Consider the following 130,092-nt stretch of genomic DNA (forward strand, 5'->3'; position numbering starts at 1 on the left):
CCTTTTAGTATGAATACAGCATCTGGGACAGAACAGAATCGTCTTTGACCAATATAGAGGCTGATGTGGTACTAAGCTTAGCTAAGCTCAAAATAAATAAATCGCAGGGCTCTGATGGCATCTTACCTGTAGTTTTAAAAGAAATGAGGGATATTATTAGCCAACCTTTAACTTTAATATTCCAGAAATTATCTGTGGGTGTGGTACCTTCTGATTAGAAGCATGCTAATATAACGCCCATATTCAAAAAAGGGGATAGAAGTAATCCAGCAAACTATAGGCTAATCAGTTTAACTAGCATTACTGGAAAAATAATGGAAGCTATAATCCAAGTGAAAATGGTAGATTACCTGGATTCAAATAACATTCTGAGGGATAGCCAACATGGATTTAGGAGAGGTAGATCCTGTTTAACTAATCTACTTGAGTCCTTTGAGGAAGCTACAGGAGAAATTGATCACAAAAAGGCATACAATGTGATCTACTTAGATTTCCCGAAGGCCTTTGATGTTGTCCCCCACAAACGGCTCTTGCTTAAGCGCAAGGCTGCAGGGATCTTAGGAACTGTAGCAGCTTGGATCAAAAACTGGTTAACAGACAGGAAGGAGCAAGTAGTTATTACAGGCACAATGTCACAGTGGGCCTGCGTTCATAATGGGGTACCGCAGAGTTCAATTTTAGGACCACTATTACTCCTAATTTACAATGATGATATTGACACCAATACATACAGTAAACTGGTTAAATTTGCAGACGACACCAAGGTGGGTGGTGTAGCAGATGCTGATCTAGCAGCAGAGAGGCTACAATGGGATCTGGATTTAATTAGCGACTGGGCTGATACCTGGCAGATGAAATTTAACATAAACAAATAGAAGGTAATCCAAACTATTAGTTCTCCCCAAACGAGCTTGATGGGCCAAATGGCCTCCTCTCGTTTGTAAATTTCTTATGTTCTTATGTTCTCAGGTCTTCATCAGCAGTTCCCAATGATCAGTGAGTTTGTGTAGCTTTGTTCACACCTTTCTGTCCATTGTGTGCCATTAAGTTCTGTAGGGTCAAGGCCTGGAGACTGGGCAGGTCAGGTCATTAATTTGGGTTGGCTTTCACTTTTCTTCTTTGCTAGAAAGTTCTTGCCTGGGTTTAGGTCATATCTTGCAGAGGTATGAAGGACCACCCAAATGCAGGCAATCCTGTTGGAATAGCATACCTTTGACATATGTAGTGCTATCCAGTCTGGTTAAATTTCATAAAGATCACGGACTCAGTCACCGTCAAAGCAATCCTTGACCACAATGCTGTCTCAATGAGAGGGAACCACCTATGCAGTTTTGCAAATACACAATTGATGTACCCAAATATTGCAAAATGTTGCTTATTAACCAGACAACATACTTCCAGTCCTGTTGATAGACAAGTACTGCAGTTTGAAGCAGAGATGATTTCAAGCTGTACTCAAAATTTTGACTAGTTCTATAAATTTTAAATACTTGAGACACACTTTAGGGTTTTCATTATTTTCTACATTTTAGAATAATACTGAAACCCTCAAATCTATTAAATAACATGGATGGAATTATGCAGACACCAAAAAATTGGCAAACAAATCAAAACTATCATATTTCATATTCTCCAAAATAGCAGTTCCTCTCCATAGCGACAGCCTTGCAAACCCGTGGCATATCTCAACCAACATGATGAGATAACCACCTGCTTTTCCAATAAGCGTTTTCCAGATATGCTAAACACTAGGTGGCTGCTTTCCTTTTACTCTCTGGTCCAACCTAAGTCAATGTCAACTTTATTTATAAAGCACTTTTAAAACAAAACACATTGACCAACGTTATCCCCAGTCACCGCTGCTGGGTTTAGATCAGGTGACTGTGAAGAGCAGATTCAAATCTTCTGCTGCAGCACTCCATCACTCTCCCCCTTTGCCAGCTCTGACACAACCATGTTTTGGGTGATTATCATTGTCTACATGCAAAGACAGGCAGATTAGTGTGGTAGCCATGCTGGCTGCATACCTCAAATTCTAAATAAATAACCAATAGTCTCAATCACTATGACACTTACCACTCAATATGTCCCAGTGGAAATCTCACAAGCAGAAATAATTCGTCCAATTCGTCCGTGCGATCCAGCATACACCACAGACGTGTGCTCTCCAATGCCTGGGTAATTTACCACTCCGACAAGAATAAGTGTTTTGAAGATGGATGGATATTTGGGAGGGAAATTTAGCCAACTGACAGACTGTCCCAATTTAATAAAGATACAGATTACTATGCACTCAGTTATAATACTGTTTAGATCTGCAAATGGTAATTTACATTTGACATCAATCCCCAAGGAATACCAGAGGGCCACATATAGACCAAGAGAAGAATATTCATCACCTTTTCTCTTCTGGGAAGGAAGGAAAAATATTACTGGTATTTACAGTTATGAATTAGTTTGCATTCTTCATATTTATTTTACAGTTATATAGAGAGAAACATTTAACAAAGCTTTTTTGTACAGATAAACACTGGCAAGAACAAAAAGTGACATGTAAAATAACAGCATAACTAATATTTTATCCTTTGAAAATGATAAGTTAAACACATTCATACAAAGGCAGTTAAAAGGAGCTGCAATGCTTAAAAGGGGAAAGAGGAACGATGAAGTGTGTAGGGCAACGGTTTGTAGAAGCTGACTCTGGGCAGGTCTTCACACACAGTGCGTCAGCCAAAGTTGTGAACAGAGAACAGTTCTTCATATAAGTTTTCAAACATGCAAGACAATACTGATGTCTGCAGCTTGTGTGAACCCACTTGCAGAAAACAAGAATACATGGCACGGGCACCAAAAAAAAAAGAAAAAGATAAACAGTATAATTTGTCATGATTGCATTGTCTTTTTAGCAATAAAACTGAGCAAGCATTTCCAGGCAGATACTGAAAGCAGCTCTGCTTACAGTAGGGCAAAAATAATAATAATAATAATAATCACACAGATGGCAATGGCAATCCAAACTGAGCAAGTTTGCCATGCGGTTGGGTTCTGGCCCTGAGGCATGTGAAGTCACGACAGGGGCTCAGAACGTCTGGTCGTCATTGCAGGAGTCGGTCCAGTGGCCAAACACCTCACATATGTCGCAGTAAGGCCGCTCGTCAGCACGGCTGCCGTGGTAGGCTGTGTGGGGCGGCGAGTCGGGCGTCTGAGCTTGTGTGGGGCAGTCCTCGGTGTCGTGCAGGTCGAAGCAGTCACAGATGTCGCAGAAAAGCCGTGGTGGGGGCCTCTTCTTGGGCCGGTCCTCACTGAAACTGTTGACAAATGAAAAACTCAATATACTTGGTCACAGCATGAATGCGCAAAGAAGAACCATTCAGGGCCGTACCAGTCGTAGCTGTCGAGCTCGTCAGGGTTATTTCCATTGAGTGCCGCCTCCGAAATCTTCTCCAGCTTAGACTTCAGCTCCTCATTCTTTCTCTGCAGGTCCACGATGACCGAGTTCAGGAAGTCAATCTGCTCCGAACAGGACAGGGATCACCATTGCATGCAAAGCATGACCAGCTCAGTCCAGAGCAAAAATAAGCAAACAAATAAATAAAAGCAACCAGCAGCAAACATGCGCAGCTCCCCATACTATTAGGCAATCTACACAATATGATGTGCTATGAGATCTTGAAAATGCCGTTCTGACGTGCAGATATATTAATGTTTACCACACAGGCAGTAAGTACTATTCACACAGTGCTCTGAGAGGCCACATCCAACGGCTACCTTACAACCCCTCCAAGACAGACAGAGGACTTTCACCAGTGCGCTCAGTCAGTGGTTAAAACAGAAGTCAGGAGAAGGCACCTTCCCGGAACCCAGTCTACAGTATGTGAATCAGACAGTATCTCTGGGGGGAGTGGGGGGTCACTGAAATGGCCACTTACAATTATGGAAGGATAACTAGTCTGGAGGTTCTACAGCTGTCTACTGTGTGGGGTACAGCCTGGATCTCCTTTCCCTGCTTCTCTGCCCCATTCTACCAATTTTAGCTGGACTCATGGTCAGAATCCATGGCCATAACCACTAGTCTACTGGCACAATTCTTACTGCATTTAACAGAAAAATGATGAATCAGACCGTATGATCTGCATTCCTTGATGAATAAGATGCACAAAGTAAGAAATTTGCATTAACCTGAGTAGAAAAGATCATTCCAAGGTGGACTTGGGGTCACACATGGAGTGGAAATTACTAACGAGAACAGAAAGTATCAGAGAAAGCCTGATTCTTTGTTGGGAGACAACCAGTACATTGGCCTACCTCCCCCCCCTCACCCCCACCAACAGCTGCCTCCATCTTTAATGAACAGATATATCATGGCACAGGAACATGAAACAGACATGCTCGGAAACAAACAGATGAGAAACAGTAACGAACCGCTGCCTGCTTTGAGGGGGAAGCATTGCCAACATCGGGGAAGGAAGGAAGGAAGGGAGTGGGAGAGAGACAAAAACGGGTTAAGCTTCAGGAGGGCCAACCGCACTCCAACAGTACAAACTCATAATGACTGCCAGGTCGACCTGGGTGAAGAGGGAAGACTCATTACTGGCTGATAAATGAAACACACACAGAAAAGTGAGAGAGGTGGCATGAATGTGTTTGATAACTTCTAGGTATTAACTGACATCCAGCCCTATGGCAAAACTGTCATAAGCAATGAAAATACACCAGCAACAGGAACAAAATAAAACCACAGTGGACTGTTCCACATAACACCTTTAGGTCTCCGTAAAACAAGCAAGTCTTTGGTCAAAGCTGTGTTATCTGTGCAAAAGCCACCACTGAGCCTGGAAAATGATTTTACCTACATGAAGCATTCACACACAGGGTCATAATATCGCAATAATGTATTTTTAAAAAAGCAGTCATGTATTTTAAGGGTCATTTGTGAGTCAAACGAAGAAATAGCTAATCCAATGGTGCAAAAATTGTGCATAGAGTCATTTATCAAATTGGGAGGAATTATGGTAATGTAGTATAAAACAGTATTTTTGATTATAGTGTGCATGGAAATGAGATACAACTGTTCTCCCTGTACATTCTTTATTATGGCACATGAAATAGCAGACAGGGTCCTAATTAAATAGGTTTTGGGCTCAGGAATGCACTTCGGGAGTTAATTTAAAATTATTTTTGGATTTCGATTATGTGCTGTGTGAAAGGTGCCACATCGACAGACAGGCACGCACGCACGCACACGCACGCACGCACGCACGCACGCACGCACGCACGCACGCACACACAGCATCTGAGCTGCCGCCTGGCCTTCTCTCCCCAGCACAGGCGGACGCCACAGCTGCAGAACTGAGCTCATCTGCACACCTGACAGTAAATTAACACTTTTTAAAGGAAACCAGCTGAGCTCGCGTTATGACATGGTTATCAAAGCTTCTCTTTCTGCAAGGAACAAGAGGAAAGGAATATCTGGTGGAGAGATACCTGGCTCTCAGCTGACTCCTTCTCTTCCCGGAGCTGTGCCAGGGCTGAATCACCTGAAACAAATGCACGCACGCGGCAAGGTTAAGTGCCAGATATGCCACAAAAATCACCAGGGCCAATCAGGATCTGCAATTCTGACAATATCATTAGGTTAACAAGCACAACTCAATTACATATAAAATATCTATATAGATAAAACAAATAAATAGAAAACAGAAAAAAAGAGGAAAATATTATTTTAATAAATATAATTAACACTGCCAGTGCTACCCTGCATAATAACAGCATCAACAACAATAATTAGCTTACTGGCAACCACACTGGTGGTTTTACAATATAGCTGCAATACAGGCCAGAAAACATGGTTAAGTGCCTCATTCAGCTGTAACCCAAAGGAATATCTTGCTGTTATAGTTATACAGAACTGTGCAAAAGTCTTAGGTAGTCAAAGAAAATGTTCAAATGACTCCAATGCTGCAGTAATTCTGTGCTGTCATGCCTGTTAAAGTGTGTCAGCTAGGCTACTTCAGAACGTCTCCGAAAACGACCCCGGTATTTGCAGGAACCACCAAATATGGCTGTATGACTCGACCACTACCCCACCTTGTTTGGCTAGACAATACTCTGGCAGCTAATTCACTTATTTAACTAAGTTAATTAATTAATTGACCTGGCAGTGCAATTTAACAAAAACGTAGAATGGCTGAGGTGCCCCTGAGGAGAGGTTTGGGAACTGAAGTGGTGTTCATCTAGCTGTCCAAGATATCAGGCCTCATCTTAGGCATTTTTTTGAAAGTGCGGTTTAGAACGATCGCAAATCAGAAATATTGTGTATTTTGTATTGTGTTTTTTTGTATTTTTTCCCTGAATACATTACAACAATTAGTACTGTTTCTACATAGAATTTACATTGTTAATTTACATTAAAGTTCTGTAATTTATACATGATTTAAAGTATATACCTATTCCCAAACGGTTGTACAAATACATAGGTACTTTTATATGAGGGTCCTGAACAGACGTGGGTTGGGGGTATCGTGGAAGATTGCAAAGCCAGTTCACAACGCAAGATGCGGTACTATTATGTGCACATATTACCTAGCTAAATAGCTTTAAACATGTTCTTTGACTTTTCCAGAGTACTACATTACCAGGGCAGAAAAAAAAAAAACTGTAGACTGCTTTGTCAAACTCATTACAAGGAAATACTAGAAAAACTTAATATAAACTGTAACAAACTGTTTTTCTGTATTTTACAGTTTGTAATACATTATTTAGCGACAAAGGCTGAAACTATTGGTTCTGAAGACATATCAGGTCTGTCTTGCATTGACATTCACTTTGTGTTGGAATTCTGTTTACTAATGTCAGAACTTGATTTACTCTTGAACTCTCTTGATTGTGTCTTAATAAACTAAACGATAGCCACTTGTCTGCCTGACCTGTCCCAGATCAGTTTGTGATGTTTAATGTACTGTCTGCTCCTCAATTCAATCTTCTGTTGAATCTTCTACTGTATCAGAACTGATGTCAGAATTTGTAATAAATGTTTTTTTAAACGTTTGTAGCCATTACATAACCAGGAGTGGTTATTTTGATAAAACTCATACTTAGGCACTCGCATTCATTAAATCGCACTTACTATGCATAGTAAATTGTTACAATACACTTCAAAACCAGTCCGTTACTTTTAAGTATTTAACATTTTCTTGTAATAATAGTTTGCAAAAGCAGTGTATTGTTTATTTAAAAAAATAATCAGAGGGTGGGCCCAAACTTCTGGCCTGTAGTGTATATAGACGACCGCAGCTGCAAAGCTTGCTAATGTAGCCGTGAAGGAGCAGCCACCTAACTTGGGACGGCTGAGTCACCTGAGGATCCTTCAGGGTTGGTGGGCTCGCCCCCCACCAGCTTTTGCTCTAGGCTCCGCACCTGCTCCTGCAGTCGCGCTTTGTCCAGCTCCAACGAGCGGACAGCCGACTGCAATGTCTTAGCGAGCACATTCTCATCCCGCAAGACGGCGACCTGCACAGGAGAAAAGCACGTGAAGGTAGCACTCAAGCGTGAAAGGCGTGGCCTCAGGTCACACGGGGGAGGAGTGGAATAAAAATGTACTTCCAGCTGAATACCAAGCGTTCTTAAAGCTGTTAATAAAGCCAGTCAATCAAAGAAACTACGTTAACTGGATCAGGTGGTTTGTAATAATAAAAAAAAAAAAGAAAAGACACCTGGGTCACAATCACAGTAGAAAGTGACTGAAATCACTAAAAAGTGATTAAAATGTACTGAAGGACAATGGAATAGGATGGAGGTGTAAATCGATTTCATGCATCAGAAATTTTTAATTATCAGAAATCTTTAATCACGATGCGAATTATTGATTATTTGGTTATTATGCTAAACTAAATTGGAACGTTTAATTTATCTGAGCATAATTCGAAAAAAAAAGTCACAAATTTTACCATGGGAATTTACATGCGCACTATTAATGGAATACAAAGGAAGAAGAATCTCGGAACATGAATTTTTTATGTTACTATTAAACAGGAAGAAGAAGCCGGTGTTTTTTCTGTGCACTGAACCGTACAGGAAAAAAACAAACACAAAGGAGGCACTACCAGACTGGGAGGGTGGGGGTGCTGAGCTTTTAGAGTCACACATAATTAGCAGGTTTTTAATCGTTTTTAATTCTGTGGAAAACCAAAAGATCGATCTGCAAGCCAAATTTAATAATAAATTACAGACAGGTCACTGAGCGGTACTTTGAGACCTCTTCTAAGTGGTGAATGGGCCAAAGCAATCCTTTGTCCTCTACTATGGAAAATGGCTCATCACCCAATGCAATGAACTCCATTATTTTAGTAGTCAATTTTTTGTTCTACAAAAAAAGAGGCGTTTCCAAAACACATCATAGTACAAAGATTATCTTAACCATTAGATTGTTCTGCGCTAAAAAACAGGGGCAAGTTTGTCTGTCATTTAACACATCAAGGGTCCAAGTGCGAAGATCATGTGTCACTTCCTGTTTGAATGTTAATAAGCCTCCCACTGCCGTTCTACATTGAGGACAAAGTTGAAATGCCGGTATAAATATCTGTGTGTGTGTGTACATTATACAGATGCAGACACACACACACACACACACGCACACACACACACACACACACACACACACACACACACACACACATATATATAGACATAGACAGACACCTCTGGAAAAAATTAAGTGATCACAGCTAAATTTTTCATTTCATTCATTTCTCAATTTAAGTGTATGCTTCTGTATAAACTATACTTTTTTTTCTCCAGCCTGACACTTTTCTGTTCTCATTGATTAAGGGCTTCTTCCTTGCTTTACAGTACTTCAGTCCTGCTTCTAGCAGCCCGTTACAAACTTGTCCTAGCAGTGCACTTCACTATTCCCAGTATCTCCTGTTTCACATTGCTCTTGTGTACTGCAGTCTACAAAATTTTGAGCTTGGAACCAACCTGCTGCATTGAATAGCCACCTTACCTGATCCCTGATAATGCATCGATACATCTTTACACTCCCAGAATATAGGCCTTTGGCAAAGAAAACATGTTCAAAGCAATACAGACTGTCAGCAAGCAGGAGTTTGTCTACCCGCCCTCCCAGCTCTGTATGATCATCCTGATACTCCAGGGTGCTGATGAGCTGCTATGCTACCTCGCTTCTCAGGGCCTCAAGCTCTTTGTCCTTTGCCGAGATCAAGGTGCTGCTCCTCTGGATGGATTGATGGAGGGAGATCTTCTCCTCGTCAGATTCCTTCTTCAGGGAATTCTCTCTGTGGGGTGAGAGACCACTCTAAAACACACACAAGCCCAAATCACATACAAACCGTGTCATGAGTGATGTCTGCTATCGATTTTCTGGAACTAACAAGATGCAAAAAGCTATTTACAGTAAAAACAAATGGAACTTCAAAGAAAACAGTGGTTCTCTGTTCTGTGCACTGTAGTTTTGTACAGTGCTTTGTGACTATCTGTAAAAGGCGCTTGATAAATAAACTTTACTTACTTAAAAATGTGCAAGACCAAGAAATGCCACAACCTGATGATCTCCAAACTATGACAGTGAGCAGTTTCCTCTCCCACTGCATTCACACCAGTAAATTCACAGCTATTAACATGCTCAACAAAATGCTTACCTCATTTGGTCATGTTGTGACCAAAGAGAAGGCCCATTTAAGGGCCAGGGCAGGGCATCTGGTGCGTTGGTCACCAGCCTGGGGCCAGAAGGGGTCCACTTCGCTAATGTGGGCAGGCACCCACTTTTTGTTATACTTTACTTTTCATGTCATAGACGTTTCTCCGTCATGCTCAATCCTTGCCGTTTTATGCCTCTCACACTCTAATCCCTAAACAAACTGCCAAAGGCTGTAAGGGTATGCCAAAACTTAATGGTATTCAAAAGCAGTATCTGCAGCATCATATGAAACCTGATCATCTTTCATCCAACAAGATGGAACCTTACTCGGCAGTCTTGTCCAGCTCTGTATTTCTTCATACCATTTCCTGCTTTGTGGTATTTATTCTTTTCACCTTTTTTTATTGTAGTGTTTGATTACATTGTACGGCTTTTACACTGTTAGCATGGTTTACTTGCAGGTGGGGCTCATCAACCTGAGAGCTGATTCCACTGAGGTGGTATCCCCCCACAGCTGCTGGGGGGGGGGGGGCTGTTATAGTGTGTGTGTTTGTGTGTGTGTGTCAGAGAGAGACAGAGGGAGAACAACAAACAAATGATGACTCTCCGCGTGTACAGTAATTAAAGGGAATGTGAGACTGCTGGCTTATTGTTGATATAATACTAAGCATATGACAGAAAAGGGAAATGAACTAGCTGAGCTCGAGGCCACATTACCTGCCATGGGAGTTCTTATCCGTAGATGACATTTCCATTTACATGCCACCATTGGCAGAAGCAGAATGCAAGGTCGTAAACCCTTCTCTTTCAAGATGCAACATCCCAGAACATTTGTAGCTACACCTCTATCTATGACACGATGAGCAACACCCAATGGTATGCAAGAAGCAACAAAGGAACATGGGAGTTTTTTTTCCAGTACAAATATGAAATATGCATGCAGCTGTCCCTCACTTGTGCCTTCAGTTCTGGTCACTCACTACAAACCCCTTGTTTGACAGCAGCCCCCCACCCTCCACAAACTTATGAAGAAAGTTATCTACGATAGGATAGACTCCTTGGAAGAATGATGCTTCCAATGTACTCTCAATATGGTGGAAGAGTGCCTTAAATCACTGGCTTGTCTCCTGGAGAAGCACAAATGACTGCTTTGTGCCTATTGACTTTAGTTTGTACAGGGCTACAGACCTCCGTGTACCTAACCTCAGCCAGCTCTTTCACCGAACACTCGGGTGTTCTGTTTGCACTACATGCAATACATTTGTACTTCACTTGTACTATATAACGTGCGATTTATTGTGTGCTGGGAGTTGTTTTTTTAACTGTTTACTTTTGTACAGATGCTAGGCAACAAAAAAAATTGTCCTGGGAGACCAAAAAAATGTTTAGCTTATACAGGGGGTATCAGTCAAAAACCACAGCGACACAGAAATGTAGATTAATCAGAATGACATTGTTAGGGAGTCAGTGAGAGGGTTAGGGTTAGGCAGCAGCATAAACAGGGAGACATATCTTTCACGCTCTCACTCTCTAACACACCCAAAAGTCCCTGCACTGTGCTATGGCTGCCTCCTAACCATTTCACAGCAGACCTGAACTGATAGTAGCGTCAAGTGTGTAAGAAAACAAACCTCTAACCTGAAAGTTGCTGGTTAAAAATCCCAGAATGGTTTGTATTGCTGTACTCTCAAGAAGATCCCCACTTCCAGTATAACTATCAGTGCGAACATCATCTCATGTCAGATGATGCCAAAGAGCCAGATATTTACCAACATAAATGTATGGTGATGGTCTCATTCCCTGATGGATCCAGCAACATGATCTTTGTCATTTGGTAGAGAAGAAATCAAGTCTAAATGAATTAAATAAAGGCAATAATTTAGGGCGCTTTTCCACCGCACCAGGTACTGTACTTTTCGCACTTCAAGAAAAAGTACCAAAAGTATGGTACATAACGGTGTAAAAACTGGTACCCGCCACTGAAAGACATCGCAATGCCAGGCGTGTATTTTGTACTGAATGTGAAAAATGGTTGTAGTATATTATAGGGCTGGACAATGTGCAATATTAATACCAACACTGCATATTATGCACATACAATTTTTACATGACTAGTCAGATAGATTAAGATCAGGCATCAACTCCATATGGAAATTACTGCACAGAGACAAAGAAAGCGATACAAGTTCCACACCAAAGTACTGAAGTACCAAAGAAGTACCTCAACTGGTTTGGCACTTTTGGTATTGGAACTTTTCAGACTGGAACTCATCCATTAATCAATGGAAAAGGGGAAGTACCGAAAGTACCAGAACAAAAGTATGGTACTTGATGCAGTGGAAAGCGTACGGAAACTGGACATCTACAAAAGTTCAGTGATCTGTGCACTGGAACAGACAATGAGTTGCTGATGTAAGAGAATGGCCTGTATTATAACCATCAAAACAATGGCAGAGAAAAGGAATTATATAACAGTCCTGGGGGGGTGAAGGGAATCCTTTAAGAATACAGAATAGCAGTGACGACAACATCAAAAAACAGTGTGTATAAGATCTTATCTATGAGTCTAGTAACAACACAGAGCTGACTGAAGGTAAACTAGAATTAACCATTTCTCTAACACATTAACACAGTCTGTTTTCACACATGACCAAAGCTCATCTCCTCTTAAAGTTTCTGGCAAAATCTGTATTGTTTTCTATAGTATAGTATAGTGCAATAATACGGCTGCTGGCAAGGAACAAAAGAGCGAAAAAACAGAACAGGATAAGCCTTCTCTACAAGCCCAAAATTGACAATCCATTAATCCATCAGTGAAGAATGCACAGAGTTGGGGCAGGAACTAAAGCCTTGACACGAGAGGTGACCAGCTACATCACTGCCCTTGCCAGCATTCAGCCTTCCTAATTCAAATGAAATTTGTTGTTCATTCATTCATAATTCAAAATGCATAAAACAGAAAATGTATAAAACCTATTAAAAATAGATAACGCGTAACAAACATGATTACACAGGATCGAGACACATTTTACCAAAAGCCTAAGAAAAAAGGTGCCCTTTAAAACCTTCAATAGAATCTGCAAGATGCAACGATGGAGGAAGATCATTCTATGACCTTGGGCCGACAACCTGAAATGCCTTAAGTCTTGGTCGTGGAACAACAATAAGTCCTAAATCAGAGAACCTTAGAACACGACCAGCCAAATAAGGATGTACCAGGTCCATTATATACTGTGGGGTTTGATCATATAAGGTTCTGAATGTACGGACCAATATCTTGAACCTGATTCTGCACTGGACTGGAAGCCAATGAAGAGAATATAAAATGGTCTTATATGAGACATCTTCTTAGTTCTTGATAAAGCCAAACGGCTACATTTTGAGCCGTCTGGAGACGTGAAAGAGCCGACTTGCTGAGATAAGTGAAAAGAGAATTGCGATAATCTAACCGTGAGGAAATAAAAGCATGAACCAACATTTCCAACTCCTCTGAAGAGACCATCGTTCTCAAACTAGATTGAGTTCGGAACTGAAAAACGCATGTGCAACTGAGGGACCTAATGAGAATCAAAACTTAATGCCTGATCAATAATGACACCCAGGTTTCAGAGATGATTTGGGTGAATGTGAGATGGATGTAATCCCACTGGAAATCAAAGAATGTAAATCTGAAGGAGCAAGAATTAAAACTTCAGTTTTTTTCTGAATTTAAACATAACTGATTAGCAGCTAACCACTTGTTAACTCCCTCCAGATAATCACCCAGAATAGAACTGATTTGACTTACATGAACAATAAATCTGAATATCATCGGCATACAAATGATACAAAATACCCTTAAAAGAACTAATAATCTGAGCTCACGGAAGAATATATAGTGAAAATAAGAGGCCCCAAGTCAGATCCTTGGTGAACTCCACAGACTAGGTAGGTTAAAGCTAGTACTATACTTGTAAATGTTCAGGGAACACACGGAAATCTATCAATAATGACCTAATGGTAGTAGCTAATGAAAAATGAAATCAATTACACATTAGGGTTGGGTGATATCTAAAAAAATGTACAATATGACCGTTAACTTAAAAATATCGTGATAAACAATATCATGTCATCCTCCACATAAGTTGAGAAGCTCAAAATTCCCACAAAGAAGTTGTCCTTGACTGGCTGACATTCTGGGGCTGTTAACTGGAGAACAGAAGTTGTTGATGTGTCAACACCTAACTTCACAACTTATAAGAACGGCGAACACACTGGTACTGCATCAGGCAATGCCTGTGAAATGTCACACTATAACAGCCATGTGTGTTTATTTTTAAACTGTGTCAGAAACATAGGCTAGAAGGCTGAACTGAAAAGCAAATAATAGATCCTACTGTTGTCCTGCCTTGTATGTGGCCAAAGACTACCTTTCTAAAAAAAGGTGATAATTGCCCTTTATCACTGTCAGCATATCAAACATTGGATAATTGGATAATTTGTCTGATATTGCAGATTACCGATAATATTGTTATATCACCCAGACCTATTACTCAGTATTTCAAGAAGGATGTTGATGCTATCTAGGAGTGGGGAGATGAGTTATTACTGTGTAGCAAAATGTAGTGTGAAAGAGAGTGTGTGTGTGTGTGCGTGTGTGTGTGCACACACAAATGCATCTGTACATAGTATTTGGGAACAGGTGTTTACCCTTCATTTATATTTATCTTCAAATTAACTAGCTGATTACTGCCCTATTTTGAATAAAATTATAAAAGTGAATTACTGATTGACATGAATAATATCATAAAACTTTGCTAATGGAGAAAAGTGTCAGCGCCTTTCTTGGACTTCATGGAATAGTGTTTTACTGAAATTCATTGAGTTGTGCTACAAAAATGTGTGTGCTACAAACTTTTTTTTTTTTAAAACTTGTGCTACTTTGAGATATGGCTAGCACGGAGCCCAGGCCCCAAGTCCAACCCCTCCATGCCTCCGCAGCACCTCACCTCTTCTTCAACTGAAGGAGCTGACTGTTCAGAGTGGAGAGCTCTTCTTCGAGCTGTGGGAGAAGAGAACAGCGCTGTCTTCTTCACTTTCCTTACAGTGACTACCTCAGCTGAGATACCAGATGGCTTGCAGAGGTGTAGCTGTTACACTGTAGACTTGGGAGGGTGGGTCAACAACACCTTGACCAGCATCTCTAACTCCCCACACAGCAGCAGACCTCCCAAGGTCCCGGGTGCCATACCTCCTTCTGGCAGCTTCCCTCCTGTCGACTGGTATCCAGCTCCTTGGCCAGTTTGGTGTTTTCCTCCTGCAGAACAGCAAGACGCTGAGACTTCTGGGTAGTGGCCAGCTTCAGATCCTCTCTGACAACCCCAGGTTAAAAGAGAGGGACAAACAAAATAGATAAAGTGAGACACACAGAGTTTCTAGCTACCAAGTCAACGACGGAGGATGCAAAAGGAATGCAAAGGATTCAATACCAGATGTGGCATGGAGTGGGGAGGGCGGGGCAACGTGTGACAGACATGGGGCCTGCCTTAATGACATGACAGGGTATATTTAAGTTACCATGAAAGACATGCAGGATGATGCTCAGAGGAGTCACCATGACAACGGCACAGAGCAAGACCGAGTTTAAATTCATTGGTGAACCAGTCCGCTGTTGGTCTGCTTAATGACTGATAATTAACACAAGCTAGTAATTGGATTGCACACATACGAGCAAAGGGGCAAAAAGGAGAAGAAAGCCAACATACACCTCACACTGCATAAAACGGCCAGATCCGCTTCCGCTATGGCTCACCGTGCTGCCGGCACAATCACGGCCTGCTCTGAGCTCCCCAGGCACACGTTAAGGGTCTAGCTTTCTAAAAATGTTCAAAAGCCAGTAAGCTCACTGACACTGACACAATGGGGAACAGGGCATTCAGTTACTCTGCCCCCCAGCTTTGGAATTCTCTCCCTCCTGATCTCCGTAACTTAGATTCTCTTCCGCTTTTTAAATCCAGACTCAAAACCTACCTGTTTAGATTGTCTTATCTTTCTTAATCACACGTTTCTTTTGATCATTAGGTTTTTTTTTTCTTGTTTTATTGAATCTATGTATTTTTTTGCATTGTACAGCGACCTTGAGTGTTTTGAAAGGCGCTTATAAATAAAATGTATTATTATTATTATTACTGTCCTTCAGCATGATACTTAAACTAAGCCAAAAAAATAATGCGACATGGACACAAGCCACCTTACTGCTATCTGTACACTTATACAACACAACGCTGATCAAAGACTCACCGACTACACACACGGGTCAGACACAGGATGGTCTTCATGCTGTGAGATGGACCCGAAACCACGCAAGCTGCTGTGTGTGGCTGAGCAAGGTGGACCTTTCATGCGAGCACAAGAAAGGGTTAAAAGTCCAGATGCTGCATGGAAGGAGAGGACTCACCAGAACATAGCCAGTTTCATGTAAAAAGAAAACAAATCCGCAGCAGCAGAGGGTACACAGAGACGGCTCGAGTCACAGCCGATGTCACGATTAGCCAAAGGGTTCTCCTTATATATCCTGACAGAATGAATCATCCGGGGGTGACACCAGTGATGCTGGCCACCGGTTTCAGTAAGTGCTAAATGTGTGAGGGTAGGAACGGCCCCCCTAAGCTGCTGTCCTGAGGCTTGGGGCACCGAGGTCAACGTGGAAAGGCAGAAAATGTGTAACGGGAGCAGAAGCAGCCTGAGACACCGCGTACATGTGTGCACTCAAACCGCGATTAAATAATGCAACGGCCATTAAAGGAGCAGAGCGTCTCCGTCAGGCATGCCTGCTCCTCGCTGGGGGGACGACTGGACTCGAAAATGGAAAAGGACATCGCTCATCTTGCTGGAGCGTAATTGTTGCTTAACTTTTATTTTTAAATATTCATCCACCTTGTTAATAAAAGCTTTTTCCCAGCTTCTGGTTGTCCTGTGAGCTAATTTTGCACAAATAGAGGGGAAATACTTCTCTACTCCTTTTATAACTCAAACTTCAAATACCATTTGCCTGGCTGAAAATGAGATGGGTGGAAAAAAAACCCTCCTTTACTTAAAACTGATTACAAGCATGGTCACTTTCTATATCAGCTAAAGATACAACCATAATAATTACTGAATCACTTTAACAGGTAAACTTCTCCATCCATCAGTCAACAATTTACCCTGAGGAATGGGCCAGGAAGGTTGGAATCCTAACCCTGGCAGCACGGAAAATAAGGCAGGGATGCCAGCCCACGACAGGGCACAAGCATGATAATACACTGAAGCAGTGTTTCCCAACCTGGTCCTAGGGGATTCCAGACAGCTCCTGTTCTTTCTCTAAAAATATGGACTATCTGGCAGGGAGCAAAAATGTGGACCGTCTAAGGATCCCTGAGCACTGGGTTGGAAAAACACTTGCACTAGAAGCATTTAAAGGATGTTATTTAGCATAACTGCATGTCCTTGGCCTGTGGCAGAAATCTGGGGGAAACCCTCACAACATGGGGAGAGACCCCCTCACTAGGTGGGCAGAGGCAGGATTCGAACTGCAACCCCAAAAATGTAAGGCAACCAGTATGTCTCACTAAGATCAACAGTATGCTTCTCTCCTTCAACACCTTGTGAGGACAGAGAATTGACAAGAATGGAGTTTTTAAAAAGTGCTTAAGGGCAAGGGAGCAGAACCCACACCTGCTTTGGGAGCGCAGTATTAGTGCCATGCTGATCCCATACACAGCCCAAAATCAATAGCATCTGCCAACATTAAAGGAGAGCGGGTGGTTTAGTCCGGGTCGCTTCATACACCAACCAAAAGTGCCAGAATAAGCTTCATTCTCTCGAGAGTATAGATCTGGCTGGGATTGCCGCTCAGGGGCTTCTCCTGTTGGCACTTGACTTCCCCCACCTCATATCAGCTGATTCGGAGAGCAGGTGGAGGCTCAGTGCAGCACTTACCCACTGCAGCACCTGCCCACTGCCCTCTGGCAGACACAGAGCTGCCACAGACATATTATTACAGACAGCAAACTGAAAATCACAGTATTAATCAGACACATCAATAATGTAAACACTAAAGATGCTGCACCATCTCTGAACAGTCATGGAGGAATGTAGCGGCCAGGCCCTCACTCACATCTCTCTGGACAGGCTGCTGATCTTCTGGTTCTCAGAGCTGAGCTGCTCCCTTGACACGCTTAGCTCCTCCAGGTACTTGGAGTTCTGCTGTTTCAGGGCATCCAGCTATGGATAAAAGAACAGATGGGTGATGTACACAGGCCCCAAAACAGCACGGTAGAGTCTCTGCAGTATAAACACACAAGCCCAAGACCAGAATCCTCTCCAGCTTCATCCTGGGAACAGCATGACCACTGTTCGCCAAGCCAGCTGTAACACCCTTCACATAACCTCCACCTGCAATGTTTACGACCAAAGAGATTTAACAGAAAAACTCAAGGGCAAAGGACTTAAACCATTCAGAAAGATTCAAAATTACAGTATTATTGCAGTTTGTACTTATTGCAAAATGCTTACAGACATCCATGAACAAATACACACACTTATGATCAGATTAGGTGGCTAACAGCTTACAAACACCAAAATAATTCAGACAAATCACTCCTGCAGTTCAAGTTTCGTTTTTGGACACTTCGTTAAAATATGAGTGAAATGCAGCAGCACGAGGTCGCCCACAGTAGCACATCCCAGCCAGCCGGCTCTTCATATGCAGAGGTCTGATCTCAGCCAACACCAGAGATACACTCACACACACATGGTTTACCTGGAAACGGGAGGCGAACAGGGTGGAGTACCCTTGCTTTAGCGCTGCCGTATCCATGTCTCTCAGCTCGCTTGGACACACACCAGATGGGTGATACAGGATGGGCTCCCCGCCACCCCGCTTTGACTCCAGAGCGCAGAGCGTGCCGATGCAAATGGACAGTGATCCGGCTTTATGCGAGGATGGTTGCCCGTGGACTGGCACGCGCCATCATTATGCAATGTCCCTCACCACTGCTGGTGCTCCCCGTGGCTCTGCCTCCATGCCCCCGTTCCCCACTTGCTATATGCTATTCAGAGCCAGGCGACCCAAGCCACAGCTCTCTCGCTCTCTCTCTCTTCCTCTCCCTCCCAATCGGCAGGCAGATCCAAAGCCCGCCTCTTGCCTGGCGATTACACGTGGGACTGTCACATCTCGTTCTCTTTAAAAAGTCCCACTGGGCAGCCTAAAAAAAAACCCAAATTCCTCATTCCCACCCCCCGCTCACAACCAAAGTCTGGCTCAAAAGCAGCTATTCTGGTATAAAGGACTTTCGGGCTTGTTTACCTCCTACCTGCCTGGGTGATGCGGCTATTTGGACGCTGTGAGAAGCCTGCCGCAAACGTACTTGTTTGTCCTGTGCATTTGGCATTGCAAATTCCCCCTGACATGGAGCAGACCAAATCAATGCAGGATCTCCTGATGTATTTAGCAAGAAATAACTGACGGGACAATAAAATACACAATGTAACCAGAACAGGCATAAGACTGAGGATTCATGGCAAAAACTGATAACTAAATAATGTATCCTGCATGATACCAACATATCCAGGGAGATCACACAGGTCCAATAATAGAGACTATAGTGATCAATATTGGCTGCAGTTTCTCAGTGTACAGCAGTGGTTCTCAAACTCAGTCCTTGGGACCCACTGCCCTGCTTGTTTTCCAGCTATCCCTGCCCTACACACTGCTCATTACCTGGATCAGGTGTGTTCAGTCAATCAGAAGCTGAAAGACAGCTGGGACTTGTGTGTGGGGCAGGGACAGCTGAGAACAAGCAGGGCAGTGGGTCCCAAGGACTGAGTTTGAGAACCACTGGCGTACAAGCAGGCTCTGTCAGGGCTCCCCAAATGACCTCAAACGGACTAATCAAAACATCTGCACCCTACCTTTTTCCCCCCAAAGAAATTTGGATCCAGGGGGGAACTGGAAATCTCTAGCAAACTTGCCCTGTTATAAGCTTTATAGCAACCAAATAAAAGACGGATGACAAAGCTTGGTACCCAGATATTAGCACTTTGGCTGGCATTTAAAATATAGCACAAACAAATTCTTTAAAATGAACTGTTGAACCTCAAAGCACAACGTCATTTGCTTTTTTTTGTGACGGAGCAACATGCACATATTAAAGCTTAATATTTGCAGGGAGGAAGGGACCAAACAGGTCCACACACAGCACCACCAGGAGCCCGTAATTCCACGGTGAGAAACATAAGGGGTTCTGAAAGGCCTGCTGCACACAAATCCGTGCGATGAGGAGGGGCCTTATGTCCCCCTGGCAGCATGCCCACACACGTGCTCCAGGCTCCCCATCTTCAGCTCTTACTTAATCTCCACGCCAGTTACGTCAAGCTGGCCATCTGGGGATGGGCTGGGGGGGGTGAAGAGGTGTCCACACACACACACACACACACACACACACACACACACACACACACACACACACACACACACACACACACACACACACACACACACACACACACACACACAAACAAACAAACAAACAAACAAACAAACAAACAAACATAGGCCCACATAAGTGAACTTAAAAATACTGTGCATGGGGGCACAGAGACACACCGGATATTCTCACTGACCTGAAACCCTGCATCACAAAACAAACGTACATAAAAATAAAACGACCTAGGGCTAGATTCCCAAGCCTCTATGGGGTGACTGGTTAAGCAAGCGCTCGTTCACCCAGATGGAGGAGCAATGACATTGCAGTACGTTTCCTTTTACGTCACCATGGTGCGTGTGCCTGTCAGCTGATATATCGCCATCCCGCGTCAGGCATCTCTACCAGCTCCATCCCAGAGCAGGTGTCCCACATGTCAGACTGACATCTTCACAACGGGGGTCTCTTCATTAGCGAGAGTTCCCCAGACGGCAGGGTGAGAACTGCAATCGAATATTACTTCTACTGCTTAAACTAAAAGCTAATCCCCTTGACAGCTGCGATACCCCCCCAAACCCACAGGTCATATAATGACTTAATCCAAAAGCAACATTCATATCACCCTGCATCCAATCTCCTGCCCATGTTACCAACACAACCAACAAAAGCCTCTGATACTTTATGTTTGTAACATTTACTATGCGAGAAGCAAAATTTTGAAGTTCCCCAGCAAATGTGGAAGTTTACAATCCATCTGTTTATATCATCGCTGCTAAAATGTGACAAACACTGTCAGCCAGACATGAGAGCGTATCAGACATTCCTATTACCAGTAGCAGCTGCTAGTTTACCTTTTAATCTTATCAGAACAAATTGCTGAATGTCTAAAATCTCAGACATCCCAAATTAGCTGAGGCACAACACACAAGAATATAATCTATGTCCCACGAGTATCTGGGTCCCACGTGGCTACAAACAAACCTAAAAGATTCTAAAACTGACACTCGGCTGTTAAGACAATGATAATTCAAGAGTCTTGTGTGCTTAAAGGCAGACAAACTGCGTGCTTCTTCTCAGGGCATTTAAATATTAAAGACTTGATCACAATCCTGACTAGGGTTGTCAATTTTTTCAAAAATCAGATTTCAAATATCACACAATGCATTCAAATATATTCAAATACCTGTGCCCCCTCCCCCACCAAAAAAAGAACCCACAACATAGAAGCATTCTTTTCAGTATTTTATTAACAGCCTGTACAATGTGTCATATTTGTACAGAGCCCCTAAGGGGTGGGGAATAATTTTTTGAAATAGCTCAGAATTACCTCGTAATACTTTTGTGTTACTAATAACGAACATAAGAAATTTACAAATGAGAGGAGGCCATTCGGCCCATCAAGCTCATTTGGGGAGAACTTAACTAATAGCTCAAAGTTGTTAAAATATTATCTAAACTTAGCTAAACTCTCATCATAAGACATTCCTCTAAGACCAGGAATCATTCTCGTAGCGCTACTTTGCGGCCTTTCCAAAGCAGCAATGTCCTTCTTAAGGTATGGTGACCAAACCTGCACACAATATTCTAGGTGGGGTCTTAACAAGGAATTGTATAATCGTAGCATCACCTCCCTTGACTGAAACTCCACACACCTAGAGATGTAACCCAACATCCTATTGGCCTTTTTTATTGCTTCCCCACACTGGCGAGAGTGGGGCACTAAAGCATCAATATAAACACCGCGATCTTTCTTATAATCAGCAACCTTTATTTCCATGGAACCCATAAAATATCTGTACTTTATATTTCTGCTCCCTGCATGGATTACCTTACCTTACATCCATGTTAAATTTTATCTGCCAGATACCAGCCCAGTCGCTAATTAAATCAAGATCCCATTGTAGCCTCTGTGCTGCTAGTTCAGTATCAGCTACACCACCCAACTTGGTGTCAACTGCAAATTATCCAGTTTACTGTATGTATTGGTGTCAATATCATCATTGTAAATTAGGAGTAATAGTGGTCCTAAAATTGAACCCTGCGGTACCCTACTATGAATGCAGGACCACTGTGACATTGTGCCTCTAATAACTACTCGCTGCTTCCTGTCTGTTAATCAGTTTTCGATCCAAGCTGCTACAGTTCCTAAAATCCCTGCAGCCTTGAGCTTAAGCAAGAGCATAAGAGTTTATGGGGGACAACATCAAAGGCCTTCGGGAAATCTAAGTAGATCACGTCATAGGCCTTTTTGTGATCAATTTCTCTTGTAGCTTCCTCAAAGAACTTGTTTTCGTCCACAGTTTAATGCTTAAAGCACACTTTACAGGAAATGTCTGTATTATTTAGGTTTATCCACACCATCACATTGCAGCAAATAGCAAGTGGGATCACAAAAATTCCCCCACCTTAACCTTTTAGGGGCTCCATTGAAAAAACAAGCTTCCATAGACCTGTGACAGTATGGACAAATCTGTAAATGTGTGCATGGATCTGTGAATGCATAGACAAATTGGAAATGGGTATTAATGGCTACAAAGTCTAAGTATTTTGCTCCAATTGCTGTAAATACAGAAAAGTCATCAGTTACACCTCAGGTGGAACTCTCAACTGGCTGTCGTTTTACACGTGATTTTTGCTGCACTTCGGCTATGGCATATCTGCAAATGCATGTGTCTGTTTTTCTGTATTGAATTATATATCTGACTTCGAGCAAGTTAGGTAAAAGGAGCAGACTTGACCGAGCTGGAGTAGGACTGAATTTTTAACTGGGATTTCTGACACTATTATTATATGTTCCATTAACATAACCAATAGAGACTATTGCACACATTCTTACCAAGATACTTTAATTTTGCATTTACACATATAATTTGCAAATCAGAAATTAAACATCTTTGTTTGAAATTCAGTGGTTATGATTAAAAGGCAAAATACTATCATATAACAACCAATATAACATATTATAAAATGATCATTTTGCTCTTGAATAAAGTAGTATTAGAGGAGGTATATCTTAGTACTGAAAGACCTTTCACACATGGTTATATGGTACGAAAATATATGTCTACCTGGGTTCAACATGGGCATTTTTCCTGTGTCTAGAGAGTAAAAATAGAGTGTGGGGACGGATAGAGGGGAAAATGCCATGTCCAGATGTTTTCGGTCTCATGGTTTATACCCTGACGACGTTTCAAGTACAAGACCTCAAACGCTTGCCAGTTGGACTGCGTTAAGCCCTCAAAACCCTGTAAATACAGACAAATCTCAACATGCATTTGCATATCTACCATGACTGAAGTGTAGCAAAAATCACATGTGAAATGACAGCCAGTTGAGAGGTCCGCCAGAGTTGTAACTGATGACTTGTCTGTATTTACAATGATGGGAGCAAACTTAGACTTAGATATTAATGGCTAAAAAGTCTATGTAGGCATTTGTAGATTTGTTTATGCATTCACAGATCCATGCACGCATTTACAGATGTCTACACCCACACGTATACCTTTATACTTCAAGTCGATCCGCCTGCCGCACGTATACCTTAATGCTCCAAATTGACTGTTCTGTTGCACGTATACTTAAATTCTCCAAACTAGGCTCTCATGCATGTATACCTTCATATCCTAAACAGGGTCTAATCCCACACGTATGACCGGCTTTACATTCCATGTCCATAAGAGTACTTCTAAAACACATCCAACGAATTTCCAAACTGTCAGCACCACCTTCACGATTCAAGCTGAGGAAGCCCCATCCTTCCCCTTACCTGTCCCTGCAGCTCCTTTGTGGCCCCTTGGCTCTCCTGCAGGCGGGTTTGGATCCCACTCCTCTCCTGAAGCAGCCGATTTTTCTCCTGTGTCAGCTGCTCCAGGGCCTGTTGTAGCTGCCCAGCAGACTGGGCGGCCTGAACACAGCGGGGAAGAGGTTGTGTTAATGAAACATTCACAGGAGGGACATGGTGCAGCACACTAGAGATGGGGCCCTTGATTGGCGCCCCGAGCTTTAAAACGCACCATTTCTCCCATTGTGCATTTCTCTCTCAATATGAGAAGATACATACTTAAAAAATATCCAAGACCACGATCTATATTTAGGTTCATGTCAAAGAATCCATTTCATTTCAACTACAGTAGTCTGTCACAGACTTACTTAGATCATTAAATCATAATTTTTAGAAGCACCAATTTTATACTTTTCATCCTGTTTCTAAATAGGTTATTAATGGCAATATTTCCTGAGAATTATTATTATAGTTCAATAAAATATTAAAGTCTGTGTAGCAATTAACCCACAATCTAGGCAGTTCATACCATCCATTAGCATAAAGCAAGCAGATTAATGTGGTTAGTAAAAAAAAAACAAAAAAAAAACTGGAAATTAATGTTGGGTGAAACACACATGCAAGAGTTGTGCAAGGTCACTCAAGCCATTCGGCAACAAGGTTAGTGGGATGGTTAGTTGTGTGTACCTCAAGCTGCTGGGACAGAGCGTTTTTGTGCAGGGCTTCGAGATGCATGACTTTCTGGGCAGCTTGGTCCCTCTCCCTGACCAGGGACTCCCTTTCGCCCTGTAAGGTACTCAGGCTAGCAGAGAGTTCTGCCTGGGCTTGGCCAGAGGCCGCTGTCTTTTCCAGGGATGCCCGCTGCTTCTCCTCCAGTGAGGCCTTCTCAACCCGAAGTGTGGCAAGCTCTGCCTCCAGCGCCAACAAGGTGGCCTGCTGGGCTTTGGTCTCCTGCTGGAGCCTTAAGTTCTCAGCAGCACTCGCCTCCTGACCATTGAGAAAGGACTCCATGTCTTGCTCGAGCTTGGATTTGGCATCCAGGAGGTTCACCTTCTCCATGGCCAGAGAGACAGTTTCTCTACCCACCTCTTCCAACTTAGCAGCAATGCTTGCTTTCTCAGCAACCAGGTTCTCTTTTTCTAAATTGATCTGCTTCAGCTGAAACCTCAGGGTTTCTGCCTCTTGGTTCAAGGCAATGGCCTTGCCTTGCTCCTCCTTCAGGCTGATGGCCAGAGTGCACAGCTCTCCTTGAAGGTCTGTCACTTTTCTGTCCTGGACATCCTTAGCTGCAGTCAGCTTGCTTATTTCATTGGCACTGTCCTTTAGCTGATGTTCCACACACTGTTTTTCTCCTAAGAGACTTTCATTCTGAGTAGAGATATCCCGCATCCGAGCTAAAAGTTCCTCTTTCTCCTTCTCCAGCTCCTGCAGACCCCGGGTCAAGTCAGTCTCCCTAAGAACAAGGCAGTCTCTCTCTGCCTTCAAGGTCTCTCTTTCCTGCACCAGCTCCATTCGTACATATTCAGATTCATCCTTCAGTTTCTGTAATTTCTCTATCAGATCAGCTTTCTCTCCCTCAAGGGTTTCCTTATGGGAGCACTGAATCTGCAGCTGGATTTGCAGATCTGATTTTTCCTGCTCCATCATGGATTTCTCAGCACCCACCGTCACCAGGCTACTTTTCATTTCCTCTAGCATGGCTGCTAAAACGACCTTCTCCTCCAGGAGGCTTGCATTCATTCTGCAAGAGTTCTCCAGCTGGTCCTTTATGAAATTGACATCATCTGCCAGTTTGTCCTTTTCCTTTGCAAGAGCCTCCTTCTCAGATATCTCCCTTTCATGCTTTTCTAGCAGATCTCCCTTGTCCTTCTCCAAACAGAGCTTCTCACTCACATGCTGCTGCACTGCAAGTTCAAGGGCTGCTTTCTCAGCTTGCAGGCCAAGAAGTTGCTTCTCTGCTTCCTGTAGCTTGCAGTTGAGTGCTTGCTTCTCCTGGCCCAGGGATGTGACCTCTTGCTGGGACTTCTCTAAGGCAGCGGCTGACAGGCAGAGCTTCTCAGACAGTTCTTCTTTCTCCCTGAGGATCTCAGCCTTCTCCATACATACCTTCCTCTGATTAGCCAACAGATCTTCCTTCTCCTGCAAAAGGTGGAGTCTTTCAGAGTCAGTGATCTCCCTGCTGGTTTTAATTTCCTCTAGCATCTTGGCCAGGCTGTTTTTAGAGGCCTGTAACTCAGCATTATCATAAAGAGACTTCTCCAGGTCTTTCTTGGTAGCATGCAGTTGATTTTGAAGATCTCTTTTTTCCACTCCAAGAGCTTCCTTGTCAGAAACAGATGACTGAAGCTGTTCAAGAATCTCAGCTTTTTCCTTCCCAAAAGTATCAGCCTCTGCGTGCAGCTGAGCGTTTCTTGCATAGAGATCCTCTTTCTCCATGTTCAGTGAAGTCCATCTGGCCTCTAGCTCAGTGTTCTTGGTACTTAAGATGGTGTTCTCCTCTCTGACCAAGTCTATTGCAACTGCCAGCTTCTCCTGCTCAGATGTCAGTTTCTCTTTGCTTTGCTTCAATTCCTCCTGGATGCTTTCTTTTGCCTCAAATATCTTCTCGTAATCCTTCATGAGTTGCTTCCTGTTATTCTCCTGGTTTAGGATCTCCTGTTGGTACTTTAGAAGATCTTCCTGCCTTTCAGCATTTATCTTGCGAAGCTCCTTCAATTGGCTCATGTATTCTGCTTCAGTATCCTGAAACCTCTTGTTGGCCAGTTCCGCATCTTTTATACGAACACTAAGCTCCTCGACTGCCTGGGAAAGGGTATCCTTCTCCAAGCACAATGCGGCTGTTTCCTTGTGCAGCTCCTGATTCTTGGAATGAAGCGCTTCTTTCTGCTGGAGAACCTGCCTATTAAGCTGCGTTAGTTCTTCAGATTTCAACAGAAGTTCCGTGCGGCTGGATCCCAGTGTAGAGAGATTCATGGCAGCGTCAGAGAGCTGTGTCTGAAGGGCCTCTCTCAGAGCTCCAGATTCAGCGATTTCTCTAGATGCTCTCTCTAACTCTAATGTCTGAACCTCCAACTGTGCAACTAACTGCTCAGCTTCCTGCTTGGAGGAGGCTAGCTCGACAACAAGGGACTACAGGGGTAAAGTGAAAGGAAACAGGGGAAGGGAGAGGTCAAATAAAAAAAAAAAGTCAGGGAAACCAATAAAACAACGAAAAAGTACCGTACACCGGGCAAGTTTAAAGACAAGCAAGCCAAAACAAGGGGGGCAGGGTGGTACAAATCCACAAGGAATAGAACACCAAACCACATACAAGTAATATTATCTGACCAACAGAACTAATGCACGTGGTGAGCTTGTAACTGGATGAGGATGATGACAATTACTTACAACTTAACGACAGAATGAATAATGTGAGAGTGCCAACGAAATGTAACTAGGATTAAATCAGGAAGGTACCAATTGCCTAGTGTTGGAACTGAAATGGTCATTTTGTACAAAATGTCAAATTGCATCAAACTGTATTTTTCTAGTACAATTGTGAAGTTAAGAAAGGTGTAGAGGACACTGCTTATTTGATAAAGTAAATCAAATGTTTAAATGTAGGAAAGCAAAATGATGCATAGCTGAGGTGAGGGAGAGTAAATACCAATGACATCTGCGTTGCTGAATTAATCTTCTGGCAAAAAGAAGACAAAAACACACCGTCCCACCCTGATCTTAGGTACATATGCAAACACTTGAGCTTGGCTGTTGTGCTATTCGTAAGACACACTGCGTCATTCAGCTCCATTACATAATCGACGTGTGACTGCTTGCATACGAAACTCCAATCCTCACTACAATCGCTCCATTACTTTAGCTTATCATTAACAGCTCACCTGGGCCTGTTCTTTGTAGGACTTCAGCTCAAGCACCTGCTGTTCTAGGTCCATGGCGCGGCCTTGTATTGTACTGAGCTCCTGCTCGACTGCCTCCAGCTTGGCATGAAGATCCTGGAGTTGCTGGTTGTGCTGCTCTGTCTGCTTCTTTAGGGAGATGGCTTGGGAGGCCTGGAGCTCCTGGTTCTGGGCCTGGCCCTGTTTAATGCTCGCCTCCTGAAAGGGCATATTGGGGTGGAGGGGTTAGAGCTGAGGAGATGGTTCAAGAACCATCAAGAAATTCCTAAAGGTGGGACAATTTATTACAGCATCTGGAACCATATCTCATTAACAAGCAATTATATTTTATAATCAGGACAGTGCTGGGTCAGCAAAATTTGATTCCAAAAAACTAAAGCCACACAGACTGTCATGATAACTAAGAGATTAAAGAAAAAAGATATATTACACCTTTGGCACAGGGATACAGTTATTCGTTCCTTTACAGGCGATATACTGCCAAGCTAGTTTTGTGGGGACTCAGTGATACAAACAAACCTTAATCTTTAATTGGCCAGGAGAAAAATTAGGGACGGGCTGATCCACTTTTTTCAGTTCCACTATCTGATTCCGATACCGATACAAGAGCTCTTTTCACTTTATATATATGTGTGTGTGTGTGTGTGTGTACACAACACTTCATATATAAATATTTTTAAATTAGTACATATAAATGGAAAAAAAGGGGCAGCATGGTGGTGCAGAGGTTAGCACTGTTGCCTCACACCTCTGGGACCCGGGTTCGAGTCTCCGCCTGGGTCACATGTGTGTGGAGTTTGCATGTTCTCCCCATGCCGTCGTGGGGTTTCCTCCGGGTACTCCGGTTTTCCCCCACAGTCCAAAAACATGCTGAGGCTAATTGGACTTGCTAAATTGCCTGTAGGTGTGCATGTGTGAGTGAATGGTGTGTGTGTGTGCCCTGCGATGGGGTGGCCCCCCATCCTGGGTTGTTCCCTGCCTCGTGCCCATTGCTTCCGTGATAGGCTCCGGACCCCTCGCGACCCAGTAGGATAAGCGGTTTGGAAAATGTATGGTTGGATGGAAATGAAAAAAATGTATGCCATAAAATTTTTAATCCACCTTTTTTGTGCATCTTGTTTAAAGTAGTTCAATCTGAGTATCTTCCTAGTGTGTATACGCAGGTGGCGAAGACTTAAAATGCCGCACGATTTTTCTCCCACTGGCAACAGCGTCACTTACACTACAATGCGATAGCAGCCCCTCATGTTTCATAAGCTGTACCAAGCATGCAAAACAAGCGACTCCCAAATCATCCATTGCTTTTTCATATTACTCACATTGTCTCGCAGTTGCCTGCACTTTTAGAGGGATTTTCCACTAAATGCTACTTCACCTCTCAAAACTTTGTTTTTACTAAGATTGCAAATGGCTGTGCTCCTAGTTGTTGTTAAAAGCATAAAATACTTGCAGATCGTCGCCCTCTTATCTGATGTCTTATCTGTACACCCCTCATACTGAAGTGTATGCGCATGATGTCACAATAGGCAGAAGTCACTGTGCCCACACCCACTGAGTGCCAAATAGACTGAATGGCAGTGTTAGTGTTCCAGTGTTCTTGCATGCAACAAAAAACATATCTAAAATGGAAAAGAGCTCTCATGTGACTGATTGTAGAAATTGATTTAACAAGAAATAGGAGCTATCTTTTCAGAGATTATTGAACACTAAATAAGTAAGTACCGCACATGGATGGGTCACATATGGCCGACACCCAATTTGTCCAACAGGTATGGATTGGTGCCAATACCAATCCAAATATCGGATCGGTGCATCTCTAAGAAAATCGACAGGAAATCAGATAGTTGGACCGAAGATTGTATACAAACACCTTTTCTACCCTGTGCGATCAGAATAACAAAAACGGCTAGCAGATTTGAAGAAAGACTAACTGAGAAAGTCTGGAAATAGCAGAATTTATACGATTCTCTGCTATGGGATTGTAAAGGCTACCAGATGGCTACAAACTAAAACAAAATATGCTTATAATGCAATGCCATATACCCGTGTATGTTTTTGCTTGATGTTTTTTAGTTTTTATATTATTTTTCATTTTCATTTAAAATCTAGTTTGAGATGCGGTTTCATTAGTTTTTATTTTAAAGATGTAAATCTATTTAGGTTACATACATTTTACATAATTTTTTTTAGTTTTCTAGGGATAGCAAAATCCTACAACTTTGTCTAAGCACTACAAAATGTCACAATGTAATGCCTGGATATTTCTATGGTTCATTGCATGAAAGAACCAAAGAAACAAATCTTTACATTAGCTAAATAGTATTTAAAAACAATAACGGAAACTGACATTTGTTTTTTTTTATTTTACCTCAGATGGTTTTGAAACCAATAGTGTATGTCATTTAGTTATTTAATTTAGTGTTACGGAAATATTTTCGTTGCCGATTTTAATTCTGTCATGCATACTGTAAGCACACGGTTAGGGCACTGTTTATTCTAATAATATCCATACCACACTTCATAAATGTGAATTCTAAAAGCAGCTTTGCCTGCCGTGGTGGCGTTGGAAGTATAAACAAACATTCAGAAACGTGGACGATCAGACACTGTGTCATGTGCGCCGCTGTAGTCACGCTTTCGTGTGAACTATGAATCAACCCGGAACCATGTTTGCAACACATGGCACTTATGCTCATGTAAATACGATTTGCCAATATTAAGGTCAGAAAAAAAATGGAGGTTATGTCCATATAACGTGCGACATGTGGGTAACGTAATTAGTGACAAGCCTGCAAAGTATACAGGGCACCAAAAATGACACTGAGCCTAAACCCCTGAATCAGCTCATATACTAATGTGCATGACCAGCATTAGTTCATTTCAGGCCACATTGCTCTGGCTGGACCCACCACGGGGGCCAGTTGTGGCCACAGCACCGCGCTCACCAGCTCGGCCAGCTGCAGACCCCGTGCCTGCAGCTCAGCCTGGTGTGTCCCCTCTGCCTCTCGCAGCTGTTGGGCTACCCGCTCCTCGCTCTGCCGTCGACTCTCGTCCAGGTATGCTGCTTGCTCCTTGGCCTCAGAAAGCTGGGCTTGCAGCTCCTCCACGCACCTGGAATGGGGGGTGGAGGTGACCAGGAGGGCTTTTCAAAAAGCCAGCACTACTCCACTTTCAACTACAGCATTTGGGGATGCAAAACAAATGCTACCATGATTGTAACTATTCAGATCAATAACAATAAAATCAGTTCAAATGTAGGAAAAAGTGTGACTAGCCAAACGTTAAGCTGAAGCACTTTGAGTCTGAAAATTGGAAAAAATATATTTACAGAGCAGACCCATGTGCTTACACAACAGAATGACAATACAGTCACGTTTCATCTTTATCTGGACACCTGGCAAGTACAAGTAAGCAAATTATTTTTTAGTAGCAAGACAGAATGGAGGGGATCCAGACTTGAAGGCAGAACTCACCTTTCTCTCTGGGTGAGCTCATTGTTCATCTTGGTTAGCTGGGCGGAGCTGTCTCCTGACAACTTCATCATGTCCGCCATGTCGCTCTCCAGCTTGGCCTTGTCTGCAGTCAGCCTGTCCAGTTTCTCCTCTGCTGCCTTCATCTTCCTGCCCATCCCTGCAATTGCGAATTTTTTTTCTGAGGACTGAAATTTGGTCTCAAACAAAATACTTGTGATGAACCTTCAATTCTATCTTAAGAAAAAACTCTCAAGTGACCTCTCTCAAAAATGTAAACAAGTATTAAACTAGTGAAAACCAACTGGGTAGTGCTTATTTCTACACCTACTTCAGTTTATGACAGTTAACTTCAACACATTAAAAAAAAAAATCAGCTTTTTTTCCTATTCATGTCACTGTACTTCAAGTTTTTGGAGACTTTTCCCATTATTACCGCTACATGATGCTGGCACTGAGTTTTGTTTTCCTTCACATCAAATGTGAAAATTCCATTTATCAATATGTTTTTCCCCTACATACTGTAAAGCCAACAGCCAAGCTTAGCACAGACAGGAGTTTACTGACAGACTTTAGAGACAGAGCTCCTGAGTTATGCACTTGAAATGGTTTATGAAGTAGATCCAACATTATCCCTACTTGTGCAACTACAATCATCCTAAAATGGAGTTCATTCACCTACGGGCAATTTAGCAACTCCAATTAGCCCCAGCATGTTTTTGGACTGTGGGGGGAAACCGGAGTACCCGGAGGAAACCCCACGACAACATGGGGAGAACATGCAAACTCCGCATACGTGTGACCCAGACGGAGACTCAAACCTGGGATCCAGAGGTGTGAGGCAACAGTGCTAACCACTACACCACCATGCCGCCCCGCAACTATAATCAATCAACACTAAAGATACTACTCCTCATTAGATCCTTTACAAATTCATCTCTTTGTAATATTTCATTTTTTGTATCATTTTTATTTTTTCCACAAGTCTCAGTACATTTCATCATAGTTTTTGGCATCATAAATTAATTTTTATTTTACTATCGACACAGTAGTAAGAATCTTTGTTAAAGAATAATTCTGTTGATGAAAGCTGACATAAATGAACAATGGTTACTGCCACTAAAAACCCACATATTTACAGCATTATGTGTAGAATTGATACCAATTGGGCAAGAGACAGGACAGGTAGCTCCGCTGGAGCACTTGACTTAGGGTATATATGAAACTACGGGTATGAAAATACATGGGGGACAAATAAGATCTCATATTGGTATAAAATGGTATAGAAATATTAGTGTTTCACAATCCATTTGGAAACACTGTCAGTCAAAGTACATCAATATGAAAGTGCATGAATACGTGCTTACACTTACATTGGTATGCCCCGAGTGCATATGGCACATAGCAAAACAATGGCTAATAGGGTGAAAAGTAGTGTTGACTTCTATCACTACACACATCTCCTTTATAAACCATGTCTTATTCCACATCAATGGCAAGTGAGACAAATGAAAAAATGTAAACAACATCAACCTATGTGAAGAAGAGGCACCACTGACCGGCCAGCTGGCTCTTAAGGGTCTCTGTCTCTGTCAAAAATGCTGTGCACTGCGCGTCTTTCACACCAAGCTTCTCCAAGGTTTCTTTGAAATAAAGGGTCAAATAGATCAGACTTTTTAAGATCATTTACAAAGTTAAAGCTTTAGACATTGTAGCCCTTGAGAACAGACTGTAATTATGTCCCAGTGAATATTTCATTTGGGTAGAAGTCAAATCTTATAATTATCCAGTTAGCAGTTTTATCAAATACTTTAAATTTAATATAACACTTGCCTTGCAGAACTTGGGCAGTTTTACCCTGTTCTGCTGTTGACCCATCAAGGTTTTGCTTCTGAAAAAAAATAATTAAATGAACAAAAACTAAGAACCAACACAGGAAATCCAAACAGCTTGGAGTGAAATCCACCAATTCAAGACAAAAAGCTCCCTCTGGTGGGAATACATCACAACTGAATACATCACAGGAGTGCGCAGAGTTTGATATCACTGAACATACAACAAACACTTTGTCACAGAACAATTAGTGGGTATTTCATGTACTTTTTAATGTTGATTTCAGAAATGGACTAACAATTTTGCTGTCACCCATAGTTTTTCAGCGATTCAGTTTGTAGGCTATACTAGTTGTATGTAACTAATTGAGAATGTAAGGGTATAACTAGTTTAGGAAAAAATTTAATTTCTGTTTGTGATCCTTTTTAAGACTTGACAGAAGGGCCTAAAGTACTGTAAGTATACACTACCAGTCAAAAGTTTGGACACCTTCTCATTCAATGGCTTGTTTATTTTAATTGTTTTCCACATAATACATTAATATTGAAGACCTCAACACAATGAAGAAATACATGTGGAATTATGCAGTAAACAAATAAGTGTTAAATAAACCAGAATGTTTTCAATGAACAGCTGCACCTTGTCCAGAGTTAATCTGTGGGATTTCTTTCCTACGTTAATTGTGCTGTGCAGAGATAGGGTTGGGGCAAAGTTCTACAAAGTGAATAACCCTATTCAACTACTGGTCCACTCCACATTATGGGAAGAACTACCCAACTAAGTAAAGAGAAACGACAGCCCATCATTACTTTAAGACAGTGGTTCTCAAACTTGGTCCTCGGGACCCACCGCCCTGCTTGTTTTACGGCTATCCCTGTCCTACACACTGCTGATTGACTGAACACACCTGATCCAGGTAATCAGAAGCTGAAAGACAGTTGCGATTTGTGTGTGGGGCAGGGATAGCTGAGAACAACCAGGGCAGTGGGTCCCAAGGACCGAGCTTGAGAACCACTGCTTTAAGACATGAAGGTCAGTCAATCCGGAAAATTGCAAGAATTTTGAATGCATCCTCAAGTGCAGTTCTAAAAACCATCAAACGCTATGATGAAATTGGTTCACAGAGTTTAAGTAACAGGCATATCTCAGTATCAACTGTTCAGAGGAAAATGCATGAAGCAGGCCTTCATGGTCGAATTGCTGCAAAGAAACCACTACCGAGGAACAACAACAAGATGAAGAGACTTCCTTGGGCCAAGGAACACAATAAATGGACACTGGACCAGTGGAAATCTGTATTTAGGTCTGATGAGTCCAAATTTGAGATGTTTGGATCCACCTGCCATGTCTTTGTGAGACACAGAAAAGGTGAGTGGATGGTCCCTACATCTGTGGTTCCCACCATGAACCATGGAGGAGGAGGTGTGATGGTGTGGGGGTGCTTTGCTGGTGACACTGTTGGTGATTTATTCAACATTCAAGGCACATTTAACCAGCACCGCTACCACAGCATTCTGCAGCGACATGCCATCCCATCTGCTTAGCACTTTAATCTACTATGTAGAAAACAATAAAAATAAAGAAAAACCATTGAATGAGAAGGTGTGTCCAAGCATTTGACGGGTAGTGTATTTTGCCAGAGTTAATAGACTATAACATGTTTGAACATGTTGAAACAGCATCCTGCTCTCTTTCTGACATGGAAAAATAATATCAAGGCAAATGGAGTCCCAGTATGATTGCTGACATCCGCTGGACCCTTAAGAGGAATGTTCCTGAGGGCAAGTACAACAGTTCATGGACAGTCTTGCTTTGGATAGAAAAAAAGATTACACTGCATTTTAGATGGATATATATATACACATCACAGCACTCAAAATTTTTATCTACCAGTACTTTGCCATTTACTTCACAGCTTAACTGCATGAATGGCAAGTACATTATACATCATTCATTATAAAAGCACATTTTCTAGATGTTTGAAGAATCCCATCAATCTAGCTGCTGCTGAAACCAGTTCCTGATTCTAGATCTCACCTGAGTCTATTTATTACTCAAACTGAGAATCATTTAAAAATTAAGTTATAAGCCAGTCCCCCATGACTTGGGCTCTAAGTCTTGTCATCCTACAACTTACCAGGTTACCCAGCTGCTGCTCCAGAGAGATTCTCTCTTTATCTGTGGCTGCCAGCTTCTCCTTGAGGGACAGTATCTCCAGCTGCCTGCCCTCCAAATCTCTGACCAGGTCTGTGACCTGCGGCGTATGTGGCCGCCATGGGATCATGGGAAAGGTGAAGGTGAAATGAGTATGAATAAACCATGGAATGAGTATGAATAAACTAACAAAACAATGACTAAGTTAACTATGAAATTAAAGAACAACCAAGACTAAATATGTGGCATAATGGATAGAAAAACTAAAAGGATGCGAAAGAAACACTGACGTTCTTTATTGACAAAAACAATATATGGGGCGGAAATGAAAACACAATGAGCCTGGACCCACCTTGGCAGACTGCGAGTGGGACGTGGCTTCAGCTGCCTCCACACTGGCCCTCAGTTTCTGAACTTCCTGGTTACCTTGAGCCTCCTGGGCATGCAGGGCTTCCCTGGACTCCTTAACCTGCTCCCTCAGAGCCTGCAGCTCAGAGGTCTGCTGGTCACACCGGCCCTCTAGGTCCTCTAGCTCCTTTACCTTCACTTCAGCAGCATGAAGCTTGCCCAGGACATCCTCCATCTCCACCAGGTGCTGTTCTTCAGCACTCTCCAGGCTGCTGCGGAGTGACTCTGCCAGCCTTTCCTTCTCTTCTGAGGCATGCATCAACCGGCCACGCAGATCCTCTATCTCACGGGACCTGGAGGTTCCCTCAGCCTCCTTCCTGGACTTAAGCTCTTCCAACTGCAAACTGTGCTCCAACTTCTGCCTCTCTATGGCACTCTTCAGTTCCATCAGCTCAGCAGACTGAGCTCCTGCGTCCTTGCCAAAGGACGCCTTCAAGCCTTCAATGGTCTGCTGGTTGGAGACAATGGCCGACTCGAGTTTGGTCCGCCACAGTTGGACGACGTTCGCATTCTCCTTTTCAGCCTGGCTAAGGTGACCCTTAAGCAGCTCATTTTCCTGGGAGAGCTGGTCACTGTTGGCCTTTAGCTGGGTGCGCTCTTCCTGCCAGCCCTTCTCGCTGGCCTCCAAGTGTTCCCTCAGGACAGCTAGCTCGTGTTGGTGCTCTGCACCCTGTGCTGCCAGCTGAGCCTTCAGCAAGCTCAGCTCCTCTGAGCCAGAGGGCACAAAGTGGCCGGCCTCCACCCCCCGTGACGACTCCATGTGCATGCGTAGGTCAGCCACCTCCTTGGCTCGCAGGGATAAGTCTCTCTCCAGCTCCATTATACGAGATTTCTCAGAAACCGTTGCTACCTACAACACGGCAAAATTTCCATTGAAAACAAAATAAAGCCCCCTCTGTGGGCTATGGTAAACAGGATGGAGCAGGGTCCACAGAGCAAAGATTCCCTTGTTTGAGGATACTGTAAGGCCATTTCAGGACTACAGCAGGCCCTAAACACACCCAAGGGAAAGCAGAGAACAATACAGCCTCCCCAAGAATGGCCTGATCAGAAACCAGCACACAAGAACAGGGTACCTGGAGCCACAGCTACAGAGGTGTGTGTCAAAGCCCACAACCATGTGCAGATTATATTCAGGAAATCTATCCCACCCCCCAACAAAAGCAGCTGAGCATTAAAGGTAAGGAATGTAGCTGGAGTATGGCATAGGAATAAGAAGCCCAAGTAAGCAGGAGAGCCAGGGAAAAGCAGATGGGGATGGCAGGCTATCCAGGACTGTCAGTGAAGGTTTGCGGCAACTTAGGGCAACCTGGGGTGAACTAGGGCAGAATGAGAATGAGCAGTGCACAGCTGGCAAGACCAGCAGAACATAGCTGCCAACCTCAGACAACCCCTATCCAATCAGTACACCCACCTGAATATCCACAAGATTACAGAGAAAGGTCTGTTTAGGACTGTTTAGTCCTGGAATGGCCCTTTGACCATGTTAGCTCAAGGTAATGGCAGATGTTATTGGTTAAAGAAGTTTCATCGGTCAGCTATTTAATAAATTGGCTAACTTCAGTGTTATGTATTTGCCAAAACCAAAAAACCTGTCAAGCTGTTTTTCATCCACGTCGTATCTCTCATTGTAGTTTACAAAAATCAAAACGGAGAAGCCACTGAATATCTGAATCCAAAAACGTCTAGATAACTTTGAACTGAGCAGCAATATTAACTCTGTTGGATTTTTCAGCCAACAACAACATAGAAGTTATCTTGAAATTAAATGAAATGGTTTTAAAGTAATTCGTCTTTTCATTAACCCAAAGTGCTTCAACTTAACACCACATGGGTACACAACACACTTTTCCACCTTTTTGACACCATAATGGTAAAAATCAGGACAACAGTATTTCCAAAGACGCAGGCAAACGGCTGCTGGTTTCCTCGACTGACACTTTACGGAACGGAATCCATTACCCTAGTGTCTTCTAACTCTCTCTGGAGTTTGTCAGCTTTGGTCTTTTCAAAGAGCAGGCTCTGTTCAAGTTCCTTAATGTGGGCATGCTCCAGTTTGGTCTGCGTCTGTTAGTAAAGAAGGGAGAGGAACAGAACACACCAATGCCACCATCACATGCCAGCCAGACTGCTGCAAGGGAGCTTCATGCAGGCCGTGCCAGCAGCACCATCCACCAGTGAGGAGAGAAGGGGTGGAGGGGCAGGTGGGTAAGTGAGGGGGAAGGGTTGGGATTCGGGAGGAATGGAGATGGAAGATGATAATGAAAATTAAGTTATTTGTTGTGATTAGAGCATAACTGTGAGTGGGAGGTGTTCAGATCAAAAGAACCATGCAGAACAAAGCTTTAAAATTATGAATGATCCCAAAACAATCAAAGTGAATAAGTGCATGAGTGAATGTAACACAAAAGGACTTCGACCATTCTATCAGATGAGATACTGAATGTTTGAAGGAACATAAAAAGTCTACAACATAAAAAGTCTACAACAAATCATGGGACACAACCCCATTTTAGCAGCACGATCAGAGTCATTGTATCATCATTTACATCAAAGAGTTAATACAGAAACAATATTACCATAGACCCCTGAATAACCTGAGATAATGTAGAAGAGATGTTAGTATGAATGATTTCAATAAATCATAATGTAAAAAAAAAAAAAAAAAAAAAAAAGCCAACAGGAGGTATGTGATGGAGGCGTGCGGCCATACTTGGCGATGCACATTCAACATGGTCACTGCTAGCCAACATGGTGGACAAGTGAAAGGGCATTAATGGCAGAAAACCTTCATTTTTGGGCTTACAGTAAAACATTGCATTGTCACTGTTATTGTTTCACACACAAAGCATTTGATGTTCCGTTATGTCTTATCTTATAGCAGAGGGCACATGCAGGCAAACAACTGAGGCTTAGAGTGTCGTTAGTGCTGCAATTACCAATTAAGGAAAAAGAAAATCAAGTAAAATCAATAAAATTCTACCCTGGGAATCGGTTTAAAATGGGGAATTTCAACGCAGGATGTCTTCGGCATATTGGGATTGCTGTGGAAAGACATTGACACATCCGGTGATGGAGGCACCATTTCAGACAGCCAGACCTGCCCCGTCCCACATGCTCCACATGCCAGGGCTGCCAGATGGGCCCGAGGCATGGGCACAAAGACGACTGCATAATACGAGCTAAAATAACCATCAAGAAGCTTCAGGCAACAGTCTACACCAAGATCTGCAGCTCACAAAAGCTCCTTTCAACATGCAAACTAATGTCACAGTTCATAACCCTGGAGGGAGACTAAGTGAGCAATATATGTGCCACTCAGAAATTAATGCTATCCAAGAAGATATCTTGGAGTTCTGGCTGTGTTGCCTCTGATGGTGTCATCAGGCATGTCTCCAAATCCTCATATTGATCAGAGCTAATTAAAATGTGTAAAGAAATCCTCTATGCTACATAATGGTGTCTTAGGAACAGCACAACATGCCATATCAAAAAAGGTACCCCAAAACAGGTATGTCAAGCTTAAAGCAAGCCAATACTAAACATTGTAAACTTTTACTAAAAAACTCATTCAGATTTATGCACTGGATTTATGCAACATTTTTGCCCAAGCATTTTAATTTCACTTGATTTCTTCTTGTTCTACATTAAAAGAATGGCTGACGCACCAATTACTCTGAAAGAGCAGTGATTTGTATATAAATGTTAAGGTTTGGGCAACGTGATGATTAGAGTACGGATAATTGATTAGACTGAGTGTTAACACAGAAGCCAAATCACATCTAGATTTTGATTTAAAAAGAAAAGAGATGACTTATACAATAATGATATTAAAAGCTGTCTAGGGCGGAATGCTCTGATACAATGATGTAAATGTTAAAACCAACTCATCAGTCATGGGATCCCACCCTGACTCCTACAATGACACTATGCGTGTGTGTATGTGTGTGTGTGTGTGTGTGTGTGTGTGTGTGCACGTGTGCATGTACACATTTGGGACAAAGAGGCAGACTGTGTTCCTTTACCTCCAGGTCCCCTTTGGTAATGCAGGCTTCTTCCACACGGAATTGAAGGTCCTCCACTTTCCTGTTACACAGCAGGGATATTTCAATGCTTCCGTCCTGCTACAGGTTATCATCAAAACACCCCCAGCAACCACAACCCCCACCAACCTTTTCTCCTCCTCCAGCTGGTTCAGCAGCTCCACCTTGTCCCTGTCTGCAGCTTCCACCAACCCACGCAACTGGTCCATCTTGGCCTCCATCTCCAGCACATACTAAGACATATAGATGGCGGGAAATGGGAGGGCTTTAGGGGTAGGCTCCTCATTTTCATCAAAGCCCAACTTATACAGACTAATGGCAACCCCACCTGCTCCTGTCCCTCCCTCAGCAGCGTAAGCTCCTGCTCCACCTGGCCCACGTGGCTAGTGGCCTTGGCAACCTCGGCTCGCTCGAGGTCCCGCTCGGCCAGCAGCTGCTCGATGTGCTGCTGCTTCTCCTTCAGGGCTTCCTGCAAAGCCGTGGTGCCCGAGATCTTGCGTGCATAGCGAGACGACGTCTCTGTCAGCTGCAGAGGGGTCGCAGAAGACCAAGAGGACTCAAACCCTTCACATTTCAATATCCGTTTAGGCAGTCATAGCTGCGGCGACCAAGTCATAAGGTTCATGAGGATGGTACAAGTGGACGAGATATCTCACCAGGCCTGTACGGCTGGGCTTGCCGCTGACAGAGGAGGTGACTGAGCTCATGGAGCTGATGGAGGAGGCGCTGGGGCTACGCTTGAGGGAGGAAGGCGTGGTCACGGACTTGCGTGCCGCGGCCGCCTTGGCTTTGGCTGGTGTGGTGGATGGGAAACCAATTCGCGTCACCTTGTGCACTGGTGCGAACAGGCCGTATCTGGGCTGGCACTGGAAGTACCTGCAGATATCGGGTATTTCAAAAGCTTAATTACTTTTACTGTTAAAAGTCAATGACTGCAGTTAGTGTGTTGGATACTACTACTAAGTGAAAATTTGATGCACTGGACCACTATGAAGGCTAACAGCAGCATCATGCTCTTACAGCTCAAACAGGATATAGTGGTCACCTGGTTCCAGCCACCGCCCCATCATTCTTTCCCAGAGGCTCATCCAGCTCCACGCCACACCACTCGCCCTTGGCGAAGTCTGTCTCACCCAGGAACCGCACCACACCAGCCTTGGTGCCCCCAACCTATGGGAGGAACAGCAACTCCATGATCACCAGGCTCAGTGTCATTCACAGGGTCAACTGTGGTGGCAGCACCACAGGCAAACGTAATAATAGAGTTTAGGCCCTCAATCTTGTCCTGGGGATCTCCAGAACAAGGGCCGAAGGCCTCTGCTCATGTTTCCAATGTGTATATTTAACACTGCGATCTCACTGGTCACATGCAACTGCTGTTTATTTATTTCAGGCCTTAGGTACAGAACCAAGCACTGTTCCATTCTGGTGAGAAAGGAAAGACATTCGAAATTTGAGAACTTGTCACATGAACAAGATGGAAACCAGAGGAAATGAGCTCTAGCTGCTGCAGCCACAGAACGGGGGAGCTGCTAGCAGGGGGTATGCATGACGTGGTGGCTTCTAGTCCCATTACTGCACAGAGGAGCAAGACTATGGAGCCAGTACTGAAGATAAAAGGAGCACAGGGAGCAAGAGAACACAGAATATTCTAAACGGAGGCAAACTCACATAATCATGCTGTGTAATATTATGTGTGGAATATTAGTTAGAAATATGAAATGAACAATCAGCAGAATGATTTTTAAAATTCTAGCATGTTCTTTCTGGTGCGATCTGCTAAGCTACTTTTGATCACTCTGTCACTGATTGGTGAGTCTGCAGGGTTCTGAGTATGAGAATGTCTACAACCTTACCAGCACACGATCTCCCATCTTCAGCTCCCGTTCACCCTTCTTAACAGAGCCTGCCTCGGACAGGTTGGAGACAGACTCACTATTGGCCCGTGCCAGGTTGGAGGCTGGATCTGCCGGTGAGGTCTTCTTGGGGGCTGGGGTTGGGGTTGGGGTTGGGGCTGATGCTGTGGCTGTGGCAGAGCCCGTGGCAGAAACGGGAGCAGGACTGGCTGTGGAGGCTGGGGTGGTGGTGGCAGCCAGGGCAGCAGAAGTGGGGGAGGCTGCTCTGGAGGGGGGTGCCGTCTGTGCGCCATTGGCCTCGCCCTCTGTGCGGGACAGCTTGGAGGGCCGGGTGAAGATGCCTCGCAGAGGCTCACACTGGAAGTAGCGCACACCTGCCACTGAGCCATCGTTCTTCCCAATGGGTTCATCCAGCACGATGCCTGCCCACTGGCCAGGCGCAAACTGCGTTTCACCCAGGAACTGCACGAAGCCGGGCTTGTTGCCGTTTACCCACACGCGCTCCCCGACCTGGAAGCTCTCTGCTGCATCCTGCGCCTCTGCCGAGGCAGGACTTGCAGACTTTTCAGCCACAACAGGTTTAGGCACAGCTGCAGAAGGGTCAACAATAAATCAGTACTTGATCAAGAAAACTGTTGGTAATAGTAATACCCTGAATAAGGGGCTGATGCCATCATTCTTGCTTGATTAGTAAATGAAAAGGAATTATTAGTATAATGCTGTATTAAAAGGTCCTTCAGTGGTGCGCTGGCATCCATCCAGGGAGTACTACTGCTTTGTGCTCTATGGTTCCTGGGAAAGGTTCCAGGACCCCCCTCCAAGAAAAAAGGATTTCCCTTGAATTTACAATACATTACTGAATGCTTCCCCTCATGGCTGAAGTATAAAGCCTACTCATAATTCCAGGCTAACACTGATTTGATCGGCCAACCGGTATATCGATTGATTAGCATCGTACACGTGCGTACTTTGTCTGGTTTCTGGGTGGAGTGGCAATAAAAGCTTTAATTTGTAGCCAACACAGGCCCATAGAGCTCAGTGACAAGTTCAGGCCACCAGCAGACCCGTCATGTCATTAGATCATTGTAGCTCAAGCCTCAGTCACTGTAACCACAATTTCCACAGTGATATATAATGGCTAGGGGCTGAGAGGGAGGGAACAGGATATGCCAATCAGAAAGTCCTGTACATTTAATTAAAGTTACAGCAATACAGATATCTGCAGAATAAGCAGTACTCACTTAAAATTTGTCTTCGGAAGTGTTTGTCCAACAAAACAAAGAATAACACTGCAAACACTACACAATTACACAGGAATGGGCTTCCATTTTGTACACTCAATAGCAGAGGAACACTATATAATTACGGAATTCTCCATAGAACATGAACCCTGCAGCTTCCAGCAAATAATTAGGTCTTAGTTCCATGGTGCAACAAGACCCATTCATTCAATGTGGCTCCCATGCTCCTTAGAAAATTCTTCCTCCCTCACACACCAAGGCTATTGTTCAATAACAGAAAGATTCTTTTATTTTTATTAAAACACTGACAAATTATGTGCTTGAACAAGCAGCTTAAAATGCAATTTTCCATTTAAAGTTAAGACTTCACTTCGGGTCCATTTGTCCTGTACTGTTTTTACAGCAGAGATTTGTACACTGTTCATTAACTTAAAACACTGATTAAAAAATTCCCAGACTAAGAACAGGCATCTTAAGGGAGAGATCTTTACCTGTGGAGGGCGCTGTCTTGGCAGCAGCCACAGCTGGCCTGCCAATCTTGCTGGGCGCTTTCAGCCCACTGGGCTTTGCAGTACTCATGCTTCTCTGAGTCACTAGCCTCTTGTCTGTCAGAGGGCTTCAGCCCGGTGCAACCATGGACTCAGTTCCACTCCACTGGGATGCGCTATCCGTCAAAACAAAGTGGAGGAGGGACAAAATGGAAAAACAAAAAAGGACAAGGGGATGGGGGGGAAGGGGATGGTGCCCTGGAAAAAAAAACCTATAAGGAGAGAAGAAAGGTTTATGAATGACAAAGAACAAGGAAAAAGGAACACAAGTTCAATGGTACAGACAGACCCTTCCCATCAGGAGGCGCCTGGACTGAGAGAGAGAGCCCTAGAACCCAACTGAAACTCTTGCTACAACGTGCTAGTCAGACAATTCGCTGGGCGCTGGTCGCTTTCACCCAACCACCTCTATGGGCACATTATTCCACTTTCAGAATATGGGACAGTGCATTACTGCAGAGATCAGCCCAGCTGGCAGAGCTGGCAACCATGTTTTTGTTCACTGATACATAGGTGGGGGTCTTTCTTTATCCCTCAAATTAGTTAATAGAAAGGACTGCAGTTAACAAGGCTGGCACAGCAGACTGATAGAGCAAGGTGAAAGGCTCCGTTGGGACACCCTTGTTATTGCATAGCCCTTCCCAGGGGATTGGAGACCCACGCACAGAAATGCCCAGCCCTTGGGGTCATAGTCAGGAAGGACTGCTGAGTAAAAATACTTAAAAAGGCCAGAACAATGAATGAGCAGAACAGGGTGAAAAGAAAATGCACGTGCATGAACATGTGAGAAGTATTAATAGCAGCCCGACAGAGAAATTATAGGTCTGTTTAATGCTCCTCTCCACCCAATGGAAACCGTACTACTGTTAATACATGTACCAGACAATACCATTAGGGGAAATACAAACACAAAATTCTGAATACTAAAGTCACTGAAGAGAGCATGTAAGAAAAGGTCATTTTTGATTGCAAGAACTAAAACCAAGGCTAATATGCATTTTTTTTTCTAGGTTCCACAACTGTTAAACATAGGGTTGTACCAGACCATGTTGTAACGCAGATTTTGGTGCCACTTAAATGCCTGAGCTGTTTACTGAAATATCTGCCCTCTGGTGCTCAGGCAGCAGAACTAACACTGCACTGAAAATATTCCGACACCAGAATGTTATTTTTAAATTAGCTAAATATTTTACATTTATCAGTATATATTTAACCCCTGTATACCACTTTTAGAAATCTGGATGTCAGCTTTACAATTCTCCTGGGGTCATATGATTCATAGTGTGATTGCTGTTCCCAGTGTATGCCCCGTACTTTCATCCTCAACAATTCACTACCAAATTTATGGCAAAATAGTTTTAAATTGTTTTATGGCCATTTATTTTCCAAAAAAGAAAGTGTCTATTTTACATGTGCTTTCAAAGCCCTGTGTTCGTAAACAGCACTCTACCAAAAATGTTTTTTTTTCTCCAATATTACATCCTCCTGATACAGGATAATTTCAGTGATTTTCTTAGTTAAGTAAAAACATTAGAAGTTTGCTCATTTTGACCTCTTTTTGAACCGTTATTACCCACTCCCACTCTTTGTCCCTAAATGGCCATGTGTAAACCACACATTATCTAGTCGTAGTTTTTGCAGTGTTTTGCCCAATAAAGCTTCTTTTGTGGATAAAGAATGATAATAGATTTTGATAACTGGACCCTTACGGAGACACAGGCACTGATGTCAACATATTTTGAAAGGTGGGTACTTTGCTATACATATAAATAAAGAGGAAGGCATATTTTGCCTGGCAATTATTACCATCATACAATATTTTTATTTTTACATTATTTCAATCATAAAATATGGATAAAATTTTATATTTTTATAATGTTAGTTATTTTAAAACATTGCATAAGTTACATTTTAGAAAATATTCTTAGTGTTCAGGGAAGAGTGGTTTACAATTTGTAACTCCGCATTTGTAACTTTGTGGTCCATTTAGAGCTTTTTAAACATCTCTCCAAATATGGAAAGCCACTATATAGTAGGTCATATCTCAATCTTATGAAATTTATATGGACCTGGAATCAAATCAGATTGATTCAAATATTAAAAGCACTATATAGCAGGTCATATCTCATTCTTATCAAATTGATATGGAATTGGAATCGAATCAGATTGAATTGAAAGCCTTTAAATCGAATCAAATTGGGGCATCTGTGCCAGTATTAAGCCCTAACTGTATGCATTACCTGCTCATCGCTGTGTCAGTATTAGGGCATGTCATGGTGCCTCTGAAAGCACTTCAGTCTGATGAGGAACATGCCAAGATTCCTAGGCATTCCATGTACAGTCGCTATTTAAAGATGCAACTAGTTACTGTAAACACAGATCCCAGAGTGTCTGGGCAGACTGACTAAGCTCTCTAAAAATATGGAGTGAAAAGCTGCTGCTGCATCGCTCCTCTACTAAAGTATAATCAATTTTAGTGCATGCATAGCCTTCTCCGGCAGACTACAGGCCACCTGCCTTTCATGGATTTAAAATTCCATTATATCTGTATGTGGTCCAGCCTCCAGTGCTACTTATGTAGTCCAACCATATTACAAGCGTGTCTTACGGGTGTTGTTCAGTTACACAAATTAACATCTATGGTCATAATTTGGGCACAGTACCTCAGACAGATATGGAGGATACAAGAGCAACACACGCAATTAAACAATAAATAAAAACTATTTAAAAAGTGGCAGCTAATGACAACCATGTAAACATATAATTGTGATGAAATGCAACACTTAAGCAGCATCGCCACGTGGTGAGTGAGACAGCTATTCTGAGTCTGAAGGACAGGTTATTCCACCAATGACAGGGAGAAAAATCAAACTCTAAAAGAAAGACGATTGTACCATTAGTATACAAGAAAAACCTGGCAACATTTTTTAAGTAGAGATATAATAATCATAATTAGTTTAGAGCATGCTATACTATTACAACAGAGCTGAAAACCACTGCTCCAATAAAGTTCCCACTCCTGAAAGCTACTATTACTACATATGTACTATATTCAGAACTTTCAGTCAAAAAAGAAGCCTGTCCTCCACAGCAGTCCAGTACGACGCTCACCATTTGTTAGAATTGCCAAAAGTTCCTGAAAAACAACAGCAACACATGCAAACTGGCAGGCCTGGTTCACAAGGGACACTAAAACTGCAATAGCCTTCAGCCTGAAAAACCACAGCACCTGAAATCATGTTAGTGTCCCTGATATTATAACAATAGCTCCTCTTATTTGCCTTAAGATGAATCATTTGAATATATACCACAATTTTAAACTGACCAACACAGTTTATCTTAAATCAAAAGATAAAAACAAAGGACTCTGAACAATGTTGTGAAGAGTAAATGGTTGATGCTTAACCAAGTCATTGTAATAATGCCATGAGTGTTTGCTTTCCAAATGGTGACATAAGAGCTGAGACAGCACCAGAAGACTTTCAGGGTGATCATACACAGAGCAACATTTTGAATTATACTGCTGGACAATGTTGCTGACCAGTGTCGCTAAGGCAATTTCACTCTGATACTGGCAAAACATTTCTATTAGAAAAACTCTGATTGGGAGTAGAGAACTTTCTGTGATCATCCATATCCAGATGAGTAGCCCTTAGTCTCACCTGGCTGGCAATTGCCGACAACATTGTTCAAAGAGTTGCCCTGTGCATCATCACCTTCAATGTGCACACATTCACCTGGCCGATCAATTACGTCAACAAAAACCTCATTTTTAGTGGATAAAGCCTTTTCTTGTAAATGATTCCTGCCAATAGTTTCGATGCTTATAATTTGTTTGCGCATCAAACGTGGACATGTATTTTCTTAAGGATACATAAATCAGGAGAGCAATTAAAAGCTTACAAGCCAGCCACTGGTTTTCTTTTTTTACTTGTTCTTAATCATGTCAATATAAGCAGCAATAGGGGGCTTCATTGTGAAGCTCAACATTTGAGCAAGTTTTGTTTTATACAAGGCTTAATCAATCATAGGAAAAGTACATAAGAAATACATTAGGATCAGATGTCCTGTCTGCAGCAGGGTTCAGCAGTCTGCCTTAAGACAAACCGTCTTATTTGACCCAAAGGGAAACTGACCAAATCTCACTCCGCCTCACACAAACTGTGAAACTAAGTATGTGCAGGACAGATGGATGAGGTTCCCCTGTTTCCACCTAAATAAAAATAAACAAATAAAACATGTTTAAAACTTCATAGAAGCATTATGAAAATTCTGTAGATAACAGCATGCCAAGCTCAAGCCCCTGTTTGGATATCTAGGGACCCAATAAAAGCAGGCGCAGATGTTTAGGAAATATCAAAGTTGGTGTACAAAGTCCATCACAGAGTAGATATGAATGAACGAAAGATAGCTGGCTTTGCAGTATAAGAATGCCTCTTTCAAATGCCTGTGAATTTTACTTACTGGTTGGGAACATCAATGCACCCCATCCACAACGGTACTTAAATTTGTCTGTAGATTAGCTTAAAAATAATTAACACATCAGCAAAAGGGAAGGGCTATATTCAAGTAAAAAGTGCCTGAGAGCCAGCATAATGACGTCCACACCCTTGTTGTTGAACAAATGTGACTAAACGTAACAGCATGGCTGCAGCGGTGTCAGTGCTATGCGGGCAACAAACAGCACTGCCACATGGTATTGCCACAGCTGGGGCCTAATGAAGTCAGCCAGCTTTGCTTGTCTTGCTTTCTTACTGCCACAGATCCCCAACCCATGACAGTGAGGCTTCATCCTGGAACCAAGCATCCAGTTTTAATTAGAGTGCTTCCCAGTAATTGATAATGAAGTATTTTTATCATCTCAGGTCATTTATCCAGCCAAACTAAGGCAGCAAGGTCATACACACAGTGCTATCTAGGGGGAAAAACAATTTGTACTTTTCACTTGGAAGACTACCTTTAGGTTTCCCTTGGGTACTCTGGATTTATCCAAAGATACACAATTAAGTGAACTGGCATCTCTAAATTGCCCACAGAGCACAGCAGTGCGTGTGTGTGTGTGTGTGTGTGTGTGTGTGTGTGTGTGTGTCTTCCAAAGGACTGGCATTCCATCCAGAGTGTTCCTCTACTTTATGATGACTATGGCAGGCTCCAAGCCCTGCTGTGACCCTGAACTAGATAAGAAGATTCAAGATGGAAGTATGGATGTTCGGAATGATTTTTCTGTATCAGCTGAACTATGTTTGTTTTTTTTTTTTTTTAACTTTTGCCTTTGTAACTGAACTACTCATTCTACCTGAAACCATTTCTATTATTATTAAACTACTGCTCTAAAATGCTCTACAACAAATTAACTTCTTGTATTATAAATGCAAACTCTCCGGTTACCAAACTTTTACAGTACATGGCGCAGATCTATGCACTCAATAGTCATAAACTGCACATTCAGCATCACTCACTGCTTTCACCCTGAAATCCATGGCTTCCGAGGGGATTGTGACCCTGATTACCTCTTGCCTTTCTAGACCCTTTCCCTGCTCTTACTTCAGGAGAGAAATGTTGTTTACATCAATTAAGCCCCTACTTTGCAGTGTATGCGTGAGGTCAAAGAGGGTCGACTGAACAGGGACCAGCTGGTGGGCCTACAGGTTGGGCTGAAAGGCCACCAATATAGAATAGGAAACAGTAGTGGACCTGCAGATCGAATTACATGATCAGAAGAGGCCACTGCATTTGGAATGCACTCCAGAATCTGACCTTGGGAAAAGACAGAAAAGAAAACAATGGTGTACAATGTCCACCATATGAAAAAATAATTATTGATCATCATATAAAAAGAAAATGAATGACAAGAAATCATGATCATTTTATGCAGCTTACTGAACATGTTAACTGCAATACAGAAACAAGCATCTCCTTTTTAAATGCATAGTGTTTTTTTTTTACTAATTTCATCTTCGTATGTTGATATTGGTACGAAAGCAAACTAATTCATTACATTACCATTTTCACAACAGTGCTTTTCATATTACCATGCAACACACTGACAGATGCAATTGCTTCCTCTCTTTTCCCAGGCATTCTCAAAATACTAATATTACCGTTAACTAGTTCCTAAAGCTGATTGTCATTGCACCAAGCCGCATCTGATTTCTGTTTTTTTCCCTGGGTGTCTTTCTCACCAGTGTTGTGACCCACAGTGCTGCATGCCTGCCGTCTTACTTCATTTTCTCGAACAGCAGCAGTAATACATTGCTCCTGTCCTGGCTTTCAAATCTTGTAATCCACTGCTAGGCTGGTAGCACCAGCACCAGTCCCTCCTCACCACTACTTCAGGGTCAAACCTGAAGAATATATATGGCGACTGCCTGCCATTCGTAAGATGCATTCATGCCAAGTTCTACCTCTTCACAGACACACACCCACATTCTAAGATTTCCCAAAATGAAGGTGACTCATGACTGGAATGTTTAATGGTTCTTTAGGGCATTACCTAACAGGGAGGACCAGAACATTGGGCAGGGCTCTCCTTGACTGCATATCCAATGGAAGGGTGTGGCATGGGTTGTAAAGCTATGACAGAGACATTCCTATCTCCAGAAGACTGTCTCTACCGTCAAGGCACTGATTTTTTATTTTTTTGTGCAAAAGATCCAATACTAATCTTGAATATCGGATCTGTGCACCTCCACATGCATAAAAAAATACTTCAACCAACTACCTACAACAGTAACAAGCAGTCACTTTTCCATGGCTTGGATTTTGTATTATCTATTCACTGATATATAGTTTCTGCAAAAAAGGAGAAAAAAAGAGGCAATAAAGTCAAACCCCTAACAATTTTCTGTATCAATTTGCAATGTTAATGAAGTGTACACAACCCAACAATCTTCATCAGAAAGACTGACAAATGTTGATTTTAACTGATAAGAACCTCAAATCCAATTGTCTGGAGACTTCTCTATTTGGGTTTTGGATACAGCTGAGAACCCATAACATTTAAACATAATCCAACCTTCAAACAGCATGCCATTTTGTTTTCGGCTTGCTGGTGCAAGGTTAATAATTCCCCTGCAATGAACAGCAGAAAATTAGTCTGTGAAAAAGCCAGTCTGACATTTAGGATTCTTGAAATAAGCATTAAGCTATTAAACATCAAGAGGCAAACTTTTATAAGGCACACCACATATCGCAGAGAGATTTTTCTCTGCAAAATTCCAAGTCAATTTAAATGTGATCTAAATCATCTAAACTGGCCTCAATACCAATAAGCAGTTCCCATTGCTCAGCAGATAAGGCACAATACTTAGCCTTAAGAGGTTCCTTAAAAGACATGCCAAGAGCAAAAAAAAAAAACAAACATGATGGGAAGTCAATAAAAATAAAAATTCCGTACCCATTTCTTTAACCTGATCCTTCCATTGTCATTTGCCCATGTAATGCCCACATGTATGTACCTAAAGGACACCAGTGTCACTTGGAACAAAACTGCAGCTCTATGTTTTGATGCCTTGGTATGACATGTCTGAGCATCTACCAAGTGGTAGTCCTGGAATGGATGAGAAGTCCATTAATGTACTTGCTACAAGACAAGAAAATACCACCACCTCCCAACCAATAAAATCTACATTGAGTGTGAATGCTCAGTAGACTGTAGACACTTGCTTCTCCTAGTTTTAAAGACACAAAATGACATGACAAGATCTGCTGAAACCTACTGCACAGCACACTTAATAGGTCCAAGGTACTAACTCACAGTATAAAGGACAAAATGGGAAATTTCCTTCAGCAACATTGGCTGGTGCGATGAGGTAGAACAGTGAGAAAACCAATTAAGGGAGGACATGACATTCTTAAGTTCCAACTTATTCCAACTAAGGAGCAAGAGACAGAAAATGTTACCAGCAAACTCATTGGAAAGTTAAATATTCAATTAAATACCAAACGAGACAAAACAGATCTAAATGAAACTAACTTGTTTCAAAACATCCCCATATTCTTATTTTTTCATTGGAAAATCTGGAATCTATATAAACCCAATAATGACTTAGACCCAACTTTTACTGGCAATAAGCTGCGATATTGACAGACTGTCTCAGACAAGAGACACTGCAAAGAAACATTACTACTACTCACTGAAAAGTACTGCGCATTTCACAGTAAGATTAGATCAAATGTGACAGGCTCTTAACCTCAATACTTGAACACAAAAATTCCAGAGACAAAACCATAATCAAGAGGTTTCCTTTGTGTCAAATATGTATGACGTCTGCTTTATTTCTACGTTAGTGTTACATGACGCACTTTATACAACTAAACGTAAACACAAACTTCACTTAATTTTGCTGGAAAGCGACTGTTTCGTTAACGATTAACGAGATAGCCTTGAACGGAAATCCCACTCCCCTGCATGACGATGCAATTATCATGCAGTATAAATCATTATACATCCAGATTTTCGTGAGGCACCAAAATCTTGCATCCCCGAAAACTAAATACATGCTACTGAACATTAAGCATTAACGGGAAATAAACTATATTAAGAAAAAAAAAAACAAGTTCGTGACTCGTTAACATTCATTAGGAAGAATGCTGAGCAGTCATGCAAGTTTATCAACACGTGTCAGCGGTGACAGGCTGGGCAGATCTACACTGCCGAATTTTTCTAAAACACCCCGATGAGGTGGCACATCAGGATATTCTCTACCCTATATTCTCTACCCATTTGCCTCATGTTCACCATTTCACTAAAGCGACAGCAGGCAATAAGCCAAGAGCGAAAGATGAAAACCAATATATACATAAAGAAATCTTCACAACACCGGCAAAGGCGGAGAACGGAGTCAGCTGGTAACTGCTGACACCATAACAGCTACCTCTAGGGAGGGAAGTTAGCTAGCTCACTGCCCACCAGAAGGAGCGAGATAAACCCTAATGTGGCGATCCGATTCTGATTTAACTCATAAGTCACCTACCAAAAAAAGGACCTTTCAACATCTGCCCTGCGTATCAAACACGGAACAAACCTTAATTACTTTAGTCTCACAAGTGAGACATACCAACCACATTGGCGATTAAGCTGGCTAGTTACACAGCCAGACACCTATCAGCCCTAGTTAGAAACTTTAAATGTCAGAGCCAAGGTAACACACCCAGTTAATACTCAGAAAGGCGCGTTCTCAGCTCGCTACCACAAAAAGGGAAATCATCCACCAAAAACGAGTCCTCGCCACGATGGGTTGCTGTCCGTCTGCTTAGCGTGACAGGGAGGCCCGGTTACAAGAGTCGCTCCTTCTAGTTGCCCGGTTAACCCATTTTCCCAGCGACTCCCTTTTCACCCCCACCTCACCGCTAGGAGACTGTTTCCACTCATAAAAGGAGACACTTAGCACGAACAAGACAAAAACACTGCGCCGGAAATCCTCAGAGTACTTACCCGGAATGATACGCGTTATACAAACGTGCGCGCTTTCAATTCATTCAGGGCGACAGCCTTTGATACAGCAGTCTGGTAAATTCCGTCGGTTAATTCCTCTCTGGAGCCGAGCGCCCCTCTTCCTGCCGCAGGTTGAGCTCGCGCAGAGCGTCTTCACGTTCGCGGCTGTGGCCGACGAGCGGCGCGCTTACGTCACGTGTCACCTCCAGCGCTGGGCGCCTTCTCCTGATTGTAGACGTTCTCCCGTTCCCGCTTATACATTTTTAAGATCTTTGTGTGGCTCCCAACCCAACCAATTCCTATTATAGTGTTATGAGAAACCAGTTCCGTTTTTAACAAAGGTTCCGTAAACGATTGCCATTTATTTTGATGTACATCTCATCCCATCGTAAACATGCATGAAAATATAGCGACTATGGGAGTGAAGTTTAATTGAGAAAAGTGAGGTCCATTGGCACTGTTGTCGTTTTGGTGTTATTAAACAATACTTACTCCTAGTAAATATTTTGGTTTAACAATTAACGGTAAATACTCTGCAATATAAATAATTGTAATCATTTGGATAAGTTATTTTCACTAATATAAATATTTTTTTTTAGACATGTAAACATATATAGTTAGGTAAGCAATGTAAAGCATTTTTAAACAACAGTATAAAATGGTTCCCTTGTGTGGTTTCCATGGATACCTATCTCCAGTCACTGGATAAAACAAGCATCACTGCAGTTTAAGATTCCATCACATGGCAGACGAGCGAAGAAAACCATCTATATATGGAGACTGATACAATATAAACCAAAACTGCATATTTCAGTGACTATGGGCTTCATAGCATCATCCAAATTTCAGAATTCAGCTCTGAAGCATTGTCATACCAATAACGACTCAGGCAAGGGACAATTGGTTAACTGGGCTGCATTCCACAGGATACCTTTGGGATAATTCAACGGCAGGTTTTTCTGATCCCACACCCTACTCAGTATAATTACCCACCACCTTAAGTGCTTGTTTTACTATCACAAAAAAACACCTTCTCAAAACCTAACCCTTTACATAATTGGTAAAAATAACAAATACGAACTGATTCACTGTGTATTGATAGGGTTACCACACCTGAGGGCACCTTGACACCTTCCCCTCCCCGCAATCTGATACTTTCCATTGACAAACAGCCAATGTGTTTCACAAGTGTCGAATTTCTGTCACTGCTGAAATTCCAGTTCTCTCAGCAGTCTAGCTGTTGAGTCTAGTCAATATGGCAATATCACTTTCCAGTAAACGACACCTTTACTATCAGCACTTTTAAAGACCAGAACCATTTGATTGATGAACCACACATGGAACTGCACCACCACAAACTGCATCATCACAAAATGGGACGCGTAGTCCATACAGCTCACATAATGCATATTCCATAGAATTTAAATGAAAAGAGACACAGGATGTACGGGCGTAAAAGCTTAAAAGTTAGCAGATCCGTTACCTCCTCATTTTAATTGATCATTTAATTGAACCCCAACAGGCAAACATTTACATTACTTAAAAAAGATGTTCGGAGACCCATTGTACACCATGTGTGAAAGTTTGCTTTCTTACAAATAAAACTATATACCAGGACACTAAAATGAAAACTTTCTGTATAAAAAATAAAATAAAAAATCCACTGGTCATTCATACATTTTCTCTTGAAATGTTTTGCACCGCCTACTGTCAGCATGAGGTAATTACAATCTAAATGGGACCCATATTTCAAGAACAGAACAATTTATATCAAAGAAATGCTGGTTGTGTTGTCTTGCTGCAAAAGCCCATACATTTTACTGAAAAAGAAACAGTTACGCAATGTCCCAGAATTCGGGCAAAATACAATACCCTTGAAAGATGTACAGTGACCAGTTAAAAATGTACTCACCACGTAATCTTAAGAGGAAAAAACTGACATATGAAATGCATTTTAATTTCCCTTAGTGAGTCAGATGGGCTCATTCGCATACAAGCGGGGGACTGCCAGGATCTCAAATTCTGATTTAATAACACAGAGACAAGGAAATTAACTTTTATAAAATGTAAACACCTAAAATGTGTATTAAATAATACCTAGAAAATTGTGTGTAAATTCATAACAAAAACAAAATAACCACACCAATTAACCTGTCAATATGTGGAAGAAAGCTACCATAAAAGCTTGTTTTATACACCATTACAAAAGACTCCATCTTCTAAAGAAAAAAAAAGGAAAACATCACACACAACTATTAAAACAATAAAATAACAGGACTTCTGTTTTTACTTGTCAACCTGGGGATACGTGGAAGTGTTTAGAATTGACTAGTTAAAAAATATAATTCTGTAATTCCACAATGAAATTGCACTGTGTAATGTCTTCACTTCTTGTTTTTGGTTTGACTGCGAGGTGAGCTCTTGAGCAAGTCTCGTATCCTGAGGTAGACGCCAGTTGCCTCAGCGACGTCCCGATATTCCGGTGTGTCTTCAAACGGGATGATACCAGCTGCAAACTTGCTCCGGTGGGGAACAGAGGCCACCTTCCCGGTGAATTCAGATTGCTTCCCGGTTCCTGGAGTTGCTGCTTCCATTTGCTGTGAGGGCTCACCTTGGACTGTCTCCACATCATCTTGAAGGCCCTCACTCTTTCCCGCTTCTGTGACACAATTGTCCTCATCTACCTTTTCTTCACAAACAAGGACTTCATCAGAGGGTACCGGACTGGAAAGGTCTTTGCCCTCGTTAGCAGTCAACTGTCTCTCCGTCTCCATTGTCTCCTCTATTTCCGGGTCAATCTGTGCAGGGGTGGAGGCACTGGAGGAGCTGATCAGCAGCGTTTCCACATTGGGCGTCTCAGAGTCACTGTTTGTGGCAGTGTCTGCACTTGCCAGGGCTGCCCAGATGAGCCTCTGCTGTTCCTCCAGCTCCTCCAGCGTTAGCCCGTCCTCCTCCGCGGCCAGGTCCTCCAGCCCACTCCCAGACTGCCCCCGCAAGGCAGGTGAGCCGCTGCTGCTAGGGGTGGCGGGAGGCGTGCCTCTAGGCAGTGGAGGCGGAGTGGGCGTGGCAGGAGGAGTACCCCTGGGCAGTGGAGGTGGAGTGTCCAGCCCAGGTGAGCCAGGAGGCAGTGGGGGCTGAAACTGGAAGTTGTCAGAACTTCTGGAACTTCGCATTTCTGAACCTGAAAGCAGACAAGAAGCAGTACAAAACTAAAACCAAAGTTCATAATACCTAAAATTAATAGAAATGCTTCAAAAAGGTAAAATAAAAAAAGAAATATGCTACCCAGAATACAGTGGGGGGGGGGTCTTTCATGGTAAGATTTGCCGAACAGATGGCTTCGCAAAAACATTTTTTTTATTCAGGTGGAGAAAAATTAAAAACTGGTCACTGAAAGACATCAGCTTTCCACTACATGGAAATACTTTGGATTCCACAGAGATGATATTGGACGAAAGCAAGTGATTTGCCAGAACGGCATTACGTCACGGCAACACCGCCAACATATCCGAGCGATTCTCTTAGTAAATTGTTCCATTTGCCTATAGTTTATTTTGGATAAATTCTGAACTTTTTTTTCTGCTAAAATACTGCAAAAAGATTCATATTGCAATATTTGAGTTTTCCAATATTGTGTAAGAGCAATATTCTTCCTTCAGACTGACCTGATTCAACATCCATGTCAGACGATCTGTCAAAATCTGACCGTCTCTTCTTTGAACGCCGAGGAGTTGAATCAGTCTCGTGAGATCTCTTATTACAGTTGGATCCAGGCTTTGAACAAAATATTATTACTGAAATGTGTGATTTAATGTGGACATTATATTGATGACAAAAACCCAAATGACGCGGCCTTTTTATACTATGAGTCATCCGTTTTATTCCTTACCGATGGGAAACTTTTAGATAGATAAGCTGCAAAATTGTTTTTCAGGTGGTCTGGCTGTATTGGGACAGAGCCATAGAACCTCCATTCCTAAAAATGGAGAGTAAGACAGCAAACTGTAGCATCTGAACAAGACATTTAAGACCTTAATAAGGTTAATTCATGACACCAACGTTGGGATGAAAGACACTGATACATACGTCATTTATATTGGCTGGTAGAGAAACATTGAAGCCGGGGAATTCAATCAGCTTGGAGACATCATAAGAGATTTTGTGCCTTTCAAATTGTTCATCTTCAGCTAGTTCTCCATCACCTGAAGCTTCACCAAGGCAGGGGGTGGGGTCCAAGTTAATACACCATACATCTCTCAGTCATAACAAACATCTTCAAGATTTCCCTCAGCCATTCCAATGCAAACACACATGGAGAGGTTTTTGAATCACTGCCCTCAAATGTTAAGCCACAAGGGGGGGGGGGGGGGGGGGGCTGTACACAGTGGGTTCCATTGCTTAGCCGCATTCAACATGGATTCTTAATGGTATTCAAATCTCTCTTAAAAACAAGTCACACATAACCTGGGATCAGGGAATGGACGTTGCCTGGGTGCAGCGCTTACCCTTGCCATCATAAAGTGCCAGCCCGGAGTTCTCCATCTCCGCCTCCTTCAGCCACCCAGGGGGGTAGCCCAGCTGCCGCATGCGGTAGATAAACGGGGGCAGGCTATTCTGTGCCACACCCATAGCACCCAGCAGCTCCACACTGGCCAGCAGATACACAGCACACAGGTCAGCAAGGCTCCATTATGCTTTTTCATGCCTTGAACTACAGGAAACCAAAGTCTCACTGCTTATACGAACCACAAATCGTCAATTTGGGCGAAAAAGAATCATCCATTTGGATTGTATGTTGATAACATACTGTACATAGATAATTACACTGGTTTACAAGGTTTGTGGTTCCCCTCATAATTTTTGGTCTGCCAGTAGGATTTTGTGATGCTGAAAACAGAAAACTTCATCACATTTCTCAGAAACAGTTAATTTTGTTATAATTATTGTAATATGCCTAAAACAGTTTTTCCTGTGATGTCTAGGCTATTTTAATAGTATATAATTCCTTATTAAAGTATGGGCATATCTATGAGTAATTCAAAGGAAAAAAAATTCTATTTCAATTTCTTAATTTTTAGGACCTTACAGAAATGCACAAAGTTCTGCAGGTCTGTTTTGCCAGAGTTTACAGGCCATGACATGTTTGAACATGTAGAGACAGCATCCTGTTCTGACATGGAAATACGATATCAAGGCAAATGGAGTCCCAGTATGATTGCTGATGTCCACTGGACCCTTAAGGGGAATGTTCCTGAGGCCAAGTACAGCAGAAAATCATACACTTCCACCATGCCCAGATACCGTAAATAAGTATAAAGTAAGGTTTAACTGTGTCACTCAAAATCCTTGCATGACAGGTAAATTCTGATTAGATATTTGAATTCAGCAAACAATAACGCAAGATTTACCTATTTTGATTTATGAAACAAAGTAAAAAAAATTGATGACCAGTGTTAAAACATACTCCATACAAGCTAACACCTAAATATACACCAATAACCCAAAACAATATGACCACTACCATTTGAAGCAAATAATGTTAACTACCTTGTAAAAACAGTGCATGTGAAGGGATAGAAACTATGCTACATTAGGTTCTTGTAGCTGACATGTTGAATACAGAACAAATGGGCAAAGATAAAGATGAGTGGCTTTGAAAAGGGCCACATCATTATGGCCAGACGACTGGATCAGAGCATCTTTGAAACCGCAAGGCTGGTGGCGTGTTTAAGGTCGGCCGTGGCGAGAACCTACTTAGAGTGGTCCAAGGGGGGAGAAAAACTCGTGAACTGCCAACAGGGAGTTCGGCAGCTAGGACTCCTCAGTGTCAGCAGTGAAAGGCGGCTATCACGTCTGGTACAAACCAGCAGAAAGGCTATGGTGGCAGATCAGCAAAATTATCACAGGAGTAACGTGTCATAAAGCAAACGGCCCTGTGCCCTATCGCGTGAGGGGCTATGTAGTCACAGGCCAGTTAGTGTGCCCATTCTGACCCCTGCCCATCATCGGAAGTGCTTACAATGGGCATTTGGAATTGGATCTTGAATAACAGAAAGAGGTCGTCCGGTCAGATTAATTGTTCTGCTGAATCATGTTGAACCATGCCAGGGACGTTCTGAGGGTCTGTGGATGCACTGGACTGACAAGGCCCCACCCTTGGTGATGGAGCCCAAACGCAACAAGGAACAATGCACTGTTTTTGCAAGACAGTCGACATTATTCCTTCACATGGGGCTGTTTATAATATTTTGGCTCACTGTCGTATAATGAAATGTCAAATATGTTATATTCATATATAATTACAGCAGCTTGTAATCTGGGACAAAATTCCAGGTTCTGACCTCACAATTCCAGGTTTGTATTTGCCAAAACGTTCCTCCACCTCTTCTTCGTGATACCTCTGGTTGCTCTGATTGTTGCCCTGCGAAAACTCCTTCCGCTTCTCATTGATGCGGTTCATGTCCCTTGGCTTTGGGGGTGGGGGAACAAACATTTTCCTCTTCATTAGAAAGACTCTCCTTATTGGTGGATTACAATCAGTCAATGACTGTAGGGAGCAACTAAACATAATGTCTACTAGTATGTCAGAAAATATAGCCAATGCAAAATGATAAAACTGACTTGCCTTGGTACAATCTTTCAGCTGATGTTCCTCTGAACCACAATTGAAGCAGCAGAACTTTGGTCTATAAGGAAAAGGCCAAATTTAGATTCCAGATGCTTCCAGTGTATTCCATAAATACAGTCAAACCTCGTTACTACGTACCCCGGATAAAACGTTTTCACCTTTTCAACGTACAGGTTTCTAATTCCCGTTTTTAGCCTATGTATTATTCCAATAGCAGCCATTGTTTACAGCGTACACCCTTACATCGTAAACTTCGATACAACATCCAAATTTCTAGAGAAAATATGAAAACTAACCATCGTTACAACGTACAGGGCTCTCCCCGCCCACCACAACTTGTGTCGCTACATCTGCCTGTATCTACCTGATCTTCACCCGGCAATGCACATTTGTTACACATTTGTTTATTGCGTTGCGTCCAGTATAGTTACTGGACTGCGTAGTAATGGCTTGTTAAGTGTTGTGTGCGTGTTCTTTGTTTATTACACCTTGTGAAATACCGGTCATGCTGGTAATTGTGAATTCAAAATAATAATGGAAGTAAAGGATTTTATGATTTAATTTCACCAATATTTCATTAATATTTTCAGGCCAAATGCCAATTTGGATGCGAATGTTTATTTTAAAAATCCATTTTGACCAGCCGTTGTGTATTATCGCCGGCCGGCACTAAGTAATCGTGTGTAATTTAAGGAAAATTTCAAGGATTTTTTTCAAGGATTTCAAGTAATAATGTGTTCGTTTGTTTTGTAGTCAATTTAAGGGTCTGTTCTATTAAAGTTTTATCATTTACATGGATATTTCGTGAGTTCTTTCATCCATCTTGCACTAAATGGTTACAACGATTTATGCTTATAACGTACATGTTTTTGATATCCCGTCTTGTACATGGTAACGAGGTTCGACTGTATATATATATATAATGTGGGGTGAGGAAGTACCTTTTCTCCTTGATCTGCATCTCCTGCCCATCTAAGGATATTACCTGGCCAAAGATCTGTTGGTATCTTTGCAACGCTGATTCAGGAAGTTCATGGTTAATGTTTTATGGGGGACTTCATGATATAAGCTACATCAGATGTAAACACCTTGGGTAAATGAGACCATTACAATGAGCACTATCATATCCCATGCTAGATGACACATCAAGTATTAGGCGTGTGACCTTGGGATGCCAAGCACCCTTAAAATGAAAGCTAAAGGTGGATAATGCCATCCATCCCAATGGTGACCTCAGTGGCGAGGATACTTGGGAATCTCCCATCCCTCTGTCAGTTGAGCATTCTCATTTAGGAGCGGCTGTCCTAGTTTGTCCAAACAGAAGCTGGTGAAGTACAGCACACTTCCCACCACCTACAAAAAACACACCACATACATGCCTAAGATGCAGTGGACAAAATGCCAAAAGGCCTACCTACTACACAAAGCCACTTTCACTACTACATCGCGCCCAAAAAGCCAGTCGACTTTGCATACTCACTGTGAAAGCATCTTTGATCTTCCTGATACCAGAGGTCATTTTTTCCTTTTCTTCCAGAACAAAACTTGAAGCCTGCATCAAAACAGAGCAGGAAGTTGAAATAATGAACACTCCTTTTCCAAAAGCATCAAATCAAAACATAAGACATACCTGTGGTTTGACATGAAAAGACGCTTTCTCCTTTTCCTCTTTCCCTTGTGGCTCATGCTTCTTAATCAAATCAAATATGTAATCTTCAATCTCCTGACGACATTGTCTGGGGAAAAAGACAAATACAATATTAATTCAATGTCCTAATCATTTATGAAAAAAGGGGGAAAAAGGAAAATTCACCAAAGCAATAACTTACTTTGAGAGGTCATTGTTTGCAAATAGTATCTGGAGAAGTGGTCCGTCTAATCTAGTGTTCTCAACATTCATTCCGCTGGAAAAAAAAACGTTATTTTTAAAAACGCGTAAAACGTAACTATAGTAGAGTAAACGAGCGCCTTAATTCCGAAAGTCTAAATTATTTTATAACGTGCATCATAGATCAGTTTACCTTGGTCTTGTTAAGATGTTTAGCTTTCTCTTCAGCTCCTGATGTAAATGCATTGTTAAGGAATACCAGTGAAAAGGTCAGGCAATCCACTCAGACGCGAGAAAGGAGGAAATGTGAGAAATCTCCTGGCCCAACACCAAGCAGCGGAGGTGGGTATCTACAATACGGCTAGAAAGTGCAAATATAAGACTACGATGCAGCGACACGAGCATCGCGGAACATGGTTGCAAAGGACATCCCAGCAGGAAAACGAAAGTGAAACACTGTACTTTAGAACAACACAGACACTGCGCCCACAACTGAATGGAGGAGAAACCTGGCGTCGGTCAGACCCCAACAGCCGCTAAACCTACACTGTACCCAGTTGTATCCAACATGCGAACCCGCCACTGAAACCTTCTGCCAGTCTTGCATAAAGTAACAGAAACAACAGCCAATGAGCAACGGGGTGATGGAAATATTCGTAGAAACTGACCATAGATTAAAATAAGAAAGCATCAAGCTTAACATCTCGCTAATTCCCGTTCGAACAGTAAGATGTGATTTCTCTTTCTGCGAGAGAGGCCACAGACAGCAGCGGGACTCTCTTCTCCGCAGCACGCAAGGATATTCTCGGCGATTAGGCTGTCGATAGTCTCCTCACACTCCCCCAGCCTCTCCCGTAGCTGCCGGAGCTCCTCCAGGGCCTGGCCGTCGTCTGCCGCGCAGACCTGCGGCCGCGGCGGTGAGACCCCCTCTAGCTGCTCGAATAGCTCGCTGTCACCGAAATCCAGCTCCGCCATATTTGCCTGTGGCCGGTTCGGAGTTCAGGGGGTCAGAGGTAGAGGAGCCGGGATCGCTGACTGGTGCGGCCGTAACTCCGCCTCTTCAGCCAGCGGTGACGGGGGCTGGAAATGGCTGTTTTGTGTTAGGAGCCCCCTTTCCACTTTATCGCGGAGTTTTCCTTAGCTTGCTCTTTTCGCGCAGAGATTTTTTGTTTTAATTTAATTTTGTTTGGTGGATCTGCTTTTTGAAAAAAGACATCGGACGTTTATATCTCAGTATAAGGGCTGCCGGTATGAAACTTAAGAATGCTTGTATCTGTAAGACAAAGAAAAGTACGCTGGAGTGGCACCTACACAGCAACTTTATAATGCGTTTATACTGATCTCAGAACGGGTATTTGTTGCCAGGATTGATTGTGATAACTGGGAGAAGGTGTGCGCATGTTTAGTAGTGTAATATCCTTTTTCTTTTTCTCTAGGTATGATGATCAGTTGGTTTGAGGAGGTATTTCCACGAAATATTCGCGATAAAATATGGCACCCTGGCAGTGCTGCGTGTACGGAGTTCCTACCCTAAGACAATGGCAGAGCCCCACTTAATTTCCACCATTTTTTTGCCCCACTGGCGAAGCGGCGATAGAGGAATCCGCTTCTTGTACCTTGCAGACTGTTGCTCCTTTAGGATCAGCCAGAGCTGCGATACGAAGGTTAGAGCTGTCTGATATACTTCATTGCCCAGCCTGTGGGTGGTAGTTGTTAATTACATCTAGATAATTGTTATTCAGGTGTCCTGCCAAGCAGGTTTTGAAAATGCCTCACTTAAGAGTTGCGAGTTACTTAAAACCAGCAATCAGCAGCTCTTAACCGATTCAGTCTTAAGGAGTTTGATCTTAATTAGCTAATTCATTGATAGCTGTAAATTAACGCATATTTTTAGTGTATACGTATTAATGCTGACTGTTTTATGCAGAATTTGTTTAATTTTAATTTCTATGCAATTCGTTATTCATGCCTGCTCTGACCTGGTTTAATTTAGTAGTGCTGCAGTTTTTGTGTTCTCTTACTTGAAATTACTATGAAATACACTGATATTAGAACATTTGTTATACTACATAGGTAAATTCAGTCTATGGCAATGGACAAAATCACTTGTCTTTATTTCTTGCAGGACTCTATGCTTCCTCTGTTTCTTGGTGCAGACTTGTTCGCAAAAACTAATATCCGAACTGAGAATCATCCTAGATACCATGCAAAGTTTGCTAAGAAAGGGCTGGCTACCAAACTTGCATTCTCATCTGGTAAAACATGAGAATTTGGTCCAAATAAACTTCAAAAGCTTTCAAAAACAGAAGAAACTACCATCTGACAGTAGCTGTAACCCAAATTTTATGGTCTACAGGGTTCCGATTACATGGCCTGAGACTCCCCACTGGAAACAACAGTCTATGGTTTTACAGCATCCAGGGTGTTTTTCGTGTGGCTTTCGAGCTCTACAGCCAGCATGAGCAACTGTCTGTCTTGGAAGCATTTCAGGTAGTTCCCTTGCTCACACTAGTGGTCGACTGATATGGGTTTTTCTAGGGCCAGTACTGGTATGTTAAAGTAATGTGACTGAAGACTGATGCATGTCTGATATTGGGCAGTAGATAAACACAGATAAGAAATACCAGTTCAGTGATGGAGTAATGGGTTGATCAGTATTTGATTAATGGAGAATTCAACTGAAACTGTCTCACAAAAACCAGAGTCAGAAATTTCAAGTATGGCACGGAGAGAACTCCATTTCGCAACCACTTTTCAGCTAATGGGGTTATAATGAGACATAGATCAACGGTGACTGCTGTTTTGGGGTTTAATAGGATGTTTTGTGTAGTGGGCGTGAATGCCAATTGTTTGAGCTTGTTTGAAGTTAGAGGGGCAAGATAGACGAAACAGTGGATGTGGGTATGGAAGCAGTGGAAATAAGGATTTGTAGTTTGTAGGAGAGATCACCGCCCCCAATCAGTTAAATTACACCAGACGTTCCTTCATAACTAATTGTGAGTCTAACTGATCATGACGAAGGCTATTTAACATTTTTCAGGAGCTGTGGAAGTCACGAATGAATGACGGCCCGTTGAACATGTGTTACTGTCTGAGTGTGCAGCTGGATCCTCCAAGTCCAGAAGTTGTTGTGAAGATCCACGACAGAGAGCTGCAGCTGAGGTTGAGCTGTTCAAATGCCCCAGAAATAGATGTACATTCCCCTCAGCTGCTGGAAGGTGGCAGCACAGCCCACCAGGAAGAGGAGCGCCCTCCTACAGTGACCTCAGCATCCGACCATGACTACTGCCGCCACGCACGTGTAATCTCCCCAGACTGGTATCACAGCACTTCCCAGAAAATCCAAAGTTTATTGGTTATCATGGAGGACTTGATGGGCGAGGTTGAGAAGGAGAAACAAGAGACTGTCTCGCTACTTTTGGAGCACATGGAGCAGAGTATGAAGGGTAGGTTAGATGAGAGGGGACTGTCCGACCTTGTATTGCGTCTCCTAGAGTCACAAGAACAGAGAGCCATGGTCCCAGGCTCTATATACTGCAGCCCTCTGCTCTGCACTGTTGCCGGGTGGCTGGGCCACCGTTTTCATACTGCAAACAGCTGCATCAGCCAGCAAGTGGAGAGCTTTAAGATGCAGCACATCGACCACATCACAGATCTGCCAGCTGCTGAGCAGCTGGCTGCTGAGCTGTTTCCTGAGGCCATGCGGGTGCTGCTTCTGAACTGGATGGGCCTGAGCGACAGCAGCGCCGTCTGGAAGCGGCACAGCGAGTATCCCATCCTGCTCCTGATCCTCGAGTTTGCGAACCACAATCTTATCACAGGTGTGGCCCATGTCCTGTACTCTAGTTTGATATGCAAATAGACCAACATACAAAATTTATTGTACATGCGATGTACAATTTATTTTTACAAGTCATCGGTACAGACCAGTAAGCCCATTATTTTTCATGTTGCCAAATCAATAAAGCACAATTATCAGCTCAGCCTTGAGATGAAAATTACTATGTTCATTGAAGACTGACTTTTGGTTGTTCTTTGTCATGTGTTTTTGGGTGTGGACAGACATTGCGAGCTGTCAGTTTACAATGGAAAGTTAGCAGTAGGCCTTTGAACAGTTTGTTGTAAACTGTTTATTTTATACGTCAGAATTGCCTTTTACCAGGACTGCCCCCATTGGTACAATGGCTTACAAAATGCACAGAAATAACCATTCATTTACTTCTGCATACCATAGATGTAATTTACCTAAACGTGACTATGGTCTTGTCATAGATGCTAGTAAAAGCACAGTTAGAAGTGAATTTTTTTACATGAATTCCTTAAAATACAATTCAGCTGCTAAGCCTGTGTGCCTGTAATCACAAGGTCTCCAGTTTTAGCACCCAACTTTAGCACGCCTGCGGCTCCTAGAGCAAAGCCCATAACCACAAGCTGGCTGGGCATCCCAACAGGTGGCTGCCCTTCGCGGACAGCTTTAGAGAGGTGAAAAAGAACTTCCCCATGGGGACAATAAAGGATCTATTATTATAATTAAATCAAAAGGGTTTTGCACATTAATCGGTAGAACAAATTTCAATTTTTTACATTTTATTGAGGGAACAATTTTATATGAAGGATTGCTGATGTCAGCACTGACATACAGAACCACCACCAGGGATACTACTCCCTCTGATTTACAAGGAAATTGAACAGTAAAACTAGTAAAGGCTTTCTGATCAAACGCTACATACCTCAAACATATCTCCTTCCCCAGATGAAATGGTACTGATCTTTGACTTTACAGCTACAGAATGTTTCAAATGAAAATATATATACAATTTTAGTACAAAAAAGCAGTCTCTTACCTCTGCTCCCCAGGTTGTCGTAGTCACATTAAACCATTGCATAATTTTTAAAAAGATTTCAACTGCTGAACTAAATCAGCATTTCACTATTTACATATGAATGTTCAGGTGACTTTTTCCCCCTCCCTTGAATTATGGTCAAATACAACATCCATGCAAGCTAGTACACTAGCTTCCCATCCCAAAATAAATGATAGGTTTACCCACAACAACTCTTTGACAATTCCCAGCAATACCTAGGAGCTAAGTACAGATCAGGGAGGACAGTGTCACAGGGTATCCATCCCCCTCGAGGAGAAGGAGGAAGAGAAGCCAAGACCCATTCCTCTCTGGGTGTGGGTTTGTGACCTGGCCATCTCATACTGAACATCCAAGTTTCGGAACATCTCCTCCTGCTGCTGGAGAGTCTTCAAGCCTTCATCGTTGAGCAGGCCAGGGTCACCACCTTCCTCCTCACCCTGGGAAAAAGATGGTATTAAATGCTGATGAAAAATCAGGAACAAACCAGACAGCCATGAAGCATACCTTTTGCTGGGTTTTTACTCCTGTCCTTACTTTAGCCTAACTTGTTCAATTCTAATTTTCTTGTTAAATTTTTGCTAATTTTACAGTAATACACAAATTATAATAGGGTACAACAGGAGTGGTTCCCTGGCATGTAAACAGCAACCCTCAGTTTCCTTACTTGCTTACTCATCACACTACACAGAAGTGTCTTTCCACGGGCAGTATGTAGCCTGTTCACTTACTTTAATACCCATCAGCTTGCGGAATTTAACATTTTGGTCCTTGTTTCCGAAGTTCAGCTTCTCCCACAGCTCAGCAGTCTGTGACTTGTCCTTAAAGAATGTATAACAAGTATGTTAGTCTTCTCCCCAGGTCCATTCACGATACATTTCAAACTTCTAAAAAGCCATTTAAGTTAGTGAAACATTCCACAAAATTCAGCATGACAGCATACAGTGACCCACTCACATTTGAGAGAGATCCCTGTGAATGTGTAAATTCACAAATAAATCTTGGGCACCCCTAACTGCAACTCATGTCTGCTAGCCTGAATGAACCTAAAGTCTTATTACCAATTTCTAAACAACCATTACTGTACTGTACACTTTGCATGTCCAATAGCTTTGTCATTTTCTATGTAGACCTTTAATACACAGACCACCTTAAATTATAACCCTGTAGGCACAAAGGGCGCTTTTCCACCACACCACGTACCGTACTTTTGGTGCTTCAAGGTGTTGGTTTTCCACTGGCATGAAAACTGGTACCAGCACTGAATGACATCAGAAAGACGAGGCAGGGTATTTGTACTGAATTCGAAAAATGGCTGTAGTATACTATAAGGCTGGCCGATGTGCGATACTAATACCAACATTGCATGTTATGCATGTGCAATTCTTCGCTAGTCAGCTAGATTAAAGATCAGGCTTGTTCTAACTTTCAGTTCTTTAAGGACATTATAGCTCAGGTAGTTTAAATTTCACAAAACATTTTTACTTTGTCATAGGAAACAAAACTTAGCAAGCTTTGCAGATTTAATGATTGTTCCTTTTCAAGATTCACCAAAACATTTTTACTTTAGCATAGAAATTTTTTTTTAGCCTTGCAATTGTAATTATTCCTTTTACAGATTATCTAATATGTTTAAAAATCAATTTCAAGTTTACCTCTGCTGCTTTAGCATGAACGCTGCATGCATTCTCTGAGACAATTTTCATTTGTACTGTTTAAATCACTCCTGGATGGGTTTGTGAGAAATTTATGAACTACTTTCTACTTTATAAATAGCCCAATATCTTTTACAACAAAATCACATCGCTAGGACAGCATGCTATATGCGTGCTGTCCAAGTAAATTAAAATAATTTCTTGTCATATCATCCTGATCTTTTCGTAGTATCTGTTCTTCCGACCAGATTGCAATTAATTTTTTCACTTTAAGCATTTTTTTAGATTGTAGTTATATTGTTTTTAGAGGCAGGCTATTTGCATAATCAATCAACAGAGAAAGTGTTTGAAATCCCAGTACCAAAGTATCCCAGCTTGTTTGGCACTTTTGGTACTCGTACTTGACTGGAAGTTAATGGAAAATGGAAAGTACCAAAAGTACAGTAATTGGTGAGGTAGAATAGCACCCAAAGTTACATTGAAAAGTTGCTGACTGGTCGCAAAAACAGCTAACACGTGGGTGAGGCTGGTTGCTGAGACAAAAGTGTGTGTCATACCCAAGTCAAAGCTAAATATTAAAAATATAGTATAGATTTACACTAACAAATATGTATTACTAATATTTCCATATTACATGATTTTGTGACCCAAATAATTCAGTACTTTATTTGGCATAAACTGCAAGTTTCTGTGATCTTTCAGCAAGCTTCCAAAATATTCCTGTTTAATTATTCACGGCCAGCTCGCAAATAATCAAAACTGCCAATGATAAATATGCAAATCTGGAGGAGCGACTTTATTTGGGAACTTCCTTTAGAGAAGGAAGCTTCTCCTTACCCCTTCTTTCTTGCCCTGCCACAGCATCTTCCTCTTCTTCTCCTGCTCTGCAAACTTCACAGGGTTAACGGCGGATGGGTTGTAATAACTGGGGACAGCGATGCCAGTCTCTGCCAAGGTCTTGGCCTGCAAAGCTGCCATCTGGGCTGCCATGGCGATCTGAGGAGTGACCTGCGTCCCCGAAGCCAGAAGTGCCGCCACATTCAGGACTGAGCTGCTGGTAGCCGCAGCAACCGGATCGCACAATAGAGGGGCGGCTACTGGACCGAAGGAAATGAGAGGAAACAACTTGTTGCATGTGTTCAAAAGGCTTACAAGGAATCGTCATTGGCAGTGTGATCGAGTCCATGTATGGAAAATGCTTCTGACCTGCAACCATTTCCTGCTGCTGCTGCTGCTGTTTCTCCAACATTTCCTTCTCTTTCTGTTCCTGAAGCTTCTTTGCTCTTTCCAATCTAAGGGAAACAAAAGGAGATACATTGCTATTAATACCCAAAAGGGACAATATTACCCTAATGACAACAGAAAAGCAGCAATACCTTCTGGCCAAGGCTTCTTGTGCATCCATGGCAGTGTTCCTACCCCGGAACGCCAAAGGACTCGGTGACCTGCTACGCGTCTTCCTGCGTGGTTTTTCACTCCTTTTCTTCCTTTCTCTTGAAGAGAGTGCCTATGTCAGCCATTGTCACGCTTGACACCTACGGTGAATAAGACGGCTGTAGCTGCTAACCTGCTCTTACTGCGAGTCCTGCTCCGGTGTCTGTGTTTGCTCCGTGACCTTGAACGAGACCTGGCACGCCGTTTCCGGTCCCGACTTCTTGAGCGCCTGTCCCTGCTCCGAGAGTGAGACCTCCGCTTGTCTCGACTTCTGCTGCGATGTCGCCTGTAATTGCAGGAGGGCCAGCGGTGTCGGCAAAGTTGCACACAGAATAAGCAACTAGGTCTGCTCGTGTCTCTGCACATAGATATTTGCGCACTCAATAACCCCAAAAGCTGAGCTTACCTCTCTCGTGAACGTGACCTGGAGTGGCTCCTGCCCCGCGATGTCTTGCTATCCTTCCGTCGATGTCGATCCTCTCCATTCTCAGCCACCAGCCTCTCCCGGCCTTTCTCAGACTGCTCACGCTCATGTGGCTCCTCAGATTTGTGCAATTTGGAGGTTCTGTCGCACTCACGCCTTCGAGCCTGTTTTAAGAAGAAGTTGGTTCTTTCAGGAAAATAGTGCAACAAAGAGAGTTAGTATGAGTTCTAAAATGTCTGCCAAGACATGTAGAGAAGGTCATTGTTCATAAATCACAACCCCCAAACCCCATAACTCATGAAATCATGATAGAACTGTAACACAGTCCTTGCGACAAAAGTTCTGTTTGGAGATCCTTGCAGAAGTGAAAAAGGCAAACCTGTCATATGACTATTAAAAGAAAAAAAAAAACAGCTTTTTGTTTGCGAATATGGGCTGAAATTATTTAAATTAAATCGTTTTGACAGGCTACATTTTTATACTACACAAGTTTCCTCCTCACTCCTTACCAAAAATTCATTGACAAAATGCTTGAAATAAAACACCGCCCCTGTCAGTTTCTCCTAAGAATTCATCTAAGATTCAGTGCGGGAAACCTGTGATCTCCTGTTAAATGCTAATAAATCTTGCATATGAATGCTACTCCCTTTCCATGTATCTGGAGTATTGTTGTGCTTATGATATATTAGTGCATTTTGTTCCTTTTTAAGTAGCTACACAGATCACCAAGATTTTGTGCATCATATACAGAGGTGTCATTGCATCCTGCAGGATGTTGTAATGGATTGGGGCACCATTCAGAGAAACCCAGCAGCTCTTGGGTTGGGATTCAACTTATAAGTGAAATAATCAGGAATGCTGCTTAACCGAAATGCAAAAAAAAATCTGTTTTCTAACAAGGGAAATATGAGTTGGCTGATAGTTACCTTTCCAGGAAGTAGGCATATAATTTTGCTATCTGTCAGCAGGGTCTTCAGTTCAGAGTGTCTCTTCGTGCATTAGCACGCTGAGTATGATTTATTATAGAAATGTTATCATGTGATCTACACAAAGGAGTTAACAAAAAAAGGAAAACGCTCCTAGACAAGCATATTTAATCTAATACCGATTTAAACGCTACTTGAAACTGGTACTTCAAAAATGACACTTCTTAGTGGGGGAGGGGGGTAAACATTTACCCTTTTCATTTCATTTATTGTCAGCCATGCTTCTTTTTATAACCCAATATGGAACTGCAATTTTTTTATGTCTCCGTACTTACCATCAACTACAATTACATAAAGGGCAAATAGCTACGTTAAATGAGCTTAGCCCTAACCGAGAGCGATTGTCTGAGACTAGTTACCTCTTTGCTCCGGCTGCGACTCTGCCTGTGTCTCTTGTCAGCTAGAGAATGAGAAACAGAGGAACTTGAAACAACAGCAGTTCATCCCAAACCAAAGAACAAAAATAAGTTAAATAACTTTTCCTTTGTATTCAACTAGCATGACCAATGAGAAAAGCTTCTCCTGCAAATAACTGGTTTACTGATATGATGCAGAGTTCCCTCGCTTTACAGATACAAGGTTCTCAGGCAAAAAGCTTTAGTTACCATAGTAACCTTTACTAAATAAACTGCAAACAACTCATTCTTGGGACCTGAACTTCAAAGTGCACAATCTCAAAGCATATAGCTTTATGCTGCTTAATTTTTAGTTGAGTGCAACTTACTCGATTTTCGTTTTCGGTCTCTTGAATGTGATCTTGACCTGGAACGATGCTGCTTGGAACTTCGGGGTGATTTGGAAGAATCCATGCTCTGCTTTCTCCGGTCCTGCTCCGGGGGTGACCTTTTTGGCAGCAGCGTGTCTACATTGGCGTCGCTGGCCTAGACACAAACACGTACGCACACAGAATCACTATCCAACAACCAAAACAAACTATCATGTCACCAGCCCACTATAAATTACATTGAAATTTAATTGTGCCATCTAAATCTGGTGTGCCGGCATAGACTTTTAATAGCACTGATCATACAATTTCTTACTCGTTTCTAACTCACAACGATAAATTATAATTACGATATTGTAACTACAATTTTTAACCAGGGAATCACCCCGGTACTTTAACACATCATTATAACGTATCCTACTAGAAAATTATACATTGTAATGTTTCTAATCCTATAAGTGCTGTTGCCAAATTTTTTTAAAATACATTTTACTTTAACGCTTAATCTCGTGGGACAACATAATTTCGACTGGATGAACGTAAACATTGAGGACTATGTAACAGGTTATTTTTCTAGATATATATGAATACTAATGGAGAAATACAATTAATAAAATAATCCTGATCTCGCTATCGATTTACTAACTACTGCTAAGACAGCAAACATTTCAAACTAGCTGGTTAGTCGGACAGCTATACTCTACTGATAAATCAATATAACAAAATCCGACACCGGCAGGAATGGGAGACATACCATAACATAAGTCCACAGTGAGTATGGAGTATGGAACTATCTTAACTGAAACATATGCTTAAAACCGTCCTCAACACTGAAGACGAGCTTGTGATTAAATTTGTAACATCTCAACACCGACGTCTCGACATGGCTGCCGAGACGCCATCTTGTCACGATGTGTTTATCTCTAGCAATTTTCGTCACGTCTTTACACCCATATTAATTCGCCTATCCCTTGTTCAGAAGCTCTGTATCCACTTACCGCCATGTTATAAATATTCTACTACAGTAAACTCCTTGATTTAAGACTACTTTTCGTTTCTTCGTCTCATCCGCCACACTGCCAGAGCCGCCTCTACTCTCCGCAGTGACCGCGGTTCCTAGGAGGTACTCGCGGAGCATCCTGGGCTCAGTGCCGTGACGCAAAATTCGTCGTCAGGGGTGCACGCGCAAACAGTGCATTGGTTGCTTTGTTACGTTTCCAGTAGATGGAAGCAACAACTCTCACATTGCAGAAATAAACGAATGAGCAGCAAAGTAGGTGTTATGGATACTTTAGATGAGCAATTATGTGACGAGGTGCCCACACATATATAACTCGTCACTGAAGGAGCATAGAGATATATTCCGGTGTATGAATTCATGGAAGGAAATCGCCGAAACACTGGGCAAAGATGAGAGATTCTGCGGGTGGCAATGCATAGCTCCACTGTGAAATTTGATATGAAGTTAGTTAGCTACCTGTTGTTTAAGCAACGGATTACGAAAAGTAATGTAATAATTTATTTTGTTTTTACGTATATTAATCTATTAACTTATGTTGTAAACTGGACTAGTTAGTAACTAGTTAGCAACAAACAAATTAGTTTCCTTTGCTCTTCTTGAAGTCCAATTAACGCTACAAATGCTGCAAATACAAACAAGACAGCTTTCTTATTGCCTCCATTTGGTTCCGACATAACCACTTGAACGCACGTGTTGTCGTAATTATGATTTTCCAACTTCCTAGTGGGATCTTCAGAGTAGCACTTGAAGGCAACATATGTTACTGACGCTTATATGTTACTTAAATTATGCTATCATCGTTTCAGAACCAGTGCACTAGTGAAATGGTGACACTGGCTGGCCCACATCGTAGAATTCTCAGGCCCAGGTCAAAGTCACTAAGGCTGGCCCCCCTTGAGGTGCAAATCCACTCACCTGGGCTCTCCTCTGGGTCCCCTTGGCCTGGGACAACTTCCCCAGTTGTCTCACCAGGACAGCAGACTCAGACACTGGAATTGGAGTACAACGCCTTTGGATCCTCTGTCACTGGAATGGAGCAACATTACAGGAAACCACAGTCCACCGCCTCCATCTCAATCTTTAGTCTCAATCCAGTACTCCAGCACATATGCATGTCCCCAATGCCAGAGTTCAAGAAAGCAGAAGGAAGTTCAGACGTCTTTGACAGAAGCAGTGATGTCACGCCTGCAGAAGATTGACCAAGAAGGTGGCTGTGAGGAGCTGCCCTTTGGACGATATGTTGGCCAGGCACTTTTTAAAATGGGCTAAAATAAAAGATCCTGTGCAAAATTTGAAATCAGTCAGGTGCTGCACAAGTGGGAGATGAAGCCCCATTGCAGTGGAATAGTGTGATTTTAGGTACTGATAGGGAAAGTGTAAAAACTGACCCCAAATGGTTCAGACCCAATTGATCATTTTCTCTCTAGAAGTGTCACATTTGAATATTTTTTTTCATGATAATAAAGGATATCTCTTACTTTCTTGCAAACCGATGCCTTATTTCTTTAAAAATCCTCACTGAAATTATCAACTGAAATGCCATTCCTCAGATAAAATGTTGGTTTCACCTGCAGTATTATAGAAACCTTCAAAAAGACCCACTAAACTAGGTACCAAAATAAAGCCAGACAAAGTTTTTCAGAAAATTCACACAATCACACACATAGTCATCATCAGAAACCTCCCATGGAAATAAAAGCGAGGTTGCAGGGGGTCCAATAGCCATACCCAAAAAACACTAATGATTATGACTTGAATTTTTTTCTGTTAAGTTACTGTATAAACATGCTGTTCAGTGCCATTTTTTGCAACTACGTCGGCAATGGAAGATGACGTCAATATTGATAAACACCATTGTCTTTATACGTTAAGTATAAATTCGCTATACGGCTGCAAAGTATAGAGCTATGCTACTTGACTCAATGACTTGGATCACTGTAAACTTAGCTTTTATTAACAGACGTATTTCCCGTTCAATAGTTTCGCCTACTTCCGTAATCGTCTGACAATAAACCAATCTATTTTCACAGGGGCGTGTTCCTGGGGGGAGATAGTTGATGCTCCACCCACATGGAACCCAACGATTTGCGGTTACACCCGGAAGCACTATCACTGCGCTCTGGCGCCAAATTTTAAGTACCGCAGCACAAATGTCCATATTTTGATACCCCATAGCCGAGATGTGGAACGATGTGGAATTGCTGACCAGCGACGACACTGGGACGGTGCGCCTGGCCGTCGACCCGAGCCGGGAATGCGGCAGCGCCCTGTACCAAGTCGACACGCTCGTTAAGCTTTCCTGCGCAGAAAGAGTGAGTGCCGGTCTCGCAGTGAAGGTCTGCAGTTTCCAGTGGGCAGCAGTCTGCATGCTTTAATTGTCAGTCGGTCAAGGTGATCATGACAGCATCAGTGGGGACATCCTAAAATGCTTAACGTGGAGTAGTGTTCCAAGACAGCGTCAGTTTCACCAAATTTCTTTCAGACATATCTGATCGTAAACATTTCCACGTGGTAAAAAAATGAAAACCGAAATGCTAGTCGTATAGACCACGGGCGTCGTTCGACCCCTTTTACTGGGGCCCGGACTCCAGTATTTATGTGCTGTGCCCCAGTAAAATCTCACGTTCAAATCGTATGGGTAATCGGGGGGGGGGGGGCTGTGCCCCAGTAGAACTTTATGTCTAGCAACGCTCCTGGTATGGACACTATTACACTCCATTGACGCCCATTATAAAGGAAAAGCTTAACGCGTCCGACAGTCCGAGAGAAATTTGGTGATTATTGGTGGCTATTTTAGAAGATTATGTCACGTTAGTATGTCCCCATCAGTTCATTTACAGACGTTCCTGCTGTTCATTGAATTGTTTTCAATTTTCGTTGTCTCTTTTCTGTGAAGGTTGAAGTAAAATTAAATCGTTTAACACATTGGCATGTAACACGAAGGCGTGCCCGATTATTGCTGTCATAGATTTCGCACCGACCAGCGCTGTATGCCTGCACCAGTTCTGACTGCACCGTGGTGGTGGTCGAAACCACAGTGGTCCTCTTTGACCAGAGTTTACAGTCTGTTTTGCTGCACTTCAACTTCGGTAAGTCTTTCGGCTTCAGTGATTCAGGTCGCATCTCCGTTGTCTGCTTCAGAGACCCCCCCCCCCATTCATTTCCACCTTAATGCAGACACTGATGTGGATGCGGTGGGCGTTTGCCCGGCGGGGCAGTTCCTGCTCGTTGGGGAAAGGAGTGGAAAACTTCATCTTATATATGTACCACAGAAAAGGACCGTGTTTACTAAAGTGAGTAGTATGACATTTATCACAAAATATGCGTATTTGTGTTTAGTATAATTATGCGAATTAATATTTAGTATGCCCCTCTTAATATCATCCGATGGTTTTCATAACGAAGCTGATAAAATTGCTTGTTTTTGGAAGGCTGTTCTTCAGAAAGAACCTTCAGAAAAAGAGAAGACGTACAGAAACCTTATCATGAAGGAAGATGCCGTTACTTCAGGTGAGTTGTCTCGGGATGAACGAAGCCCGTGTAATTCTATCATGTCCGTTTTTATCGGGATGCGTTTCCAGGTGTTATGCCGAAAAAGGCATCCCTGCCGTAGAATGTATGCCTGTCTTGGGAGCGCGCACCACTGAAAACAGCGAAATGAAAGCTCTTTTTTGTAATGCGTAGAAATTATCGTTTCTGTTTACGTAAACTCATAAAACGCACGTAACACATCATATGACGTTGTATTTTGTTAAAATACAGATGTATAACACAAAACAAATAAAATTGGTCGCTGATCTGAAAACGGTTTGTTACTTAATGGGCTGTCACGTGCCTGTTAATATCGATTCGAAAGTTCAAAACAGCAGACATGAACGTGGCAATTTAAAGCTTGTTACATTATAAGTGTGTATCAGATGCACAGTAACACTTTTTTTTCACGAAAAAAAAAATCAATTTGTTACTCAATCTTTTTAAAATGTCTGGGTCTCGTTTTAATTAATGGCTAAAATAGTGTTGCACCATGTAGCTCAGATGACACTGACCTGTCTCCAAATTGTATTAGTTAAAAGTGCATGATGCTGGGGTCAGTGCAAATATAATGATGAAGTTGGTGAGGGGATATAGTTTTGTGTTGGGGGCAGCATGTGGCCATGTAATCAGAATGTCACTAGTTCAAACGCAGCCTCAGCATGTCTGCAGGTTCTTGAGCAAGGCTCTTAACCCCCAGCTTTCTGGGTGTCCCACCAGATGGCTGCCCTTTGCAAACAACTTACTCTATAAATAGGGAGGTGTAAAGACAATTTTCCCATGAGTATCAATTAATGATCAATTATTATTATTATTATTATTATGTACTTGATGATGGGAGCTGCAGAAATTCAAAATCCAAGGGGATGCCTTTTTTGGCAACCGCCTGCCGGAAAAGGCATCCCCCTGTTAAAACTGGATCTACTGCAGCTACACTGCTAAAACTTGCACAGATAAGTTAACACTCTCTCAAATATAAATTCCCAAAGGCACTTGATGATGGTAGCTGCAAATGCAAAATCCAAGGGGATGCCTTTTCGGCAGGTGGTTGCGATCACCCGCTGTCTTTCAGTAACTCGCTCCAGCACCATGGACCACATATCAACAGCATAATGTCTGTAAAATTATTTGACATTTAGTCCTAGTGCCAAGAACAGTTTTTGACAGGTGCAGATGGGATTCAAGAGGCTGTCAATATGAATAGGGTTGAGGGTTCCATCCATTGCACCTACAATGCCAGGTATAACATCAATGGCATGAAAACCAGTTTTAGTGTCATGTAACGCATCCCATCCTGCTGGATATTGCATGCGCAGATGCAGGACACAGAAGCTTTGCTGAGGCCGTGTCCACCACTGATGATCTGCAGGTATCCACTGGTGGCATAGAAAGAGATCTGTCAGAAAGCGCATAGTGGGACTTAGTGGGATAAAATTCCAGCCCGTTGTTCTTTTCAATTCATCTTGCTCCAGACCAAGGGGTCTAATTGTTTCATTGTGTATTAATTATCTGACTATTCAAAGCAGGGGTGGAGGAGGGGTCTCACAGCGGGGGGGGGGGAAGGGTTAGTCCTCTTGGTGAAATTTTGCCAACCTGCGGAGAGTGGGCTTTATGCAATTGGACGTAATGTTTGCATGATGGCCTGATATCGAAGGGGGCATTTGCAGTAGGCCGCCTTTTGTGATGGGTCCAAGGGGTTTATGTCCATCCACAAAACAACATTTAGACCATCAAATCGCAGTGTTATTACGAAATACGATTTAAAGATTTTTTTGTAAAAGCAACAGCATTATTATAAGAGACAATGTTTTATTAAATTTTACTCCTTTGTATTATGGTATAGCCAAAATGTATTTGTGCACTGAAACAAATGGTCAAAAATGGAAAGAAAATTGAGGGTATTGAAGAACAAACTTTAAAAACTGTCTAATGTTACGATTATGTGTCTTACATAAAGAAACAAACTTATTCAAAACATATTCAGCAGAAAATAAGTGGCTCCGATCACTCATTGATTTACAAACGAAATACTTGTACAAAGGGTTTTGAGAAACGCTTACTACTTATCAAATGGTCTTAAGTACGAGATAACAAAGCTGTTGTTAAGAAGCTTTCGTGAAACACGCCCCAGTATCATAAGAATTAAATCATACGGGATGTTGCCTTTTGAATGCTTGCTCCTTTCATTGTGTAGGGTCATACCACTTCTTCCTCATTGTATCGGATGGATTCTTTCATGTCTCCAATCTTGAACTGGAAAACATTGAAAGAGGTATGCATGTCTTTTTTTTTAATGTGTATTCATGTCTTTATTTGTGTGTAGAAGTATGTAATATTTTGTAAATGGTGCCAGTGTGAAGAATCATTTTTTGACTCTGCTAAACCTTTCTATTTAATTACAGCAATTGACACAATGGACTTTGGATTATTAAAAAAGGTATATGCACTTTTCTGATTTTTAAAGTTGGTGTGAGGCTTGGATAAAAGGAATATGACATGATAATTTATGACATTTTATTTCTTACTTTTGCCAGTGTCAGTCACTTATAAAGACTGAGTTTTCCAGCACAAAGGAGATCCACAGCAGAGGATGCTTTGCAGCTGTGACCTGTGATGTTGCCAACCAAATCACACTTGGGGTACGGTCAGGCCTGAAAATAAATATTCAAAGTAATGATGGATATTTTTACTCATAATGGATGATCATGAGTCTTAAGGTTAGAATAATTAATGGATAGCAATGTTCACCCCTTATTCAGATAAATAGTCTGTGACTTTTACGTTTTGGGCTCCAAACAGACTCTACCTGTGTTTTCTGTCAGTGACTTAATTATACGGTAAAATCCCATTATAGTGGACTCTCTTATAATGGAATGTCGTGTATAATGAACGAGGTCTGCTGGTCCCGGCCGTGCGTCTTTACGAACATGCTGAAAAAGCACTGGATATAGCGGACTCGCATATAACGGAATTTCGCTTTTAGCTGTCATTTTGTTCGCTATAATGGACATGCAGGCTCCGCCTACAAGGCACGTGGTGTGCCGGTGATATCCAGCGCAGATACGTAGTCGGGATTATCAATAGTCGCGCATCTGGTCAGGTAAAGTTGGATTACATGTGGTATAGATTATTATATTGTACAAGTGTGTCTGCTGGGGTGTGGCATGAGTAAATGGAGTCCTGTAGTTGTGTTCTGGGCGTACAGCAACTCTGGATATAATGGACTGTTTTACCAGGTCCTTTGAAGTCCATTATAACGGGATTTTACTGTATCTATTTTTGATAGAATGTGTCCATTGTATGATTAAAATATATACAGTGTAAAATTATTTGTACACTAAAAAAATGGTTAAAAATTGAAATGAAATTGAGTTGAAATGTGTTATGTAAAGAAACTAGAAAAATTTTAATCAAAACATATTCTTCAGAGCAGGTGTTCCGAAGAGGCAGGTAATTGGGTGCCCTTTGACCACCAGGGTTACTTGTAGAGACTTTCTCCAAACAGGCATTTGTAGGGTTAGTTGAGTTACCCAACATGATTAAAACCGCTGAAATACCCAATGCGTTGAGGAAAAGAGTAATATAAATTTAGTCAATATCCTTTCCATTTTTGACGATCTTTTTCCCCACAGTGTACAAATATTTTTTTGCTACTTTGTAAGAGATGCTGTTTGCGTTGTCTGAATTCAGGGAAGTGGGGAAAAGGTGCTATCCCAGTGGAAGATGGATCCTGTTCGGCACACAATGGCTGTCTGCCATATCATGGACTCCAGTTTAGTGCCAGGTAGTCCTGATGACCATTTTATGGAAAGGTGTAATACATGTGCATGCAGTCTTATCCAGAGCAATTGTAAAATTGTGATTTTTCTGTTTTTGACTTAATGTGTGAAAAGCATTTTAAACAAGGCCGTTTAAACTTACCTGCTGTAGGTCAAAGAATGCTATGAGACTAAGCAGGTATGTTAAGATATGAAGAGAAATGCAGCTTAGTGTTGGTGCACGTGTTATGTCTGAATGAACCTAGAAATGTTTTTGTCATTAGTCATGTTTCAGGCTAGTTTGAAATGCTTGAAACCCCCCTTGTGTTTCTGTGGCAGGTGTGAGGAAGCTTCAGGTGCTGGACAATCTGATGTATGTTCTTGATGAGGAGGTGAGCTTCGCCCCAGCCCTGCAGAATCAGTTATGGCGGTCATTGCCAGCCTGAAGAATCATACTTCATATCACATTTGCTGGGCAAAATAATAAACGAATCCACCTATTACAGGGACGGGCAACTTTAGTCTTCTGTCACTTCAGCCAGATATTCAGTTCAGCTTTAGTGTTTTAACATTTCTCCTGCTAACTGTTTTTAGCACCTCCTTGTGATTCGGCTTAGTCTCATGTACAAGTATTATGTATTTACTTTGAAATGTTTTTATTTTGTTCATTTGTTAAACATACATTTATTACTTGTGCACATTGACTGTGCCAGGAAAAAATAGTGGAGGGGGCCGGACGCAGCCTTCGGGTCAGTAGTTGCCCATCCCTATGCTACACTGTTATGTCTGTGGTTTGTTTGTTTGTTTGCACATGTACAAAATTACTATGAAGAAGCAATGATGTGATCCTATGGTTTTGGGTTTTTCCCCATACATTTCAGGGGCATTAATAGGCTGGATTTTTTAATTAAAAACAGAATACCTGTCTTCAAGTACAGTGACGAGTGTAGAGACGTGCTCAGATGTGCTGGTGCTTCTGTCTTTCCATGGATGCTTCATTTAGAACATTCTGAGCACCTGGGATGTGAATTTCCTTGTGATGGTGTGGTGTTGGCCAGAGACCCCCTTTTTTGACTTCCTGGTCACAGCTGAGGGAGAATCGTCATCCTCGTCCATGTATGTACCTGGTCAGCCATTTTAATTGTGCAATTATGTTTTTCTCGGACTATGTTCAAATATTTATACTTTGCTTCCCCCCATTATTAGGCAAGACGGCACCAATGTGAAACTCATCGCTTTGACCATGCCCAACAGTAATTTGGTAATTACTGGTTATTTCAAAGCATTTAAAAAAATATATTTACAAACGTACTAGCTTCATTTCATAAATGGCCAGTGCAGAAAGTTGAGATGTTCCCAGTATTTTCATTTTATGATTATTGATGATTTTGATTAATAGAGAATCTTCCATACACATTATACAGATTAAATTTAGATTTACAGTATAGCCAAAAATTATTTGTACACTGAAAAATGGTCAAAAATGGAAATCAAGATATTCAAGAACCAACTTTAAAAACTGTCTAAAATGTTTTCAAATTATATTATTTATTGCCTTCAAACAATTATTTGTATACCTGGCCATTCATAGAGTTGAATGAGTATGTGACAATGGGAGGAGTTCTCAGTCATAATAGAGATCATTTAACACAACACATAACAGCAGGTGTTCCAAAGAGGCAGGTAATTGGGCGCCCTTAGTTTCTACAAGTAACCTTGGTGGTCATTCTCCACAAGCATTTGTAGGGTTAGTTGAGATTCCCAACATGGCTGAAACTGCTGAAATACCCAATACACTGAGGAAAGGTCATAAAATTACACAACATCCTCAATTTCATTTCCATTTTGACCATTTTTCCCCACAGTGGCTGCATTGTAAGATGGCTGTTTTTGGATAACATTGATATGTATAAAACTATGCTTTGGTGATTGCTTACTGAATACATTCTTTGTATGATGTTGGGAAGATTTTTCTGGTTAACGCCAGCATGCTGATTGGTTTAGATGAAGAGCCTGTTGGTGTATTCTCTGCCATCAATGGTGGTCCTGTATTCCCTGGAGGTCTCTGGGACTTCAGCCCTAGTCCAAATGGGCATCAGCATGGTAACACAGTCCCTCACTCTAACTACACACAGTATCATGTGCAGAACTCATCGTCCTCTTTCTATTACCCATGGCTCAGTACAAATCGTTAATAATGTTTTGAGTCAATATTACAGTATGTACTTCCTGGTATTTGAATGCATATTGAGAAAATCTATTAGGGCATAAGCATTAACGGGAGGAAAGCCTGACAGCAGAGGAAACCCACAACCATGAGGTTTGGGGCAAAAGTAACATCTACTGATACACCTAGCTCACCTACAGTGAACCAGCCTAGTTTAACTTCAGTCTGATACTGAAGCTGGTATAGAGATTTTCCACTGTTCTTCCTACACAGAAGATGACGTAACTGTTACCTGCTTGTTTCAGGAAATGATTTATTTGCTGGAAGGAATTTCTGAGAACTTAAAAAGGTATGGGTGTGTATATAATAGCAACGTGTTCAAGCATCAAGTTGTATTTAAGTATGATGAAACAGGGTGTGGTTGAGCCTGAACTGGATATTTTGTGTTTTTTTTTTTTTTTTTCTCCCCCCAGTTTTGAGGATACTGTGTCGACGATTGTGGTGAGGCGTTTCACTGAGGCCTTGCCTGAAAACAGGTGAGCCGCTACAGGGAGCCGACCCTGCGGCTACAGGGAGCCGACCCTGCGGCTACAGGGAGCCGACCCTGCGGCTACAGGGAGCCGACCCTGCGGCTACAGGGAGCCGACCCTGCGGCCTTTATGATTGTAATCATATGATTTATAAGGTCTTGTGTGTTTCTCCAGACTGAGCCGTCTTCTCCACAAGCATAAATTTGAAGAGGCAGAGAATTTTGCCATCCAGTTTGGACTTGATGTTGAGGTGCTGTTTTTAAGTTCCGTGCTCTTTGTACAGCTGTATTGATGTATACCCTGCGTGTGAAAGACAACTGCTTTTATGTAATCCTTTATGGCAGCTGGTATATAAAGTAAAGCTGGATTTTGTACTGGAGAAGTTGGCATCTGCATCTGTCGGGGGCTATGGGCAGGAAGAGTGTTCAGAGCTAGTGGAGGAGGCCAAGACCAACCTGAGGAAGATCATGGTAAGGAGCTGGGCCATTCTGATGTTGGCCTGTGAAGATCTGATGCTCATATGTTCCCCAAAGTTAAGATTGTCGGTGATGATTGTGGTACTGATGGGGTGCTAATTTCTTTGTGCTGTTGTCCTCAGCACTGAATAAGAGAGGGTTAGGTTTTGGGATCTGTGCCTGCATCCAGAACATCATGGGTTCAGATCCTCTAGGTGACGCAATTGTATCACTGTTCAGACTATATGGTCCATGGAGTTAAGGGCCTAAGTGTGCTGTCAGCTGTATGCACATGCCTGTCTGTTTCTCTTACGAAAAGCAAGTGGGATATGCAAAAACCGCCCTATCTGAATAAAATACTTCTATTTTATGATGATGCTGTTGACATTATTAACACTGTTGGTTCTAACGAGCAATAATTCTGCTAATGTGCCTGCCATCATCTTATCAGGATGAGCAGTTTGTTGTTCAGTACTGCATGAAAGCCCCATGGCCCAGCTTCAGCACGGCGGAGGAGATGCTGAACCATGCTGCTTCCCGCTACCCCCTCTTCCCTGATCCAGGAGGCCCTCTTCAAGCTCGCCACCTACTGCGGCCTCAACGGGCCAGACAACTTCAAGTCCGTTCCCTTCTGGTTCAAAGCCTCACTTAGATTATATCGTGTGCCATGACACAGTGATGTGTTTACTCACTTCACTATGCAGGACTTTATTTGGCCAGTGGCAATAATGAGAGAGAATCTTGTCTGTCTTTCCAGTTGTAATTTTTAATCATATTTCCTTATTTTGTTGGCAGTTTGATCACAGAGTTGGCGGAGTGCTCGCAAAGTCTTGGGGCACTTCCTTCATTTTGTAAAATTACATCATACATTGTCAAATTTATTGGTTTCAAAAGTCCATTGGCAAGTAATCTTTAACAGTTCTGCACAGACATGTTATTTTAAGTGTCTTTTTTATGTATTGCTATTAATTGCAATTGCAATACTGAGTACAAATGTTAGGTGTTTTATGTTATTGCAAAAACACCCAGTGAAACTGCTTGTCAGTGAACTCTTTAAATCAGATCAGGTCTTTTAAAAGTATTATTTGGGTTCCAGTTTATTACTACTTGAATGTTTTACATAAAAGTACTGGATTCTAATGTGATATATATTTTTTAAACACATATTGGTTTTATAACATAAAATTTGTAGTTTTTACTGAATTAAGCAAGTTTCTCAAGACTTACTTTTATATAACTTTTAGGTATACATACAAAAGTCCAGTTACCTATTTAAATTGAACTGCCTATGAAATTGTACTTTTCAAATTAAGTAATGTAAGTTAATGAAATTTCATCCATTTGCATAGATTTTACTGTACTCTTGAGGCACGCATTCACGTCTGTGTTTTCCACGCTATGTAGTGGCATCGCTTGGATCGAGTTCCTGAACAGCGATGATCACATGACAGATGTTCTGTGGCACTTGAGGGAGGGGGACCTTAGGGGGGCCCAGCATCTGTGGCTTCGGCACGAGGTACCCATCATACCTAGCTGATCTTGTGAGGAATCGTCTCTTATTATGTATGTATATGTGTGTGTGTGTGTGTATGTATATATGATATAAAAAAATATACACACACACACGTATATATTACCACAGTCTTCCTTCCCTTAGGTTTTAACATGGTCTTCCATCACACTATTGAGTTGTTCAGCCAGGTTTTAAATTTTATCCCAGTTTCTGGGTGGTTTGACTGGATGAGAGGGTCCACATGATGACTGCCACATAGACAGGGGTCGCGAAGGTTTCAGTGCAAACTTAAGGCTGTCATATTATAAAGGAAGCTCGGCTTACTAGTGCCTTAGTGGTTAAGGAAAATGACATGGTTGCAATGATGGTTCAGGTCACATTCAACTTTTCCTGTTTTGTTTGATAGCTGACCTTCTGAAGCACAGTGTCACCTTTAGGTTACACTCTGTTACTATCTGGTTTCACACAATGACACTTTTTTTTTTTTATTTATTGCAGCCAGCGTTTACAGGGAAGTTTGATGAGTGTGTCCTGGACTCTCTGCTCTCATCCATACCTGAGAACATCCCCTCCCGGGACCTCTGCCCATGGTTTAGAAGTGTCATCGTTCCCTTCGTGAGAAGAACTCTGCCCAGAGGACAGGTGCTGCCGTGCATCTAGAATGATCTTTTCAGAAAGTGATCATAAACAAACAAACTGTATAGTTAAAGCTTGCTGGATGAGGACTAGTGTTGTTATTTATACACCGTTCAGATACCTCAGTTCCTACCTAATGTTGAGCTTTTTGTTGGGGGTTTGCAGAAGAATCTTGCCAGATGGTTGGAGCAAAGAGCGAGGAATTTAGAGCTGATGGAAAAGGTGGGAATTAAGCAACTCTTTGACCCCAGAACATTTTTAGATTTTTATGCTATTTTGTTTATTTCTTTGTGCATTTTGTGCAGTTCTTTCATATTTACTCGCAAACGTCTTTGGCATTATTCCTGCAGAATCTTTCACATAACTTTGCAAACTCTAGATGTACAGTTTGATGTATCGTGGGGGAACTGCATTAAGTAATTACACAGAATGTAACATACCTGGCCTCACCAGCCTTGCGTCCACCTCCATCTTGTTGTTCTTCCCCTCTTCAGAATGACTGGCCCCAGAATGGACTGGAGTTGTCCCAGCTGGGCCTCTCTTCCTCTTGGCTCTGGGTACCGCTGGTAAGCTGTCCTCCTACCCCAGTCCTGCTTTGGATTACTGAGGCATTGTGCTTTTCTCTCAGCACCTCTGCTGCTATCCATTTCCCTATTTAGCAATCTTGTATATTCCTCACAATGGGCTGACATCGTGGCCTGGGTGGTTTCTAGCCTTGTGGTTTTTGGAGAAGGCTTCAGGCTTACTGCCAACCCTGGATAAGTGGGAGTGTTTCTTTATATATTTGTACGAATTAACAAAAAACCAAAACTAAAATGGTTGCATTAAATAGCCTGCGTAGATTATTTTAAATGTAATTTCTTAAGCATGCCCTTTTCCCTGTTTTGGATCAGGAGGATGACTGTGGTCTGGAGGAAGTGGAGCACCTGAAGTCTCTCGTGTCCAGCCTCCGCCAGCTGCTGGACCTCTTCAGGAAATACAACTGCAGGCTGCCTCTGTCTGACTTCGAGAAGGTTCCTAACTCAAACCCAGTTTGAACCCCTCTCCCCCTCCCCTTGTCTTGTATGGGGAGTGTGTAGGGTGCCTAAGGGCCCTCATGTAATCAGCAATGTTACTTGGAGGTTGAGTTCATGTCCTAGGAATGGAGCTCCTTCTGTGCCATTCTGCAGTAAAATAACCCTCTCAAGGGGGCAGCACGTGGCTCAGCGGACTAAGCCTGTGTGCCTGTGATCAGAAGGTCACAAGTGCGAACCCAGCTTATCTTCAAGCAAGGCCCTTAACCATTAGCCCTTAGCCCTTCGCAGCCAGCTTACTCTTGCCTACAAAGAGCAAGTTGGTGGAAGTGTAAAGAGAATTTCCGCACAGGGTTCAATAAAGTATCAATAATTATAAATTAATAGCTTTGCAAAAAAGGCTCTGCCAAACGGCTAAATAATGATCTTGTAAAAATAATGAATAGATGAGTAGTGATAATAATAAAAGTTGCTGAATATTAGTGATTAACCATGATGACCCGGTGCCAGGGCAACACGAGAAGCATCGCTTTCCTGATGCTGGACAAGGTCCTGGCCCCGGAGCTGATCCCAGCCGTAATAGAGAGCAGCGTTGGGCCCTATGCCCAGGAGCACCACACCTGCTTGGATGAGCTCCTGTTGCACTACATCCAGGTTTGTGTGTGTTTTTGTGTGTGTAACTGTGCCCTAGCTAGGGTCGGTTATTAAGAACCGGTTTCAGATCACAAGAACTGGAAATCTGATAAGAATTGTTCCGCTTATCGAGTTCTGTACGTGCATTTTCAGTCAATTGCGTAAGGGTACTGAAAAGGGTACTATTCCTAGCCCTCTTTAAGAAGGGGGACCTGTTGGGTGTGTTCCAACTGTAGGGGGATCACACTCCTCTGCCTCTGTCTATTCGGGGGCTCTGGAGAGGAGGGTCCGTCGGATTGTCGAACCTTGGATTCAGGAGGAGCAGTGTGGTTTTCGCCCTGGCCGTGGAACAGTGGACCAGCTCTATACTCTCCACAGGGTTTTGGAGGGTTCATGGGCGTTTGCCCAACCAGTCTACATGTGTTTTGTGGACTTGGAGAAAGCATTCGACCGTGTCCCTCGGGGAGTCCTGTGCGGGGTGCTCTGGGAGTATGGGGTGCCAGGCTTCACGATGATAATCGATGATAATTGGATTTTTTAACTAGAATCAAATTTGGAATCGGTAAAATGTAAAGGCTACCCAGCTGCAGCTGTGGTGGAGGCGTGTCTGCTCTGGATTGGGGTCTCACTGTGTGTGAATACGCTTTGCAGGACATGCTGGAACGATGTAGCTCACACTCCACGTCACTGTTCACGGAGTGGGAGGCCAAGGTCATGGCTGTGTTGAGCTGCATGAAGGACTCTGACGTGAGTCTCCCTGTCTGTTCCGCTTAATATGTGTATGATTAACGCCTCTCTTCATCCTGTTGTGACTGTTCAAACATCAGTGGTAATGGAATTCATGTAGAATACATGCTGCTGACTGGTTCCTCCTGGCCGAGCTCTGTCTCTCCACACTGCTGATGACAGATGGCACGTTTCTGCCATGTTGTGGTCTAGCTGGTGGTGGACGCTGTCCTGGAAGTCATGTACAAGGCCGTCGTGCCCTGGAGTGAGGAGGTGGAGTCGCTTGTCCAGCAGCACCTGGGAAAGGAGCATCCTAAGTAAGTTTAAACCCCCCGTGGGATTTCTGAGGCTGCTGAGGGTGGGGGCATTGCTCAGTTGTTGATGTGCTTGTGTCATGCCCATCCTAGGCAGGAGCTTCTGAAGGAGACCTATCAGCTAATGGAGATGAAGAAGCTGCTCAGGGGCTACGGCATCCGCAACTTCAATCCATCCAGCAACTGTCAAGTCATGGTCAGTGGAAGCTTACCTTTAACCTTTGACATGTGACACCTCTTCATAGCAATAATCTTGCAGTCACCCCTTGTGGTGAAAAGGTTTAAGGAGAAGTGTGGGCTCATTTTTAAGGTTTTATCTGCTGTGATTTCCAAGCCCCCCCCCCCCACACGCGCACACACACACACACACACACACACACACACACACACACACACACACACACACACACACACACACACACACATGGACCCAGCACTAGGAAGCTCAAAAGAAAACTGTATAACATATATGCCTATGAATAATCTGTGAAAGAGCTGCCGTTAGGACCAATTCATGCTTCACTTTCCTGTGTGCGCTTTCGCACAGGGTGACTGATGTAAATTTCGTCATTAGCGGTGTACGCCGAGTGGTGTGTATGTAGCCCAGATTTCTACATCCGGCAGACATTATACACTTTAGAGTACATTGACTGTGCTTGTGCAAGGAAATTGACTAGGTGTTTGCTCTTGGTGGAAGCACTGACTATCACAGAGTAGGGATTTGTATTAGGACTGCCACTAATGACATATTTTTCTATGGATTAATATGTCGACTGTTTTGCCAATTGGTGGATTAATTGAAATGATTGATTTTCCTCCAGAAAATCAAATAGACCATTTAATAGAATTTTATTTTGACAACAACAAACTGTATGAAAGCACTGAAATGGTGGTGAAGAAATCGCAACATCTTTTGAAAGAGGAAATATCATGGATAAATAAGGTAAAATTATGTCGGTGCTGTGGTGGTACTTTTTCGCTGATTAAAGTCTGTGCTTTTTTTTTCTAAACGCTTTTTAATTTTTATTTCAGTTCAGAAATATTTTTTTTAGTATCCATTTTCGTTTCCATTTTAGTTTAATAATAACACTGGTTCCAACTATGGGCATTGTAAGATCCGCTCCCTCAGAACCATAGCCCTGAGTATATTAAGCCTAACCCCGAGTATTTCAGCCCTGATTCCAATCTTCCTTCAACAAGAATTCAAGCCCCAGGTAAACTTGACTCAGCCCCTTTTCAGTAGCTAGAAACTCCCTGTTCCCCACAAGCCCAATGCGCCTGAACACACATCGGTACCATCAATCCATGTAGAATAAGCCCAGATTTTCCTCAAACACTTATTCAATGGTGATTCAAAGGAATTAAGCTGACATTTATGGCTTTAATAATGAGTTTATTTAGCAGCTACATTGATAAAAGATATTAAAAAGCTCTCCATACTAATGGTTATTTTATAAACACGAATAGACGACACTTAGGTGATTTTGCTTATCCTGGCGGTCCACAATAGCTCCTGTGCGTTTCCTCTTCAGGTGCTCCTGCACAGCACTGGTGCTCGTGAAGTATACCATCAAACTTTGTGAACTACTCCCATAATTATGTAGTGATATTACAGGAAAACATGAATTGAATCATTTTAGAAATCATAATGGTAATTTTGTTGAAATGATTATAAAAAAAATTATGCATATATTTAAAATATTGATGTTGATGTATTTTCAACTACGTCAGCTAATTGCAGCAGCCCTAGTTTGTATCATGAAGCCAGAGTTGCTGCTTAACAATGTGTTGTCACAGTAACTCACGCTACCATTATGACTGAATGGATCTATTCATACACTGATGCATTTGCATGCGATACTTTAGACCAGTGGTTCTCAAACTATGTACAAAATATAAAACATGCACACTTCAATGATTCTGTTCGAAGTTTACAAGGAGTTAAAGTAACAGCCGTAAATTAAGCTGTTGGAAACGAAGGCTACTGGACTGATGTGAAAGCCGCATCACAAACATGTATCTCTGCTACATCCACACCGCAACGCTAAAATAGTTCTCAGAATCATACGGGTGTGACAGCATTTACAAACGTTTTTGGAAGCGGAAAACTCCAGGATAGTGTGGCCCAAAGGTGAAAATTTTGAAAACACAATTGTCTAAATTTGTTAAAAGTGAAATATCTGGGGGGCGGCATGGTGGTGCAGTGGTTAGCACTGTTGCCTCACACCTCTGGGACTCGGGTTCGAGTTTCCGCCTGGGTTACATGTGTGCAGAGTTTGCATGTTCTCTCCATGTCGTCGTGGGGTTTCCTCCGGATACTCCGGTTTCCCCCCACAGTCCAAAAACATGCTGAGGCTAATTGGAGTTGTTAAATTGCCCATAGGAGTGCATATGTGAGTGACTGGTGTGTGAGTGTGCCCTACGATGGGCTGGCCCCCCATCCTGGGTTGTTCCCTGCCTTGTGCCCATTGCTTCTGGGATAGGCTCCGGACCCCCCGCAACCCAGTAGGATAAGTAGTTTGGAAAATGGATGGATGGATGGGTGAAACGTCTGTGTTTCTCATTCTGTATTTGTTTGTTGCGAATCTCACTCAAGAATAAATGCAGGGAGCAAAATATATTTCTTTTTTTAAATGAATGTCATGCTACACTGAATTTCCTCCCACAGATGCTGGTAAGGCGTATCCTGAAACAGGACTTGCCCTCATCGCTGGAAGATGCCCTCAAGGTGGCGCAAGTGTATAAGCTGTCAAACTCCCAGATCTACTTCCTGTATTTCATCCAGCTGATAAGCCAGGCCAAGGTAAGTAAGTTTGCAGTGGAGAGCTTTCCTGACAGACAGGGCTGTAACACCAATGAAGTAGCAGCTGCCTGGACCTGAGGCTCCGGCATCTTCATTGATATTGGGGCCTGTTGTCCCCACATTTGCACCCTCCCTCTTTTTCCCTCAGTCTAAAAACATGCAGTTAGATGATGAACTTGCAGTGAGGCTGTAGTGCACTGGAATCCTGTCCAGGGTATCCCTCACCTTGTTGCCTGTGCCTCTTGGGATGGGGTTCAGTCTCCTTTATCTAAATCTGTACTGGGTAAATGCTTAAGATTTTTATATTGATTTAATTAGCAGATGATATTATCCAAAGCGATGTACAATTGTGGAAGCAGGGTCAGCTAATCCATGGAGCAATGCGAGTTAAGGGCCCAGATTTCAACAAATGACCTTGCAGTCACCGGTCCTAAACCACACTCTCACTGACTCACTGGACTGAAAAACGAATAGTGCTCTTTTCTTTTCTTTTTTCTTCCTTTGCTTTTTAACTTCATCACATTGAAATATACAATACGTTTTCCATCTCTGGTAATTATCCATCTTGAAATTGTTACAGCGGGAGGCGTGTGTGCTGCTCCTGAAAGGACTGCCCCCCATGGAGGCCGAGTGCGTCATCGAGAGGCTCACCACCTGGGCACGGCTGGAGCTGCAGGACAAGGAGTTTGTGTCTGAGGAGGTGGGCGCTCGCTTTGCCCGCATGGTGGCCTGGCTTTGAATTTCAATGTGGCGCTCGCATGCAGGGTGAATTGGCATCCATTGCAGCTGTATGTTCTGTATACAGCCACTCCCCACGCTAAGATCGTCTGACTTGCAGACAACTCGTACTTGCAAACGGACTACCTTAAAGTCTATTATATTAAGAGTTTGGGGTAAATACAATGGTTCATAATAATGAACGCATGCACTACCGTGATGCTGATGAAATCGTTGTGCTTCTTCAGCAGTTTGTCAGCTTGAGGTACAGAACAGTATTGTATGCAATTACTTTAATTATTACTGTATTATTATATACTGTGATTTTTCCAACTTGTCTTCAAATTCAGCTTAAAGGCAGACTTAGTGAATGGATCTCGTTCGTAACCTGGGGGCTGCCTGTATTTAAATATTCTTCTGTCGTTTCTTCCTGCCAAAGGTAGGTTATGTGGTTAGCCCTGTTTAACATCTCCGTAGTCAGAGGTTCAAATCCGCCTTTCACTCTGTTTATGGCTTCTGCATTGTCTACCAGCGATGTGCAGGTATCTTACACAACTCCATGTTGTTCTTGCAGTCCAAAAACATGCAATTAAGCATACGAGTGTCTAAATTGAACTGTATGTGTGTATAGCACATCATGGAGACTAAATGTCCTCACAATATGAAAAAAACCTGATATTTTAACGTTGTAGGAACCATTTTTTTCGGTCCCCAGAAGAAGAAACTCAGTTTTATAAAAATCTGTGACAATCAAAAAACTGAGACTTGAGACTTGTGTTTTGCTTGGTTATCTATGGTTAAGATTAGGGCTGGGTAGGGGTTAAGTTTGTCGTTTGTTGGGATTAGGGTTTTTCCCATAGAAATTAATGGGCTGTTTGTTTTCTGCAAACATGTGTCTGTGCGTGTGTCCCTTGAACCTGCAAAAGCCTTTCATCCTGTCCAGGTTGTTCCCCTGTCCTATCCCCTTTACTTCCAGGTTATGTGCTGCCCTGTATCAAAGTGACTGCCTGGCTATTAGGAGGGCTTCTTCCCGAGTAGGTCCAAAGCCTTGTTCCTTGTGTTTTCCAGCAGCACAAGAAATGGCACATAAATGTGGCCCAGGTCATGTTGGAGACACTGAAGTTCTTACGGCAGATTCGACAAGGTGGGCGTCGCTTCTGCCTGACGTTGTGCCCAGTCGCACAATGTGGGACTGGCATGTTGGTGACAACAGGAGGCTCCTTAGTTATACAGTAGTTATCAAAATTAGAGAATGAGTGACATTTTTGTAAATTATCTAATTCAAAGTTCTTCTAATTTGAATAGAAAAGATATTTCACTGAAAACTTGCACATCGCAACATTAAAGGTTTAAACAATGAATTCAAAGGAGGTAAAAATGGGAGAATCAAAATTAGCGAGTGATTTATACTTGTCAGTTTTTTGTTCTAATCTGAAATATCTGACAACCCCAATCTATTCGGAAACATTGGTAGGCATTTTGCATTGCATTCCATTGGTGGACCTCTCCAAGGTGACCAAAACCCTGTGACGTCAGGTTGTTCAGGTGAAGGCTGATGGGATGATTCTCTTAATTATCGGGGGGGGGGGGGGTTAATTGTCCAAAGAGCTTAACTTGTTGAATTTTGAAGCTGTCCAAAGCAACCAAGTAATTCAAGTCCCCAAAAAAGCCTGGTCATCCACATAAGAGGAGCGTGTGAGTGAACAGGATGATGACGAGACTCTCGGAGGGAATTCGTTCAACACCAGAGCTGGAATTGCTTGCAAATCAGTCCTGAACAGGGCAAGAATTTGACTTGAAAGGGTCTTGTCTGAGATAATATGGACTGAGAGCCTACTCTGGAGCGTGTTATGTGGACAGAGGAGAATTGGTTCAAAGTTTAATTTAGTTTGTTTAGATAGGAAACATTATGTGCGATGTTGAATTGGTTAAAGATTCCTCTGACTGTGAAGAAGTTCAGACGGATAAGTGTTATGCTGTATGGATACATTTTCTGCAGCCGGAGTCAGACCTCTCCTACAGTTACATGGCAAGGTGAATGCTAATGAGCTTCAGAACCTCCTTCAGCAACATGCGGTTCCTTCCCTACAAGCATCACCCAGTCAGACAGTCATTTTTATGTAAAACAATGCTCCTCACCACACTGCAAAATGGGTGAAGCAATTGCACAAAGCTGAGAAATCATGGTGATGAAATGGCCAGCCCAGAGTCCTGATCTGAACCGTATCAAGAACCTCTGGAAGGTAATTGGCAGCAAAATTATGGCAAACAGACCCACTGCAGTTACTGCATTGTGGAAGGAACTGGAAGATGACTGAAACCAAATCAAGTCAGAGCAGTGTGAGAAATTGGTTATGTCCTGTGGGTACTGATGTGCCAGTCGTTGAAAGCAAGGTCCTCTATGCATTCTATTACTGTAAGTTCTAACCAAATTCATTTTTAGGCTTCTGCAATAAAATTGTAACCATTCTCTAATTTTGATTGCAGATTGTGGGATAGTTTTCACTGTTGAAATAGTGTTTAAAATGCATCTATTCATGTTAGAATAAGTTTGAAATTGGATAAGCAGCAGTATTGTAAATTACAATAATGTCACCCTTTCTGAATGCAGCTGTACATTTCCATATTTTTAACAGACCTTTTTTCTGCCTTAAAGATGATGCCTTTAAAAGACTGGTGTGTGAGAATGACCTGAAGATGTTTGAGGCCATTGCCAACCTGCAGGTATGCTGATGAATCCGCGAGTACTGGGGGAGTCTGCAGAGATGCTCTCACTCCACATCACCCAGCCTTTAATGTGCAACAGTCCCTGTTTTGATAGTATTTAAAACCTGAAGATGACCTGATCAGGGTTCATGCTGTTGCTTTCATGGTTGTGCTTTCTTTACTGCGATCTCTGTTCCTCATGGGGCTGTGTGTCTCCTTAATACTCACTCAGTCCCCCAAGTCAGCTGACCTGCCAGTGCCATGAATACTTTGGAGTCTGTCTGTCTCTGTCTCTGTCTGTCTCTCTCTGTCTGTCTCTCTCTGTTTATCTCTCTCTGTCTGTCTCTGCTTGCTTTTAAAATACAGCAGTTAAATGCTGCATTGCTTAAAAGTATTAATGATGATTAGGGGAGATTTGACTGTTGTGTTCAGGATCTGGTGTGTTTGTTCTCCATTTGCTTGGGTGGAATTTAGAAAAGACCAGCCCACATAGCCCTTTAGGGACTTAGTTTAGGACCTCTGTGATGGTGGCTAAAGAGATGCCTGTGTGGAGCTGTTGACATTACTACCCGCAGGAGGACTTTGACATCTTCCTGTCGCCGGAGGACTATGTAGACAAGGCCCTGCGGTTGCAGTTCCAGGAGCAGCACATCACAGCCTATGAGAACACCCATGCCCAGGGGCGGTACCCAAAGGGAACCACGCCATTGGTGGCCAACGATCCCGACGGCAAGACCAGGACCCTCTCCACAGAGGCTGGGCTGCGCCGGTTGGCCAGGCAGCTGCAGCGATCGGAGCCGGAGCTGTGGGCTGACCTCGCACTGAGAGCTTTGGGGGTGGGAAAGGTGGACAAGGCCCTGAAGATCTGCGGGTAACATGCACCTGATGCACTTCATGATAGGTCTTATTGAGGTGGTGTTTGGTAGTCGCAGCCATAAATGGGTCCTTTTCTGTATTTCTGAAGGCATCTTAAGAATGTGGATGAGTGTGAGTGTGAGTGTGAGTGTGAGTGTGAGTGTGAGTGTGTGTGTGTGTGTGTGTGTGTGTGTGTGTGTGTGGTTTTTATTAATAAATTGACTTTAAAATCTCTATAGGTCTAAAATAACTAAATTATAAACTATTATAAACTGTAGCTCTACATTGTGGCTGGACTGTCATTGGCACCTTTCATTATGAATCAGCAGTTTATTTCTCTGCTCCTGCCCTGTGCTGGACTAATCCTGTTTGTCAGGGTTATGATTTACAGCCTCTGTTCGTCAGATCTCCTGGATTGTACAAAATGGAGTGATGACTAGCTGTGATTTGCTGCTCACCTGCCTGTTTGGGCCCCCCCCCCCCCCCCCCCCCCCACAGGGAACTGTATCACCATCACTCCAACGCCAGCACGGGCAGGGTGCTCTTCAGTGCTGCCCAGAAGCTCTGCCACATGCTGGAAGAGAACGTACCCATGGTCATTCCGGAGGGCCTTAACCTTCCCGCTGCCATCCACACCCTGGCCTGTCAGGCCATCACGGTGTGCCACCCAGGTACAGCTCATGGAGCAGGGGATAGTCATATCACTGTTGTCTATGAGTCTACTTTTATTGAGTCCAAGTCAAGATCGTATCTTTAGCCAGTCTCCACATTTCCACCCTTTTTACACAAGCCCTTAACAGGACTGAACACAACCATCAAGCACCAGCTCACTCGTGGTCCCAACACAGTTTGCCCTCTGTGCAGGCTGTCTCAACAGCACCTGTGGCCACACACACATACTATATACAACCCATTATATTAAACACTATACAATCCATTAAATTGTAGCACAATAACATCACAATAGACAGTAATCACACGCAATTATTTACATTATTTGCATGACTGGCACTGGTCCAGCGTGCTGCACTGCCCGACGTATGCCCTTAGCCTTACAGTATTTATAACATTTGATAGCATTTCAGTATGGCCGCTAAGGGCACAGTGTTTAAGAACATAAGAACTATACAAACGAGAGGAGGCCATTCGGCCCATCAAGCTCGCTTGGGGAGAACTTAACTAATAGCTCAGAGTTGTTAAAATCTTATCTAGCTCTGATTTAAAGGAACCCAAGGATTCAGCTTGCACTGCGTTATCAGGAAGACTATTCCATACTCTGACCACGTGCTGTGTAAAGAAGTGCTTCCTTAAATCCAGTTTGAAATGTTCTCCCGCTAATTTCCACCTATGGCCACGAGTTCGTGTCTTGGAACTAATGCTGAAGTAACTATTTGGTTGAACAGCATCCAAACCTGTTAGAATCTTATATACCTGGATCATGTCCCCCCTCAGTCTCCTTTGCTTGAGACTGAACAGATTTAGCTCAAGTAACAGTTCCTCGTATGACATTCAGACCAGGAATCATTTTTGTGGCCCTACGCTGCACCTTTTCTAAGGCCACAATGTCCTTTTTAAGATATGGTGACCAAACCTGCACACAATATTCTAGGTGAGGTCTCACCAAGGAATTGTATAATTTAGGGACTTAGTTTAGGACCTCTGTGATGGTTTACATTAATAGCATAAATAAGTGATCAGTGATCATACACCACAGCACACAGTGCACAACAACAGAATGTGTCCTCTTCATTTAGTCCATATGTGACAATGTGACATAGCAGGGGGCAGTTAATTCAGCACCCAGGGAGCAGCGCTTGGGGGTGGTACCTTGCTCAAGGTACCTCAGTGGTAACTTGCTGGTCAGCAATTTTTCAATTACAAGTACGCTTCCTTAACCATTAGGCCACCACTGCCCCAATAATGTACTGAAAACATGCTGCAGTATGCTGATCTTGGCATTCATCCATCCATCCATCCATCATCTTCCAAACCGCTTATCCTACTGGGTCGCGGGGGGTCCGGAGCCTATCCCGGAAGCAATGGGCACAAGGCTGGGAACAACCCAGGATGGGGGGCCAGCCCATCGCAGGTCACACTCACACACCAGTCACTCACGCATGCACTCCTATGGGCAATTTAGCAACTCCAATTAGCCTCAGCATGTTTTTGGACTGTGGGGGGAAACCGGAGTACCCGGATAAAACCCCACGACGACATGGGGAGAACATGCAAACTCCGCACTCATGTGACCCAGGCGGAGACTCGAACCCAGGTCCCAGAGGTGTGAGGCAACAGTGCTAACCTCTGCACCACCATGCCGCCCCATCTTGGCATTCATTTCCCCTTAAAGGTCCAAAGATTGAATCCAGGCACAAACCTTTTGTCTGAAAACAAGCTGAAATGCTCAAAAATAAATAAATAAATAAAACACCCCATGTAAATATGGCATCCATGATGTCACAAATTTTCAGTTTTAGATTTCGGCACGTAAACTGTGCCTACACATGATTCACAGCGTTCAATGCAGAGCTCTTGGCCTGCTTAACAAAATGGGAACACTTTTGGTCTACCCTGAATGGCAAGGGTTTGCAGCCAGCCACTTCGTGACAGGGAGACTACCGACCCTCCGTTTTGACGGACCTCTCGGCCACCCAGTAGCCTGAAGCTCTTTGAAATGGGAGGAAACGAATAAACCGGAAAAAGACCTCTGCAATGATATAGCATTAGCTCAACCTTTTCTTATACCTTCACTGCACTACAGCTTCATTTTGCCGGTCATTATAGCACGTGGATGAATAACTGCTCAGTGGAGATGGGTGGGGGGAGCAGTATCAAGAATGACTGTTAAACTTAGGGTACAAAATCAAGAATGGAATTACAGGCTTGGAATTAGACGGGTACAGCACTTTTATATTTTATTTCCTGGAGGTGGAAGACTGGGTAAACTAGAGATGGTGTTGGAAAAACGAGGTAACATGTCATCGTCCCTAAACCAATCAAGATGAGTGCTTCTCCTGAGGTCAGGATTTCAACTAGAATATATTTGGGAATGTTTGTGCAAGTTATTTGGGTGTTTTATGTAGTTTATTTTGGGAAGGTCCAGTCACTAGTTCTATTTTTAAATAGGGGGTGCAGGGTTATGGCTTCCAAACCTGCGTGAAGTTGGCCTCCAACCATACTGGTCTCAATCGTTTGTGCCGGATTGTGCCATTAAATTGTTTGTTTGTGCTGCTTTAGTTTCTGAGATATAAATGTTTGTTTACATGGTGACACCATCAGCGTGATGTTAGTCCCCCCCATTTGCGTCTGATTTCCATCAGACCGATCGCAATCATGTGTGCTGCGTTTGTGCTGGTTTGTGCAGTTAAGATTGTCATTTGTGCTGCTTTAGTTTCTGAGATATTAATGTTTGTAAGGTTGCCCCCCCCTCCCATTTGCGTCTGATTTTGACCAAACCTATCGCAATCGTTTGTGCCGTTAAAACGGTCCTTTGTGCTGCTTCAGAGATTTTGCTTATTTACATGGTCACGTGACTCCGCCGTTAAGTGTAGCCCCCCATTTGCCTCCGAACTGCTCTCAATAGTTTGTGCCATTTAAAAATGGTCTGTACTGTTATTTTTTTTCGGAGTTATACCTCTTAGTTTATGCCTTTACATGATTGCTGTATAGTGCTCAGGCTCGTGTTTCTCGTGTTAACAGAAGGTGGAGCGTTTGACTCCACGATAAAGCTGGACGTAGACTTAGACTTAGACAGCTCCCCCAACCAGATACTGCATTTCAGGATCGTACTGAATAAATTCACATTCTCAGCGGCTAACACCCATATGCATTTCGTATGTATCACTTTGTATTACTTTTATGCTGCTGTTTAATAAGGGGGTGCTTATTTTCACATGAGCAATGCCATTTTAGAAATGGGGGGGCGGACGTTAATATTTGTGAGGTCTATACCTGTGCATTAACTATACACACACTCTTGTCAGATTTAAGATGGTCTGGGCAAAATGTAAGTGAACAAATATGAAGTCCATTTAAACTATGGTACCTTAAATCTGGCAAGTTACCCCGATAAGCCAGTAACCCCTTCATAGTACAGGCCACTGGTGGAAATCATACACAAACGGGGGGCTAACGTCACGCTGATGACATCACCATGTAAACAAACATTTATATCTCAGAAAGTAAAACAGCACAAACTAAAATTTTTATGGCACAATCCGGTACAAATGCAGCACATACGATTGAAACCAGTTTGGTTGAAATCTGAAACAAATGGGGGGTCAACTTCATGCAGATGGCTATCAAACTTATTAAACATTCTAACATTGTACCTAAAAATATTTCAACCAACTCATTTAAGCATGTGCGTAACAATGTGCAGCTGGAAGGCCTTGGAAAAGTATCCAGTTAATTTTAAAGTCATAAGTTATGTTTTTGAGCTTAACACATGCAGTATTTTGTTACCCAAATGCAATAATAGTATGAGCGTGCATTTCAGTAGAAACCAATAATATTCCTACCTGGCTATAAACAATGTGAGAATTTAAGTCATGGCTTTGCACAGAATTCAGGGCAGAAATCAAAACTATTCAGTTAACATCCCAGTCTCAGTTAAAATTCACCCAAGTGCATGACAAAACAGAGTCCATTTATGAGGACTCAAGACTGACCCCGAGTACCACTACATTGGATGAGGTTCTAGAGAGCCATGAAGTAACCCGATGCCAAAGATGTTCTCCTTGAGGGATTCTGATCAACTGTTGCTGGACTGTGATTTTGGGTCATTGCATGTGTGAGTGACCCAGTGTTGCCGCTCTGCCCTGCAGATCTGCTTCTGGACTGCATGGAGCTGTGTAAGAGCACGCGGGCAGCCATTGACGTCTACCAGCAGTGCCAGATCGATGACTACGGATTCACTGCCAAGGTACTGGGCTCTACCCCCCCCCCCTCCTTTTGCTTTGTTCCTCCTGGGGTTGGAAGAAGTCATGACTCCTAATATGGTGACTGGCTCAGTTCCGGCCAGGCCTGGCGAGTCTGGGGGGGTCTTGTTTCCCCCCACAGATGGTGGTTGCTGGTATTGGTGTTAGTGTTTTTTTAGCGGCTCATTTCTAAGGTAGAGCAGCAATCCCCTTCTGGGACTCGACCAGCCAGCTGAATCTAATCTTAACCAGCATGCAAAGCTATGGATTACCAATATTTTAGTCTCTGTATACATCGATAATTTAGCTAGCTGATGTTCTGTCATGTCGTCAGGACTCGTGTCCAGATTCGGACTGTGACCCATACATAGAGTGGAGCTTCCAGCATTTCTTCAACGAGGACGGCATTGTTCTGGACCCCGTGACAGTTCTTCCAGTCCAGTACGAGATCACCAACAGCCTTCTTCCTCTGGCCTCAGGTGCGATGGCGAACAAGAGATACATTTCATGCCCTCTTAGTTGCTTTTATTTTAGACGCCTACACAGTTTATATAGTCTACAGATCATGGTGCTTTCTTCTGAAGTTCTGTGCTTGTTTATGCTCTAGACTCAAAACTGTACCCTCTGGACTGTTCCTGTCTGTCCAATTTGCCTTACCAAGAAGGTAAGTATGTTCATTAGGGCTGCAACTATCAAATGTATTCATATTTGAATATTCGGATACTAGATATATACTTGTGTGGTATGTGTGCACTGCTTACTAGAAGAGTAGTACTGCCCCCCCCCCCCCAATGCCATGGTCAGAATATGTCCTACTTATGTATTTTGGTCATTCAGGTATGTGTTTTTATTGAATATTTTTTATATTTGAATTTTTCAAGTATTTGTTGCAGCAGTAGTGTTCCTTCATTTCTGTAACTCAAGCTTTAATGAAGAATGACAGCATTATTCCTTGATTTTCATTAATTTCATTTTCTGAGAACAAATTTTCTTTACCTACCTTAAATATTGAGCCAACTGTTCCCGGTCTGGCTGAATCTGGTCCTTGCTCTGTTTCTTATCCCCCCCCCCCCCCCCCCCCCCACTAAGACATGAACTTCCTGGCACCCCTGCTGGGCCCGGTGGCCGTGATGCTGCAGAATCTGCAGGAGTGCAGCCAGCTGCAGCTGGCGCTGCGCCTGCTCACCAATTCCTTTGGCAGCTGCCTCCAGCACATCGCTACCAACAACATGGACCTGGGCCTCAGTTCTCAAGTAGGGGAGCGCATTAGGGAGGGAGGGCATCGCTCAACTCTGATTGGATGGCATGTCGACCTTTCAGGTGTGCTCACCAATCTGTTGGCTTCTTTCAGCTGCACAGCCACCAGCAGCTGCTGAGAGACAGGAAGTGCTTAGCCGAATTCGGGAAAAGCACCCTGGCTTCCATCAAGACCATTGCAGTTGCTCTTCTGCACAAGGTAAAGGTGCAGATTTGCATCCCTTCCCGGGTTTAATGCAGCACAGCAGCTAAAATGGTGAAGATCCTTTCAGATGATGTGGAAGACCCCTGTTGTGTAACCCCATCGCAGTGGATGAGAGGGTAGCCTCCCTTCGCTATCGGGTGGGGGGGACGGGTCCTGACTGTTTGCGCTTATGCGTCAAGCAGCAGTTCAGAATACCCACCCTTTCTGGAGTCCCTGGAAGGGGTGTTGGAGAGCGCTCCTCCTGGGGACTCGCTTGTTCTGCTGGGGGACTTCAGTTCTCATGTGGTCAGTGACAGTGAGACCTGGAGTGGTGTGATTGGGAGGAACGCCCCCCCCCCCCCCCCGATCTGAACCAAGGGCGGTGTTTTGTTATTGGACTTCTGTGCTCGTCACGGATTGTCCATAATGAACACCATGTTCAAGCATAAGGGTGTCCATATATGCACTTGGCCACAGTTCAATGATCAACTTTGTGGTCGTGTCATCGGACTTGTGGCCGCATGTATTGGACACTCGGGTGAAGAGAGGGGCGGAGCTGTCAACTAATCACCACCTGGTGGTGGGTTGGCTCCGCTGGTGGGGGAGGAAACCGGTCAGACCTGGCAGGCCCAAGGGTATAGTAAGGGTCTGCTGGGAACGTCTGGTGAAGGAACTTGTCCCAGACAATTTCTCCCTTGTCCCAGGGGAGGCGGGGGACATTATCCGAATGGGCCGTGTTACGCGCCTCCTTATTGGTCGCTGAGGTGGTTAAAAAGCTCCTCGTTGGCCGGGCCCTGGGAGTGGATGAGATCTGCCTGGATTTCCTTAAGGCTCTGGATGCTGCGGGGCTGTCCTGGTTGACACGCATCTGTAGCCTTAGAGATAGGGTGAGGAGCTCTGTCATTCGGGAGGGACTCAGAGTAGAGCTGCTGCTCCTCCGCATTGAGAGGAGCCAGGTGAGGTGGCTCAGGCATCTGTTTAGGACGCCTCTCTGGTGAGGTGCTCCGGGCATGTCCCACTGGGAGGAGGCCCCAGGGAATAACCAGGACACGCTGGAGAGACTATGTCTCTCAACTGGCCTGGGAATGCCTCGGGATTCCCCCGGAGGAGCTATATGAAGTGGCTGGGGAGAGGGAAATCTGGGTTTCCCTGTTTAAACTGCTGCCCCTGCAACCCGACCTGGAAAAGCGGTAGATGGATGGATGGATGGATGGATGGGTTGGAAGGTACGTGGATGAGTTTAATTATTTTTATTGATCTTTTCTGATTCAGGTGCTTAACTGGAGAGTAGTGGACTGCAGTCTGGCTATCGGCTACTGTACGCTGCTTCCTAAGAAGGACATGCTGGAGATACTCTGGAAGGTCATCAATGACACTTGGCATAACTACAAGAAGATACTGGTAGGATCATAGCAGGCTTATTCTCTATGAATGAAATGTTCAGGCTGCACAGAGGGGTTCTGTACTCTGTTTAACACAATTTAGAGCTGTAGTGATCACTTTTTTTTATTATTTGTTTGTTTAATTTATTTGCCTTTTGTATCACTTCTGAATTACATGGCAATATGGCAGAAAGAAGATGGAGAGGAGGGTCCATATAAAAAGAGAGTAAAAGCCTCAGTTATGTAGGAGCCCTTCACATTAACAGTGAAAGAAAATGCAGTCAACGCATAACAGCACCAACAGCACGAATGCAATGCAGCAACGTCTAAAGACATTCACGGTCTCACCTGATTAATGTGAGGTTAACCATAGATAACATTAAACTATATGCCCTTCGGGCCCTTAACGTAGCTTAGCCAATCTTTGTCATCACTTTTGTCTAAATGTTTTAGCTTGTTTTTCTTGAATGGGCAATTCACAAGATTTTAGAACAGACCTGCCACCACCGCAGACGCTTTCTCAACGCGATAACTGTCAAATTTTGCTGGGACTTTTTCTGGGTGATGAATTGGAGCTGATTAAATCAAAGATTTTGACACAGATTGCAGTGGTATCACACAGCTGACGAAAAAGACATTTTCACTTGAAAGTAAAGCGACGCCACATAGTAGATGCAAAAGGAAGATTCAGATAAAAAACATTTTTTTATTCAGATAAAAAACATTATACAGTATCCCCTTCACATTCATGAGGTTTGGGAGTGGAAGATCCCCACTAATGTGAAAATTTGCAAAAAATACTTGGACACCCATATCGTTCATGTTAACCTGAACGATAACATAAGTCTGTTTATTACGAATTTCTAAACGATACTGTGCTGTACACATTGCATGTGAAATCGCTTTGTCATTTCCTGTCTAGACCTTCGTATATAATTTACAAACCATCTAAATTATGCACAGACATAAATTATGTTTCTCAATATGGATACTTGACCATACTTTTATTCTTGCATATCCGTATGCTTTATGCTTCATTGCTAAAAACCAGTTCTTAAGGACAGAGGACCATAGAAATCCCCAGATGTCATCCTTACCCCACCCCAAATATCCAGAATGCATTGGTTGCAACCCTGTCAAATAAGAACAATACAATCCCATGATTCATTTTCGGGAGACAAGACTGTACCCATAGGTTGTGACTCAGATATAGGTTGCAGCAAGTTCCGAAAGGATCGCAAGGCAGAGTGAATGTGACCATTTTAAAATAAGCCCGTTCCTATTCTGATCCACGATCAGGTTTCTCAACCCCGTTCTAACAATTAACCTATATAAATGGGTCTTAGGTCTACAAATGCTTAGCAAAAAACTAGTGAACACTCAACCAATCCAAGAAGCCAAACGACATATGCCTCATTTTTTAAATTCAATGGCACATCCAATGAGATTTGTGAGATAGGCATTGATTGGCGTAAATTGCAGAGTGCACGGCATGCTTGATCATAGCATTAATTTAAACCTATACTTGATAAAGACTGACAGGACAGTCCAGGGAAACATTGTCATCGTTCTGACAACTAGCGATAAGGAGAAGACTGTCTGTATCGAGTCTGATTCAAGACCAAGACCTGGTTTAAAACGTGACGCAGCGTTTTATTTTTCATTACAGGGTTTTGTGATATATGGGACAGGTGGCAGCAACGTCCTGTTTGTTCTGAAAGAATTTTCAAGGTGGCATTGTACTTTGGGACTGTCTTTTAAAAAATAAACAGCCTCTATACACCCTGAATTGTCTGAGACAATTCGAGACCAAGCAGAAATGCTTTCAGTTCCAAGAGAAGAGTGAAAAGCTGAACCAGCATCTAGCCTTTTTAGGTTTTCAAAATGCTTTAAATTTATCAGATGGAAGATACTCCCCAGAAGACTGTTCCTGGTCCTTCCAAACTATTCACATGTGTTACTTTTGTTCATGTGTTTATTAGGCTGTGTCCATGGTCGGAGTGCATCTTTGCAGCTTGTTCATGGAGGAGGAGCAACGTCAGAAGTTCCTGTCCCTGATCACTGACACAGAGTGGGGCATCAAACTGGGCAAGCTGGGGGTTAGTGCTAAATGTCCCCAATGACGTAAATTGTGTAATTTTATCCTCTTTGTACCCATGTACCCATCTGTTTTTTAATAATCGATTTATGCATCTTGGACACAGTGATCTTGGGCCTTTCTTGAGGTAGAGTGTGAAGCTTCACTCTTGGGAGAACGATGGTGTGCAAGATGACCGCCTCTCTCTCCCTCTCCAATTTTTGTGTATTCATTACTCAGATGATCACTAATAAATCTTTGGCAAAATGTACTAATAATCACAGCTTAAAAATGGTGCAGTGAGTTATAATGCAGCTTCTCAGCACCTTCTCCAGTGAGAGGGTCCTGCAGTGAGAGGGCTCCTTCACTTATCATAAACATTTAAAGAGACATTACTGGTATTTTACCAGCAGCTTTTGTTTTTGTGAATTTCATGCTTCTTAACAATTAACTAAACAGGGAATATTGTAGATCCCCAGTGCTGTGCATGCTGATCCTATCCGTACTTCTGCAGATCTCCTTCCAGCCCGTGTTCAGGCAGTGCTCTGACATGAAGAAGAACTTGGTCCCCACACTGGTGAAGAACAGGAACATGACACCTGAGCTTCTCCTCCAGTACTGCAGGTGACCCCACATGCTGCCTCCTTTATCCCAGGCTGAACATGGTGCTATCATCAGATGACTCAAAGTGATCTCAGCCCCTAATCCGGTTCCTGGTGACCACCTGTGCTTGCTGCCTTTAATTCCAGTTTGAGCTGATAAAAGTAGAATTTAACCTGCTGTTGGTATGTAGGGGGAGGGGGATTTAGCTACTTACTCCTTAATCATTATGTTACGAGCCAGTAGGTGTTGTGTTGAGTGACAAATTAAGTTTTAATGGCCCAGTATTAATTTTATCCCCCCCCATATGGGGAGTAGATATGGCTTTGGGACCACTGTACTGACTTTCACAGAGCAGTGGTTAATGAAGAAAAAAGAATAGTTGTTCTTGTAGGAATATCTCATTTTTCATACTGCCTAGGATGTTATGCTGCGATATTATTCTGGAATTTAGAAATATTTGCAATTTTAAAATTCATTGAGCTGTGGCAAGCTGTATTACTTTAATACTGTTTGAGCCTAGTAACTTTACGACTGTTCAAACAGTTTACCCATTTCGTAACACTGTGTGTATTAGTGTTTGTTGCAATACATCTGACCTCTGCTGGTTGGGTGGAATATCACTGCTGTATGCATTGGCACAATCGTTTGGAGCTGCTACTTAGGGGACGTGAGGAGGGTCGAAACTCAACGGAAACTATAGGTGTACTTTCCCACTGCGACCATGTTTTAGCTTTTGTTGTGCATTTGTGTTGCAATGCAATTCACAGCAAAACAGTAATTTACAGCTGTGTAACCTAGTCATTAAAATAAAAGGTAAAAAAATACCTGATTTTAACATGTAAATGCTAACTGAGTCACCGCAAAATCTAGTTTTGTCCATTGAAAAAAGCTCAGGGGAATTAATTTGGAATAAGAGACATATTATATGCCTTATTATAAAGATATGGGCTCAGAGATGTTTGCATATTTTGGTTTTTACTATGCACACTAAGAATTAGATGATCATAGCACCTAACTTCTATCATGCAATTAACTGGAGCTTTGTTTGGACAAGGGCCAGGTCTAGTCCAGTAACACAGATTTGAATTGGGAGATATTATGCTTTTATGACAAAGATTTTAGTGAATAAATTCACCACCATGAACTCCATAGCTTTTTATAGCACACTCACTGCACCTTCTGGCTTTGGGGTCACAATATCTTTAGGCAAGAACACAAATATCTAAAACGTAGCATTTAATTAACTTGAAAAATTTAATTCAAGAGCCCAAAAAGGCAAACTAAGAGCACAAAAGTAAATCATGTGCATATTTTACGGATTACGTGAGCTTGGTTTAGTATTTTTTGGCAACTTTTTAAACTGTGCTCATGATTTAATACATGAAGCCCGCAAAGATAACTGTGTAGCCACTCCAGGACCATAGGTCTGTTAGGATTCATACTGTTATGTCACGGAACATGATGGTCATACTGCAAATGAGAAATAAATCTAATATAAATATTTAGACATAGAAGATAAGGAATAATATAAATAACACTTTAAGACATGGATGTTAAGATAACCACCTAACTGCTGGGGAGGGATTCTATGAATTGGTATATATGTAGAGTGTGCGATAAATGACTGTGTGGTTTCAGAGTTTTATGTCATGACTGGAATTTCAAATCCTATGAGGTTATTCCTGCTGGCTGCAGTGATGCACATGTTTGTATCTGCACCTCAAACGTAAGTTTATGGAACCACATTGGTTGTTTTTGGGAAATGGCACAAGACTGAGGTGCTAAAAGAATCGCTCTTGTGTAAGGAAGCACCCACCCTGTTCTGTGTGGACTTGTATGACTTGGGTCAGGAGTAAAAAGATGAGAGGAATAGGGGTTGATGAACGCATGCAGGAACGTGATTGTGAACTCCTGCTTGCTAATTTGGGGCAGTGGTGAGTCCAGCCTGAGTGAATGTGTGAGTGCAGTTTCATCAGGACCAGCTTGACTCTTCCCACTAGGGTGAGAAACGCAGACCCAAATGAATCCAGGCTTACAAATTCCCAATAAAAGTTCAACAACACGATCATACATTAGGATTAATCTCATTGCTATCGGTGATACATTTGTTAAAAGCAAAAAGTCATAACCGTCTTCTTCACAGCACATTTGACTTGGAGAGTGACTCTGCCCTCAACTTGTACATCACAACTTTGCTGCTGGATGAGGAGCTGGAGGAGAAGCTGGAAGAGAGTCTGAGTGTCTCAGAAGCCTCCCAGGAGGGACAGGGGGGCAGGCTGGACCATGCTGACACCCTTGAGCGTGCCTTGACGATCATCCCTCTGCTACAGAGCACCAGCGAGCTGGTCGTCAGCCTTAATGCAGCCGTGCTCAAGGTGGGAAGCTAGGGTCTCTGGTTAGCTTTGGTTAACTTTAGCCACGCGTGACTACAATGAACGTTTCAGACCTCCTGGGTCCTGCAGCTCAGACCTACCTCAGTACGGAGAGAAACCGCTAAATTACCTTAATTGGCAAATTAATTAGTTTGTGAATATTTAAAGCTTCAGATAGAGTACCAAGGCAGACTTTGCCAATGCTGTTTACATTAGTTACTGTAGGATTTACAGGTAAATTTGACATTAGATGATTTATTTCAAAATAATGTAAATCTCACAGCATTGCAAGGAACATTGAGCCTGAAAATGCATTGTTACAGATGCTAACCTCCTCTTTTCTTACATAGCTTAGTCCATACAACTATGAAAGAATCCAGGGAGTTCTCAGGATCATACAGACAGCTGGAGAAACCATGCCCAGCTTCCCTCTCGATCAGGTAACCCCAGCAATCCTGGATTTGTAAGAGACTGTGTGTGGGTTTGTATTTACCACCTTATGGGGACCAAATGTCCCCACAATGTGATAAAACCTGTCACTTTTTAGCTTGTGGGGACTTTATTTCAAATCCCCCCCCCCCAATATAAACCTCAATTTTATAAAAAATCTGTAATATTATATAAAATATCTGTAATCTGGAATGTGGTGAAAGAACTAAAAATGCAGTTGTCTTTTATATTTTCTTTGGTTAGTTATTGTTAACCCCTATCCAGCTCAAACCTTAAGGCTGTCATGGTTGGGTTAGGGTTATGCCCATAAATGAATGTAGAGTCCCCACAAAGATATGGATAAAAACATGTGCGTGCTTGTCATGGCTCTGGCTGCATCCACAGGCGGTGGGGCTGCTCCAGCACTTAAGCTCCTACAAACGTATCTCCCCCCCTACCGAGCTGGAGAGCAGCTACCTGCTGGAGCACAGCCTGGAGCCCACACCTCTGGCCCATTCTCGCCTGCCCTTCCATCTCCTCTTCCAAACCGGCCGCTGCTTCTGGAAGATCATCAGTGAGTACAGGAACTTGGGGAGCCACTGTGGAAGTGAAACTCTGCGCTATTAGTGAACATTTATGTCTGAGGTCCATTCAGACGGAGATGCAGAAGTCATTTTGCTAGCTGTTGGGCCGTTTGCATGCAGTGATTCCACTAGTACATTAATATGTGATGGTCTAATGAGTTTCTTTTTGTGTCAATTTCTCTCCCCTTTTCCACCACTGCTGATTAGCACCAGAGCTCAGTGAAGAGACTTTCCCCACACTGCTGCTCATAACGAAACTGATGAAGGTAAAAGGGCAGTTTCCTTACAGTCGAATAAAGGGCTCTGCCATCAGCATCTTTTAGCCATTTACATGCTTGCTCTGTCTAAACACAAAATAGGTTCTTTGTATATTGTTAGATCATTGGTACTGTTTGGCAAAATTACTCTTAATCTGATCAGAATTCAAATTCTGCCTCCACCATGTATGTGTGGAGTTGGCATATTCTCCCTGTGTTGTACTAGGGAATTCCCACAGACCAAAGACTAGTCTCTTTGATTGGCCTGTAGATTACGATTGAGTATGTGCCCTGTGATAGACTGACACCCCGTTCAAGATGTACTCTATGCAGTAGGTACTTGGAAATCCTGCTTTGGACGCTCACTGTACTATTCCGTGTGATGACGTCATCATTTTTTCAGCGGCGGCTATGCGGTTCTTGCGGCTAGCTCTGCATTCAACTTATGAGATCCACCGTTTTGAATAATTTATTTATCCTTGATTTTCTTATTTTTTACTGGATCAAAATCGGTTCAGTATTCGCGGAGCAACAATTTGAAAACAAGGTAACTTTCACGCACTAAATAAAAATCGAAAGAATCGTGGGGCATCGATTATTTGTGCACAGGCATATTTATTGCACCCTAAATGTGAAAATTGCCAACTATGATGACGATTGATGCATGCCCACACTATACAATCGTGTGCCCACTTCAGGATGATTGAAGATTGAAGGCATTTTATGTGCTGTACGGAGGATGGGTCAATGTCATGTGACCACCGATCTGGCTCCAGATTGGTTGGACATCATGCCAGCTAATGTAGATACCCCCAAGTAAATTTTCATTTCAACATTCAACAACAAAAATCACTAAGATTGGTTAGATATTGGCAAAGTTATGGTTGTTTAAGTGCACCATACTCTATTTACAATTTCTTACATTTATTGAACGAGGTGCAGGCTGCCCTCCGCCTATGCAGAGCGAAGTTGCTCTAAGTAGTCAGTTTTTTCTACAGTTCTAATTGTAATTACATTAGAACAAAAATCCAATTTCAGGCATATTAAATCTTCAATATCTATGGTTCTATTAAAGATATATTGACAAATGAGGTATCATTTTTTATAGTTTTTTAAGCCCTTTCCATTAAAATAGGTATGAAGTTAATCAAGACACCTTGGTAAAAAAATTTCCAAGTACCTATATGCAGCTGTAAGAAAAAGAAGCAAAATATTTACTGTACTTTACTGTAAAGAATTTTCAGGAACAGTTACGATTTGCTTTTGTAGAAAGTCTTTGTTCTGCTCCGTCTCAGGATTCTCACACTCTAAGAGGTCGTCCATTATGTGCAAAATTACTCAACACCTATACACAGTACTTCGGGAGTGTCGGAGTGTGTTTTTGGGGTAGAAAGGGGGTAAAAAAAACTGACCTTAATTTTGTATTTTAAAGTGAGCAGCCTTTCAGTACCCAGTGTATGTCTATACAGTATTGTGTTATTTTTGCTGTTTGATATCCATCGTTTTGCTGAAAGGAGACTGCAAGTGGATTCCTTATACTGCCTAGGATAGGCTCCATACCCCTTCCCATAATCTCAAGCGAGATGGATGGATGATTTCATTGTGTGGAAGATACTGCTGTGTGTAGATTACTCAGTTCTGAATTCTCCTTTACTGACTGGTTTTTAGGTAAATGTGGATAAGCTGTACATGGCAGCCGTGAACCACATGTTTGAAAAGAAACTGAAGCCACAGCTGCTTGAACAGGCCAAGAAAAGCCCCTCTTTAGCTGCAGGCAAGGAGACGGCCAGGACGGCCCGGACCATCATGGACTACATCCTGTGCATCAGGAACCCCGAGTGGGCGGCGGCCACCATACACAGGGTCTCCCAGGACCTACCGCCAGGTCAGGCCAAGTCCACTGCTATCTCCAGGAAGCTCTCCCATGGCTGGAGCACAGAGGAGAATCGCCTGGGTGTTTTTTTTCCCAACAGGCATTGAGAAGACAAAGTCCCTGAAGTTTTGCCTGGCCCTTGGGAAGAAATGGCTGCAGGTCCCGGATCTGGAGGTTAACAGTCCTGAACATAGTTTAAGATCATACTCTTACTGTCATGTGTGTTACTGTTACTGTTATGAATGTGTGTAAACTGACCAGGATTACTGTAAATAGGCTTATTCACTGCTAAACCAAAATATTATGACCTCCCCCAAGTGAATAATGTTGAATATCTTGTAAAAATGATGCACATCAAGGTCTTGGATATATAGTGATGCCTGTGGTTCACAAATACAATCTGTTCCAGGAAAGTGATCGTGACCCAATTTGTATGTGAACCAAGGCAATTTTTCCCATAAGAAAGCATTGAAATTCGATTCATTTGTTGACTTTGTTCATTAATTTTCTGGTTTTTATAGTAAAAACTCGAAAAACACGATAGTGTGGCGATGGGCGGACCGATGCATTATGGGAGCAGAGAGAAACATGGAGACTTGCTTGCCGGGGAAAATCACGCTCTTTAACAGTCCTGAACCGTTGTTGTAGTTGTTTTTGTTGTTGTTATTAATGGTTATATTTCCCTATTGTCACGTGTGTGTTTGCCCATGCCTTGTGTGTACCTGGTCCAATCCTCACTTGTATTTAGTGTGTGTGCATCTTACAGTTCGGCGTCTGACAACCTTTTATTTCCCGTCTGTGTATTTGGGTTGAGTGCTCATTGGTTGTCTGTTGTGGTCCTTCTATTTACAATTGCGCGCGGGGCATGCTGGGATATGCGCCCCGCCGGTGCTACACTAGTATAAAAAAGGAATCTGGATGAGGAATCTGTTCGTCGGACAAATTTTGTACGTGAACCAATGCATTTTTTTACTATATTTTTGGTCACAAACCAAATTGTTCGTAGACCACAGCGTTCGTGAACCACAGGCACCACTGTATTAGGCAGTAAGTTAACATTGAGCCCTTAGTCTATATGTTGAATGCGAAAGAATTTGGCAGAGACTAAGATCAGGGACTTTGACAAGAGCCAGACCATTGGGTCAGAGCATCTCCAAAACTGTGAAGCTTGTGGGGGAACTCATGGTCATCCATGGTAAGTACCTACAGAGAGTCGCAGGAGGGAAAAACCATGATTAGCCGACAGGGTGCTGGGCAACGCAGGACTCATCAATGCAGGATGTGAATGAGGGCTATCCCATGTGGTATGAACCAACAGAGGGGCACAAATGACAAGTCATTTCTGATGGTCACAGGAGAAATCTGTCACAAGACATAGTGTGTTGAATCCTGCTGCATGGCCAATCCATGACTACGCAGCCCCGGACACAGCAGGACTCGCTTCACTGCGTCATGTCATATAATTCCTGTGACCGTCATCAAAATTCTGCCATTTGTGCCACAGTAGCCCGTCTTTTGCTTCGTACCAGATGGGACAGCCTTCGTTCACGTCTCATATTGTGTCTTGACTGCCAAGCATCTTGTCAGTGGTTTGTGATTTTTACCTCCTCAGACCACTATCAATTGATAGTAGGTTCTGCCAATTTCTTTCACATTCAACACGTCAGCTACAAGTATTGAATGTTGGCTTACTGTATAATATATCCCATAGATTGACATGTGCCTGTTTTTTTATAAATAGTCATCATTTTAATCATGTGGGAGTGGTCATAATGTTTTGGCTTATTGGTGTATACTGTATATTATGGGATGCTTACTGAAGATGCATGATTCTCGGAGCTGCTTAATGTAAGTGTGCTATCTTTGTAGCTATGTGCATGTTCTCACCATGGGCTAACAAACAGCATGTTGACATGCTTCTGCATGCTTTTCTTCATGACCTCACCACCACCACCACCTTCTCATGGATCAGGAGGATACCAGGGTGAGGGGGGAGACCTTCATGGACAAACTGAAACTGCAGTACCAGCGATCAGCCACGGAGGCAGTGCTAATGTCCGCCGAGATGCGCTCCCCTGAGCTCCTAAAGCTGACCAGCATGCCGGTGCGCCTCCTGGAGGCATTGTGGGAGCACGCCAGCGTGGAGCAGCGCATGCAGAACCCAACCACTGAGGCCTGCCCGGGTGAGGCTGTGAACCTGTAATCATCAGCCAGTCTCCAGTTCTGGGCTTTGCTCTAACATAGTGGAATACGTCTGATCAGTTAGTGATGTCAATTTGGGGAGGGGAGGGGGGGGGTTGCCTAATGCACCCAGTATGACAGACACCATGATTTGTCATTAGTTCTGGAAGCAACAAGAGGACACCTTATAAAACCTGCCCTGCCCTAGGCTCTGCCAGAGCCTTTTATTTGTCCTAGCCAATTAAAATTAATTATGGAATCCTCTGCACAGAGGGAAGTGGTCTGGTCCTATAGGTGCTTTCCTAATGAAGTTCAGGAGTCTGATTCTGAGTTCCTGGGCCGTCTTGAATGGGAACTTTTGTAGTTCCTTGTGACTTTCGTATGTTGATATTCCACCACCAAACAGGAAACTTTATGCCATATAAGGATAGAAGACTAATAGTAGGTTAAACTCAACACGGAATTTCATAAGCAAGAAAACTACACTGTCACCCCAAAATAATGGTGGAACAACAAGTTTTGTTAATTAGTTGTTAGTAATCGGGAGGGTTTGAGGGATCGATCTGATGCTCTCTAATATGAGTTCCTTGTCTTATTTTGCAATTCGGGATGATTGGGTAAAATATGGGACAGATGGCAACTACTTAAAGGTCTCAAAGTACTGACCCATCGCACAGTTCTATCATCCTGTAGTGCTTATAATTCAAATAGATCTTTAGTTTTCCACAGAATAAAATAATGACATAACATTATACCAGTTTCACTTCTGCCACCCCATCTCTGCTTGTTATCGGCAATATTACACAGAAATATATCAGTGCCGGTCAAAATTTCCATATCTGTTTTCCACTAATGTCGAAGTACAGGGATGGAATTTTTTGTGGCAAAAATATGGTTATATATACTTCCATCTGTCCTCGCCAAGGAACTTCTAAGTTGCAGCCAGTGCTTGTGGTCAACCAGTCAGCATGTTTATCGCTATAAGCCCAATCCACTAGTTCAATGGAAAGGACAGGAAAGTACCCACCTCGGAGTACAGACTAAAAGAAGTTCAGGAACTACCCCCCCAGGAACTTCAATCGAGTTCCTGCGGTGGGAACATGACCGAAGTTTGCAGTTTCTGAAAGTTCCTGGTCCCTGGAAAAAAAAATTGTAGTGGGAAAGGGTCTTATGATAACGCAGTCTTCCTCTCAAATCACTATTCAACAGGTGTGTCCACATTACTTAAGGTCAACTGCCGAGGAAAAACTAGCCTTAATCCCTGGGGATAACATAGATTACTGTTTAGCAGGTTTGGTATTCTTTTTGCTCTTTTGAGGTGATTCAACTGTATCAATCTGTAATGTGAATTATCAATTTTTGAAGGCATAATCTTCTTAAAGTATGATAAAGATACTCCTGCTTCCAGTCTTGCACTTGTGTTGCAGGCAGATAGTAATGGCGGCATGCATATTTCCAAAACATAGAATTGCAGGGGAAGGTACTTTTAATATTCATACAGGAAATGCTACTTGATCTTCGGGCTACAACACTTTTGGGAAACTCGACACTGCTTTGTAGAGCAAATAGCTATCTCTAATGGTTAAGGATAATCTCTGCAATACAATGCTTTTGGAAAATGCTCCGTTTTTGTAGCAGAAAGTCACACTTTTTGCTGACTGTGGAAGCATTGGTTACAATTCAAGTAGCTTAGTTTTTTTTTTTTTTTTTAAATAAAAAGTTGGCCTTAGAGATTTGATATGATCTATCAAAGCTTATAAGTTTAAGTTAAAGTACTGACTTGTGACTTTGTAATTCATTATTAAATCTGGCCTGCAGATCTATCTTTCGTTTTCGTTTTTTTATTCAGCTAATCCATGCCGGTTAGTTACACTGCCAGCAACCTACACATATGGTCAGTGGCTGTGCCCAGCAGTCACTGGTATCAGTCAAAATTTCAGTGCACTAGGTGAAAGCAACCAATCAGGCAGCACCTCTGTTTTTTCTCTGGACAGTTCAGTAATTGGCATTTTGAAAATTTACACTGGCTTGTTATTCCTGTTTAATGACAACAAATAATGTCCTCGGACTCTGCTTTCTTTGTATTCAATTAATAGTGTGTAATTAGTTGCCATATGCATACTTGTGAATTTATCAAAATAAATGATCAATCAAAGTAAATTGTGGTGCAAATCTAAGATTGTTGATGCATCGAGTCATTCCCTAAATTTTAATCGAAATGCCTTGTGGCCGATGGTTCACACCCCTACATACTGTAGTATTTTTTATTTTTGCTTTATATGAATTTACAGATCTTCATGGAATTGCCAAGGAGATTGCAGAGATTAACAATGTGGACTTATCAAAGATCCGGGACATGCTGCTTGAGAAGTGGCTGTGCAACACGGAGCCATCCATTGAAGTGAGTTGTCCCTCCCTCTTCCATCTCCCCTTCATCAAAGGCCCAAGTCACGAATGAGTGTTTGTATCAGATTGCATGGTCCTTAGTTCTTGGGTTTGATGGTTAGGTAGGTGGAGGACTTATGGCAAGTTGAAAAAGATTCATATAATTTCTGTGATGTTTCTGCAACAAGTTAAATGATGTTTACAATAAGAAGTACAATAAGTTGTATGTAGTCTACATGTAGCCATATGCACATATTTCCTTCTTCCTGCTTGGCTAGAGGGGGAAGACCATTCATAATTCACCTTATATTACTGAATTCCAATCTCATGGTTTAATCTGTTTTAGGAAGTAAGCTCTCAGGACTCTGTGACCAATATTGAAGAAGACCCAGACCTCATGAGGTTTGTTAAGTATCCCCCTGCTAGGTTTTTGTTGACATCTGTTAAGTATAAAACATTCACGCATCTTATGTTTGTGAGTATGTGGGATGTATGTGATTTATGGTTATCATTCACACACACTGCACACCATGGCTTCTTCCTCCATGTTTGCTCACCCCTTCCTCTATGTATCGATGAGCTCACTGTTTCCCCCTCCTCCCCCCAGGGTGGTGTACCTGCTGCAGATGTACCCTATGGACTTCAGCGCTCGTTTGTTGAGCAGCATCCTCAATGCAGAGACATGGGTGAGTCTCCTACTGCCAAGTGTTTGGCCCCCACCATTCCAGGGATGTATTTTTCTTCTTCTTTGCATTTCTTAACTTGTTTTTAGGCTTTTGTTAAAAGTTCCTTCAGATGAGAACTTTGTGGAATGGTGATGTTTTGTTCCCAGTATTGACTTCATTCTGTAATTCCATTTAAATCCTTTCTGGATTTTTTTCAGCCCTTGAGCAAATCTGGTCGGCGCCTGAATTTCTGTCACCGGGCCCGAGCTCTGTTGTGCCTCATCCATGTTGCTGATCCCTCCATGTTGGAGACCCTGCTCCACATCCCCAGGAACAAAGTCCAGTAAGATCTCTATTCACCTGACTCGGCCATTTCAGTCACTTCTCTTACCAATAAGGTCACATGACATTATGTTACTGGGGGAATAGGGCTTCCCAGGTTCTGATTGGTTGTGGTCTATGTAAGGTTTCCAGCTCCCATGAAACCCCTAAAAAAAGAGTAAAATATGATTTCAGTTTAATTGCAGTGGGTATTACTGTCACCTTACACCTCCAGGTTTTGGGGTTCAATCCCACTTGCATTCTGTGTGGAGTTTGCATGCTGTTGCCTTGTTGCATGATTTTCCCATCCAGGTTCTCCAGATTCCTGTATCCCATCTAGGGTGTCCCCTGCTTTGTGCCTTGTGTTTCCTGGATCCAGGTTCATTTAGGGAACAAGGGGCCAGAAGATGGATGCATAGAGTTAATCAGCCAAAAGTTCAGGATGGAAACCTGCTTGTACATTAGCTTTGGGGGATTGGGAGCCTCCTTAGGGTTGCTCACTATGAGCTCTTTAACCTCCTCAGGGGCTTTGGTGTCTAATATGGTGTCACCTCCTCTCCCATAGGTACCACCTGAAGTGCTACATTTACCTGTCACAGCTGGAGGCACTGAACATTCCGTACACCGTGGAGTCATTCCTCAACAGTCCGAAGGAGGGGCTGATCAAGGGCCTATGGAAGAACCACAGCCATGAGCCCCAGGTGTGGAGGCATATGACCAAATTTGCACTGAAAAGCATTCATTGTGGAGGACTACAGCACCCTTAATCCACGGGCTCTCCCACTGTAGGCGGTGCGACTGGTGGCCGACCTTTGCTTGGAGTACCAGGTGTTTGACCCCCAGCTCTGGAACGGGGTGTTGCAGAAACTGCTCAGCTTCAATACTGTAGGTCTTGTTTCCCTTGGTTCATAACAGGTTAGGGGTTCTCTAATTAACTGAATGCAGTTGTACCAAGAAGAATGCAACCTCAGTATGGTAATTATCCCCATTCAGATCAGCTACTTGCAGAAAGTTCTGGAGGCTTTAGGAGCAGTTCCCTCACTCTTGGAGGTAAAATCCCATCAGCCTTTGCCCTACTCCAACACCTCTTGAGCTTGGATGTTTGTACATTGCAGAGTATAATTATAATTTTTTTTTTTAGGTGTCAAACTTCTCAAGAACGTGGAGGAGTGTTATTTTGTCTCCGTTTATGACAGGTTAAGACAATAACAATCACTTTCGCTGTTTAGTCTCTCTTTCTCTCTCTCTGGGTGATAAAACTGCTCATTGATCTTTACTGTTGTTTCAGCTTCCCTCCCTCTTAGCCCTCAGAATGTTACAACCCTCTACAAGACATTTGTTCTCCTTCTGAAGTGAGTACTGTCAGTGTGTGTGAGTTATGTGTATTTCTAAAGAACCCAGCGTCAGCTCCCAGGATTAGCAATAGAGCTGCTGTACACCTCAGAGATCACCACAGGGATTGCTACACAATGATGGTAGTGGGTTTGGTTACTTCCAGTACATTGAGCACTTTGGTTTTGGTTATGAACACATTTAACTCTTTAGTATCGCATGGGTTGGGTGTTACCTAGACCATAAAGGTCCCCCTCGCATGTGCCCTCAGATGCCCATTCCTGTTGAACATGGACCTGATTGGCCTCGCCAAGCGCTTCGCCCAAGTCAACCTGCCTGCCTTTTCCCTGGGCTCCCTGTTGTTGATCCCCTGTGCTGCTAAAAGAGAGCAGCAGATTCAGGTACGGCCTCCTCATAATGTCCAAATGTTGTGGCACAGGCCCTGATTTCACTGCTTGAGAAATGTATATCATACTTTTTTGTGTAGGCTTTTTTAGTAGATACTTAGATTGTGTAGCCTATGTTCGGCTGCTCTTGTGACATGTAGAGTTTAGACCAAATTAAAATGTCCTCTAGGGCTTGGGAATATCTAAAAAAAAAAAAAAAAAAAACATTAAATATTTTTTGTATTTAAAAATATTATGGTAAACCAATTATCCAATCATTCATTGGGCTGGATTTAAAAACATGTTGTAGACCATCTAAAACTGTGAAAAGGAGTGGTTTACAAATTTTCGGTAAGCCTTAGCCACGTACCAGTGTTATAGCACCTGTTTACATATGCTGATATTTTTGTGTATTACACAGGGAGCTAAAAATGTGCTATTATGTTCTTTTTGTATTTTGTTTTGTCTTTTTTTTAATTGCGCTAGAAACGGGGGCTAGAGGACATAACTGAAAGCCTAATCACAAATCTTCATCTTATTTGTGTGTGGCCTAAGCCTATTTCCCGACAGAGGAAATAATTGCCGGTTAGTCACTGCCGAATATTATTGATTACCAATAATATTGGCATATTACACCGGAATAATGTCATCTGTGTCAAAAGGGAAGCATCGTAAGCAAAGACCAAGCTAAAAATTCTGGAAGTGGATACTGAGTTTCTCACTTTTGAGACCTAATATCGCTATAGGCTGGTTTATTTTCCCTTTCCGTCACAAGCTTGAGTTCACCATACAGGTATGTTGTCTCGCCTCCTCCATGCAGTGCTTCCTATCCTCCTGTAACCTGGTCACTGTCCTGGAGCAGGTGGAAGAGCACATGAGTACAGGAGAGTTGGCCGGAATCCCCTTAAAGGTTTGGATTGTTTGTTTTCCTGTATGTACATTTTAAATTTTTTTTTTAATTTGCTTTGGTCAAGCCACACACTACTGCCTATCTCTCTCTGTTGGACTATGAGTATAACGCCTCCTCTTGGATCCTCTGTCGGCGATCTGGTACTCCTGGCCCACCGACTCTGCCCCTTCTCCCCCTAGATCAAAGAGACCGTGCTGAAGTTCATTTACCAGAATGGACTTCATGAGAAGCTGGTGAATACCAAGCTGTTCCCTCTCCTCAAGGAGCATATAGTGTCTTGCGGCCATTACAGCCAAGTGCGCGATCTGGTGGACTGTCTCATCAGCAGGAAATGGTTAGTCAACTTGTTTTCTTATTTGAGTGCATGCGTCTCTGCAGGTCAGGGCTCTCTGCCTATGGCTGGCAGAGTGTCATCACTGTTGGGACCTTGAGCATGGCCTTCGACCCCAACTGCTCCAGGGAAACTCTGACCCTTACTTGTATGTTACTTAACCCTCTGGGGTTAAGTGCATCGTCGACAATGCAGCATACTTTTCGCGTCTATTTCAGCTTGTATCTCACTGAAATCTTCATGTAGAATAATGAAAAAAACCCTGACTAAATCCGTAATCTGTCTTCTGAATGTTGCAACTACACCATTTAGTCATCTTCATGTAGCCAAGACTTTGGTGATCAGATATATGGGATCAAAACAAACTGCCACCATTGCTTACTTTGCACTTTTATAATGTTTCTGCAAGTGTTCCAAACTGCGTTTTGCAATGTCTATACTATGATGTCAAATTACAAACTTAAACATGAACCTGATCATTTTTATGTATATTGTAAATATATGATGAGTGTAATGCCAAAACAAATATATAAGAAATAATTTATTTGCCATGATTAAGTTTATGATATTTGAAGAAATGTGTGATCATGCCCCAGTCAGTGAAAGTGTGTTTCATACCCCTGGACCCCAGAGGATTAAATGTAAATGTATTTGAATAGTTAATCCTGTTATTAGCTGCATCCACCTTTACTTCAGTAGGCAGTTGAAGTCATACGCCGCATAAATATACACTACAGGCCAGAAGTTTGGGCCCAGCCTCAGATTAAATAAAAAAAAAAAGATACACTGCATTTTCAAAGTTTTTTTTTTTACAGAACTTGGTTACATTTGCTTAAGTACTTTGACTCATTTTGAAGTAATGTAAGAATTTACTGCGAGTGCCTAAGTGCAAGTTTCAAAATAACCATCATACGGCAGCACAGATTAACAGCATCCTTTCTAGCGATCTTTGTAAATAACTTGTGTCTTACCCTCCCAGCACCTTTTTCAAGCATGCAGTCAGTTCTGTCTCATTTGTAGACGCTCACTTTGAACTTGTTGGTCCAACTCATCCTATGGATGGACTTTTTGTCTGTCCACAAGACCTGCTCCCAGTCCTAAATACTCCAGTGTTTGTGTTGTTTAGCCTATAGTTCTCTTTGTCTTAATACCACCGTGAAGTAAAGGTTTTTTGACAGCAAGTCAGCCATACAGTCCATCTGCACTGTCTTTGCTTGACTGTATTAAGATACCAGTTTCCCTCTATTCACATTAATCACAGACCTCAGACCTCTGCAGTCATCTTCAAATTTCTTTTGCACATTACAACTAAATGTTAAGCTTCAATCTTTCATGTCACTTTCTGGTCACTATTGCTTCCTGTCAACTTTTTTCTCTGCAAACAGTAGGTCACTCCATGCTTAGAAACATTTTACTTCACAAAAATATTTATTACAAATTCTGACATCAGTTCTGATACAGTAGAAGATTCAACAGAAGATTGAAGTGAGGAGCAGACAATACGTTAAACATCACAAACTGATCTGGGACAGGTCAGGCAGACAAGTGGCTATCGTTTAGTTTATTAAGACACAATCACGACAGTCCAAGAGTAAATCAAGTTCTGACATTAGTAAATAGAATTCCAACACAAAGTGAATGTCAATGCACTAAAGACAAACCTGATATGTCTTCAGAACCAATAGATTCAGCCTTTGTGGCTAAAATGTGTTATTACAAGCTATAAAACACTGGAAACCAGTTTGTTACAGTTTTTAAGTATTTGTAATATTTTCTTATACAGTCAAACCTCCTTTATCTGAACCTCCAGTATACGGGCACCTCTCTCTCTACCGGGCAGCTCTAGGCACGCGCATGCGCAAATTATTTTTAAACAACCAGCAGCTGTTGTTACGAGCTGTTGTTACTGTGTTAGTTTACAAAGCAGGAAAGGTACAGGTCATATTAGGTCACAATAAAGTCTTTTTTTTCTCCATTTTTTGCCCCCCCTACCCTCAGTGAAGTAGATGCTGCCTGTCTGGCCCGGGAGTACCTGATGTACAGGGAGAAGGAGGGGGTCAAGCACCTACCATCAGAGTCTGCTGCACAGGAAGTCCTAAAGGTACTTCCATGCATGCCTTCTGTAAGGGGGAGGGGTGGTGTGGTGTCTCCAGGGGCCAATCGGAGGCCACTGATGCATTTAGATTATGGTTTAGTGCTCTTAGATACCTTCAGGGTTACCTTCATTAAATGTGTCACTGATCCTGTCAATAAAAATAGATTGAAAATGGGACCTTTTCTTTCCTATTCTTTGCAGGCATTTCTCGACAAAGAAAATGAGTGATCAGAAATGCAATGTTAGGACAAGGCACTTGCTGTTTTACTTCATTTTTTGTGTTTTCAGTTTCTTTTGCATGCTATTCATGTTCAAAGCTGTAAATAAACTTATATGCCCTTGACCTGTATCACACTCTTGCCCCTGGTTTGCTTGTTTATGCATCCCACTGCTGGAGCAGGAGAATATCGGAAGGAATACTGAGAACCCTAGATCCACCTCGCAGAAGATTCGTAAATCCACGTGATTGTCACGGACGGGTAACTTTGGAAACCAGTTTTTGATTTTCTGCCTGGGAAACCAGAGTAACCAGCAGTAAAATAGGCAATTGGGTGTCAAAAACTTTAATGCCCCAACTTCCCTCGGCTTCTTCATTGTGCAGATTACATTTAGAAATCCTCAGATATCCTGATTGCTGCTAGAGGAAGTGTGACACCAGAACTAACCAGAAGTGGGAACGTGCTCCATAGTAACAATTGTTTGTGATTCAAAAATAAACTACAAAGCAGATGACAGCCAGCAGGGTCTTGGATATTAAAAGATCCATACAGCCTGTTTTCTCTTGGTTGCCCAGTAGTCAGTATTCAGCTTTGGTGTCATCTGCTTCATTTCATATTGTGTCCATGTACTTTTTTTTTGCAAACGTGTTCTACAAGTAATTGCCTTATCCTAAACTCAAATCTAGTACAGGGACTGTACCTATATTCCCCAAAATGCATCTCTCCAAGTCAAAACTAACTCTGAACCATGTGTACTGCTTCTAAAAAAACATTCAGAATTGCATTGCATACATAAATGATACTTCTGCTACCTTAACACTAGCGCAATCAATTGAAAAATACTGATGCCAAAGCAAAAATGTTGATGAACTGAAATTGTGCAAGGGGAAGCATACATGTGTTTGTATACTGTGAAGGTAGAAGGAACAGAAGACAGACAAAATGTTTAACTTCATTCGGGAGCTGTAATGAAATATGCCGCCTTCTTGTTTTCCCCCAAAAACAATATGTTTCTAAACTGTTCAGTAAAGAAGCATCCATCCATCCATCCATCTTCCATACCCCGTACACTGAAAATATATAAAAAAACAACTATACATTCACTCAACCTCTTGTTGTCAGACTGTGTCAGGCCAAAGGGCCTCATTAATGTCAAATGCTTCGTCCTCCCTGGCAAGACAGTATGGGAAATATCCCTTGCTCTGGTGAAATCCACCTCTGGAAGGACTCTATGCTTATGACATCACAAGCCATCTCCATAGCATAAAGTAGATTCTCTCCTTCACATGGATGTCCATCATACTTTTCTCTGCCATGTCAAAAAACATCCTGGTTAGGTTGAGGAATGGTATATATGGTGCAAGGAAGAGAATTCTGCATTGCTGTAGAACCATTCATGAACCAGAATACTGTGATGACATTGACCCAAATTGATAAAATAAGAATGTTCTTACAAGTCTTTCTGTTAATGTGCCTATTCAAGTATTGTATGACTAAAACATCAATAGTTCTGCTGTGTTGTACGGTCCTACAGTGCCATAATTACGATGGACTCAGTGGTGGCTGGTGGCGAAGTTGTCCCCACGCAAGCAAGGGACATGGATAACTGCATGGTGGTCAATGATGCTACAACCCCTTTTCTCTGTGCAAGGTTAAAGCCTGCCTCACCCATATAGATGTACACTGTATGGAGAAAAGTATTGTCTCCTGGCCATTGCACCTACAAGAACCTTTATGACATCTCATTCTAAGTCCATAGGCATCAGTATGGAATTGATTCCTTAATATTGGTTTTGGTGATGAGAGGCTTGCATGTAGCTGTTCGGCCATGGAAGCCCATTCCACAAAGCGTCCAGCACACCGGTTTTTGTTTTCAAACAAAAGTTTGAAACTGCAGTTACTGAGTCAGCAGAGCACTAGTGACTTTTACACACTTTGCGCTTCAGCACTCTGCAGCCTCACTGTTACATTACATGGTCTGTCACTTTGTGACATAGTCGTTTGTTCTTCCACCTTGGAATAATACCACTTACAGTTGACCGTGAAATTTTTAGTGGGGAAGAAATTTCACAAACTGACTTATTGCAGAGGTGGCATCCTATGACTGTACTACACAAGAATTCACTGAGCTCTTCAAAACAACCCATTCTTTCACAAGTATTTGTAAATCTGACTGTAGGGCTAGGTGCTTGATTTTATACACCTGTGGTAATGGGTCCAAATGAAAAACCGGAATTCTGTGAGGTGTCCATATAGTATACCTCATCTATGTAGTTTTTGGGGGTCTCTGGAAATACTAAATAATTCTATAGTACAGTCATGGCCGAAATTATTGGCACCCCTGGAATTGCTAGAATTACAAATGTTTCGGTATACACATGTTTATTTCCTTATGTGCATTGGAACAATACAAAAAAAACAGGAAAAAAGCCAAATTTCACACAAAACTTAAAAACTGGGCCGGACAAAATTATTGGCACCCTCAACTTCATATTTGGTTGCACGCCCTTTGGAAAAATTTACTGAAATCGCTTCCTATAACCATCAACAAGCTTGCTGCACGTCTCAATTGGAATTTTCAACCAATCTTCTTTTGCAAATTGCTCTCAAATTTGAAGGGTGCCTTCTCCCAACAGCAATTTTGAGATCTCTTCATAAGTGTGCAAACATATTTAGATCCGGACTCATTGCTGGCCACTTCAGAACTCTCCAGCGCTTTGTCTTCAACCATTCCTGGGTGTTTTAGAGGTATGTTTGGGGTCATTGTCCTGCTGGAACACCCATGACTTCTATCGCAGACCCAGCTTTCTGACACTAGGCCCTACATCCATCCATCCATACATACATCTTCCAAATCGCTTATCCTACTGGGTCGCGGGGGTTCCGGAGCCTATCCTGGAAGCAATGGGCACGAGGCAGGGAACAACCCAGGATGGGTTGCAGGGGACACTCACACACCATTCACTCTCATATGCACACCTATGGGCAGGGACGGATTACGGACCGGGCCAGTGGGGCCGTGGGGCCCCTAGCCCAAAACAATTTGCAACGCTAATCAACAATGTATTTTCGTTTGTCTATTTTAGAGGGCCTACATTTTTTGATCCTCTGCCTACAAGGGCCTACAAGGGCCCCTGACACTATAGGGAGGGGGTTTGACTGCCAAGGGCCCTTGAATTGTGGTAGTTGTGGTGGTGGTGCTGGTCCGTCCCTGCCTATGGGCATTTTAACAAGTCCAATTAGCCTCAGCATGTTTTTGGACTGTGGGGGGAAACCGGAGTACCCGGAGGAAACCTCACGACGACATGAGGAGAACATGCAAACTCTGCACACATGTGACCCAGGCAGAGACTCGAACCCAGAGGTGTGAGGCAACAGTGCTAACCACTGCACCATCATGCCACCCCCTAGGCCCTACATTGCGCCCCAAAATCTTTTGGTATTCTTCTGATTTCATGATACATTGCACACGGCCAAGGCATCCCCAAAACATCTTAGAACCTCCACCATATTTGATTGTAGGTACTGTGTTCTTTTCTTTGTAGGCCTCTTTCCATTTTCTGTAAACAGTAAAATAAGCCTGCAACTAACGATTATTTTGATTACCGATTAGTCGGGCGATTATTTTTTCGATTAATCGGATGAAAACTAAACTCTTCTTTAATTTGATGTTTTGCTTATAACATTATAAAACCATAAATCAGGGTATTATGTATGTATAAAAGTAAACTTTAAAAAATGCAAAAGCCACATATAGTGTTTAATGACCTTTAATTTTGACATTTTAAACCTTAAATGAAAGACAAAGTTTGTTTTTGAACAGTAAAACTTCCCTAAATATCCAAGATATAAATAAATAAATAAATAAATAAAAAGTAAAACAATTGTAGTACTCTTATTATATTCACATTATGAAATTATGACAAAGACATGCTGAAAATGATATTAAGCAGCAGAATTTGTTGAAATATCAAAATGATAAATAAAAAAACAAATATTACTTTTTGAGGTAGAACAGAGGTAGAAATCAGAAGAACAGGTCAACTTTCACTGCTCAAAGTGCTGCATATAAATATTTCTTATTCACTTCTACAAAATGTTTAATTGGAATAAAGAAAATATTACTTTTTGATGCAGAGGTAGAACAGAAAAACTCAAAAGTCAGTGTATTTTTTAAACAATATATATACACTGTCAACTTGCCATCTGCAATTATAGTTAAAAACAAAACAAATGTTGATTTACATAAAATACTGTACTTCGCATACTCAAATGCTGTTATGTATTTATCTCAGAAAGAGACAACTCAGCATGAGTGAGTTCATTCAAAAAAGAAATCCCCCATACACTCCTCAACAAGCAGCCACTATAACAGGTGCCATCCTGAGTATGTTGGTAACTGACATGCGGCCAATGTCAATGGTGGAAGACGAAGGATTTAAAAAAAAAATGATTGGCATCCGTAATTCAGGATACATACTTCCATCAAGGACCCACTTCACAAAATTGATGGAGAGAAAGTACCAGGAGGCATTTGAAAAAGTTAAGTCTGCTTTGAACATCACCAAAGTAATGAATGATTTACTTGTGGCGTCTGGATCCTTGCATAAACTTCAGTTGGTACAGAATGCTGCAGCCAGAGTTTAACAAACACTAAAAAATTTGATCGTATTACACCGGTCTTATCCTCTCTGCATTAGCTGCCAGTTAAGTCTCGAATTGACTATAAAATACTGCTATTAACCTATAAAGCACTGAATGGCCTTGCACCAGAATACCTTAGTGACCTGCTGACCACATACAACCCTCCACGCTTGCTTTGCTCTCAAGCCATGGGATACCTGTTAGTACCTAAGGTAGAAAAAGCTACGGCAGGCTGCAGAGCTTTCTCCTACAGAGCTTCTCAGCTGTGGAATGGTCTTCCACCGGATCAGGCTCACTCTCAATATTCAAGTCTAGACTAAAAACACACCTGTTTAGTTTAGCATATAGGGACACTAGTTCTAGCTCTAGCTAACTCTTCACTCCCAGTCAGACCTATAGTATGAGGTGTAGAGCTGGGTGGGGATTGGTGCCATTGGCTTTGGATAAACTGGACTGTCAGTTCTGTCACTCTGGCTTCACAATCCCTTGTGGAGCTGGAGTGCTGACATTTCAGGGACTCCCCATGCCTGCATTCCCACTTGCCACTCCCTCCTACTGATGCTGCCATAGCCATATCTGCCGGAGCTTGTACATTGCACTTCATATTGCACTCATCTAGCTGTTAGCACTGCCTATAGCCTCCACTACTTTAACTAATTGTACATTTTATTTCCCATACTTCTCCTGTGGGGTGCGGCCTGGAGACCTCAATCTATCAAGATGTCCAGCATACCCTACTACATGTGACGTCGCCACTACCAATGATGTCCCTGCATCTAGCTCGCCGTTCTGCCTGTGTCATCTTCCATTTCCCCAACTCCTACTGGGGGGTGCTGCCTGGAGACCTCAATCTACCAAGATGTCCAGCACACCCTGCTACATGTGACATCGCCACTACTAATGATGTCCCTGCATCTAGCTCGCCGTATTGCTTGTGTCATCTTCTACATCTTGTGATTTGGACAGTGTGACTTGGCACTTAGCCATCTCTCCTATTTGACTCTCCCTGCCGGCCCCTGGAGGATGGGCTTCCCCTTTGAGTCTGGTCCCTCCCAAGGTTTCTTCCTGCTTGGGAGTTTTTCCTTGCCACTGTTGCATATGGCTTACTCACTGGGGGCTTTGGGTGAGGATGCTGTAAAGCGCTTTGAGACGATGTAATGTCGTGAAACTGCGCTATACAAAAATAAATTTGTTGTTGTTAAATAATGCTATTAATTCTTGTTTAAATAAATTAACGCAAGAGTCGGCTCTTTAAAGAAAATACTGTGTGGCTCTACGCGCATGCGCTACATGAGAGCGAGCCAGAGAGGAGAGCGCATTCGCTAATTTAATCAAGAACTAACCGCGTTATTCCTAGATTCTTGTTGAAATGCTTAGAGCGTTTTACTTTACATTGGCAGAATAGTGCTTCATTACTTAAACCCCTATAACCATAACGTTTATTTGAAATAACAGGCGCTCCTCTGGTGTCGCCATTTTGAAACGGACTGGCCAATATCATTTCGACCGCTTTTTTCAAACAGACCTGCCGATTATGGCCGAGCTCTGGGACTCGCTCATTTCGCTGTTTAAATGCTTTCTTCAACCTAACACTGGTAAATACCGCTAATGTTTTTCCTTCTAATTCTTTAAGCATGTTGATTAAATGTAATGAGTTTAAGTACTTTTTTTTAAAACGTCGTGCTGTATGTTAATTGGTTTCGCTTGTGCTTGTTTAAACTCAGCATTTGCTCTTCTGCTGCTTTCGGGCATGTTTGTACTGGTTTAAATTCCGCCTGCTTTCTTCTAAAATAACGCTAAAGTTTTTCTTAAACATTTTGGTGCTTGCTTTTAAAATACGCCGTGGCGCTTGTGCACACATGGCTGCGGCCGGACGGGTCCCCGCTGGACGTGTATCTTGCATTCATTCCGTTATGTTTTTATTCCTTAAAAACGTAATTTAAAATACAACAAATACATGTAATGTATTTTCATTCTATTAAAGTTTAAAGGCAACCCATATCACCCAAACCATATGCCCCCTTATCGGCAACACGTGTAATAGACATTTGGAATATTCCTGACATTTAACATCACCTACTCACATTCAATTGAAAACACCTGTGTCTTTTTCGTTTTTAATGCTTTATTTACAAGTATTTACATTTTTAAGTAGTACTGATTGAACATAGAACACTGTCTCATCCACTACTGGCCTTGCTCTCCTCCACCATTGCTGTGTACTCCTCCTCCTCCATTGCCTTGCACTCCTCCTCCTCCTCCTTTGCCTTGCACTCCTCCTCCTCCTCCATTGCCTTGCACTCTTCCTGCACTCCTGTCTTTTCCACCTTCGAACTCCTGCAGAGGAGTTTCATCTCCAACACCTCCAAGTCTTTTAATTCACTTTCTTTCTCTTGTACCATTTCCAAAAGTGCCTCAATCTTAGCCTTCAGCTGCTGCAGCTTTAGCTCCTTGTCTTCCTTCACCTCCACCGGTGGTGTATTGACTTTTGCCTCCTCCTCTAAAGCTCTTATGCCTTCATCCTTCACTTTCTCCTCCACAGTGTGAGTTTCTTCTATCGGCCTCACATCACCTTTTGGTGTATCGCGTTTTTTTCCTTTCCCTTTTATTGCGAAGGTAAACTTCTTTAGCCACGATTTCTTTTTCTTTCCTCCTTTGTCCTTCCTTTTTCTTTCCTCCTTTGCTTCTATAGCTTCTCCAGCGTCCTTTGGTACCGCTGGCGGCCTAAAGCAATTGAGAAAGAACCACTTCATATTGAGATGTGTCTTGTTCGATATCAGATTTGTTTTGAAGTGGTATTGGTGCCTACAGCACAATTTATACCTTCAGAATGATGACATCAGAGTTGTCACGGTAACATTGTGTTCTAGAATTCAACCGTAGGTGCCATATTTGGTCAGTGGTTAAATTTTTTTTAATTCTCTGCATTTTTTATATGCTTTATTCAGCTCATATTCTGCAGCATATATTGTATGAATTTCCATATTTACCTTAATTAGTTTACTCGCAGATAATATTCTGTACTTGCAAACAATGCAGAAACCTACCAAACATTGCCAGGCCGTTCCTGTGCTCACAGAGCGTAGTGAGCTTTACTTTACTCAGGAGGAGGACAGGCTCACATTTTCTGACCGTGGCCTTGCTGTGCTATATTGTGAAAGGTGCTGAACTTAGTGATGAGACAGTTAATACCCAGATTCTGGAGATCGCCTCCTCAAAGTGAGGCCCAGCGACTTCAAGCTGGGAATCGGGGCTTGCTAAGTTTATGCAATATCACGTGACCGATGACTTCCGATTCATCCTGAGGTGTAAGAGGCTTCGAATCCTGTTGACTCTTCAAAACTTTTATATAAGTGAGATGATTCTAATTAGCAATGGTAGTGGAGGCCAGTTTAACCAAAGAACCAGCGGCCAGGTGATGGGTCACAGCAAGGAGGGGTATGGGGTTGGGTATCAGTGTTTGGGTACATTAAATGGAGGTGAGATAAAACATTTGGTAAGGTTTAGCAGCATCTGTAATATCCCTGCATTGTAGGCAGAGCTTTCTGGATAGATTCTGGACACACACACCCTCGTATTGGACAAATTGATTCAGAAAATGGATGGATGGATGGATGGATGGAATGCAGTGTTTTTCATGTGTTTTCATGAGTGGAAGTGAACTTTTACAGAACCGAGTATTTGAGTAAGTAGGAGAAAAATCCATTTTTGATTAATCTTATTGCCTGTATTTTTGCCCCTTATTTTGAGCTGTTTTAAATGCTGCACTGTTCAGTTGCAAATGGTAGGTCCCTCTGAATCCCATCTTTGCTTTACTCCACTATTCACAGGTATCTGACTCTCGAATCCGGCTGAAATGATCCCAGTTGATTTTCCAATCTCCGCCTTTTCTATTTGGCAGAATGCACAGCCTGGATCCAAACTGCCTTCCTTCCCAGTTGGACTAACAGTTGGCTCCACCTGACACTCTATACCATTAAACCCCAGTTGATCACAGAGCTT

At 42.5% G+C, this 130,092-nt stretch overlaps 5 protein-coding genes and 1 long non-coding RNA gene across 14 annotated transcripts; 2 read left to right on the forward strand and 4 right to left on the reverse strand.

Moving 5' to 3' along the window:
- Positions 1-2,452: 2,452 nt before the first annotated feature.
- On the reverse strand, positions 2,453-52,951 carry clip1a (CAP-GLY domain containing linker protein 1a). Of its 7 annotated transcripts, none has more exons than XM_048978382.1 (26): positions 52,767-52,949; positions 43,274-43,542; positions 41,542-42,131; positions 40,731-40,855; positions 40,342-40,561; positions 40,014-40,211; positions 39,815-39,918; positions 39,668-39,728; positions 37,605-37,709; positions 35,587-36,492; positions 35,218-35,334; positions 33,081-33,138; positions 32,807-32,890; positions 31,251-31,407; positions 30,723-30,888; positions 27,760-27,975; positions 24,569-27,010; positions 23,867-24,004; positions 17,793-17,899; positions 14,886-15,006; positions 14,644-14,696; positions 9,176-9,293; positions 7,356-7,509; positions 5,485-5,537; positions 3,383-3,510; positions 2,453-3,308 (listed from the first exon to the last, which is right to left on the reverse strand). In XM_048978382.1, exons 2-26 carry the CDS (start codon positions 43,359-43,361, stop codon positions 3,080-3,082), a joined length of 6,738 nt encoding a protein of 2,245 aa, XP_048834339.1. In that variant the 5' UTR covers positions 43,362-43,542; positions 52,767-52,949; the 3' UTR covers positions 2,453-3,079. The 7 variants fall into 7 exon arrangements, 6 of the variants coding, with proteins under 6 accessions (XP_048834339.1, XP_048834347.1, XP_048834356.1 ...); XM_048978390.1 differs by lacking the exon at positions 52,767-52,949 and adding an exon at positions 52,483-52,736; XR_007382815.1 differs by having other exon boundaries at positions 3,288-3,308; positions 3,383-4,431; positions 52,767-52,950.
- A 1,290-nt stretch (positions 52,952-54,241) lies between these two features.
- zcchc8 (zinc finger, CCHC domain containing 8) lies at positions 54,242-62,258 on the reverse strand. The gene is made up of 14 exons (XM_048979289.1): positions 62,024-62,258; positions 61,416-61,456; positions 61,224-61,298; positions 61,025-61,130; positions 60,875-60,946; positions 60,644-60,747; positions 60,336-60,401; positions 59,392-59,452; positions 59,108-59,235; positions 57,272-57,414; positions 56,853-56,974; positions 56,656-56,742; positions 56,432-56,540; positions 54,242-55,947 (listed from the first exon to the last, which is right to left on the reverse strand). Exons 1-14 carry the CDS (start codon positions 62,195-62,197, stop codon positions 55,151-55,153), a joined length of 2,085 nt encoding a protein of 694 aa, XP_048835246.1. The 5' UTR covers positions 62,198-62,258; the 3' UTR covers positions 54,242-55,150.
- A 494-nt stretch (positions 62,259-62,752) lies between these two features.
- On the forward strand, positions 62,753-65,205 carry si:ch211-110p13.9 (uncharacterized protein LOC562347 homolog). The gene is made up of 4 exons (XM_048979330.1): positions 62,753-62,886; positions 63,348-63,477; positions 63,579-63,712; positions 64,263-65,205. The coding sequence occupies exons 1-4, from the start codon at positions 62,761-62,763 to the stop codon at positions 65,082-65,084; spliced, it is 1,212 nt and encodes a 403-aa protein (XP_048835287.1). The 5' UTR covers positions 62,753-62,760; the 3' UTR covers positions 65,085-65,205.
- A 587-nt stretch (positions 65,206-65,792) lies between these two features.
- Positions 65,793-72,463, reverse strand: rsrc2 (arginine/serine-rich coiled-coil 2). 3 transcript variants are annotated; one of them, XR_007382915.1, is made up of 11 exons: positions 72,306-72,463; positions 71,308-71,464; positions 70,943-70,983; positions 69,580-69,761; positions 69,307-69,459; positions 69,116-69,232; positions 68,946-69,031; positions 68,577-68,836; positions 67,288-67,345; positions 66,816-66,905; positions 66,384-66,524 (listed from the first exon to the last, which is right to left on the reverse strand). XR_007382915.1 is itself a non-coding variant. In XM_048979310.1 (10 exons), the coding sequence occupies exons 1-10, from the start codon at positions 72,309-72,311 to the stop codon at positions 66,336-66,338; spliced, it is 1,278 nt and encodes a 425-aa protein (XP_048835267.1). In that variant the 5' UTR covers positions 72,312-72,463; the 3' UTR covers positions 65,793-66,335. The 3 variants fall into 3 exon arrangements, 2 of the variants coding, with proteins under 2 accessions (XP_048835267.1, XP_048835256.1); XM_048979310.1 differs by lacking the exon at positions 67,288-67,345 and having other exon boundaries at positions 65,793-66,524; positions 68,577-68,833; XM_048979299.1 differs by lacking the exon at positions 67,288-67,345 and having other exon boundaries at positions 65,793-66,524.
- A 1,954-nt stretch (positions 72,464-74,417) lies between these two features.
- On the forward strand, positions 74,418-121,580 carry kntc1 (kinetochore associated 1). Its single transcript, XM_048979277.1, is given in 62 exon segments — positions 74,418-74,640; positions 75,297-75,417; positions 75,506-75,621; positions 75,760-75,838; positions 78,054-78,131; positions 78,262-78,296; positions 78,394-78,498; positions 79,550-79,643; positions 79,957-80,009; positions 80,621-80,733; positions 80,824-80,878; positions 81,622-81,720; positions 82,090-82,133; positions 82,258-82,320; positions 82,489-82,564; positions 82,659-82,784; positions 83,221-83,313; positions 83,315-83,388; positions 84,174-84,285; positions 84,781-84,924; positions 85,084-85,140; positions 85,413-85,484; positions 85,812-85,931; positions 86,442-86,585; positions 87,216-87,311; positions 87,504-87,607; positions 87,698-87,800; positions 90,273-90,407; positions 90,988-91,107; positions 92,196-92,268; positions 93,781-93,848; positions 94,406-94,701; positions 95,184-95,356; positions 99,512-99,609; positions 99,939-100,083; positions 100,212-100,268; positions 100,694-100,857; positions 100,956-101,060; positions 102,318-102,446; positions 104,410-104,526; positions 105,019-105,128; positions 107,251-107,482; positions 107,830-107,919; positions 108,314-108,482; positions 108,700-108,758; positions 110,418-110,634; positions 110,723-110,796; positions 112,595-112,805; positions 115,095-115,204; positions 115,535-115,590; positions 115,796-115,874; positions 116,072-116,196; positions 116,740-116,875; positions 116,964-117,059; positions 117,168-117,224; positions 117,316-117,370; positions 117,463-117,526; positions 117,778-117,907; positions 118,713-118,802; positions 118,982-119,136; positions 121,132-121,234; positions 121,430-121,580. Coding segments are annotated over 62 exon segments (6,633 nt in total). The 5' UTR covers positions 74,418-74,508; the 3' UTR covers positions 121,457-121,580.
- LOC125710093 (uncharacterized) lies at positions 84,883-85,490 on the reverse strand. Its single transcript, XR_007382916.1, has 3 exons — positions 85,359-85,490; positions 85,052-85,128; positions 84,883-84,948 (listed from the first exon to the last, which is right to left on the reverse strand). It is a non-coding gene; the product is annotated as an uncharacterized LOC125710093 (long non-coding RNA).
- Positions 121,581-130,092: the final 8,512 nt, after the last annotated feature.

This window comes from Brienomyrus brachyistius, chromosome 2 (assembly GCF_023856365.1).
Source record: "Brienomyrus brachyistius isolate T26 chromosome 2, BBRACH_0.4, whole genome shotgun sequence".
Taxonomy (NCBI): domain Eukaryota; kingdom Metazoa; phylum Chordata; class Actinopteri; order Osteoglossiformes; family Mormyridae; genus Brienomyrus; species Brienomyrus brachyistius.

Bases quoted from the DNA above. Each gene is read 5' to 3' on its own strand.
- clip1a (XM_048978382.1), bottom strand. From the start codon at position 43,361: ATGAGTACTGCAAAGCCCAGTGGGCTGAAAGCGCCCAGCAAGATTGGC. The intron at 40,212-40,341 runs GTGAGATATCTC...ACCCCTCTGCAG, and splicing joins AGCCCAGCCGTACAGGCCTG to CTGACAGAGACGTCGTCTCG. The intron at 24,005-24,568 runs GTACACACAACT...CGCTGTGTTCAG, and splicing joins CTCTGTCCCAGCAGCTTGAG to GCCGCCCAGTCTGCTGGGCA.
- rsrc2 (XM_048979299.1), bottom strand. The intron at 69,762-70,942 runs GTAACTAGTCTC...TTCTTAAAACAG, and splicing joins GTCGCAGCCGGAGCAAAGAG to GCTCGAAGGCGTGAGTGCGA. The intron at 68,837-68,945 runs GTCAGAAGCATT...CCTTCGGTCCAG, and splicing joins GCAGCAGGAAATGGTTGCAG to TAGCCGCCCCTCTATTGTGC.
- zcchc8 (XM_048979289.1), bottom strand. From the start codon at position 62,197: ATGGCGGAGCTGGATTTCGGTGACAGCGAGCTATTCGAGCAGCTAGAG. The intron at 61,299-61,415 runs GTAAACTGATCT...TTTTTTTTCCAG, and splicing joins AACATCTTAACAAGACCAAG to CGGAATGAATGTTGAGAACA. The intron at 60,402-60,643 runs GTATCCTCGCCA...AGCGTTGCAAAG, and splicing joins GAGGGATGGGAGATTCCCAA to ATACCAACAGATCTTTGGCC.
- si:ch211-110p13.9 (XM_048979330.1), top strand. From the start codon at position 62,761: ATGGCAGAGCCCCACTTAATTTCCACCATTTTTTTGCCCCACTGGCGA. The intron at 63,478-63,578 runs GTAAAACATGAG...TATGGTCTACAG, and splicing joins CAAACTTGCATTCTCATCTG to GGTTCCGATTACATGGCCTG. The intron at 63,713-64,262 runs GTAGTTCCCTTG...AACATTTTTCAG, and splicing joins CTGTCTTGGAAGCATTTCAG to GAGCTGTGGAAGTCACGAAT.